The sequence below is a fragment of the Zootoca vivipara genome, chromosome 11 (assembly GCF_965207765.1).
Source record: "Zootoca vivipara chromosome 11, rZooViv2.hap1.1, whole genome shotgun sequence".
NCBI lineage: Eukaryota > Metazoa > Chordata > Lepidosauria > Squamata > Lacertidae > Zootoca > Zootoca vivipara.
In genome coordinates this window covers 31481057-31625235 of record NC_142594.1, presented here as the reverse complement: position 1 = coordinate 31625235, position 144179 = coordinate 31481057, and the positions used below count along the sequence as shown (strand labels likewise).

The window sequence follows — 144179 nt, the reverse complement described above, 5'->3', positions numbered from 1 at the left end:
GTGGCAAAATTACATAACTTTACGCAGTTATGTTGCCATTAAGTTATTTTGGTCTATGCCCTGAAACTCTGGCCTACCTGGCAGCAAGTCAGTATGCCAAGTTCAAAGTCTGAGGGGGTTGAAGTCTGAGGGGGTTGATCCACACAAGTGAAGTGCAAAGGTCAGGAAATGCAGTCCAGGGTCAATCCAAGGAGCCAAGCCTGAAGCCCAGCAGTCAGGATACAGTCTAGAGTCAAACCCGAAGCACAGTCCCACAGAGCGCCAGGAGCATCCAAGCCAAGGTCCACCAACATGAGCAGTTGAACAGACCTCAGATCTGCTGCCCCTTTTACACTTTGCTTGCTGATTGCAGCATCTGGGCTTGACGAGGCAGGTGACCCTCACCTGTTCCAAACCTGAGGAATCACACCTGCCTGTCAGTTGGCATTTCTTAGTGCAGAAAATGTTGATCTGATGTGTAGAGATATTTCCTATTCTAATTAATTCAAGAGGGTTCTGGAAGCTTCTCTGTGTGAAAGAAACAAGCAGAAGGTTCATGATCTTTGGGTTTTTCCTTCAGAGAGGCTGAGTACACTGGTTCTCTTATCTCTTAATAATAGGCCAGAAGGAGCCTGGGTTTCACTTTTCTCTTTCTATCTCTTTTCCTTCTGGTGTGGTGTTTTTTTTACATAGTATGCTTAGTGTTAAGGTTTAGTCTTATTATAAGTTATTTTAAGCTTAGGTTACATCTGCTACAAGTGGATTTCTTATGGGCAGTGCCAATCCTGAACGTACGGTATTGGATTTGTGACCTTCAGTAGCAGTAAAGCTCTGCTGGATGAAAAACAATTCCCTCTGGTCTATTTTTGGGGGGAATCCTGCAATGTGTTTAAGTTTTTACTCTTTTAACTATACCTCACAGTTCAATATTGTCAATATTGAGTAGACTTTCAATGACCCTGCCCTCCCTAATGTAGTAAGCCCTACGTGGAGAGCTTAGGGAGCTGGGCTAGTGGAGCCTTATCTGCTTCTGCCTCCTGGAGTGCCTCTCCCACTGCTCCCTGTGCCTCAAGCCTGCCGTGTTTGTGGAGACAGGGCCCCCTCTGGTGATGGGTCTTGCAGCTCTGGTTGCTGTACACTGACCCCTATCCCCTCATCTTCCATCACTGTGAGTACTTCCTACACCAACCTCTCCTTCCTCACCCCCAGCTTGCCCTAAATGGCCTCGGTCTTGCCTTTAAAGCCCTAAATGGTCTCGGTCCATTATACCTGAAGGAGCATCTCCACCTCCATCATTCTGCCCGGACACTGAGGTCCAGCACCGAGGGCCTTCTGGTGGTTCCCTCATTGCGAGAAGCCAAGTTGCAGGGAACTAGGCAGAGGGCCTTCTCGGTGGTGGCACCTGCCCCGTGGAACGCCCTCCCAACAGATGTCAAAGAGGAAAACAGCTACCGTACCAGACTTTTAGAAGACATCTGAAGGCAGCCCTGTTCAGGGAGGCTTTTAATGTTTAATAGATTACTGTGCTTTATTTTTCTGTTGGAAGCCACCCAGAGTAGTTGGGGAAAACCCAGCCAGATGGGCGGGGTATAAATAAATTATTATTATTATTATTATTATTATTATTATTATTATTACCCCAGTCCTGGCTATACCCCTCACTGGGATCTTCCTCCTCCGCCCCATTGTCCTGCCAGTTCATGACGGCCTATTTGCTTCACTGCAAAGGAAACTCAGTACAAAAAATGGGATGGGGAGTAAGCAGTTCTGTAACATTCAGCGATGGCAACTGGAAACATTTTTTGGGAGGGACACCGAAGGGGCGAAGTAAATTTCCAGGTAAGTGTGTTGCGTCCCGCATGTTAAGATCTCTAAAAGAAAAACAGCAGTATATATGAATGGCAATGAATGCCAATCGTAGTCAGTGGATTGATTTCCACTCGACGTGGAATGAGTAAGTGCCAATTTCTTCTGCCTTTTGCATCAGAGTTCTCTGACAGCCCTACCTCCCCACCCCCACCCCTGGACTAGAGGCATAACGGAAATGCAAGCAAGGCAAAACTCCTCTGCAACAGTGGGGGGGGGATATTGGAGGAGGAGATCCATGTTGGTTACACAAGATAAATGGCATTTCTTAATCAGTCCCCCTGAAGAAATCTGATAATGGTTCCTATATTTTATTAAGCTTGGTTGAGTGGTGAGCTGTTGGCTGATATAAAACCAGAAACTAGCGGAGAGGAGAGGAATGTAACTTAGATCTGCCAAAGAATTAGATTAATTCGTAATATAAATTCTTTTAGAAATCTTTTACCACTCTTCACCTGCTTTCTCAAAGCCTTCAAGCGACTTTCTCTCTTTGGAGTGTGGCTGTGCACGCTTCACCCGGGTAATAACTTCACTTCTTTTTCTCCAGACCGAGCTGTTTCCCAGAAGCAGTAAAAAAGAGAAACAAGCATTCGCTGATCAGCTATAAACATGGCTGAGATTGTGCAGACAACCTTTATCTTTTATTGAAGTGGTAATTGGAACATCCTAGGAAGAAAAGTGCCATCGGATAAGATCTCTACAAAACAGCATTTGAGGAATCTATCAAGGTTTGCCTATAACCTATAATCCAAACACATACAGAACAAAGAGCTCGACAGCTAGTCCAGGGGTGTGGAGCCTCTGAACCCCTGACCAATTTTAATCCAATTTGACCTGCGAGCACATTTCCCCAAACCACACCAACCCCTTCAAATCAGCCAATGTTAGCTGATGGGCAGTGTGGCTGGGTTCAATTCCTCTAGTCTGTTCAGAGCAGAACAATCTGGGACAGGCTCACAGCTCCCTAGTGCAGTGTGTGCTGTGCCTGTAAATGGCCCCGGGTTCAAGTCTAGGTAGGGCTGGGAATGAAGCCCACCTGAAATTCTGGACAGCTGATACCAGTCACCGTACCGTTCTGAGCTTGTCCATATTGATATGCAGTAGTCTCACTTGATATGTAGCCCCATTTAGGGAAGTTTTTAATGTGTGACATTTTAATGTATTTTTAACCTTTGTTGGAAGCCGCCCAGGGTGGCTGGGGAAACCCAGCCGGATGGGCGGGGTACAAATAATAAGTTGTTGTTGTTATTTATGGGAGTTTCCTGAATCCCTCTATGCTCAATGGCACTTACTTCCTAGTAAGTGTGTTCAGGTTGACAAGAAGTCTCATGGAACGCAGTGGGATTTACTTCCAAGGAAACATTATCAGGATTGGACTATAGAGACTTAAACAGAATCTGTATTTCCATTCACATGCAACTAGGAGTTAAAGGCTGCATGCACACTAACTAATTGGTAGCCAAAAAAAAAAAAAAGTTTTTCTTGATCCAATACCCATGTCCATGCTGCTTTCCATCCAGATCAGTGGTTCCCAATTGATGTCCCAACCCACCAAGGGGGCCTGTGGCACCATTCACATCACAAAACTACTATAGAGATATCACAGTTTTCAAAAGTTGGGGTTCCGTGGTTTGGTTTTTGAAAAACAGGGGGTCCACAGTACTTAACTAGTTGGGAACCGCTGACTGATCTTAGATCCTACCATCCACAAAGTTAGGTGTGGTTACTTGATATGCATTTGGAAAATCTTTGGTTATCCATGCATTTTCCTCCCTGCAGATGCTCCGGGTGAATGAAGAAGGAAGTGGTGACTACAATCTTGGTATACGCCCACCCATAATGGCATGGGGCAGATGTGGATGCACACACACATACCCCATTGGCAGAACTGCCCACATCTGCTTTCAAATGGACACATTGCAGGGTAATGAAGGGAGCTTTTATTTTCAGAATGAAACCAGTTTCTCAAGAAGTACTTTGTGGGAAGGGGGGAGGGGGAGTATGCAATAGAATAGATCCAGTCTGGATCTAGACACATCAAAGAAGCGTGTCAGTTAAACGCGTTACAAACTTTGTAAGAGAAATCGGGTAAGCAAAAACAGAACTCCACATCGCCATCTGGTGTCACAGTGTTAGAATGCATAAACAACGCATGTAAATCGCTTTTTCTTTGCCAGTATAGCTGTGTCCCTAGACTACGTGGGGGGCTACGTGTGGACTACGTGGGGGGTGGGGTGGAGAGAAGCACTCGGTCTCCATTGATTGTGGAATCAAATGTCATGGGTTCACAGCCAAAGGCACCAGAGAGCGAAAAACAAAGCCTTTACACTCAGAACATCCTATCCTTGCCTATCCTTGTCTCTTTTAAAAGGCTTTTTAGTAGAAAACTTGTATTACCCCATTTCACAACAGGCTTATTCCTAAGCCACCACATTCCCTCTCCAATAGGACTCTGCACAGTTCCCTTCACTTTCTGCATGAACCCCTGCCCTTTCACAAGAGCACTTCCATATCCCTGGTTGCAATTTGTTCCATAGGACTTTTGCCGTTCAGGTCAATGGGAGGTGGATTGCACCCTAAATTAGCACCATTGTCATTATAAAAGTGTTGTTTCAGTAGCAGCAGCAGCCTCCGCCATTCACAGAATTTCCTTTTGCTCAAATGGCTTCATTAAGGCCTCCTGAGAAGCTGTTCAAGCGCTGATTGCTTTTTCCGAATCTCCTGCCTGAGCAGGGCACTTCTGATTCAGTTATCAGACCTAATAGCTGGCTTGCTGCCAGACATCCGCTTTCCAGCATTTCTATGACTTGCTGTTTCTCCTTAATTGTTTCAGCTGTCTTATATCCATAAGACTCAAATGCGGATTTGATCCAGCGTTCAACCCGGACACTGAGGTCCAGCTCCGAAGGCCTTCTGGCAGTTCCCTCATGCAAGAAGTGAGGGTACAGGGAACCAGGCAGAGGGCCTTCTTGATAGTTGCGACCACCCTGTGGATGCCAAGGAAATAAACATCTATCTGACTTTTAGAAGACATCTGAACTGAAGGCAGCCTTGTACAAGGAAGTTTTTCATGTATGAGGGTTTTTTTGTTCATTTTAGCATATTGTTAGATAAAAAGTTACCCCCAAAAATGGGGGATGCGGGTGGCGCTGTGGGTTAAACCACAGAGCCTTGGGCTTGCCGATCAGAAGGTTGGTGGTTTGAGTCCCCGCGACGGGGTGAGCAACCCGTTGCTCGATCCCAGCTCCTGCCCACCTAGCAGTTTGAAAGCACGTCAAAGTGCAAGTAGATAAATAGGTACCGCTACAGCGGGAAGGTAAACGGCATTTTCGTGCGCTGCTCTGGTTCGCCAGAAGCGGCTTTGTCATGCTGGCCACATGACCTGGAAGCTGTACATCGGCTCCCTCGGCCAATAGCGTGAGATGAGTGCCACAACCCCAGAGTTGGTCACGACTGGACCTAATGGTCAGGGGTCCCTTTACCTTTTACCCCCCAAAATATGATATCATCATCATCTTTGGCTCAGTTTCCATGCTACCTGCATTCACCAGTCACTGAAAAGCAAGATCCTTCTTCCTGTGTTTTTCTCTCCCGCTTCAGTGAACTGGTAGCATTTGTGTGTGTTTGCCTTGTTTAAGCCGGGATTCTATGTGACTGTTTTGCTTTACTCTTCAGTTCCTCATCAGCAGTAATGATGATTCCAAGAATGTGTTCTGCTCAAGAAAGTCAAGAAAGAAATGCCAGGCTGCCAAAAATAACTGAGTGTTGGGTGATGCTTCTGCTTCATTAAAAACAACTCCAAAAGGTAAGAGAGGCTGAACTCAATCAACACATTGCAAATGCACACAAAAATTCCCAAGCATACTATGGCAGCAAGTGTAGTTCATTCTAGTGAAGCAGCATAGACCTTTGGGATTCAAGTTCCTGCACAATGGTTATGTATCTTTTAGCTGCTTCTTTTTGAAATGGGTGTTGAATGCCACCTCCCCATGTTTGAAAAAAACAAAAATAAATCCACATCACATAGAAAACTCAAGCACCACCACCAACATGCTAGCTTTCATAGTGCAGGGTTATCATTGGGAAGGGCCGTAGATCAGAGGTCGATCATCTGTTTTTTGTGTGCAGAGGGCCCTCGGTTCAATCCAGAATATCCTCAGCTGGGACTGGGAGAGACTCCCTGCCTGAAGCTCTACACTAGTCAGTGTAGACAATAGTGACCTAGATAGACCAAGGTTTAGGGGTGTTGGAGAATTCTGGAAGACAATGGAAACACGAGGGGGAATTGCCAATGTTTACTTATGCATCCCATGTCAAGAAGGGAAACGCAGTGAGTACAATCAGTATTCACTGTTATTGTTGCTTGCTGTCTGCAAATGACACGCAGTTTATTACATTACATTGTGTTTCCTTGCACTGAAATGACGGGGCGGAATGATGTAATGACAATGTAATTCATTGAGTCAATTATGTAAGTAACATGATTTCGCAACAGTGGACAGCGAGACAAATAATGTAGCTTTTTGGCAGAAGACGACCTGCAGCAGAATGGAAACAGAAGTCTAAGGCAGCTTTCTGTGTTGCAGGGTTCTTAAAATGCTCTTAAAATTGGGGAGCATCTAACTATGCAATGCCCCACCTGCAGTTTGCAGATTATGAGTTAATCCATTTTAATTCATGATCTGCGGCTTACCTTCAGGCCTTGGCTCTAGGAAAACCCTATTATTTATTTATTTATTTATTTATTTATTTATTTATTTACACAGCTAATTATATGGCATGCAATTATTTCTCCTATTGATGTTTTCTTAGTATCTCTCTAGCCAGTTCACAGGTGTCAGAAGCCAGTGGCATGGCAGATAATTCACCTGGAGCTCTTTGCTTGAGTCCTTGCTCCAAGGCCCATGACACACTTTTAATGGATGGAAGTAACACCTGCCCTTTCCGCATCCTCATCCTTACCTTCTTTGATGACTTTAAAAGAGGATGAGACAAATTTATGGATGAGAAGAGCTATCAACAGCTACTAGACACAATAGCTACGTTCCACCTCCACTGTTGGAGGCTGTATGCTGGGAATCACAGGGGGGCAGAGTGTGGTTGTTCTCAGGTCCTGTTTGCCGGCTTCCCAGAGGTATCTGGCTGACCACTGTGAGAACAGGATGCTGAACTAGATGGGTCTTTGGCCTAATCTAGCAGATCTCTTCTGTTTTCCTACTGGGCTGCTTAAAATGTTGATTTTCACTTATTGCAGGCGTTATAATTACCAGGTGACCCCCTAACCTTACATTGTACCCTAACATTGTATCATTCCTATTTATAGAGACACCCCCCCAATGCACATACCAGCATAACGTACTATTTGCTGCATGTATTATGTTTGTTGCTAGGAAACCTGTGAATAGTAACCCGTTTATGCATCTACGGTATACTCTGCATGTAATTTAAAAACAACAACAACCAGACACACTGCTTTATGTGTAATGCACTGCATAAAAATAAAAATGAAAGCAATTGTTGCATGAAATGGCTTTATCTGCTTAAACAGAGACATGAAATGGATCAGGTCATTTTATGTTTTATTGCATAGAACCTCCCAGTTGTTTACAGAAGTTCACCAGTAAATGACTTGAGATGTAAAAGCGCACAATGTATTATATATAAGCTGTGTGCCTGAGAGCTGATTCGTACATGACCCTAACATTTAGGCTGGACATTCATTTTATTTATTTAGGATTTTTCTGTGCCAATATGTCACGTGGACCTCAAAGCAGTTTCCATGAAAGCATGCACCAAAAACAACAATATCGATTTAAAAGAAAATCATAGAATAGCAACATAGGAAAACAGGAAGCTACCTTATATTGAGTCAGGACATTTGCCCATTTAGCTCAATATTGTCTACACTGGCTAGCAGTGGCTCTCCAGGAATCGAGGAAGGGCACTCCCCTAGCCTTACTTTGAGAAACTCAGAATTGAATTTGGGACTGTCTGCCACAGGCATCCCCAAACTGGGGCCCTCCAGATGTTTTGGCCTACAACTCCCATGATCCCTAGCTAACAGGACCAGTGATCAGGGAAGATGGGAATTGTAGTCCAAAACATCTGGAGGGCCGAAGTTTGGGGATGCCTGGTCTACCACTTAGCTACAGAACATGCATAATAATTCACAACAATTTTGTTCTATTTAACAATGGTGCCCCCATTAGAAGCCTGATGGGGGAGCAGTGTTCTGTAATAATAATAATAATAATAATAATAATAATAATAATAATAATAATAATAATAATTTATTATTTATACCCCGCCCATCTGGCTGGGTTTCCCCAGCCACTCTAGGTGGCTTCCAACAGAATATTAAAATACAATAATCTATTACACATTAAAAGTTTCCCTAAACAGGGCTGCCTTCAGATGTCTTCTAAAAGTCTGGTAGTTGTTGTTCTCTTTGACATCTGGTGGGAGGGCATTCCACAGGGCGGGTGCCACTACCGAGAAGACCCTCTGCTTGGTTCCCTGTAACTTAGCTTCTTGCAGCGAGGGAACTGCCAGAAGGCCCTCGGCACTGGACCTCAGCAGAACAATGGGGGTGGAGACGCTCCTTCTTGTATACTGGACCGAGGCCGTTTAGGGCTTTAAATGTCAGCAGCAACACTTTGAATTATGCTCAGAAATGTACTGGGAGCCAGTGTAGGTCTTTCAAGACCAGTGTTACGTGGTCTCGGCGGCCGCTCCCGGTCACCAGTCTGGCTGCCACTTGGATCAATGCTACTCTGCTTTGCAGGTAAGTTGTTTGCAGATTTCTGACAGTAGTACAGCTGTATTCTAGGTAGTGTAATATTCTATAGGAGTTGTATATCATGTCTGATCCAGTCTTAGTCATGCTTGGCATTGCCTCAGCATGAGTAGAGCGATTGAATTGGTGATTTCAATTGGTTGACTCTTAAACATGCCCTATATTTCATCCAAACCATTGTGATTTAATAACACTGCTTGTTGGTGTTAGACTTGTAAACCCATAGGAAAGAATTGTACAACTTAGATCAGGGATTGGGAACCTGTGTCCCTTCAGATGTTGTTGTATCCCATTTCTCATCATCTTCGTGCAAAAGGGCCAACCGTCATGGAAGATGGGAGTTACGGATTTCTGTTGTTCAACCTGTAGGTTTATCAATCTGCCTGGAGGCCTTGCCAAGTAATGGAATACCTGACTCACACTTCATAGCAGAGGATAGCTCACAAGCCCAGCCCACACTCAACATGCTATGGTCAAAAGTTTCCTGGTTATCAAGATTCCTCATGTCCTATCAGTCCAGGATTGACAGCTACCTTATCAGATATCTGATCTGGACATGTTATCCAAGCCATGTGGCCAAAGGAGTTTGTGCCCTACACACCTGCATTCAGCCATTGATACATCAGAAGAGAAGGTTAAGGGGTGATATGACAGCCATGTTCAAATATATTAAAGGATGCCATATAGGGGAGGGAGAAAGGTTGTTTTCTGCTGCTCCAGAAAAGCAGACACAGAGCAATGGATTTAAACTACAAGAAAGAAGATTCCACCTAAACATTAGGAAGAACTTCCTGACAGTAAAAGCTGTTCGACAGTGGAATTTGCTGCCAAGGAGTGTGGTGGAGTCTCCTTCTGGTGTGGTGGAGGTCTTTAAGCAGAGGCTTGACAGCCATTTGTCAGGAATGCTTTGATGGTGTTTCCTGCTTGGCAGGGGGTTGGACTGGATGGCCCTTGTGGTCTCTTCCAACTCTATGATTCTAGGTCCATGTTGTTGTTTAGTCGTTTAGTCGTGTCCGACTCTTCGTGACCCCATGGACCATAGCACGCCAGGCACTCCTGTCTTGCACCTCCTCCCGCAGTTTGGTCAGACTCATGTTGGTAGCCTCGAGAACACTGTCCAACCATCTCATCCTCTGTCGTCCCCTTCTCCTTGTGCCCTCAATCTTTCCCAACATCAGGGTCTTTTCCAGGGAGTCTTCTCTTCTCATGATGTGGCCAAAGTATTGGAGCCTCAGCTTCACGATCTGTCCTTCCAGTGAGCACTCAGGGCTGATTTCCTTCAGAATTGATAGGTTTGATCTTCTTGCAGTCCATGGGACTCTCAAGAGTCTCCTCCAGCACCACAATTCAAAAGCATTCTAGGTCCATACGCAATGCCTTTAAAGCGGCTCGTTCTTCAGAAAGAGATCTCAGTGCCGCTTCACAAATGCACCACTCATCAAGTGATTTGCCATCATCTTACTATTCAGCATTTCATAGCGTGCAGCTGAACTGGAAGTGTGAACTGACCTTGAAGAACTCTTGTGGTATGCAGAGTTCTATTTGCGGTGTTAGGCCTGTGACGACGCCTTCTCACATACAAGCCAAGTGAGGAACACATATGTGTGAATCAGCCCTGCAATCTGCAAATGGTCCAGAATTGCAAGACTCTTGTCCACTGAATCTCCTGCGGGAGGTCAGGTACAGGGGCCCAGTGAAAAGCTTCTACAGTGTTAAGAACCTTCTACACAGCTATTAATGGTGGGAAACTGCATAGAACTTTATTGGTGGAAAACTGCTTTTGTCTTGTCCACCTGGGCACCCTACCACTAATGGTTTGAGCCAACAGCAAGGCTACTGCTCTTTTGGTCAGCCCTGAGTGCCATTCTTAGCCAGTTGTCATGGAGGACCAGGACATTGCCAGTGGAGGCTGGTCCTCTTGGGCAAAGGGGAAACTATCAGTCCCAAGGGGCGGCAGCAGCAATGGGATGCTGCATTGCTGCCATGTTCTTATATCTAGCCTGTGATCAATGGTGGGAGAAGCAAATGTCTCTATTTCATACACATGCCCGTAATGAAATGCGATTAAATTATATTTTATTCACTTTCTGGAGCTGCCCCAAAGTTATTCTATGTGGCTAATGAGATAATTTGGCCACCCCCCTGTACAGCAGTCCTTATTTGAATGATTACTTGCAATCCTGGCTCAGGTGCGGAAATATTGACATTACAAAGGTGCTTGAATGATTAATATTTGAATGATATTGGCACAGTGGCATGGAGGTATTTGCCTGCAAACATACAAAAGAAGGTACTGTACAGTATTTCTTTACCCTGGGACTAAGATGCAGCCTGGTTCAATGCTGCCACCTATTGGCCTGTTGAGGAACTCGGGCACATGATAAGAGTTAATTTGTATTTTCAGCTATGGAAAACCAGTAGAACATCAGGAATAAAAGGCATTTTGAATATTTTTAGAGGAATGAATTGGAATTCAGAAGCGATGCAGGAATTCAATATAATATCAAGAGCTACTTTTACCAAGAGCAACTTAGAATAATGCTATCTTTCCACCCGTTAGTTATCCATAGTGAATATTGCCTTTCGAAACTGAATAGACAAAATCTACTCAAAGCATTCTTTAATTTGTGGCTGTTTTTCTTTTTTCCCCTTTTTCCCCTTAAAAATGCCTTTATTGATTTTCGTATATTACAATAATAAACATTTTTATAATACAATCATTGTCTTCAATGGTTTATAGTACATTTTAATCCTATATACAATGGATAATTCTCACCACAAAATCCAATAAATAAAATTAAAAGGAAAAGAAAGAAAAAAGAAAAGAAAAAAACAGAAAAAAGAAAAAGAGGAAAAGAAAAACCAATTTATCCAGATCTTAATTAAATCATCAAATTAGACTTCCTGTCAATCCCCAATGTATACTCTTGTATTACAAATGAGTGTACTCTATTTGCTATTCATTTCTTTATCTATTTTCTATTACATTCTTATAACAACATGTACCCGCACACATAATATTCAAATCGTTCTCCCTCCAAAGTCACTCAAATGCTAGCATAGATAGCATACCCTTACTGTATTTTTGGACATATATCTCATATCTATCCCACTTTTCCATAATTTTTTGTTTGGAGTTACCTCTCAAACTATTTGTCAACTGCGCCATTTCGGCAAATTCTTGTAATTTGTTTTGCCACTCTATTAGGGTCGGAACCTCCTCTTCCTTCCATCTTTTGGCCAATTTGTGGCTGGTTTTCATTTTGAACCTAAAGTAGATATGGAATGAGGTTTCCAACCTTCATTCTTATTAAAGATCTTAAACTTTTAAAAGCATTTATAGATCAACAAACCTATTTTTTTTAAAAAAAATACCACAGGGGGAAAAACCCAGCAAATTTATTTTGTCCCTGAAGAGTTTATGCTTTAAAGAAATTCAGAGCAACAGGGAGCAGGACAGTCTCCTGGGCAAGTCCCATTGAAATGGAGTTTTCCTTCTGCTAGATAGGCTACCTTCCCAGGTTGGCGAGCCTCATTTGTTCCTCACATCCCTTTACAGCACGTGCAGAAACTGGCTTTTTGACCATTGGACCCACTATTGGTTTCGTTCGCCCTATTCACCGGAGCCTGTCTTTGCATGCAGGGCAACAAATAATGCAACAATACTAGATTACATTGCCCACAATATGTTGTCCTTCCACATCGCTCCAGATCATCTGCCTGGGCAGGCTGCCTCAGTCCGCCTAGCGAAAGCAGGACCCTTGGCCACCCTTACTTGTCCTGTCTCATACAAAGCACTGACTATAGCAATTGCATGATACACAACAGAACTTTTTCAAACCCGTTGGATTTTTCTCAGACGATTAAGCCCAGCGTAAGGGCTGTGACACTCGGTAACAAGGCGCAAGAGCCTTTTACTACCACCTTTGCCTTTTGTGAGACAAGCTTGTAGTGGGTGGAAGGAAACTCTACCACAATCTTCATCCTAACTATAGAAACCATTCTGTCATGAGGAGGACCATTGCCAAAGGGTGTACAGACACAGACACAGCCAGAGATTTTGTGGATGTGGCTAGAGCACAAAATGTCTTTTGAAAACCCTGTAGACAGGTATTTGGTTTTGGTTTTGCAGGTGCATTCTGCAACATTATAATAATATTATAATATTCCATTATAATATTATCTGGCTGGGTTTCCCCTGCCACTCTGGACAGCTCCCAACAGAATATTAAAAACACGATAAAACACCAAATATTAACTAACTAACTAACTAACTAACTAACTAACTAACTAAACAGGGCTGCCTTCAGATGTCTTCTAAAAGTCAGCTGGTTTATTTCCTTGACATCTGATGGGAGGGTGTTCCACAGGGCAGGAACCACTACCGAGAAGGCCCTCTGCCTGGTTCCCATTAACCTCACTTCTTGCAGTGAGGGAACTGCCAAAAAGCCCTCAGAACTGAACCTCAGTGTCTGGGCTGAATGATGGGGGTGTAGATGCTCCTTTAGGTATACTGGACCGAGGCCGTTTAGGGCTTTAAATGTCAGCATCAACACTTTGAATTGTGCTCAGAAATGTACTGGGAGCTAATGTAGGTCTTTCAGGACCAGTGTTATGTGGTCTTGACAGCCAGTCCATCACCAGTCTAGCTGCTGCATTCTGGATTAGTTGCAGTTTCCAGTTCACCTTCAAAGGTAGCCCCACTGAGCGCATTGCAGTAGTCCAAGCGAGAGATAACTAGAGCATGCACCACTCTGGCGAGACAGTCCGCGGGCAGGTAGGGTCTCAGCCTGCGTACCAGATGGAGCTGGTAGACAGCTGCCCTGGACACAGAATTGACCTGCACCTCCATGGACAGCTGTGAGTCCAAAATGCCTCCCAGGATGTGCACCTGGTCCTTCAGGGGCACAGTTACCCCATTCAGGACCAGAGAGTCCTTCCCACCTGCCTGTCCCCTGTCCCCCACAAACAGTACTCCTGTCTAGTCAGGATTCAACCTCACAATTGACACAACAATAGCACATTGTTGGTGGATTTAGACTGGATGGCCCACACATCATTCTGCTTTATCAGGCCACATTTAGTCCATGCATTTAAAGAACTGAGCCCTTCAAGAATGCAGAAACTAACCAGATAAATAAGGGAGTTTGGGGGGGAGGGTGTTATATTTTGAAAAAAGGAGGTCAGATAAAGACCCAGCACAGCACATATTGCAAATTTTCTATTACCAAACGCTGCTGCCCTTTGCTGAACCAGCATGTGCTCTTTCCACTTCTGTGGATAGTCCTAGAATTAATGACTAGAGGACCCTCCACATTAAGTATGCACATTTATATTTTAATGTGAGGTTCATGGTCACATCGGAGACCTGGAAAGTGAAAGGTTATGATTTATTGCTGAAAAACGGGACGAGCTACAAACCGTCCAGATGAAAAAAATGTGAAGCAGTTCAGTCATCTGAAATCAACCCCTCGCAGCACCCCTGGCAACGTAACCTCTGAAAAGAAGGATGTCTGTTTAATTGGGACTTTCAAGGATGTTGCAGCCTGAAGTGTGCAATTAACTTGTCAGCCTTTTTGAAACATGAACAACTTTTTTAAAAAATCATGGAGATTCATGCAATGTGAATTTTAAGTACCAATAGCCTGATTTTGTCTCCATGGGGAGGAATCAGCACCTATGCTTCCCACACATAATAAACGGGATTCCCTGCCCCCCTCAAAGGTAAAGATGCCAGTGACCCTTTTCTTTAAGCAGTAGCTTACTCATAGCAGAACTTCTTGTTGAAGAGCATCATAGATGGCAGTCATAGTTTAAAACAGGGGTTCCCAACAAAATTTTCTCGAGGACCCCTCATCGAGCCGCTATTGTGACAAGGACCCCCATTAATTCCTAATCCTAAAATTAAAAAGTGAGAGCCAAATTAAGAGTCTTTTTATATTTTATATTTATACGTTTTTTACAAAATAAAAAAATTCCTTCAGTAGCACCTTAAAGACCAACTAAGTTTATATTTTGGTATGAGCTTTCGTGTGCATGCACACTTCTTCAGATACACTAGAAACAGAAGTGTCAGACCTATATATATACAGAGGGTGGTGGGGGTGGGTGGGAATGGGAGATGGGCTGATGGGAGTGGTAAACCTCTAGATGGGTGTTAATGGCTGCTGATGGCTGCAATTAGTCCTGGGCTGAGGTGCTAAAGAAAGCTTGATCATGCATAATGAGATAAGAATCCGATATCTCTATTCATCCCAGGTGCTTCCATGGTTTTAAGCTTGGTAATGATTTCCAATTCAGCAACTTCCCTTTCCAGTCTGTTCCTGAAATTTCTCTGTAATAAAACAGCTGCTTTGAGATCTTGTATAGAATGTCCTGGGAGATTGAAGTGTTCTCCTACTGGTTTTTCAGTCTTATGGTTCCTGATGTCAGATTTATGTCCATTTATCCTTTGGCGTAGGGTTTGGCCTGTTTGTCCAATATAGAGAGCTGAAGGGCACCGTTGGCATTTGATGGCATACACAATGTTAGAAGATGAGCAATTAAATAGTTCTGAGATGGTATGTTGGATGTTGTTGGGGCCAGTAATGATGTTGTCCGGGTGTATGTGGCAGCAAAGTTGGCATCTGGGTTTATTGCAGGCTCTGGTACCAGTGTCCATGTTAAGTCTGGTGGTTGTATTATTGTGGGTGAGGAGTTGTTTAAGATTGGGTGGCTGTCTGTAGGCAATGAAAGGTCTTCCTCCCAGAGCTTGAGAAAGGGAGCTGTCATTGTCCAGGAGAGGCTGTAGATCTCTGATGATGCGTTGTACTGTTTTAACTTGGGAGCTGTATGTGATGACTAGTGGTGTTCTGTTATTTTCTTTTTTGGGTCTGTCTTGCAGCAGGTTCTCCCTAGGTATCAGTCTGGCTCTGTTGATCTGTTGTTTAACTTCATCAGGTGGATATTTTAGTTCTAAAAAGGTTTGCTGTAGATCTCTTAGGTGAGATTCTCTGTCTGTAGAGTTGGAACAGATACGGTTGTAACGTAGGGCCTGGCTGTATATGATGGATTGTTTGGTATGTTTGGGATGGTAGCTAGAAGCATGTAGATATGTTTGTCGGTCAGTTGGTTTTCTGTATAAGGTGGTGTCTATACGTCCATCCTGTATTTTTATAGTAGTGTCCAAAAAATGTATTTCTTGCATAGATTGGTTCATTGTTAGGTTGATGGTGGGGTGAAAGTCATTGAATGTCTGGTGGAAGGTTTCCAGGGTCTGTTGTCCATGTGTCCAGATAATAAAAATATCGTCAATGTATCGTAGGTACAAGAGAGGTTTGAGTGGATAGGAGTCTAGGAAACGATGTTCTAAATCTGCCATGAAGATGTTGGCATACTGTGGGGCCATGCGGGTGCCCATGGCTGTGCCGCTGATCTGGAGGAACAGGTCATCACCAAATTTGAAGTGGTTGTGGGTAAGGACAAAGTGGCAGAGTTTGGTAGCAAAGTCCGCTGTGGTTTTGTCTGAAATGGTGTTCCTTATGGCTTGTAAACCATACACCAACATCCCACACAATGATGGTTTACAAGCCACCTAACGGCATACAGCAGAACTACTGCCGCATCTAATTCTAGTTTTGCGCTAGACTCTGCTCATGCAGGAAGTGGCCAAAACAAAAAATCTGTTATCATACAAAATATATTTAATATATTTTTTATTCTAATAGCATCTTGCAGACCCCTCTGGCATAGCTCGCGGACCCCTGGGGGTCCGCGGACCACCTGTTGGGAACCACTGGTTTAAAACACCTGGAGGCAGCACCAGGAGCTCTGGGGATCTACCAAGAGGTGGCCCCAGACTGTAAGTTGTTGTTGTTGTTTTTTAATGCAAGTCTCTAACCTTTCTAGAAAGAAAGTTCTGGAGCAAAATGTGGGCTCCCTCCTATGATTTCTGTGAAACGAGCCAGCCTGGCTGCTCCCACCTTACAGTGGGAGTGTTTTTAGCTAACGAATGAAGTCAGAGCTGTGATTGATGAGCAGGTTGTTCAGACACCAGGAATCTCTGAGGTCCTTAAGATCAGCTGTTTTCTTTTTTACCCATCTGCACTTTCCTTTCTGGCTAGTGGTCCCTGTCTGCTTGCCGTCTCCATCTGAGATCAGGCATTCCTAGGGATCTGTGGTCAGTGTATGTGTGCTGAGTGCGCATGCGTGTATTTTCCCAACAACTTTGGAAGGAGCAACTTTGGAATGCTCTTTGTTATGTTAGACGGCAACAGCATCAGTGGGGGAGGGGTCAGTCAAGATCATGAACACACACATACACAAACACACTCTTCCCCCTGGACATATGTTAGAACTGTGCACACACAAATGTTGCATTTTAATGGCTATGGCAGACCGAGGTGTCTCCTTGTTCTTTACGCTCCAGCATGACCCCCAGTGAGATTATAAATAATACCTGAACCCCATGTCTTGATGTTTGCAGACATGAGAGGGTTAGAAATGACTATCAGGGAGTGGTCCGTCAAAGCAAACTCGGTTTTTATTTTAACAAAGTGATTTCAATGTACGGATCAGAGCCGAGATCATCTTAAATTGTGGAATGCATGCTACCACAAGAGGGTGCTGTTCCTCCTCTTCTCCAATATGAAATGTGCGTGTGTCTTAACATACAAATAGATGAGCCTTGCTAGGTTGGATCAAAGGATGCCTGAGAACTGGCATCCTGTTCTCACGGTGGCCAGCAGATGCCCACGGGACGCCTGCATGAGCACAATTTCACTCTCTCCGCTTGTGATTCCCAACAAATTGGTCTACAGAGGCATGCTTGTGAAACATGGACCACTTATAAATGCCATCCAGATCCCAGGCATGGCTACGGTGCTCCTGGTATGGAAGGAGGTGGTTTAAAACAAAAACAAAAACTGAACAGATGAGGCCAGAGAATATTCGCATATACATATGTAATAATAACATTCATATGTAAGGTTGCCAGACTCAACAGAGGGCAGGACTTCTGTGCCTTTAATTGAGTCTGGCAACCCTATTCATACGTGATGCACCACAGGTGCCCTTCCTAGTTGACAGTGGGTGGCAAAAAAAGGTTTCAAAAAGCAGATTCTCTGAACAATGATTATAATCTAACCTGGATTCCCTTCCTCTCTCCTGCTGCCCAATCTCTCTTTCGTAAGGCAGCGTTAAAATTGACATTCTTTTCTCTTTTTCCCCCCTGTGACAATATAGACACCATGTGGTGTGGCAGGAACTGCAGAATATAATACCCTTAACCATTTTTACTAATCTCTGTATTCTAGCTAAAGAGAAGACATGGGCATATTAAAGTAGAAGTATATTCAATTTGCAGCATAACATATTCATGTCTAGGCATGGGAGATAAATTTCATTCCATTTGCATTTACCTAAGTTGCCCTTTTCAAAACAGCATGTGGACCAAAACACATACAATTGCATTTCTATGAATCATTCAATGCAGTTCTCCAGATTCACATGTGAGACCCATTCCCCGTTCAAAAGCTATCCATGTCTCCACTTCAATCTAGGGATGGAAGCGGGGAGGGGAATCAGTTCAATTCACATTTAAAAGTGAATCCATCTAATTCACGCTTTCTGAAACAATAAGCAAACTGAAGTACAGCCATCCTTTGAAATTTGTACCTCCCTGAATTTTGCAACGGAGCTCTCCAGCCGCATCCTGTGTAAAAACGTGCGTATCCTAAAGTAAAGTGTGCATATAAACAGACAGCTAACTGAAAATAGCATACAGAAATGTATTGCATAAAGCAAAATTGCATACAAAACTGTGTATATATGGAGAATTTTGCACTAAGATGCTGATACATTTACACAAGGGCTTTAAAAAAAACAACCCCACACACCACAAACTGGTGTGGAAAACAAATTGACAAATTCACACAGGTTTCCTAATGTCAGATAATGTTATTTTAAAAACAGCTAATGATAACTCTGAATGTGTGTTCTATCAATAGTTCGGTTCTTTTAGATTTTGCATCCTTAACTCTCCCATTAAAATGAAGCCTTTTGACTGGATCCCTCACTCTGGGTTTCCTCCCCCTTCCGGTATGAGAGACTGTTGAAAGGCTGAACTCGCTATGCGCAAACTATTTGCCCTGGAGCATGCATACCCATTGCTTAGATGGAGAACAAATCTGAATTTCTTTTCTTCGCACTGTGAGCAAGTTTCTGCAAGTTCAAAGTTCGGAAAGCTCCTTCAGGTGCATTTCTGGGAGGGGACTTAAGAGAAAGAGGAAAGAAGGGAGGAGAGAGCCTTGGGACATTTGTCTTGTGAATCATTGCCAGCGACACCCCTCTCTGTCATCTCCTTTTCATATCTTTCTTACTGAAGCTGTATTTACGCTGATTACCATTTTGCACTATCCGTCTTTATTTACAAACAGGCAGGTTGAGCACAGTTGGAGACAGAGTGTATGTAGATGCCCTGATTAGCCAAAGCTCACTGCTCCTGCATCAGATCTCTAGGGGAGGGGTGAGGACCCTGAGGACCCCCAGCTCCCATCAGCCCCAGAGACGATGGCCAGTGATGATGAGAGGTGGAGTTCAGCAACACCTGGAGGGCCACCTGATGCAGAAAATCCTGCAAAAGGCACCTCTGCCCTTCGTTCTTCGGATCAAAGCTCACCACTTATCTTCAGAGAATCTGAAACGTGCCACAGTTACATGATAAAGGATGGCACACCTTTTGCACATGCCAAGGAACCACAAGCCACAGAATCCTCTACAACCAGCCTTGGCCATTTTTGCACCAAATGTTCATGGAATGGGCTGTAGCTCAGCGACAAATCTTGTGACCTGCATGCAGAAGGTTTTCAGGTTCAGTCTCCAGCATCTCCAGGCAGGGCTTGGAAACCGTCCTGTCTGAAATCCTGGCGAGTCACTGACAGTCAGTGTGTTCACAACATTTAGCTCAATGGACCAATGGTGCGTCTCAATATAAGGTACTTTCCTCTCTCCCGCTAGGATTTTCAACATACTGATGTCTATGTTCCATCTTGGTTTTTTTCCACTTGTGTGCTGCTTGGGCAAAATTGTGGATCAGTGTCATAGAATCATAGAATCATAGAGTTGGAAGAGACCACAAGGGCCATCCAGTCCAACCCCCTGCCAAGCAGGAAACACCATCAAAGCATTCCTGACAGGTGGCTGTCAATCCTCTGCTTAAAGACCTCCAAAGAAGGAGACTCCACCACACTCCTTGGCAGCAAATTCCACTGTCGAACAGCTCTTACTGTCAGGAAGTTCTTCCTAATGTTTAGATGGAATCTTCTTTCTTGTAGCTTGAATCCATTGCTCCGTGTCCGCTTCTCTGGAGCAGCAGAAAAGAACCTTTCTCCTCCTCTATATGACATCCTTTTATATATTTGAACATGGCTATCATATCACCCCTTAACCTTCTCTTCTCCAGGCTAAACATACCCAGCTCCCTAAGCCGTTCTTCATAAGGCATCGTTTCCAGGCCTTTGACAATTTTGGTTGCCCTCTTCTGGACACATTCCAGCTTGTCAGTATCCTTCTTGAACTGTGGTGCCCAGAACTGGACACAGTACTCCAGGTGAGGTCTGATCAGAGCAGAGTACAGTGGTACTACTACTTCCCTTGATCTAGATGCTATACTCCTATTGATGCAGCCCAGAATTGCATTGGCTTTTTTAGCTGCTGCATCACACTGTCATATAGGTCAGCACTGACACAGATAATACTGGGGGTGGGGGGAGTATATACAGCTTCACTTTGTAGCACTCATTTCCACACACACACCCCAGTGGAGTATTGTCTGCAAGAAACACAAGAGCATTATTTTCAAATTGCCTTGTATATTTTTGGTGTGGAAAGTACAGCATAAAGAACACTAGGTGGTCCCTGTGGTTCATTTTTGGCTTTTCAGAAGCATTTTTCTCTGCAGAAGAGTGATGTACAATTATGGAAGCCTCTGCAGACGTGGGGGTGGGTGGGGAGAAACCTCCAGGAGGAAGTTACCACCCAGAACCACATAAAGAGCTGCGAAAGCAATGAGAGAGGGTTTTTCTCGGCATTTAAAACCAGAGATCGACGTGGCATTCTCCGTCTCTGAAAGGGAAGCGAGGCAGTCCTCTTCGGAAAATTGCTTTCAAAACAATTGGCTTCAGGGTTCTGCTGAAGTTGGATACTCCCTGTAATATGGGGCGGTTTGATTTACCCAAGTGAGGTTATAAAATGAAAAGGAGGGAGTTAAAAATATAACAAAGAGGCTTGGGATTAGAGGCAGATGGTCTTTTCTCTGGTCCTAGAAGCTGCTGTGGGTACAGCACCCAAGGAGAGGGGGCATTTATGCATTGCCCCCCCCCAAAAAAACCCACCCAGGACACACTTCATCAGGGAAAGAAGACGCTGATTTGCATAAGATTTGCATTCTAATTTATGTGTATAAATTTAGATGCGAATCAAGGGCTATAATTTAAATAGAAATACAAGAGTAGGAGGATTATGACAAGATGCTCTGACTGGGAGACCCAGTCTCCTTTTCAGATCCTGTTTGTGGGTGACGTCTTCCTTCTTATCCTTGCTTATCTTTAAACTGAACTTAGATTGTGCAGCCCTTTCAACAGAGGGCTCTTTCAAACAGAGGACTAGCCAGTGTGGTGTAGTGGTTAAGAGGGGTAGACTCGTAATCTGGAGAACTGGGTTCGCGTCCCCGCTCTTCCACATGCAGCTTCTGGCTGACCTTGGGCCAGTCACACTTCTCTGAAGTCTGTCAGCCTCACTCACCTCACAGAGTGTTTGTTGTGGGGGAGGAAGGGAAAGGAGAATGTTAGCCGCTTTGAGACACCTTCAGTTAGTGATAAAGTGGGATATCAAATCCAAACTCTTCTTCTTCTTCTTCTTCTTCTTCTTCTTCTTCTTCTTCTTCTTCTTCTTCTTCTTCTTCTTCTTCTTCTTCAAATAGAGGACCGTCCTCTGTAAAGTAGACACTTGACCACCCCAAGCAGCACACAGTATGTACAGTAAGGCTCCCAGCGATGGTATAAGACAGAGGTAGCCAACGTGGTGCTCTCCTGATGTTGTTGGACTACAACCCCCACCATTCCTGACCACTGACCATACTGGCTTGGGCTGATGGGAGTTGGAGTCCAGCAACATCTGGAGAACACCAGCCAGATGGGAGGGGTATACATAATAAATTATCATCATCATCATTACACCACATTGGCTACCCCCAGTGGTTTTCTCTGCATGTTATTATCACTGATATATACATTTTTATGAACACTTTACCTTAATATATGTGTTTTGGACACATTCCTCGGCTGGAGAACTGCATTGCAAAATTTAGAGAAGGTGCACATTTCAAGGGACAGCTGTATCTCAGTTTGCATATTGTTTCAGAAAGTGCAAATTAGGTAGGTTGGCTTTTAAATGCAGACAGAATCCATTTTCTCCCCCATTCCTGGGTGGAAATGGAGACCAGAATGGCTTGGGAGTGAGGGAATGGGTCTCATGTGTGAATGTGCTCCCCAAAATTAAAAGACGTGTGTGTATTTCATTGTCAGTTGGTTTAACCATCTTCAGCCTTGAGAAAAAAATCCCCCACCCTCATTAGGTTTGCATAAAGCAGCATGGCGAATCATCTAAACTTTTAATTTAGGTGGAATTTCAGGTGCTCCTTTCTTGGTTAAATCCAGTTGTCTTTTCAAAAGGGTTGGTAGACTTCTTACTGTCACTTTAAAAAACTTCCCCTCCCATTAAACTCAAAAAAAGGTGTCTTAATGAAAACCTTATGGCAGCTTTTTGATGACTGGCTTCTCGCTAGCAAAACCAGAACTATGGTCTGTTAAAGCTATGTGGGTCAGCTATAGAGGGAGTGGAAACGGAAGAGCAAAAATGGTAGAGAAATACTATGCTTTTTCAGAGGCAAAGCGGGAAGGAGAATTGAGTAAAGAGGCACTCAGAAGACTCTGTGGCCAAGGGAAGAAGATGTGGAGGGGGAAACTGGGTGTGAACAGAATCCATATTTTATACAAATCCCCTTGCCCCTTCTGCATTGGATTCCCTAGGAGTGTGAGCTGCTTTCTTACAGTATCCGTCATTCCATGCTTTCTTACACCCCCTTTCGTTTCAACAGCTGAAAAATGACACCAGATTCTCTCTACTTCGTCCAACTTGCCAGCGTTTCCTTTCCTTAAAAGGGATGTGAACTGTACTCCAGCCAACAGATTGGGCTTTAAACACTTGCCCCGCAACCCCCAGCTCCTCCGATTCAGTCAACGTGGCTGAGTCCTTTTCAACACTGAAAACCACAAGGAAATATTTTCATAGCAAGGAAGTCCACGAAGCGTTCCTTGTTGGTTGGCATCCATCTGTCTTGGGAGATAAAGGAGGAGGCATAGGCATGTTCTCTGTTGACCTAGGGCACGGGGGTTAATGGGCTTTACTTACATGGGGGGTAAATTACATTTGATTCTATTATTGGGAGAAAGTTCTTAGGAACACAGGCAATTATTGCCTTATACTGAGTCCAGCTAGCTAAATACTGTCTGCACTGGCGGGCAGTGGTTTTACAGGGGTTGTATCGGGGTCTTCCTGAGCCCTAGCTAGAGATGCTGGGAGATGAACTTGAGACTTTCTGTATGCAAAGCAGATGCTCTACCACTGAACTCCATTTCTTCACTAAGAGCAACTCAACAGTGGGACCAATTGACCATGGACTCTCCCTTGCTTAGAGGTCTTCAGCCATCTGGTGTTGATGGTACTGAAGTTCTGGATTTCCTGCACTGAGGAAAGAGTTAGATTAGGTAACCTACAAGGTCCTGCCTAGGAATCACGGCCTCAGTAAAAAAAGAATTGTCCAATACAAATGCTTTCGTGACCCTGGAATCTGGGCAACGTTCTCAACATACATTTAGACTGCTATTATATCATGTTAACAGCCACGGTTTCCGGCAAAGAATCCTGGGAATTGTAGTTCATTGGATACATCGAGAGTTGTTAGGGGCCTACAATTCTTGTAGCTCTGTGAGAAGTCTCTTAAAAGAACAGGTTTTAGGGAGCTCTATAAAGATGACTCCTAGAGTCCATGAATTCTGACCTCATGACTAATGCTAATTGAACACCAATGGATTTATCTTATTGCGTCTACTTTCTAATTGCAGTTATTACTGTTAGTGCACCGCTAGAAATAACTATGATCAGGAGAGAGGATAAAATTATGCCAAGCGTATAACCAGTGTCATTCTGTACTGATCAGATTTTAATGTAATAGATATTATTATTATTATTATTATTATTATTATTATTATTATTACATTTTACTGTTTATACTCCGCCCATCTGGTTGGGTTTCCCCAGCCACTTTGGATTGGCTTCCAGCAAAATATAAAAACATAATAAAATGTCGTTGTCAGAGATATGGCTCCCCAGAGCGACGATGCGGATGATGAAGGATCTTCGGAGGGACAGCAAGGTATTTTTTCTTCCTTCCCAGCAGTTTGAAGCCAGCTCCTCTCAACCCTGCTCTTTTTCTTCTGTCGAAGAAGAAGAGAGAAATTCTCTGGGAAGTGTACTAGGGCTGGCGAGAAGCCCAGATACTGATAAGAAGTTTCTGGTAACAACTGGGAAGGGGAGGAATTGACCAGAGGAAGGGGCAGGAAGTCAACATGAATCTCCCCATGCTCATAGGCTAACGAGGCGTCAATCAAAGAAGCGGAAGGGGAGGGATCCTGGAAGATATCCTGTTGGAGGAGGAGTCATAGTCCACACACTTCAATGTATTGAAAAGGAGCTGGGAACGGCTCAGAGTGTAATTACTGTATATAATAAACTGCTTGAAAACTGAAGGAGTCTGCTTGCTGCCTAATTAAGCCCAGCGGCGGAGCATATGCCCACGCTGCCCAGGGTGGGCTTGCTCCCAAGGGGTGTATGGCGTGCAGGGTGCCCTCTCAGGTGTGGGATAGCTTCTTGGGTGCCCAGAACGGCATGCGTGCCCTGCAGCTGGGAGCGGAGCAAGCCGCTCATGAAGGCAGAGCGAGCTGCCCGTGGCGGACATTTGGCACACTGCCTGCCCACAACTCCCAAGCCTCCCCCAAGCAGTCAAAGCGAAGGGGGAAGGGGGGAATGCCACCGGCAAAGTGGCGGAGTTCCCCCCTTACCCCGACGACTCAGGGTAGGCTTGGGAGTCGCAAGCGGGTGGCGCACCGAATGTCACCCCTCTCAGTGAGGGTACCTGGGGCGGTCTGCCCCCACCGCCCCCCTTCCTACGCCCCTGATTTAGCCAAGTAGTAAACCAGATCGTTACAGCCTTACATTTAAAAGTTCCCTCAACAGGGCGGCCTTCATATGTTTTCTAAAAGTTGTGTGATTCCTTATCTTCCTGAGATCAGCAGAAACACAAGTTTTGCCTCTGGAGAGACTGCAATTTTGCGCTAGAAAAACCTCCACTTTCCCACTTTGGTGGATGCCATATATTTGTCTATGGGGAGATGTGACTCAGATTCTTGACAGTGAATATTGCTTTTGGATTGGGACAATATGGAGGGGTCGAAACAGGGACTTTTCCAGAGCTCCACCTACCCCCCCCCCAAAAAAAACACCAGTGGGCGTCAAGAGCTCTGCATGCATGGTGCCTTCCTGGTGCCTCAGAATAGAATTTATGCCTGTGAATGAACACATCTAGCCAGACTTTTCAAAAGGAATGGATCTGCAGCATGATGACACACACACACACACCCATGACATCTCCCCCTCAGATACAGTACATGCACATAGCAGGATGCGCTGTTGTCATTGAACAATGCCTTTGCATGATGCACTTGTGATTGTGCCGAAAGGCCTTTAGAGGGAGATGATTTCACCAACTGCGTGGAGGAGCTATCCTCCCCCAATACTGGCCTCTCAACTTTATTCCTTCCCTTCCTCTCTCCCTCACAGTTTCTTTGTCTGTTTTCTCTATTACTTGCTCTCTCTCCTCCCCCCCCACTCTCTTGCTTCTCTCCCCCCCCCCCGCCCCCCGCTTTGCATTTTGTCCTCTGGTTTCTAAAGCATATTCCACTTCTTCTTTGGATTTCTTCACAGCCTCTCTTAAACACAGCATCTGATTACCCTGTGTGGAATTTCCGTGTGTGTGTGTGTCCACGCGTGTAAATGATGCACTTTAAAATGGCAGTTTTCTCTCATTTATTGAAATCATTCCTCAGCAACTATTCCTCAATGTAAACGCAGAGAGGAGTGAGATTGGGGCCCCTAATAAAGCCCCCCCCCAAAAAAAAACACTTTATGAGAACTTCCACTCAGGTATGGGCCCCAACTGCGTTATTATTATTATTATTATTATTATTATTATTATTATTATTATTAGATTTTATATACCGCCCTATACCTGGAAAGTATACATTTAAAGCATCATCGTACTACTTTAAACAGCCATGACTTTTCGCAAAGCATCCTGGGAACTGTGGCTTATAAAGGGTGGTAAGTATTGTAAGGAGACCCCTATTCCCCTCACAGAGCTGCCGTTCCCAGATTGGTTTAAACAATTCAACCCCTCTTCATAGGGAACTCTGGGAACAGTGGGAATAGGGATCTCCAAACAACTCTCACTCCCCCCCCCTTAGCAAACTACAGTACCCAGAATTCTTTGGGGGACGCCATGTCTGTTTACAGTGGCATGATTCTTCTAGTGCAGAAGGCACTAGCTGCATGATCTTATCCTATGGCTGCCATACGTCCAGATTTTCTGGACATTACCGGGATTTCAAATGTGAATTGACATCCAGGGGGAATTTCCAAAAGGTGGTGCTTTGTCCTGGATCAATTGAAAAATTGCGCCACTGAAATTTGAGACATCAAGGTCTGCAACCAATTTGAGAATTGACATGTCTTGCCTGACATTGCGTTGTCGTGAGCTGGACTGCTTCAGCAGCTGGTCCATCCTGTGTGTTTGTGTATTATGTTTTGTTTCTCATGAACAATATGTCTATATGGAGAGGTAAAAAGAAAATACAGTACTTCTCTTCATCTGAAATTGAACTTTATTTCAAGGAATGCTCTGAATGAATAGGGCTGCCATATGTCCAGATTTTCCCAGACATAACCGGGATTTCAAAGACAGAAGTGATGTCAGGGGGGAGGGGTTCAAGTAAGTAAACAAAAAAAAAAGCTCAACAAAATTTGGGGTGTCCTGGCTTTTACTTTTTGGATTATGGCAACCCTATGCTGTGGGTTAAGTATGAAAACAGCATTATGAACAGGCAGACACAATCAAAACGCCAAAAACCCGTGGTTTTTCTATTGACTTGCTTAAGATCCAGGACAAAGTGCTGCCTTTCGGAAATTCCCCTTGGGCGTCAATTCCGCCTTTGAAATCCTGGTAATGTCCGGGAAAAATCTGGACATATGGCAGCCCTACCCACAGAGCAGTTTAGGCAAAGTCTCTGCTACCTAAACTTGGCAAAATTGGGAACAGGAAGCAGGGGTTGTATCCATAATACGTAGAAATCTAGTGAAAGTGTGGCCCATCCTGGTTATAATAAAACTAGGAAGACCAACATGATTTCAATGGCAGTGAGCTCCATGGATGAGTGGGAATTCGAACCAGGGTTGTCACCAAGCCAAAGTCTCCAGTCAATACACCACACTAAACAGGCCTCAACTCTAAAAAGAAAAAGAGAGGGGAATCTAAATTTGAGGGTCCATTTGTCAGCTTCTGCTATAATTTTGTTGAGATACTGTCCCCTCCTTCCTCTGGTCAGTACAAAAATGTGCTGACATCACAACCTAAAAGTTTCTTACTGTCACCCTTCCCCCTGACACCTACTGTATATTCCTGTGTATAAGACTACTTTTTAACCCAGGAGAATCTTCTCAAAAGTCGGGGGTCGTCTTATACGCCCAGTCGTCTTATACGCTGGAATATACGGTATTTATAGAGCTTTCATCCCAACATGCTAGCAGAAAACTTACACAGAGGTTAGACTGTGTCCGGCCTTTATCCAACATTCATATGGATTTGCATGTGAGGAGGTTATATGACAATGAAAATTCATCCTGAATTCAGCCTGATTTCGTTGAACGGAGGTTATAGACCTTCCTGCCAATTGATCGTTATACCACCTTTTTCAGTGCATTTCCCAACCGCAAAAGTGCGTTTTTTTAAAAAAGTGGATTTGTAGTGACAGAATGCTATAATCCAGTTTAATTCCACAAATCTACATTTCTGGTAAGCCCCTGAACACTTACCCCCACCCCCACCTGGCAAAGTACTGACATCTGGAAGTGACCTTACTGATGAATAACAATTTCTCTATTCGTTGCAATGAAGAAGCAGATCAGTTTTCAGTAGAAACTGAAAATATTTCAATAATATTTTGTTCAGAGGTGCTTTTTAAAGAAGGACTCGGTAGGAGGGGGATTTCTCACCCATTTGCTCATTTGCAAAGAATCACACACCTCCAACACAGATTTGGATTCTGGTTGGTGAGATTCCCAGAAAGCTAACAGGGTGAGTATTTTGGCTTGAATTCAGTGTTGAATCCTGGAAGGGGAAACAGGGAAGATCTTTCCCATAGGGACTTAATGCAACGGCTAAAGTTTAGCAGGGATCACAAACGCAATTCAAATGCAAGGGAAGGGAAGGACGTGCCCTAATTTTCTCATTCTATGAAAATCCATCTCTCCTGCAAAAGCAAAAGGAGTTTTGCAGGCATTGCAGTAAAGCTGCACTTCCTGAATTGTAAGAATACCCAGATGAGAAACACGTTATCTCTTTCAAAATGAGAGTCTGATATGACTCAGAATGAGTCCATGTGGCATAATATGATCTACAGTTTTTTTGGTCTGCTATAGCTTGCCAGAGACATCTCTCTCTCTCTCTCTCTCTCTCTCTCTCTCTCTCTCTCTCTCTCTCTCTCTCTCTCTCTCTCTCATGTAGTTGCTGTCAGTTTGCTAAGGAACTTGCAGAAGGAACACGGAGGCAGTTTTCTGAATAAGCAACAGCAGCAGGGAAAAAAGACTACTATTCTCCTATCAATTTTATAGCTTGACCTTTAATAACTTTACATAAAAATCAACATACCATAAAATACAGAGAAAATTTACAGTAAAACCAGTAACGAAGGTATTTTAGAGGAATTATATATAAAGTGCCATAGGTGGTAGGCGTCAGTGTTGATTTACTGTCTTGCAATTTCAAGAGTGACAATCCAGATCACATTTCATGCATTTTAGAAACCAGGTGCCGGTCACCTATGAATCTCATGCTGGCAGCTCAGCAGAAAACAAGGACTATCTTTTTCAGGAAACGGGGACTAACCCCTTATCTCAGAGGTGGGGATCCTCAGGCCCAGGGGGCCAAAAGTAACCCCCCCCCAAGCTTCTCTATCTGGCTCTTAGGACTCTCTGAAGATTGCATCCTCTCCCCTGGGCCACGTCCTTTAGTCTCCCTGCTTCACATCTTCCTGGAATATTTTTGCCTGCCTGGAATGTGACCCTCACCCAAAGATGGCCAACTGCGAAACAGGAAGTGCAATCGTGCTCTGCTGCTGTTGCTACCTGTGCCGCCTGCCAATTTCATGTGAGATTGTGCCGATTTCTGGCACTCCATCTCACGTGAATTCAATGAGATCTCACCAGAAACCTTGCCCAAAATCGGTGCCACTTCTCCACCAGTGGTAGAACAGAACAGGCAGGGTGCCTATAGGAGCACCACCTCAAGGCTTTCCACTATCTTCATTTCACCCATCTCTTGTGCCCCCGTGCATTCCAGATGGAAACGGGAATTGTAGAACTAAGACCTGACGTTGAAACTTATATGAACCCCTCCCGGATTGAGAGAATGGCTGTAACAAAGAAGGGAAATGCTACGTCTCTTTAGCCAACTGTGCACTGTGTATATGGCACGATGATAAACACTGCAATTTAACATAATATAACTTTATGGTTATGGTAATTGCTATCCATAGCAGTGTAGGCCTGGTTAACTGTGGCCCGGCTCTCAGCTGGAACTCTTGACTATATCATTTAGGAGACCTTTATTTAGAATTCAGAATTTGCACTATAGCTGTTCACCCGAGTTTTTCATCCTAAATGACTGGTATTACTGTCAGCCACACTATCTCCCACACCCATCCAAACGTCTGCCGTTTTCAAATTTCATTTAGCCCTTCTGACTACTACGGATGCCAATCTTGATTCAGTTCTGTCCGTTACAAAGAAAGAAAGAAATCATTTATGGGTATGCGCATAAAGCTGAACCTGAATTAAAACATACACTGGGGGGTTGAAGAATACACTGCTAGTGCTGGGCTGGTGTATTCTTGATTTATCAATATTGTTGTACTGTTCCTCACTTCCCTTCACTGTTAACAGAGGAGAAAACCAGATGTTGGCAACCGTGTAGCTTCCTCACTTCAACCAATGCATGAGTCCAGTCACAGCACTGCATTCATGGAACAATTTGCTCACCTCACAGACAACATATGAATTTGATTGGTTTCTTATAAAACTGCAGTGAAAATGTGCTGCAGAAAGTCAGTCCACAGCATCATGTGAATGCCATGGGTTAACAGAGTGAAGTGAAGTGTGTGTGTTTAAATATTGGTGTTTCCCCCTCCCCTTTCCTCCCCAAATTTTCTAAATCCTTTGAGCAGTTCCAGCTGCTTCTGGGGCTGGGCTATATGCAGCCGGAAATGCTGCCTATCGCTGCTACTGATAAGGATTTGATAGCCACAAGTCGGTCCTGCAACAAAATGTTGCAGAATGGAGACCTCCTTTCTCCCTCCCCATAAACATTCAGCTAGCATTCCACCGCCACTGAGCCTGTGCAGTCCTCATTCGCCTAGTTTGGGTTCTCAAATCCTTCTCAAAGCCCCACCCTCCCGCCCACGTTACTTTTTTGTACTTCTGTTTTGCACTTGGGATTCCTCTGAACCTGCTGATGCCTTCAGCTTCTGTACTGATAGTTCCGTTTTGCTTCCAAAAAAAAAAGACTAGAACTCAGAGAACTGGAATCAGCCTGAATGTATATTTTATTTATTTATTTATTTAATTTGTATACCGCCCTATAACCGCAGGTCTCGGGACAGTTACAACGTAAAATCACAATATAAAAACACAAAATACATAATAATAAAAAAACAATCGAATAAACGCCCCCTCCCCCAAACACATTTCAAAAGGGCATTGGATGTCAATCAGCCAAAGGTCTGGTTAAAGAGGAACATTTTTGCATAGTGCCTAAGGGTGTACAATGAAGGCGCCAGGTGAGCCTCCCTGGGGAGAGCGTTCCACAAGCACGGAGCCACTGCAGAAAAGGCCTATTCTTGTGCTGCCGCCCTCTGAACCTCTTGTGGAGGAGACACACTAAGAAGGGCCTCAGAAGATGGTCTTAGGGTCCAGGTCAGTTCATATGGAAAGAGACAGTCCTTGAGTTAATGATGTGCACTATCATATTTTGTTGCCTTTGTCCTGCCTGTCATTAACTCTCACTCCAGCCTTCCACCTTACCATTCCTAGTTCATTTTTAAATTTTGTTCCATTATTATCTCTGGTCAAACAAGTATCCATGTTTGCATAGTACATCAAAAACCCCATTAAAAACCATTTTTAACCCAACACCATAATGGGATTTTGAAAAGAAGAGCTGTTGCAAGCGCTGATGCCCCTATTGTATTGCCTTCAAGTCTTTGAAAAAAACACCAGAAGCTATGCACAACTTAAGAGTTAACCAGTGGCCTGTGCAGCAGGTCTAATGTGGCTTAACTCAACATTGTCTGTTTGAGTAAGTGCTCTGAAATTTGCTTTAAATAGTGTCCACATTCCTGTATAACCCACCTTGGAGACTAAACATACTGAGGTTAGTTTATAGTATGAAAGCAGCAGTGTAATAAGGGGTTCTTATGTTATAATTGATGGTACCAGCACTACTCAGAAGGAAACCTAGGCAATTTGAAGGCTAAGTGTTTTTGGTTGATTCTTTTTCCTATAGATACAAAGCAGAAGAACACAAGGCACCCCGTAAGAAGTCCTTGCATGGTGGATCATTGGCAGATGCCTTACACGGACACTGTCAGCCACGAGATCCAGAGGTTAGTTTCCTTTGTCCCAATGAGTGCCCCTAATGATGTGGACAAAGACAATATGTCATCCCAAAGGTCAGCTCTTTTCAAGGTTATTAGTTTCTCTAGGTTATCAATGGCTACTGGCCATGATGGTTCTACTCAGCCTCCATGGTCGGATGCTTCTGAGTAGCAGTTGCTGGAGACCTCAGGAAGGAGCCCTGGAGCTCAGTCTCTTCCTCCTTAAGGCCTGTGCTACACCCAATATGCCAACAAGTTTGGAAAACTCAGCAATGGCCAGAGGATTGGAGAAGATCACTCTACACCCCAATCCCAAAGAAGGGCAGTGCCAAAGAATGCTCCAACTACCACACAATTGCGCTCATTTCACACGCTAGCAAGGTCATGCTTAAAATTCTACAAGGCAGGCTTAGGCAGTATGTGGACCGAGAACTCCCAGAAGTGCAAGCTGGATTTCGAAGGGGCAGAGGAACCAGAGACCAAATAGCACTGGATCATGGAGAAAGCTAGAGAGTTCCAGAAAAACATCTACTTCTGCTTCATTGACTATGCAAAAGCCTTTGACTGTGTCGGCCACAGCAAACTATGGCAAGGTCTTAAAGAAATGAGAGTGCCTGATCACCTCATCTGTCTCCTGAGAAATCTCTATGTGGGACAAGAAGCTACAGTTAGAACTGGATATGGAACAACTGATTGGTTCAAAATTGGGAAAGGAGTACGACAAGGTTGTATATTGTCTCCCTGCTTATTTAACTTATATGCAGAATTCATCATGCGAAAGGCTGGACTAGATGAATCCCAAGCCGGAATTAAGATTGCCGGAAGAAATATCAACAACCTCAGATATGCAGATGACACAACCTTGATGGCAGAAAGTGAGGAGGAATTAAAGAATCTTTTAATGAGGGTGAAAGAGGAGAGTGCAAAATATGGTCTGAAGCTCAACATAAAAAAAAAAAACAAAGATCATGGCCACTGGTCCCATCACCTCCTGGCAAATAGAAGGGGAAGAAATGGAGGCAGTGAGAGATTTTACTTTCTTGGGCTCCTTGATCACTGCAGATGGTGACAGCAGTCACGAAATTAAAAGACACCTGCTCCTTGGGAGAAAAGCAATGACAAACCTAGACAGCATCTTAAAAAGCAGAGACATCACCTTGCCGACAAAGGTCCATTTAGTTAAAGCTATGGTTTTCCCAGTAGTGATGTATGGAAGTGAGAGCTGGACCATGAAGAAGGCTGATCACCGAAGAATTCATGCTTTTGAATTATGATGCTGGAGGAGACTCTTGAGAGTCCCATGGACTGCAAGAAGATCAAACCTATCCATTCTGAAGGAAATCAGCCCTGAGTGCTCACTGGAAGGACAGATCCTGAAGCTGAGGCTCCAATACTTTGGCCACCTCATGAGAAGAGAAGACTCCCTGGAAAAGACCCTGATGTTGGGAAAGATGGAGGACACAAGGAGAAGGGGACGACAGAGGACGAGGTGGTTGGACAGTGTTCTCGAAGCTATGAGTTTGACCAAACTGATGGAGGCAGTGGAAGACAGGAGTGTCTGGCCTGCTAGGGTCCATGGGGTCACGAAGAGTCGGACACGACTAAACGACTAAACAACAACTACAAGGCCTGTGTTGCCCTTGTAGAACACAGGAAGGAGGAGGATGGGCACAAAACAACATGTGTTGGCTCTGCCTCTCTGTGGCTTTGGCTTTGGCTTTTGGTCTTCCTACCTCTGCCCTCCGAGTTCCAGTGTGTATCAGTCACAACTGTCTATTTTAATGCTCCCATGTTACTCAACACATAAGCTGGGGAGGGGTACACCAAGTGGCAATGTCCCCTAATCCTTTTTTGCATATGCACAAAGGATTTTGTTTTTTTTCAAAACACACACACACACACACACTGCATACCCCTTAAAATAAACTTTAAAAACTCTACGTGGTTTACATAAACACAATTGGGGGGGATTATGCCATTTCCCTATAAAGTAGTTGAAAACAAAACTATGCCTCACAAACTGAGCAGTACATAAAACAGAGAATTAAATAGTGAAGAGTAGGTTTCCAGGAAAACTTTGGTAAATGAATAAGTTTTTAAGAGGCACTTAAATGTCATTACTGTCTCCATCTCATAAGTTATCTGTCAGAGGGCATACTAGAGGGTGGGCACTGTCTCCAAGAAGGCCTTGTCACCAAGTGAAAATCTACCAGTCATGGAACCAGTAGGGTCTCCTCAGAATATATTTAAGATCAACTTAGTTTGTACAGGGGGGTGGCAGTCCACTAAGCTCCTGGTTCTACTTTCTTTGGGGATTTAAATGCCAACACCACCTTGGAGACCACCTCTGTAAGCTCAGGTAAGGACTGTTGATTCAACAGGATCCCAAATCTGTCCTGAGTGCCCAATACACAAAAGCTTTTGATCCACATCAAGCAGACAGGAAGTCAAACCTCCTGATTATTTGATTTCATTCTTTGATCTCACAGGAGTTGTTGGTCCATGCCAATGTGACCTGTGTAGGCAGAACATCTTCTTATTTGAAACTACTTACCGGTATCTGAATGTGCATCCAGCTGTGAGATTAGTGCTGAGGGGGGAGAGAGAGAGAGAGAGAGAGAGCAACTTTCATTGATCTATTTTGAGCATCATTGCTTTGTCAACTTACTTTTTGCGGTCTTGGACAAATGAAGCAGGCCTCTTCATTTCACTCTCTAATCACATGTTCTAAGGTAATGGTTGGTTTTGTGGAATGTGTGTGTGCCTCTGCTTCAAACCATAATTAAAGGAATTGCATGGACTTTTGAAACTGTCTTTGGAAATCTGAAAATGGAAGCTTAGTTAACAAATGGTAGGGTGGAAATTGGAATAGGAAGTCAGCAAGCCATAACTGGCAGGTTGCCGCATTTATAAAGTGTATTCAGAAGAACCTACCTTTGTACTGTGTAACATGGAACTGAATATACTTCTCAAGAGCTTTTAAAGTGCATAGAATGGGTTAAAAAGAAAGGTTGGTGGGGTTTTTAAATTGGCAGGGTAGAAAGTAAATGAATGGTGGGCTTAAAGGTTCAAAGTCAGAGAAGAGAATGGGTTTAAAAAATCAGTGACAATTTGATATAATTGTTGTTCTGGTTCCAGGAATTGGACACACAATATTTAAGACAAATGTGATATATTTTATTGTAGTTGCATTTGGGTATGTGTATGCAAGTTTATAGATTACTCAAGAGGACACTTCATCGAACCAAAGTGTTCATCAAATGTGAACTATTCCATGCAAATCAAAGGTTTTCATTATCCTACACGGCAAAATTGTCCCAGTAAAAGAGCACACTCTTTTTGTGAACAGACTCCTCCCAGAATTTTAAATCCCAGTGCCCTTAACAAACTACAATTCCCAGGGTTCTTTGGGAGAAGCCATGGCTGTTAAAATGGTGTAGGGTGCTTTAAATGTATGGTGTAGGTATGACCATAGTAATTCCTAAGGAAGAGTTAACATAGCTTTCACAAACGGAAGTCTTGCTTACCAAGGTTGAGAATGTCAGTAAGCCTATAGATCAGGCATCCCCAAACTGCGGCCCTGCAGATGTTTTGGCCTACAACTCCCATGATCCCTAGCTAAGAGGACCAGTGGTCAGGGATGATGGGAACTGTAGTCCAAAACATCTGGAGGGCCAAAGTTTGGGGATGCCTGCTATAGATAAAGGTGATCTGGTATCTTTTTACAAAATCCTTCATGAAAGGCATCTGAGTAGATTTAGCAGTCATGAAATAAGAGGATGGTTTCTCTTATGGATTAGTAGCAGGTCAAAAACCAGGAAGGAAAGAAGAAGAGACAATGGTTAATTTCCACAGTGGAGGGAAGGTGTATGCTATTTTAACATTTAAATGATTTGAGCAGTTTGCAGAATACACCAAATGATGGTAAAAATTCAAGGTAACTACAGTATTTCTGTGAAGAGATCCAAAACAATATCTCCAAACGGAGTCAATCAGCAACAAAATGGCAAATGAGGTATGCAATGTAAATAAATGTAAACACTTATATTAATTGATGGGGCCAGTAAATTAGAAATGTGTGACTTTAATCACACTGATATTGAAATCTATACCCCATGTATCATTTGAGATGGCAGCAAACTATTGGGGTGTCTTTTATTTGTTTTACCATATTGTATTATCTTTTTTTGATGTTACCTCCCCTGGAACCCTAAGGTGATGGGTAAGTAACAAATATAAACACAACACTCCAGAAATTATATGTGAATGTTATGTGCAGCCTCAAATTTCCTTTGCATGATCTTAAGCATTTTAAATTGGGCACAGAAGAGTTTTATGGTCTTCTAAAAGAAGAGTGAGGATCATGACAAGCAAGCAGTTAGATGAACCAACCTCATGATTTAGCTAACTGTTCACAGTATCCCAAGACCTTCTTTTTGCTAATGAATGGGCTCGCTCTCAAAAATTAGTGGGTTGAAGTAAGATTCCTTTTAGCTGCCTTTCCTTTTTAATGTTAGACTGAAGCGCCTTTCTGTAGCAACTAAATGCTAGCATGTGTTTTAGCTGTAACCTAAGCAATATTCAAGGCAATCCCTGTGTGTTTTCTCAAAAGAAAGTCCCACTGTGTTCACTGGGGCTTATTCTCGGGTATAGGATGTATAGGATTCCAGCCAACATGATCCAACAGTCGATTGTCACTTCCAGACAACTTGTGTTTTGAGCATCTGTTCTGATTTGCGGGGAGGTTGTACAACGTTGCGTCAAGCAATTGTCGACCGGCACTTTTCAGGGCATCATTTTCCTTGCTGCAAAAGTTCCGATTTTTTTTTACGTGCATCAAAAGCACTTTAATTGAGCAATATGAACTTGCCAGTATGTGATTGAATTCCACTTACAAAATAATGACTGTCTGGAAGCAGCTGCTATAGGGCACACGGTGGAGCACTCGTTGGCTTCTGGATGTTGTTGGACCACAACTCCCATCAGCCCTGACCCCTGGTTTTGTTGACTGGGGCTGATGGGATTTGGTGTCCAGCAACAGCTGGAAAGCCACAGGTTCCTTATTCCTGCTATAGAAAAATACAAGGGAGCAAGGGAGATAAAGCAAAAGTCCAATCGTGCAGGGAATGAGATGTGAAGTGGTGGTTTGTGAGGCAATAAAAGACAGGGATCATTTTCTTACATGCATATTCATAAGCTGAGTCCTCCTATTTTTGTTTGAAGCAGCCCTCAATTGGCTCAAATAATGCCTTTTTTAAAAATAAAATAAATAAATAAATCGAGGAATTCCATCTTGTTTTAATCATAGTCCACGGCTAGTTTTCCTTAATGACTGCCAGCTGCATTCCTTTTATGCTGTTGTTTTGGCTTAGGTTCCAGACAAACTCTGGATCTCAGAGCTCTGAAAAAAAAGAAAAGAAACATACTTTCGAGCCTCCTCCTCTGCTCTAATACAAAACAGACATGACTTTGGTTACATAAGTATGTGATGAGCTGGAGGAACAAAATGGCCGCCGTCTACTTTTCTTAGTGTTTATGACGATGTCTTAGGGGGTTTCGTCACAGGGGGAAAAGAAAGAAAACCATGCAGATTTTCTTCTTACCAGGCAAATCATATATGCACCAAAGAATCACATCCAGTTCATGGCACTTTCTCCATACCCTCCAATATTTCTCCGATGAAAATAGGGATGCCCTATTCCATAAGAACAATAACATTAACAATAATTTTATTATTTGTACCCTACCCATCTGACTGGGTTGCCCCAGCCACTCTCGGCAGCTTCCAACATATGTTAAAACATAATAAAACATTTAACATTAAAAAAAACTTCTCTATGCCTTCAGGTGTCTTCTAAAGGTTGCCTAGTTACCTATCTCCTGGAGGGACTGTTTAACCTTGTTATTTTGAATAATAGCCCTTTCCAATTAAAGAAGGCTTATGAATTCTCAGAATAAAAGTAATGTACATCCTGCAGAATAGTTCAATGAACAACAAATCTGCAGGTACCTCCCTTTAAGGCCTCAGGCAAAGCTCTAGTACATTGGTGGCCAAACTTGGCCCTCCAGCTGTTTTTGGACTACAACTCCCATCATCCCTAGCTAACAGGTCCAATGGTCAGGGATGATGGGAACTGTAGTCCCAAAAACATCTGGAGGGGCAAGTTTGGCCACCACTGCTCTAGTAGATGCAATAGAGCTAGTTTACAACTAAACCTCATTTCAGCTACTCCAGTAAACACTGATGGCTACTGGAGGGATGTAGGGAGGTAGCTACAGGTGTTCTGTAAAATATTATTATTAATAATAATATAATATTATTATATTGGTTAATATAATAAAACCCTGTGCACATTTTACACAGAAAGCAATAAAAGCACAAGCAATAGCAAAATATTAAGTCAATATATTATTTTACTCTATAGAGGGCTCTCTCTTTCCAGTTATCACCAAATAGCTTTCAGTAAAGACAAAGTCAGCCTGTGGGGAGGCAGTGAGGAATGAAAGACCCATATAAAGAGGATGAACAACTCCAGATGAGGGAAACCATAAAGCACGGTAAACGACAAGGCATTCCAGCAGGGCAGACTGATTGGAATATTCTGCAGTCAGCTCTGAGAGAGAGAGAGAGAGAGCTGGTTAGCAGAGTATTCTTGAAGATAAGTAAATGTCTCTGTTACAATATCCCACAGGGTATGCTTTTTCATAATCAGTAAATAAAAGCATCAACCAGATCCCATTAAGGTCATAAACGTGCATCAATTTAATCTCATACAGATAGATTCTCAGGCAGAAGCAACTATCGCTTAAGGAATAAAATTAGTGGGTAAATCAGACAAACACAGCAAGGTTATCCTTTGCTCTTTTAACTCTCAGTCGTTTAGCTGATAAAGAAACCAAGTTCTTATCAGCTAAATAAAATAATTGTTAGCGAGCATACAAAGCCTGTCTGACTACTGCTGATCACAAGTGTTTTTTATTATAGCGGCTCAACTCTTTGTGGAGAGTAATCGGAAGCATACACATACATAAAGGGAAAATCAACATGATAGAATAGATGGAGAACCTATTGCCCTCTCTTCATCTAAACCTTTTTTAAATAATATTTTTATTACATTTTCACATTTTACATTTGAAAATAAACATCTTCCATTATAGCCATCCATTCAACTTCTCCCCTCCCTCCCCTTCTTTTAATTTGCCCACTATTCCTGCGTATTTTTGTATATCCATCTAATTCAGTTCTCCCATCTTACATCCCTTTAAATATGTTACACTGCTTAATTTACCTTAATACTGTCAGCACTTTCAACTGTACACAATTATTTTCTACATACTCAGCGAAAAATTTCCACTCCTCTTTAAATACCAGTTCTTCTTGCTCTCTTAGTCTACTTGTTAGACCTACTATCTCTGCATATTCTATCATCTTAAGTTGCCAATCCTCCTTGCTAGGGACCTCCCTCACCTTCCTTTTTTGGGCTAACAAGATACGAGCTGCCATTCTTGCATACATAAATAAGTTTTTTTTGACACCTGGGTACCTCTGTCTGAACCATTCCTAACAGGAATGTCTCTGGTTTGGGGGGGAATGTTGCATTAAACATTTTTTTTCATCTCATTATATATCATTTCCCAATATTCTTTAACTTTTTTGCATGCCCACCACATATGGAAAAAAGTTCCTTCCATTTTACATTTCCAACACAAATCCACTTCCGCTTTATACATTTTAGCTAGTCTACTCGGGGTTGGATACCATCTATGAATCATTTTCATGTAGTTCTCTTTCAACGTGTAGCATAAAGTAAATTTCAGATCTTTCTTCCAGAGTTTCTCCCAGAGGTTTAGTTCTATATTATACTCTATATCAATTGCCTAGTGGGTCATTGAGGCTTTAACCAGCTTGTCTTTTGTTTTCCATTCCAATAGTAGCTTATACATGTTAGACAATAGTTTTTCCTTATTCTGCAATAACTCTCCTTCAAATTGTTAGCTTTGGTCCAAAAATCATTTTTTCTTATCTAGTTTAAACATATCATATAATTGATAATACTTTAACTAATCATTAACCTGGCTCCTTAGTTCTTCCATTGGTTTCAATCTGGGTTCACTCCCAGAGAAGTCCAGCAAGTCTCTGTAGGTAGCCCAACAACTATCCATATTGATTCTCTTGATTGTAATTGCTTCAGTTGGCGATAACCATAGGGGTGTTTTGCTTTCCAGCTAGTTTTTGTATTTCTCCCAGACTCTATACAAATTCCTCCTAATAACATGATTCATAAAACTCTTATATATTTTAGCTTTCCCATACCAGAGACAAAGATGCTAGCCAAATTTAATATCATGGCCTTCCAAATCTAAAATGTGCATGTTTTTCAATACAATCCATTGCCTTAGCCAATACAAACAAGCCGCCTCATAATACAATTGAAAGTCTGACAGGGCAAAGCCTCCTCTTATTTAATGTCTATCAAATTTTTATGTTCAACTCTAGGCTTTCCCCCCCTGCCAGACAAATCTAGAAATATCTTTTTTCCATTCCTTGAAGCAACTTAACTTGTTAGTGATCGGGATCGATTGAAATAAATAAATAAAAAATTAGGCAGTACATTCATTTTGATGGCTGAGATTCTACCTAATAGGGAAAGTTTCATCCTTCCCCAAATCTCCAACTCTTTTTTAATCTTCCCACAGTATAATATGGTTATCTTGAAATAAACTGAGATTTGTCACCGTCAGCCAACACTTCATCTAAACCTGACCTTCACTTACATGACACATACCTTCACATATATGACATATGGACAAGAATCTAGTTACAGGTAGGTAGTTACAGGTGTTGGTCTGCTGTAGTCGAAACAAAATTAAAAAAATTCCTTCCAGTAGCACCTTAGAGACCAACTAAGTTTGTCATTGGTATGAGCTTTCGTGTGCATGCACACTTCTTCAGATACAGTATCTTCTTCAGGTATCTGAAGAAGTGTGCATGCACAAGAAAGCTCATACCAATGACAAACTTAGTTGGTCTCTAAGGTGCTACTGGAAGGAATTTTTTATTTTGTTTGGACAAGAATCTGTTATTTTACGTTGCCATGGTTCCAGAAGTATAATATGAGGTAGGCCTCTCCCCAGTTTATGTCCATAGATGGATGCCAAAGATGGAGGCAACGAGGTCTGTATACTGTTTCAAGTATATAATTCAATGGTGCTGGGAAGTCAATGGAACTCCCATCTCCTGACATGGGTGAGATATTTGTTTCATTGATTTTAATACACATGACAGTCCACATGGTCCTTTCGCTCCATTCAAATGCAACCACCCCAACCCCATCCTCTTCAAGATTCCGTTCTTTAAAAATTGGATTCTGAATTTTCACAAAATACAACACTGCCAAGAATATTTAGTTGTAAATTTTGACGCATTGGATGTTATCGTTAGATACTTGCAATGTTACAATCTTGCACAGATATTGTGCTATGGTAACTGGCATTTACCAACTACTTTTGGAGCTTTGAGCAGTGTTTCATAGCCAAACGCTTACATAGTTTGCCAGTCACTTATACAGAACCACTTGTGCTGCCCTAAATCCACCTCTGAGAAAAGTTGTAATGTGGAAGTGCTTTCGAACATATGACCCCCCCTCCCATATATTTTAAGGTGGTGCAGACCTATGTGTGGTACAGTCCACACACCATGACCTTTCTGAATGCCAGCTCTTTTAACCTTGGAGAAATTTGAATAATATTTTTCTTAACTCAGTAAGCCTTGCTAGGAGAAAGTATTAAGAATCTCTGGAATCAGTGGAAACCCTTCCTCTGTCTCCTCGTGGTGGCCTAGGGAATAGCTTATCCCTCCCACAATTCCACCTCTTCCGTGATAGGCACAATTCCTCTTTTGTGAGAAGAGGGCGAGTTCTAGATCTCAGTCTTTTGGAACTCTCAGAAGTTATGCTAAGTATTCACTGTTGAGGAAGGCTCAAGTATTCTCTCAGCCCAGATGAGGATCAAGAAACGGGGGCAAAGCAATATGCATCTGCCGTTGGCCACGCTATTAATTAAGAGATGGCTTACTTCTACAGACCTTGCTTCAGTGAAATAAAATGCTACTTTAAGAAAGACAGCAACATTGTCATACTTCATATCCTAGTTTGGAAAGCCTGTCACTTTCCATTGTGATTGTGCATTACATTTGTAGGAATCCAAGTTTTACATGAATAAATTTTTAAAAATGAATTTAATGTCATCCAGGGCCGTGTTTTATTTCAAAGTCCAATGGGGCTTACTCCCAGGTAAGTGTGCCTAGGCCTGCAGCCTTAGAAAGTTTAGTGGCATTTTCAAAATCAAATACCCTTTAGCCTCCTTTACATTTTTCTAATTGTTTTACAAACTCCTTTCTCCATTCTGACCAAATCTTCAGAGGATAAATTCACTCAAATGCCCCCCCCCAACTTGATGTAAAGCTGGATTGTGGCAAACAATGCAGGCAAAAGTTTGAATTCATCGCAAGTGTATTTGTTCCTCTGTAGGAACATTAGTATACATTCTGATTTCCATCTCCTTGACACGTCACAATGCGAAAGGAGCCCATTCTAATCTGGCAGGATTCCTACATGAAATTCCTTTTATCTTAGTGTGAGCAAAAGCTTCCAAGCTCATGCCTCTCCCTGCTCCCTGTCTAACTCTGCATATGTTTTCCAGATGAGAACTTCAACTGCACAGCTTTGAGAACTAGCTCAGGTTTTAAATTAGAAAACTGCCACATACTACATTTATATTGCAGCAAAGAAAAGGCCAATTCCCCTCCTTCTGCTTCTTAAAATCTAAACATTTACTGCTTGTTAAAGTTAGTCTTCTTTTGGATACCTTTTCTTTATTCCATTTTGATTGCGGAAATGCACCTGGATTGTAAAAAACCAAAACAAACACTTCCATCCTGATCTGGTTCCAATAGATTCCAATAGCTCCTACTCCGAAAAAGGTCTCTTTGGAACTAGAACCTTTGCCAGAAGTTATATGCTTACATTAATCCCTTTCCTTAATAGATCTCCAGTACTAACCCAACTGAAGATGTAGCTAACATTTGGCCTCTTCAAGAGTCATGAATCGCACTGGAGTGTAAACTGCTGGTTTCTTTAAGCCCAGTCCCTGGGTTGGGGGTTGGAATATAAAAATGCAGCCGTTTCTCTCTCTCTCTCTCTCCCCACCCCCTTTGAAAAAAAAAAACTTGGCAAAACGTCTGCCTATGTGTAAGATGCAAGTGCTTCATTTTGAATGTCAGATGACCTGATGGGTGGAAGTTAGGGAGGTCGGAGGAACCCTAGCTCTTCGCAAAAAAGCTTCCTAGGATTTGAGCTTCTGAAGATGACGTGGAAAATAAATACAGTCACACCTCGGTTCAAGTACGCCTCGGTTTGAGTATTTTCAATTTAAGTACTCCGTGGACCTGTCTGGAACAGATTAATCCACTTTCCATTACTTTCAATGGGAAAGTTCGCTTCAGGTTAAGTACGCTTCAGGTTAAGTACAGACTTCCGGAACCAATTGTGTTTGTAAACCGAGGTACCACTGTAATAAAATACGTTGAGGTAAGGGGAGGGTTCTGCAGACTAGATGTATTTACTCAAAGCAGGTTAAGGTACTTAAAGTACCTTAAGGTAAAGGGACCCCTGACCATTAGGTCCAGTTGTGACTGACTCTGGGGTTGCGGCACTTATCTCACTCTATTGGCCGAGGGAGCCGGTGTACAGCTTCCAGGTCATGTGGCCAGCATGACAAAGCCGCTTCTGGCGAACCAGAGCAGCACATGGAAATGCCGTTTCCCGCTGTAGCGGTACCTATTTATCTACTTGCACTTTGACGTGCTTTCTAACTGCTAGGTTGGCAGGAGCTGGGACCGAGCAATGGGAGCTCACCCCGTCATGGGGATTCGAACCGCTGACCTTCTGATTAGCAAGCCCTAGGTTTAACCCACAGCGCCACCCGCATTAAAGGTAAAGGTAAAGGGACCCCTGACCATTAGGTCCAGTCGTGACCGACTCTGGGGTTGCGCGCTCATCTCGCATTATTGGCCGAGGGAGCCGGCGTAGAGCTTCCAGGTCATGTGGCCAGCATGACAAAGCCGCTTCTGGCAAACCAGAGTAGCACATGGAAACACCGTTTACCTTCCCGCTGTAGCGGTTCCTATTTATCTACTTGCATTTTGACGTGCTTTCGAACTGCTAGGTTGGCAGGAGCTGGGACCAAGCAACGGGAGCTCACCCCGTCGCAGGGATTCGAACCGCCGACCTTCTGATCAGCAAGCCCTAGGCTCAGTGGTTCAACCACAGCGCCACCTGGGTTTAACCCACAGCCCTAGGTTTAACCCACAGCGCCACCTGCGTTACCTGGCTTCAAATCAATAAATCTCATCTTCAGAATTAAATGACCTAACCTAGCTTTGAATAAATAATTCAAAGTTAATATTATTATAAAGTATTTTTTAAAATTGTTTTAATGCCTGGGGTTACAAAAGTACAAACACAGCCTCTATTTTCAGGTCATGAAGTCCTTTCTACAGATCAATTACATTCAATGTGAGATATTTTTGTGCCGTCTTTTCCACATCATCTTCAGAAGCTCAAGCCCTAAGAAGCATTTTGCAGAGAAGCAGGTTTATTCCCCCTCCCTAGCTTCCACCCAGAGAATCAGCCATCTCCGTTTCAAAAGACAGAGGTGGAGAATAAAGAGAGGGGATAACTGTTTTAGCTTTTATATTAAATAGTACAAATGTTTACGGTTATTGTTAAAGGCATAATAAGAAATGGTTATGCTTTAGTTCCGGATGGAAGAGGGAGTGTAACAGATAATTCCTAATTTATCTTTCTTGTTCATCTATTCTAAAAATGTGCCTGGGACAGCCCATATCTCTGCGCTTGCAATTTGAAGAAGTATTTGTTGCACCCGATTGTTTTTCTACATCTTCTCAGTTTGGGATCGTGGTTAGAAATCCTCCGGAAAGGGAGGGAAGGAAGGAAGGAAGGCATAGAGCGCTTATGCTTCATAGCAGTGATGCAGTCAGCTGCCACGTGTTTAAGTATCCAGTTCCGAAAGAGAAGAGGGGGAGGCAAAAGGAATACCTTCAGAAAAGAAACACCCAGGACTTGGAATTCTTAATGTGCCACATCAGCAAAACTTGGAATCTTTGCAACAAGGAGATTTTTAAATAATGCTAGATCACACTGTCACATCATAAAACCCCAACTATATTTACTTCACTTCTTTGGTCTAGATTAGATATAATGCCTCACAGATATGTAGCCATATGTGTATGTATGTATGTATGTATGGGGAAGAAAGAGGCCCCATCCTCACTATCCATATAAAGCAGTATCATACTACTTTAAATAGTCATGCCTTTCCCCCAAAGAATCCTGGGAACTGTAGTTTGTAAAGGATGTTGTCAGAAGATCCACATTGCAGGGGAGTGGACAAAATGATCCTCAGGATCCCTTCCCTCTCTAAATTCTATGACCCATATCCCCCTCCCGGAACTACAATTCCCAGAGTTCCATGGGAAGGGGGAATGATAGTTAAACAACTCTGAAGGCAAGGAGTGATCACGGCGCCATGTTTTCATCACTCCCTCTGCCCTTCCCCAATGCTTGAGGAAGAGATTTGAATATCCCCCCCTCCGCCCCAGTTAGCTAGCTAACCATACTTTGCCATTCCACCCGAATGTGACAAACCATCATTTGCTCAAACCATAGTTTCCCACGTTTGGATGCAACGGCGTATGGTTCACTGTTAATGAGAAGGGGGAGCTTCTAATTTCTCCCCACTCAGGGGGAAGGGGAGGACGGAATACTATGTGGAGAATCATTTGAATGCAGCCTGAATGCCTGGTGTCGATGTTGACAGAAGGTTTAGAAAGCAGAGGGTGTAGGTGGTGCTATCCGAGGGCCAGAAAATCCGACTTGCTTTTCATACCACATCTTGCTTCCACAAACCTGAAATCAGGCAGGTGTGTGGCATTTTTTCCTAATTAATTAACAGACGTGCAAGTCTTTCATTCTTGTAGGTGGGAGCTGATGACAGAAGCAACCTGGGCCCAGTTATTTCCACGCACAAATAATCCCTAGGGACCATCAGCAGTGGTGTTCATCCCCTCCCCCTCCCCATATATGTATTTTTGTAAGTATATATTTTGTTGGAGAACTGCTTCAGAAAATTCAGAGAAGTGCAAATGTTGAAGGATTTGATGTTTGGGGAATTGTGAATTAGATAGGTTCGTATTAAAATGCAAAGGGAGCCAAATTCCCCCACCCACTTCTCAATTCCTCACTGCAAGATATCTCATAAATGGTGTAGGGCAAGGTGTAACAGTTCTACACATTGTACAGTTGTACACACTCATGCTTCATTACGGTACACAACAGTTGTACAATTGTTGTGTACTGTAAGGAAACATTAGTGTTGTTGTTGTTGTTTAGTCGTTTAGTCATGTCCGACTCTTCGTGACCCCATGGACCAGAGCACGCCAGGCACTCCTGTCTTCCACTGCCTCCCGCAGTTTGGTCAAACTCATGTTCGTAGCTTCGGGAACACTGTCCAACCATCTCATCCTCTGTCGTCCCCTTTTCCAGGGAGTCTTCTCTTCTCATGAGGTGGCCAAAGTATTGGAGCCTCAGCTTCAGGATCTGTCCTTCCAGGGAGCACACGGGGCTGATTTCCTTAAGCATGGCTAGGTTTGATCTTCTTGCAGTCCATGGGACTCTCAAGAGTCTCCTCCAGCACCATAATTCAAAAGCATCAATTCAAAAGCGGAAACCATGCATCGCCCTGCAGGGGCGGGGGCGCCGGAGCGATCTCCGCCCCTCAGCGCCAGGGCGGCCGACCTGCTCGAGACTGCCCTGGATCTAGATGCCATAACTGAGGAAATATCATGTTTGTTAGGTCAATATTTGACTGTATAATGAATACATTAACCGTTTCTGGATTGCAACTGTAGGATCTAGATGCCACAACTGATGAAATATCATGTTTGTTAGGTCAATATTTGACTGTATAATGAATATCCCAATGGACCGTGGCAGCAAGTCTCCTTGTAAATGAGGGTCTACTTTGAAAGGCTTGCTGTGTAAACATCCTACTTAGGCTGGCAGTGTTTTTCCTGGAAACCAACCGTCCGTGTGGTATTTATTTACCTCCAGATATTTAAAGACTATCAAACCTTAAGTGAAATGTGTACTTAAAGCTGTCTGCAGCTAGGAAATTCATTGATAGATTCTAATTAGGATAGTCTGTTTTTCCTCTCAAAACAATCCTATACATGTTTACACAGAAGTAGGATACCACAGCATTCAGTGGGGGTTATTCCCAGGTAGGGAATGAAGGAGAAGTTCAATTCAGTATGCACTTTGAGCCAAATCTATCAAATTCACACTTTCCGAAACAATATTTGTTTGTTTGTTAAATTTCTATACAGCCCTTCATCCGAAGATCACAGGGCAGTTTAAAATGTAAAACACACAAAATATATATAGCGTAATAACAAACGAAAACAATACCTTTTCCCCCTCCCCCCATGATTTTAAAGGCCGTAGATTATTTAATTAGCCAAAGGCCTGGGAGAAGAGTAATATTTTTGCCAAGGTGCCTAAAGATATGGAATGAAGGTGCTGGGTGAGCCTCCCTGGGGAGATCATTCCACAAGTGGGGAGCCACCACAAAAAGGACCCGTTCTTGTGTTGCTGCCCTCTGGATCTCTCACGAAGGTGGGCCTCAGGTGAAGATTGCAGGATCTGGGTTGGTTCAAATGGGGAGAGGTGATCCTTGAGATATTGCAGTCCTGAGTCACTTAAGGCGTTATAAGTATATATAATTTAAAAAAACAGCACATTGAATTGAGCAGCCAGTGCAGTTGGGCCAGGATCAGTGTAATATGCTCAAACTATCTTGCCCTTGCAACCTGGCTACTGAATTCTGCACCAGCGGGTACTCCAGGAGCAGCCCTACATATAATGCATTGCAGTAGTCTAACCTAGCGGTTACCAAAGCAGAGACAACTGAAGTTAGGCTATTCCTGTCCAGATAGGGTGCAGCTGGGCTACCAGCCGAAACTGATGGAAAGCCACCTTAGCCTCATGCAAAGGATCCAGGAGTACCCGCTCTTTCAGAAGCAATGTAACCTTATCAAGAGCAGGCAACTTCTCATCCATCCAGTCTAACGAACCGCCCACTAACAGTGCCCCAGTCTGATCTGGATTGAGCTTCAGTTTCCTGGCTCTCATCCAGTCCCTAACTGAGGCAAGACAATGGTCCATCATATCCACTGCCTCACTTGCAGGTGTAAATGAGATGTAGAGCTGAAACACAGCTGTCTTTTGAGATTTCCACTGATCTGAATTTTGCAATGCAGTCCTCCGACCAATGTTTACAAAAATGCATATATTGGGGGGGGGGGTACATAAAAATGAATATACGTATTAGTGAAGTTAGCATTTGTTGTTGCTTAGTTGTTTAGTTGTGTCGGACTCTTTGTGACCCCATGGACCAGTGCACACCAGGCACTCCTGTCTTCCACTGCCTCCCACAGTTTGGTCAGACTCATGTTAGTGGCTTCGAGAACACTGTCCAACCTTCTCCTTGTACCCTTCATCTTTCCCAACATCAGGGTCTTCGCATACACATCAGAAGTTAGCATACACATTGTATTAGGGGAAACTGCTTGCAAAAATGTGTGCATTAGTCAAAACTGCATATGAAAATGTGTTAATTAACAGAAAATAGCACTAAAATACTGATGAATTTCCATGAAGTTTTTTAAAAAATATTAAATCACAAATTGCTACAAAATGTGACCTGGAAAAATGAGATACGAAGGGAACCAAAATTGGCAGATCCTACCACAGTGCTTAAAGTTGCAGCCTTACTGCTTCCACCCGGCTACCATTCTGCCCCCCTTTCCCCCTTCCTCTCCCCCAATATCTTCTGAACTTTTCTTATTCATTTATTTTTTATTCAATAAACATTTGATTTATTTAATAAACCTTGTCTGCTAAGACAACATTAGCTGAGCTAGACTGACCAAATGTTTCTGACTTGGGATCAAGCGGCTTCCTCCTTTCCTAACTTTTAGGATTGTGTGTCTAAGAAATAGCATAGTTAAGGCTTCAACGGCAGGGAAATGAAACACACCTCCTAGGACTGAGGGGGTGGGGGGGTGGGATGAGACTGGCCGTGATGTGATCACTCTTTCCATATGGTTCTGTTTATAAGCTGAAGTATTTCGTTCAGACCGCGGCATTCAGCTGGCAGCTCTTTCTAGGCTAATGAAAAAAGGCCTTCGCTTAAATTCCAGCTGTACCACATGATGAGGACTTCAGTGGCTGAACAGCAACACAAGGTGGGTGGGGAAAGAAGAGGTGGGATTTATATTTTGGTATCTCCGCCCGGTGTATAGAGGGCTGCTCTAGGAAGGTAAAAATGAATGCATTTAACCTCCTGGAGCTCAGAAGAACTACTGTGACTGGGATGTACTTTCCCCCTTCACTTCCTGAAGGATGAAAGAGCCCAGATCAGCCACAGTTGTTTGAAACAATGAACTGATGCAGTGCTGAAGGTTTGTGTAAATGGCTCCTGAACAGTTTATATATAGGCACATATAATCAGAAATGTTTCGGGGAGCCGAACTAAGGGCATGCCTCAGGTGTGCTGTGGGATGGGGAATCAAGAACCAGACGCAGGCAAAACCTAAGTCACATTCATACCATACGTTGAAAGCACCACAATACCCCTTTAAACAGGCTATGGCTTCCCCTAGGAGTTTTGGGAAGTGTCGTTTGCTAAGGGTGCTAAGAATTGTTAAGCAACCCACTTCCCGGAGCTACAAATCATCAGTGATTTAACTGATAGTTCCTATGAAACTACAGGAATTGTAAGGTAAAGGTAAAGGGACCCCTGACCATTAGGTCCAGTCGTGACCGACTCTGGGGTTGCGCGCTCATCTCGCATGATTGGCCGAGGGAGCCGGCATATACAGGGCTGTCTTAAGCACCTCTGGCGCCCTGGTGCGACGGATCCCTCCAGCGCCCCCCCCGCCCCCCCTGTTTTCCAGCGCTGTGCAACGGTTGGTCAGGCGGGCTTAGCGCGCAGTGCTGCTGCCGAGAGCGCTGCTGCGCGGCGGAGCAGGAGGCGCCCTGCACCACCCAGCCTGGCTGTAGGGCTGGCCCTGGGCGTACAGCTTCCAGGTCATGTGGCCAGCATGACTACGCCGCTTCTGGCAAACCAGAGCAGCACATGGAAACGGCGTTTACCTTCCTGCTGGAGTGGTACCTATTTATCTACTTGCACTTTGACGTGCTTTTGAACTGCTAGGTGGCAGGAGCTGGGACCGAGCAATGGGCGCTCACCCTGTCGCAGGGATTCGAAGTTCTACAGGAATTGTAGTTCTGCTACAAAGATCCCTAGCATGCAAAAAACACTTGCCTGTTGTTGTTTTTTAAAAAACAAACAAACAAACAAACAGCGACTGCACACTGGGGCGACATTTTCATCAAGCTATCCACAACAACCCAAAGGTCTCATCCCTGGTCAATCACTATCAAGTTCAGACCCCATGAGCATCTATGTGAAATCAAGACTCTTTGCCCCAACGTGCAACACTTTACATTTGTTTAGATTGAATTACATTTCTACTGCCCATTTGCTCAGTTTGGAGAGCTCCTTTTGGAGTTCTTCAGAATTGTTTGCTTGCTTGTTTGTTTGTTTTAACAACCATTAATCACTTAGTAGAATCAGCAAAATTGGGCACTGCTCCCAACTCTAGATTGTTTATGAAGAAGTTAAAAACACAGGTCCCCGTGCTGATATTTGGGGGGCTCCACTTTCTATAACCTACTCTTTCCATTCACTACTCCTCTCTGTTACTTAACCATTTCCTGATCCAGAATAAGACTTCACCTCTTATTCCATGCCAAAGCTGCTCCCCTTCTCCTATACACACACATTTCCCCCCATACAAAATACCCCAAGGTGCTCTTTGCTCCCTGCTTCCTCTATCAATGTCCTGTACAAATTGGTGACCTCTGCTACTGTTTTTTCTTCTGCTGTTCATGTATGAACACACCACGAGTGAAGGGTAAATCAAGCATTCTTCTTGATCAGGCATCCCCAAACTTTGGCCCTCCAGATGTTTTGGACTACAATTCCCATCATCTCTGACCACTGGTCCTGTTAGCTAGGGCTCATGGGAGTTGTCGGCCAAAACATCTGGAGGGCCGCAGTTTGGGGATGCCTGTTCTTGATGAAGCACAGTAGAAGATGAATTCCTCCAGCCAGACCACACCTCTGAGTCAGCTTTCCAGGAACTGGCCTCCTGGGTCATACCATAGCTGCTTCTCTTAAAGGGGTGGTGTGCCATCTATTTAATTCATAATGCAGACCTTACCACGACAACATATCAGTGAAAAACAGTCCTGGGTCTCCTGCTTAACATATTATTGGGCCTTAGGTAGAAGAGCTGGGAGAGGGTTGTCTCTAAAATCTTTTAGAATTACTGCTAGTCCAAAGCAGACTCAATGGGACAGTAGTTTAACTTCCTATCCTGGTAACGCAGGCCTATTTAGTTGCTGTTTCCTAACTACAGGTGTTAAAAAACACAATACATGGGAGGGCTAAAGAAGGGTGTGTAAAGGAATACAGGTATGATTTAGCAACCTAAAGATACGGTTGCCAGCAGGGGGGCATTTGAAGGAGTCATCTATTTGAAAGTTCAAAGATAAAGATGGCAAGATATGTTGTACTTTTATATAAATTAGAGCAAATGGTTTTAAATTTGTGACTATGCGTATTGGTAAGAATATGCACCTTTTTCTGCAGATCTGTGCCCTCTTGTCCTTTAGTGCGCGCACACACACACACACACATTCATTAATGGTGGCTGGTGGCAATTGCAACTGGTAGGGCAGATGCAGAGAGACCCATGCAAAGTGGATCCAGAACCAATGATAGGCTGAGCCAACAAATTCTAGTTTTGCCCTCCTTGCTGAATTCAACAAGGGCAAGATTGAGATTAAGGAGGAGGAAGCTGGCAGGCAGGGCCTGGTTGCAAGTAGGTAGGCAGGCAGGCAGGTGAGGGCCAGCTGAGGGCAAACTGAAGCTGGTGTGGTAGCGTCCCATTAAGGATGCGTAGCAGGGCCAGTGATTGGTGTGGCCTGGAAGAGTCCGGGGGGGGGGCAGGCAGAGAGGTGTGGAGGGCCACATTTCAATCCCCAGCCTGAGGTTCCCCATTCTCTGTCGTAAGAAATAAAAATCCTATACAAAGATAAAACAGCACATCTCCCTTTGATATCCCGTGTTGTCCAGATGTCCAAAGAAGTCTCTGCAAAGTGTTTATTCTGATTTTCCTCTCTCCTGCATCATCCAGACACAGTTTCCTAATGTAGAAGGCTGGAAAAGAAAACACGGTCTCTTGCTATGAACTGTTAGCGGGCTCTTGCTTCGCTTTGGTCGCTTTAAGTATCTTGCTTGGGTTGGCCCAAGGCACTGTTTTTTCTGGAAACGTCATTTTGCTCTTGGTCAGCATTCCAAAACCGCAGAGCACTAAAAAAAAGTCCCTGCTCCACGCTGTCAGTTCTTTTAGCTTCTCTTCCATCTAGAGCCTCAGCTCTCCAAGCTTTCTCACCCTTACCTGCATGAAGAGAGAGGAGGGAAGATTTCTACCGGGTGTCCCCCCTCCCGGGTCCCCAGTTTGCATCTTCCATTGCTTGTTAGACTTTTCCTGCGGAGCTGTTAGTTAGATTTTAAATAAGGTTCCATTTAGCTTCTTAAATGGAAACGATTATAGCAGAAACATTTGCAATCACTTAGGAGTGCATTCCCATAATGCTTAGCCGGGAAGGCAGGGGCAAACCAGCAAACAATTCAAAGGCAAAAATGCAGTTATAACTTAAACAGAGAACGACAAAATGACAGGCATGGAAAAATCTTTCTCATGACTCGGAGCCTGTTAAATGGAAGGATCGACTTCTTTGTGAGGTGTGTGTGTGTGTCTCCTCTCCTCCAACCTTGAGTGCAGCAATAGATGTGTTAGAAACAGATATGCTTTGCAGGCAAACTGCAATGGTGAACATCTGTTTCTACTTTTTAAGTTATACCTCACTCTGGCATCTATCCCAAAAGCAGCACTTGCCTGCAAGGCACTGTAACTTTTTTAAAGGGGCAGATCTCCTAAGGCCTTGTTGTTTTACAGAGCCCAAGTTCAGTGAAACTGGATAAATTGGATGGGTGTCTGACCTGACCTTCACCAGCAAAGCAGAGTAGTGAGAACTGCATGTAAGCTTTGCCATTTTCTACATACATCTGTATTTTTGGACAAATGTTACCTAAGCTTCCAGTCAATCCTTCTCAGTGATGATGGTCCTATGGTTCTCCCAGAACCTCAGTATCAGCAACAACAAGAGTTACGCCATGATTGGAATCCACTGATTTCAAACTACATAAATTAATATTTCTGGTTTAACAATGTTCAGGCCTCAAGGTTAGCAGGGCGGCTTCCAGGTAGTGGTGTGCAAATGGATTTGCTGACATAATAGTAAGCCATGGATGCAACCATCATCATGTAACTGCGCAAAGTGCTGTTGCCCAGATCCTTCTTGAGAACTTCCCCTAGGACATCTGGTTGGCCATTGTGAGAACAGGATGCTGGCCTACATGGGCTATTGGGCCTGATCCAGCAGGGTTTTCTTGTGTTTTTTAAGTGTTTGTATTTTCTAATAAACATACAAAATCTTGGGGGGGGGGGGACACAAAACAAATAACAGTTCTCGGGATTCTCCATGACTATGAAAGTGGTATAAAAGTGCTTTAAATGCATGACCTGACTCTCCAACATTTTTTCTTTTAAATGAAGAATATCGATCAGGGCAGCAGTAGTTGTGCTTGTGCTTTTTTTAACCTCGTTCCCTGCATTGTTTCCCCAATCTCTGAACTGTTCCTCTGGAGCAGGCATCCCCAAACTGTGGCCCTCCAGATGTTTTGTCCTACAACTCCCATGATCCCTAGCTAACAGGACCAGTGGTCAGGGATGATGGGAATTGTAGTCCAAAACATCTGGAGGGCCGAAGGTTGGGGGTGCCTGCTCTGGAGCTTTCCCATACAGGGCAAAATGAAACAGCAAGGCAGCTCTTTGTACAATATTCTCTATCTCAGCTGCTTTTCACACCCCAGGGGGGAAATGTAGCTGCAGCTCCGTAGCTGTAGCATTTGAAAAAAGCCAGAAGTTGGTTTTTCAAGCCAGAGGGACAAAGACGGAAAAACTGCTAGAAGAAACTGGAACCAGCACACAGCTGAGGGGGCGGGGAAGGATAAACCCCCATTTTACTCTGGGAACATTTAGCTTTTGTGTATCACAGCCCAATCTGCCAGCCTCCAACCCTCTTTATACCTTCATGTGCAACGCTGCAAAGTTTTTCAGACTTGGATCAGTGGGGGAAACGTAACCCTTTAGCAATTGGCTTTGGGGCTCATAAATATGAATAGCAGTTCCTGAGTGCAGGACTACGCTTGGTGATTTAGAAGGAAAACACAATCCTAGATTGTTTTTTTTCTTCTTTTCTTTCTGCAATGGTAGCAATAGTGCCACATAGCTGAGTGCCTGGGAGCCAGCCAAGCCAAGGCTTCTGCAAAGCCCGCCCTGAGCAGACGTGGCTCGCCTGAGCCACCCCAGGATGGAAGCACATGCTCACTGAGGAAAAAGAAGCCGCAAGGGCTCTTGCCACGCACCGTTTTGCTCTGGCACACTTGCTTCTTAACTGCCTTCGCTGAACTTCTGTAGTGCCCACCCAGAAATGTCTGTGGGCGGAATCCCACCTCTTATGTAGGTCAATGGCAAAAATGAAATTCATAAGACAGCGCTCCGGTGGCCGAAACATGGATGCTGAGAGCTGAAAGAGCAACGTCTTTCCTGCATGCTTAATTCCTAGATTTAAGAGCATCTGCGTGCAATGAAGTGCCCTAAACTGGGGGTTACCAATGTGACAATCACAGGTGCTAGGGTGCCCATCTCCTACGGCACCTGCAAATGGTCTCAGTAAATGCCATCTCAAAAATATACAATGCACAAGTTTGTTCCTCCTGCTCAGTTCCTGTTTCTGCTGCCTCAGCTCCTCCTGCATTCGACACGTCCCCTTAAACATGTCATTGGACTTCAAACTGTCTTTTTTCTGCCCTTTTAGATGTGGCAGCCATTTGTGTAACGTCAAGCACCCTACAGCAGCCATTTTGTGACTGGCACCCACGGCACTGATATCTGGTATGGATTTGGCAGGTGGAACTGTATTACCTGGAGGTGGCCCAATAAAACTAGAGTTACTCTAATGGCATCTATCTTGTTGGCAACTGGTGTTTATGTTTGGGCATTTTCACCACTGGTCAGGGGCCATTTGATGTGACCCCCCAAGAAGGGCACCCAGTGAGGTTTTCAGACTTCAGGGATTCATATTCCTAATTTCCCACCCAGGGCCGCCTTAAGCGTATCTGGCGCCCTGGCACTGTGGTGCGGAGATCCCTCCGGTGCCCCCCCCGCCCCGTTTCCCAGCGCGGCTGTCTGGCAGGCGCAGCACGGCTGCCACGGGCACAGCAGCACAGTGCCCCCCTGGTGGCCCAGCGCCCTGGTGCATTGCGCCACCCAGCCTTGTCTTAGAGCCGGCCCTGTTGCCACCCAATAGCACATTTGTTTGAAAAAAGATGGGATGCAGCTGGCGCTGTGGTCTATCTAAGCCACTGAGCCTTGGGCTTGCCTATTGGCAGGTCAGCGGCTCGAATCCCCACGATGGAGTGAGCTTCCATTGCTCGGTCCCTGCTCCTGCCAACCTAGCAGTTTGAAAGTATGAAGTGCAAGTAGATAAATAGGTATCACTCTGGCGGGAAGGTAAACTGCGTTTCCGTGCGCTGCTCTGGTTCGCCACATGACCTGGAAGCTGTCTGCAGACAAACGCCGGCTCCCTCAGCCTATAGAGCGAGATGAGCGCTGCAACCCCACAGTCGTTCGCAACTAGACCTAACTGTCACTGAACTCATTACAGTCAAGGCTGCTATTCTCCCAGAATAAATTGATCTTGTAAAAAAGCACAGAGAGCATTTTCAGATAGGGATGGGTTAATCAGTCAATTCTAGTTTCTATCACTTTCTCATTTTTCTAATCTTAACTTCAGTTCTTCACATTTCTGCATCAATTTATCTTTTGTGCTATTTTTCCAGTGCAATTATCTCTGAAAACACACACTTTGCCATTTTGCCCAATATACACATTTTGCAAACGATGCTGCCTAAAATGATGCGTTTTATGTTGTTTTCACTAATATGTGCATTTCAATGCCTACTTTCTCCTGATATATGTGTTTTTGTATGCATTACTCTTTTGGAGAACTGCAGCACAAAATTCAGAGAAGTCTGGATTTTGAAATGAGAGTTTTGTTTCCATTCATGAATTTCAGAAAGTGTGAATTCAGTTAGTTGGGTTCACAACCATATCAAATTTCTCCTGTTCTCTACTTTTAGGTGTGTCAAAGCAAACTATCTCACACTTTCCATTCACCTATAATTTCTTTCACTATCCCAGTCACCTATAATTTTGCATCCTGAATCTGCTGGTATGTGATGGAATCCCACCCGAAAAGAGTGACAGTCTTGAAGTGCTCTCAGTAGCAGACTGAGCACGATACTTTATTCAGCCCCATTTCGGTAGAGATTATTCACTAAACTTAGCCAGGAATAATCACATCCAAGACCTTCAGAGCAAACAATTAAACTACCACAAACATACCTCTACAGAAACTTAAAATGAAGGCTTTGTTGAGATTTTTGCTTTAAATAAAAGGGTACGGCCAAGTGCAGATCCCAGGCTAAGACCATATTACCATCCTGTCCTGTTCTAGCCTTGGAAAAACATAGATATATTTAGGGTTTTTAAAATGTGTTTGGTTAAAATCCATGACTCAGATAAATTTCAGTGCAAGCTAAATAGCTATTATGCTGGCCTAAGGGTGTGGCTTTCTGTGGCCTTTTCTTTTTGAGATATATATATATCTCACACACATACATGGCATACACACAGCAAATTCACTTTCAGTGGAATGATGAAAGAATAAAATTATTTTGTAAAGTAACAGCTTCAAAGAAAGTTCCTCTTACTCCTTCTCAGGTTTTTAATAGTGACAAAACCTATATCCTAGTTTCAAACCTTTCTTTCAGCACATGAAGTGTTTTAGAGCAGAATGGAAAACCTGTGGCCCTCCGGACAATTTTGGACTACAAGTCCCATTATCCCTGCTAGGTGGGGGTGCGGTTGATGGGGGTTGAAGTCCAGCATCATCTGGAGGGCTTTTGATTCCCCAATTATTGAGGAATCGGAGAGTTATTAGGGGACCCTTATTTTCCTTAGAGATATGATTTCCCAGGAAGAGAGTTTGATTGTTAAACCACTCTAGGAATTGTAGCCTCTGTGAGGGGGATTGGAGCCTCCTAACAACTCTAAGCACCCTTAACAAACCAGAGTTCCCAGGATTCTTTGAGGGAAGCCATGACTGTTAAAGAGATAAAAGAGTGCTTTCAATTTGTGGTGTGGATGTGGCCATACTTAATTACAATATGGCAGAGGTAGCCAAGGTGATGCCCTCTATATTTTTATGGGCCTACAATTCCCATCATCCCTGACCACTGCCTATGCTGACTGCCTCTGTTAGAAGTTGTAGTCCAACAACATCTGGAGGGCATCATCTAATAAGTCGTGCCAATGGCTCCAAGGAAAAGGCAGGTTTCCTATATTTATTCATTATTCCCTCATTCAGACACTGTAAAGAAATATTATTTGCTTAAGGGCTGGAGTCAGGAAGAAGCTGCAGACCAAGAGAGAGAATGAGTTATAAGGGAGGGATGAAGCGTTGCAGCAGGAAATAGCTTCTGGGGATTGAAAGAAATGCATGTCCCAGGCCAGCTGCACTGCATCAAGGCAGCCCACAAAATGGCAGCTTCCCAGGGCACAATGAAACAAAGGCCAAAGAGGGCTTGGTTTCTTTTTGGTATGTGGAGACTTAAAGAGCAAAAGAGAAAACATCCATGTTGCAAAAGGGATTCTGTATGTTTATTAGAAATATTTAGTCCAACATCCTGTTCTCCCAGGGGAGAGACTACATGCTTTATGGGGAGCCCACAAAAAAGACCCGAACACTACTGTACTCTCCCCAATTACATAACTATTGTAGGCTTGCCATACGTCCAGAATTTCCCGGACTTAGCCGGGATCCGGCCATCTGTAACAGAGCGCAGGTGGAAATTGCTGAAATATCCAGGAAAATCCGGACATCGGAAGTCTAGATTTTGCCAAATTTCCTTTAAAGCTTCATTTTTAAAAATAGATTTTTGCAACAACTTGCCCCCCCCCAAAAAAACCCTAAACTATTGTCACATCCACACTGTACATTTAAAGCACAGTTGTCCTACTTCCACCAACATATAAAATCCCAGGAACTGTAGTTTATTAAGGGTGCTGACCTCACAGAGCTACGATGAGAAGCCACCATTCCCAGGATTCCCTGTGACTGTGGAAGTTGCCATAAGAGCGCTTTAAGTGTCTGGAGTGGGTGTGTCCTATGTGTTAATGGGATTGCTTGTGAATAAGCAGGTTTAATCACCCGTCCTTTCCTCAAGGGTAGCAAATGAAGTGGGTGCATCCTTAACAGGCAGAAAAGAAAATCCTTGACCAGGCAGAAAAGAAACCAGAAAGTTGAACAGGAAACTTTGTTTTAGCTGGACTGAAAACGGCCGCCATGTTTGCTGGGGGTAGGTGGAGGGTATGAAACCACAGTTTTGATAACAGCTTGCATTGTCTGCTTCCAGGATGTTTATATTGTATATTAGTAGTTAGATATTGCAAAAGGCACCCATACCGTGCATGTGTTCTCCCTTCCTACAAAGAAAGGGATTCTTGTTAAATAAATAAACGGACCTGGTCCTAGAATTTCCACCTGCTCAGGAAAAGGGGTGAGCTGACACCCTCTCTTTGGGCAATCCTATTTGCATGCAACATTATCAAGCATTGTGAAAATTCAGGATTGTCAAGAGATGTGTTATGAGATCAACTTACCAGTTTTGATGCAAAGTGGCTTTGCAAGGGATGACATGGAAGCTGGAATTATGGTTCTGGAAAGGCCTATAGGAGCAGCCTGTGCCATAACGAAAATGCAGGTGGAACACATAGTGCCTGCCCAACACACACAGTCAGCATCCCTGAGATATATCCATTGTTTCCAGCTTATTCCCTTTCTGCTTCCTCTGAAATGGCTTGTTTAATTGGAAAATTAAGTCCACAGCCTAGAAGTAGTTGCTGTTAATTTTTACCTTCCTTTTGTTAGCCCAGGAAGCGATGAGACCTTTAATCTCTTAATCCAGGTGTACCCAACCTGTGACTTGGATGAAACTTTTTTTTAAAATGGGATTGTTGGTCTTTAGTTTTGTTATAATCATTAACCTGCCCCCATTTTGCTTTTTTGCCTTAGTAACTAAGAGTTGTTTCGGATGCCAAAGAGACCTGATTTCCCTGCACAGGAGCTTTCTTTCTTTCTTTCTTTCTTTCTTTCTTTCTTTCTTTCTTTCTTTCTTTCTTTCTTTCTTTCTTTCCTCCCTCTCTCCCTCCTTCACTTTGTATCACTTCCCAACACCTCACAGAAGTAAGGACAGGTATTAACACCGCCAACTTCTTTCTCTCTGGCAAACTCATCAGCCGGCCAACCACCCCAAAGTTGCCAAAGTTGTGCTTTGGTGGCAAGGTCAGGGCAATATAGGTACAGTGGCGGGAGCACCAGATTGGTGGGGAGGGGTTACCTCCAACAGCATAGCCTCAACCCCCAGTCCCATTCAGGTAAACAGCAGTGTTGGGAGGATGGTTCTGCCTCACCAAACATGCTCCTGCAGTTCTCTTTGGCTTACTGTATCATGCAGTTTGTAGCTTCTTCCAGATTCGTTACTGCCGTTACCAGAATTTATGAGAAGGTTTCCAGTTAAATGGGACACTGCACCCCTCCCCCAGACTGTGCCCCAAACCGGCACCATTCAATTTAGTAAATATCCCCATAAAACCCACCACAGTTTTGCGACTGTATTTTGTTCAAGGTTACATAGTCTCCACCTTCCCTCAGAAATTCATATAAAATCCATTCCAATGTTGTTCTGTTCAGGAAGGAAATGGCTACCAAGGGGTCAGCTTGGGACATGAGTGAGGGCAGCCATATTCCCTAAAGTGTGAGCCCACGTACTCGGCAGCCCCTCTGCTTGGGTGATAATCTCTGGCATCCTGACACCTGGGTGCCAGGCAGGTTGCCATTCCGGAAACAGGAACATGTAAATACTTATCTTTGTATTACTTAGTGGGTGTGAGGTAGAGGTCAAGGAAGGAAGAGGGGCAAAGTTTCTGTCAGAAAACCCCTTCCAATTTGTGACATGGTTATGCTGTATGTGTGATGTTTTACTAAGGGTGTTATGGGTAGTTTAGGAAAATTATAAAGAGGGGAGCCATCCTTTGTTCGGGGCTTCTTCCTGCTTTTTCCATTTGGTTGTTTGACGTGTTGTTGCAACAATAAAGATCAGGCCTACAGGCTGCTGTTTTGCTCCTATATTCTTAGCTGGTATCTTTGTTCGACAATCCAAGTGAGCCCAAGGATTTTCCTATAACTCTGCAAAGGTCTACTTACAGACTTTGAATTGCTCAGGTTGCAATGGATTTGGGCACCCGCTTAGCATTCTACACCCTCCTGTCATCCAGTTTGCACCCACTCCTGCATACACGTGTCCGTAATGACTCTGTCCAGCTGAGTTGTTTTATAGACCATGCAGAGCCACTTATCCACGGGTGATAAATTTATGCAAAGAAGCACTATGCTTGATGTAGGCGTGGTAATTGTCCTCTGAGCCACCATAACCGTGAACACTGTCCCAAGTAATAAATTGCTATGATATTTACGCAGAGTATATTTCACAAGCTTCATGTGCATTTCACGCTGCACCAAACAGTGTGATTCTCCCTTCGCACAACTGACAGGCCTAACAGTGGCATTTATAGTACAGTCATATCTTGGTTCTCGAACATAATGCGTTCCGGGCGTCCGTTCAATTCCTGGAACCATTCAAAAACCAAAGCACAGCTTCCAATTGGCTGCAGGAGCATCTGCAGCCAATCGGAAGCCACATCGGACGTTCGGTTTCCAAAAATCGTTCAAAAACCGGAACACTCACTTCCAGGTTTCGATCGTTCGGGAGCTGATTTGTTCGGGAGCCTAGGCATTCAGCTTCCAAGGTACAACTGTATTGAAATGTAGGGTTTTGTATGTTATTATATTTGGTCTTGTTTTGCTATGTTGTGAAATTGTCGCCTTGTTACTGTTGTGCAATGTTATTATTATGAAATTGTTATTTTATTGTTTTGCTATGTTGTTATGAAATTGGTTTTGTAGTGTTTGTTTGAAATGCTTTCCTGTTTTCTTTGTTGTAGGCCGTTTTGAGCCTGGTTTTTGTGTGTGGAAACGTGGCATGCAAATAAAACAAATAAATGGTGTGATGTTCCTTTGCAAGGGATCTTAGCATACAGGATGAAATTGTGACTGGCCCTTCACCACACTGAGTGTGGAGCACCAATGGTCCAAAGGGACTCCACACACAGGGAAAGGCTTACTACACACATACAGCTGAACGAGAGCCCCGAGGTGGTAGAATGGATTTTACCATTTCAGACTATAGGTGGGGAATTACATCGTCAATGTTCCATATATGCACAAATTTATCTGCAAAGAAAACCAGCATAGCAGTGAGAGGGCTAGTCCAGAACCTTTCTCTCTAATGTGCTAATTATTGACTAAAGGAAAGGGGTGTTTTTTGTTTTGCATGTGGCAGCATTCAAAAATAGCATCCTGCATCAACCTCATGAAATGGTACTGTCCATTCTATCACCTCATGTTGTTGAGTATGTAGACCAAGCCAAAGACAGCACCTTATGTACCAGGCTGGATCCAGGGCTGGCCTTAAAGGAAAATGTAACAAATAGCCCACCTAGGACAGGAAATTCCCAAAGGGTGCTGTCAGGGGACCTCCGTACAGGGAGCCTCCGCCTCTCCTGTTGACCAGCACTTTGCCCAGTGAGAGCAGCAGCAGAGGGTCAGGTGGGGAGAATGCGGATGTTAGTGGGCTGGAGGAGTCAGGGCTCAGCTATGCTAGAGAGCCATTGCAACGCCCTGACCAACAGGTGGAGGGGAACAGGCAGCCCCTTCCGGCGCCCGAATTAAGGCGCGCCACCAAACATAAGGGCGGGCGGAGGCGTTTCGGGCTGCCCAAACTCTTGTGCTGGGCACATAACAGGAAACGTCCACTCCCAGATTCTGCTAGTGACTGAGTGGTCATGTTTTCTGCTATCTCTGCACTGTAAATACTATGCACAATAAAACTCTTAAAGACAGAGCGGACTTGGACGTCTTTACTCAAGAGTACAGTAGCCACAACAACACCATTACAGGTGCCATTGGACAGGATGGGTCTGTGTAACAGAGGTGGAAGTTGGCAATGGTGGTAACAAGTAATTTGGTTCAATGGAAGCAAGTGTAAAGTGATGCATGTTGCGGCAAAAAATAACCTTAATTTCACATATATGCTTATGAAGTATGAACTGACAGTGGCTGACCAGTAATGAGACCTTGGGGTTGTGGTGGATTGCTTGATGAAGGTGTCAATCCAGTGTGCAGCACCTGTGAAAATGGCAAATTCTATGCGAGGAATCATTGGGAAAGGAATTGAAGATAACACTGCCAATATCATAATGCCATTAAGCAAATTTTTCGGCATGGTGTGACAGCCTTTGGAATACAGTTCTAGTTCCCTCACTTCAAGAAGGATTTTGTTGAAAAGTTTCAGAATAAGAGCAGCCAACTGCCCTATGGGGAAAGGTACATTTCCTAACATGTGGACATGGAGGTCTGATTTCACCTCATTTTAAAAACTGATTGCCCTCTTTCCAAAGGGGCTTTACTAAGTTCAGTGAGTTTTTCGTTCTACGGTGTTAGACTTCGTTAGCAACAGGAATTCTTGTGGTCAACCTTTACACTTTTGGTGAATTCTTTCAGAAACGTTTCCTCCCTTTCACTCTTTTTTTTTTTTGCAGTTAGCTTTCTAAACTCACAAAGAGGAAAATGGAAATTAATCTACGTTTGAGTTTTCTGCAAGTTAAATCTTCTTGCGTACCGGTTTTGCTTGGGTTCCAACATGTAGCAAATTCAGAAATATCACTGACTTGGCAAAATTGAACTTCAGAGTTTATGCAGAGATTATTTTCTGGTCACTTAACTTCTTCCATTTTCTATCTGGGATATAACTTAGTTCATGCACAAATCTGATCCTATGACCACCTGCTTCATCTTACAGGATATAAGGAGATACCATAACATACTGCAGAAGCAACAGTCTCCCCCCCCCCCCATCTTCTTCAACCCAGGTAAGGTTGATTTGATTGCCCCCTGGCTACTGCTGTAGATCTTCACTCATCCCTTCTCCCTGGCAAGGAGGCGGGTACCATTTTGTGGTTTGCCTCAGATGCCAAAATGTCTTTCCTGGGAAGGAAAGAATGGTGACCGTAGGCAGCACTGGAGGACCAACCTATTACGTACTGGCTGAGGCTGATGGGAGTTGTAGTTCTGAACATCCGAAGGGCACCAGATCGAGAAAGATTGCCCACACATCACACATATCAAAACCTACATTTGGTGCCAGATTTTCCCAATGGCCGAAACATGCCATACCTAGGAGAAAAGTCATCGGATCATCTTGGGATTAGTAATATTTTCTTCCAAAGACTGGGAATCACAGCAAAAACTGGATGATGAGGAGATCCTTACACCAGCACAGAGAATGACAATTTCAAGAGTTCCAAAATGGTCATATGACACATTCCTCAAGCAGTTCCCCCTGCCCTTGCCGTAAGAGCTTTCCAGATGTTTACACAAATGTGGTATTCACTACGCGGTAAATCCTTTGTGTGAAGACTCTGCCACCCCAGCAGTAAATATGTGAACCTTACTCTGATAAGTCCAGGCCCATAGCTCGTTGGCAGAATATCTGCTTTGTATGCAGAAGATCCCAGGGAGGGCTGGGAGAGGCTCCAGCTTGAAATCTGGAGAATAATTGTAGACAATGCTGAGCTAGATAGACCAATGGTCTTACTCAATCTAAGGTAGCTTCCTCTGCTCCTGTGAGAGATTTGGTGTAAACACTGGAACCTAGAAAGTAATTCCTCCCATAATATCCCTTCCAGCTTTACTGGTTTCACCAACAGCCAGTTTAAATTAGAATACTGTCAGGGACGTAGAAATGTGATTGTCCTGCATGGGAGCCCCCCCCCCCCCCCGAGTTGCTGTATTAAATCTTAGTCTGCATGGACAACCATCAAGGCACCTATAGGGAGCAGCTCTTACTTGCATTAGTGGTGGAAGGAGTCTGGCTTTTGCTGCCAGCAGCTGGGAGGGAGCAGGGAAATATGAGAGTCTGCAAAGGTAGCCAACAAAAGTTCAGCTGGGCCAGCTCAGTCTTTAAAATCATCTGGAATGTGACAGCATCAACTACTTTCCAGTGTAAGTTATGGGCCTGGAAGCAGCTGCGGAAAGCATAGCCTATCCATACCCATTGCAAAGAAAAAAAGGCAAAACTCCCTTGCATGCTGAGACACGCAGGCCCTGCTGCAATTCTCCATTTCTTTTCTCTACAGGTAGATCCTTATAAGTACGCTCAGCCCGGTCCTAGGCAGGCAAGCAAAGTCTGGCTTAAGAGTCATGGTTTCTCACACACACCGAGTTTAAAGGACAGTAGCACCCACACACTGACATTATTTTTAGTACAATTTGCTTGCTAAAGTACAAGAAGCATTGGCTGGGGCTCTACCCTTTTGTGTGTGTGCATACATGTGCAAGGAAACATGAATTCAAAGGTAAATTGGGCACACCCAGTTGTACGAGTGAAAAAGCAAGTGATGTGTAAAATTGATTGTCTGTTCTGCTCTACAGAGTTTTTAAAAAGTGGTGGTTTTTTTGCAGCCAACTCTTTGATTCTGTGGGGGAGCAGAGGGCAAAGACTTGTTCACTGGTATTCCAGAGGTCAGGACCAGATCTAATGAGTTTAAGCTACAGGAGGGTAGATTTTGGCTGAACGTTAGGAGAAACTTCTTGATGCCAGGAGCCATTCAGCAATGAAAACAGCTTCCTAGAGAGGTGGTGGGAATCTCCCTATCAAGCAGAGGCTGGACAGCCACCGACTGAAGATGCCATTATGCTGGATTTCCTGCCTCAAACAGAGGGCTTGAGCAATGCTGTGATGCTGTGATTGTGCACACCATGGCAGATGGACTAGGGTCTTTTTGGTGGCGGTGCTAGCATTGTGCACCTAGGGATGTGCACCTTGTGTCCTCCCTGTTGTCTTTTAGGTGTCTGGTTTGACTTGATATAAGGCAGCTCTCCATGCAGAGAAGCCCAGAATAATAGATTCTTGATTTGCTTGTGCGCTATGTACCACACAGTCTCTTTGGGTGGATGCTATTTTCACTGTTTCCGGAGCACATTTCCTGACATTTCGTTATTGGTTTCATTTTCCCCAACATGGTGTCCTCCGTGTGTTATCAAATTCCACATACCATCAGCATCAGCCAGCATGGTCAAGGCTCACAGATAATGGCAACTGTAGTCTAATAACATCTGGAGGGTATCAAGTATTTGATGGGTGTTTCCTGCTTGGACTGGATGGCCCTTGTGGTCTCTTCCAACTCTATGATTCTATGATTCTAAGTAGGGGAAGCCTGATCTTCCTTGCCACTAAGCCAAGGGCAGACACCAGTGGTCTCTTGATTCATCCACCTGTAGAGCAAAACAATGAAATGGGAAGTTGTTTCCCCCATTCTACACTTGACGAGATACTGGTCAACGATAGCTCAAAATCCTAAGTAAAGTATTCCATCTGCCAGCCTAGGCTGGCTCCTGAAAACTTACAAATATGTGTTTACTTCAACTAGGGATATCCAAGATGGTGCCCTCCAAATGTTGTTGAACCACAATTCCCCTCATCCCTGACCATTGGCTATACTGGCTGAGGTTGGTGGGAGTTGTAGTCCAACGAAATCTAGAAGGCACTGCATTGGCTAACCGTGAAAAATATTTTTTATCTTCCCTTTCCATTTGAAGAAAATCCACGAGGTGTCTAACAACCATTACAATCCAAAACAAAGTACTGAAACCCACAATGCAATCAACCATAACATAAAATCTAACAGCAGTTCATTAAAAAAAACACAACTTTAACAGCAGCAGTTAGCACAAATACTTAGCATTCAAATCCAAAAGCTTGATGGAACAATAGTTTAGAAATAATTGCGCCTTCCTGATGGGTTTGTTGTTGTTGTTCATTTATTCAAAAACTGTTGTGCTATCTGAACCTTAATTCCATTTTATCAATATAGTTTATGGCTGGAATACTAACTTTACATAGCTGCCAGCTCTACCACATCCCAAAGGAGCCAGGATGAAAGCTTGTCTGAGATTCCTGCTTGCATTCTAGAAGTCATCTTCTGGTTAAGTCCACGTCCTCACAACCAACTCTTCCTACCAGCACCTGCCTGCTCATTATCTCTGGTGCTCCAAGTGAGCTTAAGGTATCTCAAGAGATAGGAAGGGGGCCCACCCCCCACCTTCCTGTCCCCACTTGCAGAAATAGGACAGGAAGGAGAAGTGGGATTGTGTGCCCTAGTTAAGACCTGTTTGTTCCAAGCCCCAGTCAGTGTTTCCAGCTCCCCCTGTAAGAAGGAACTGTGCATGAAACAAAATGAACAGGATGGCAAAATGTCCCTCAACAAACATGTAGCACAAATTTAAAGGAAAGCTTCTACAAGTTCATTTTTCGTTGGGACTTAACATCAGCAAAGTTTCATCATATTTGCACTGCAGCCAACAATATGTGCTGGAAATGCAAAGCAGCAAATTCCAAATGTGTTCACTTGCCCTCCAAAAGATTGGTGAGCCCTGCCTTAATTCAAGTCTAATCAGGTGCAATTCTCCAACAGTTTGCCCTGCAGATTTCCTATGTTAATTAACACGGTACATGTTTTCAGCAGTGAAATGTTTGTATATCTTTACTCTTGAGGTTGTTCCTAGAAATCAGTTCAGTTGTACTACTTGTCTCATGTATAGCTGCTTACATAGAAACTGACGCAGTTTTCTATAGCTTTGTAGAAGTTTCTTTTTTTCAGAAATATGTAGTGTTGTTTGGTTTGTTTGTTTTTTGCTGTGAAGTGTGAGGAATATCTTAAAAGGACTTTGTAAAATAGAAAACACCAGTAGGTTAACTCTAAAATACAACAAGGTTGTGTTTAGCCGTGGTCATAAATGTATATACGAAGTTGATTCAAGTTAAAGACAGGCAAGAATAAGTAAAGCACCGAAACCTGAAAGGTGGAAGAATAAAACCAAGAGAGAGGAAAGAGGAAGTCTAGTTCGTAAGAACAAGTTAAAGATGGAAACTGTATAGAAATGAGAAGAGAGGTAAAAACGAGACAAGACACAGGATACTGTTGGTAAAATATATGTTTAATTGTAGAAATTTTCAAAATTGTTTACTTTAAGTATGAACAAACATTTATTTGTGTATTTGAATGTCCTGTTATTCTAACAAATAAAGGCAATAAAAAATTTAAAAAAGAAGTGTGATAAAAATGTACTATAGTTCTGTTGGTGTGATTAAACAAGTGTTATGTATGTATAAGTAGTTTATGATAAATAAAAAATATGAAGTGTTAAAAGAAAACAAGATAGCAGCCATTCCCAATTAGGCCAATTAATTATCAGATAATTGGAAGACAACGTAGCTCATTCCCATGCTTTTGCAAAATGCACTGCTACTGTTTGAAGCCCAAGCGGTGATGCAGGTAAGGACATGTCATAGACAGTGTTCATAGCAGTGCATGGTTTATTGCACAGGAAGGAAATTAAGTGGAATTTAATCTCAAAAGCTACTGAGGGTCTTTCCCCCTACTGAGCAAATTGCATGCTATTATATTCTGGAACAGCTTTAATAAGGTTTCTCGTAGCCCTCGGTGAGTAGGGCTTTAGAGGTGGAAGGAAGGATGTTGCTAATGTGATGAGAGGAAAGAAATGAGAAAGAAAACTTAGCAGAAAAGTTCAGCAAACTATGTAAGAATGCTGAGATTTTACAGATATGTCTCTGTTGTAACTGTGTGAAAAGTTAATCAGGAAGTTATTTTGCTTTTTTTGGACTGAAACAAGGAAGGGAACAGCCAGGGCTGCCCGGCCCTGCTATTGGGCAAAGTGAAGCAGGTGGATCGGGTAACAGGTGCTGGGTTGGGGCAGGCAACAGTGATGAGGTGGAGAAGAGAGCTATGTGGCCTGCCCTCCACCCACTAAGTTAGCATTCTGACCTTCATGTGTGGGTCTGTTGCCCATACACGAGGAAGATCCAGCTAGCATTTGGGTCAGCTTTGATATATGGAATGGTGCGGACGCCATCTTGCCCTTTGTCTCAAGAAGCAGCTCTGGGATGGGAAGGAACCTAGGAAGCTGCCTTATATATATTGTGGTGAGTTTTGGGGATTGGTTGGTATATTGCCTGAGTGCCTTCTCATTCTAATGGGGATTCAATTACAGTATTGAAGTAGCCAGGCCAACTTCCTGGTGAGTTAATGGGTCTAAGTAAGAAGGTTGCTCTATGCCAGAAGGCAAATAGGTGGGCCTCACCTGACTGGTAGTCAGAAAGAAAGTGGTGTGTGAAAGCCAGGCTGGACACAGACAGGAACAAGAGGGTGAGAGCCATAGAATCATAGAATTGTAGAGTTGGAAGGGACCCCAAGAGTCATCTAGTCCAACCCCCTGCAATTCAGGAATCTCAGCTAAAGCATCCGTGACAGATGTTTGATTTCCGTTTGATTCCAATGTTGTGATGATGGGGGAAGCGATGCCTTCTGGGGTGTTAATTCTGTGAGCCCCTCCATCATCAGCTCAGGTTGTATATATGTGTAAATGAACTGTCCCTCGTTCAAAGAAAATTGAATCCCAGGACAACAGGGACCGCTGGAATTGCACACGGTTCTGAGATAGGGATGGAGTGCAACAATATTGTATGCCAGAGCATGGCTCCACCTAGTTCATTACTTTCTACATTGACTGGTAGTGGCTCTCTGGGTTTATCAACAAGTGTCCTGGCTCTGATTGGAGGAAGAACTCAAACTCAGGTTGTGATTTCTACAAGCGCCATACATTTTAAGTCTCCCCCAAAGAATCCTGGGAGCTGCTATTTGTCATGGGTGCTGAGAGTTTTCAGAAAACCGTCCCCCTTCCCCTCACAGAGCTCCAGTTCCCAGAGTCTCTAGGGAAGAGGGATTAACTGTGAAACCCACCTGAGGATTGTGAGGGGAATAGGGGGGTCTCCTCACAACCCCCAGCACCCTTGACAAACTGCAGTGCCCAGAATTCTTCAGGACTGGTGCAATGACTGTCAAAGTGGTATCACAGCGTTTTAAACATATCTCTTCTCTTTGGCGATCACTCGAAGCCGAGTAAGATTGTCTTCCATAAACATGGTTTTAACAGTGAGTCCGTAAGTGACTGTGGAGGCCAATTCTGAATCCACACATCCTTCCACAGTGGGGACATTGGTTTCCAGGCAGGAGTTGATCACGGTGTGGATTTGCCAAGCATGCCTTCCTCTTAGCACGTTTCTCCCTTGCGTACCGAGATCGAGTGTCTTCAAAGCCCATGACACCTTTGGTAAAGGCTGTTCTCCAGTCATGGAGACCAGGGCGGAGGAAGCTGGCAGCCAGGGCCAGCCTCTGGACTGGTTGCTGCAAGCAAGAAGGCAGGCAGGTGGAGGGGGGTTGGCTGGCTGCTCTGCACATGCTCAGGAACACTCTCACCTTTGCCTTTGCTTCTCAGGTCCCAAGTCTAAACTCTGATGTGATGAAGGAATCCCATTCCCCACCTTCCAGCTGCTCCAAGAGAGCAGTGGTTGCCTTTCGAAGTCTCTTAACTTGTTGCTGCTGGCTGGTGGGACTGGGCAAGAATTCCTTTTGCCTCGCAACACAAAAAAGAGGGGAGGAACTTCAGCCTGCAGGCTCCTTTCTCTCTCTCTCTTTCTCCCCCCCCTCCTTTTGGTGCTGGTGGGCGGGGTGGAGGCACAGAGAATGAGCTGGGATAGGCTCCCTTGGGGAAGGGAAGTCGCTCCAGGGATGGCTCTTCCTAGAGGTGGCTCGGCCATCTCCCCCACCTTTGACATGCCAAAGCGGTTGCCGCTCCGAGGGAGGGACGAGAAGGAAGAGACACCACCACCTCCTCCCCCCCACCAGAAGATGGAAGGAGGCTTGGCAAGAAGGAGTGACCACGTCAGCCACCGCAGAAGAGAAGGGGAAGGGGGAAGGGGAAGAGCTGGGAAAATCAGGACAGCCGCGGATGGGGCGATGGGCGGCGACCCCCCAACCGAATCGAAGGAGCGTAAAGAAAGCAGGGAAGGGGCGGGGGATCCTCCTCCCCGGACTCCAAGATTGACTTGAAATCCTAAGCATGCTTTCTTGGAAGCAAGATCCCTTTTGGAAGCAATGGGGCTGAGCAACGGAGTGTAGGAGAAAGGACTCTGGCAAGCCTCCCTTCACCTTGTGGAGGTTGGGGGCGGGGGGGGGGATGCTGTCCCGACAGAGCAGCTCCATGCACTGCAATGCCACTGTTCCTCAGCCTCAGGTTCCTTGTCTGTAAAATGGGAGCATATAGCAACACCTACCCCGCCTCTCGCTTTCTCGCTTTTTTTCGGTTGAAGCTAAACGAGATTAGGGCTTTTTGTTGGCAGGTGTGGGGGTGGCAATGGACGACTGCTAGTACTCTTCTTCAGGGCCTTATCCAAGAAAGGGGAATTGAGAATCAACGCAGCCAGGGAGGACAGAGACAGGCGTAACCAATGGGATTCCCAGAGAAAAACGTTGGGAGAACTTGTTGCCCTTGTATATAGAGATAGAGATATTTGTGGCTGTCAAGGAAGTGAAGTCGGAAGCTCATTCCCCAAGTTGAAAGCGGGGGGGGGGGGTTATAAGTCATCTTGGGGCGATTCTGGAGCTGCTTTACGCGGCAATGCCCTAGGCTTGGTCTATAGGGTTGGAGAGGCAAAAAGTCTGGGCAAGATGACGGGCTGTCTGTTTCTTCTTCCTCCGACAGGCTCCCTGTGGTCTCACCACGCAAGTTCAGAGCGGGTCAAACAGCTCCCCCCCTTTCCCACCTGCAACCTAAAGCTCATTTACTCCAGAGCAGCCCCATTCCAGAGGACTGGTCCAGAATAAGCGAGGGATGGGGTCGCCTGGAAAGGAAGTCTTGAGGGGGGTGTGTGTTTTTGTTTTGACTCGCTCTGCTTTCTGAGGAGTCACATAGGGAAAAGTGTCATATCGGAGCATGGGCTCCACCTGGCTCAGTAGCGTCTGCACGGACCGGCAGCGGCTCTCGAGGATTTCAGCCAGAGCGTCTGGAAACGCTAGAACGAACCTGGGACCTTTTCCGCGCAAGGCAGGCTCCCCACCGCGGAGCCACGTCCCTTCCCCAGAGCACAGCGCAATCTAGGGGGCGGAGGGATGGGTGGCTGGGTGTCAAAACCAAGGGGGCCTCCAGGTCGCTCTAGGTTTCCGATACTTCGCCGTCGGCGTGTCCTTCCGCCTGCTCTCGCCTCCTTTACCTTGATGGCAGGACCTGGACAGCTCCCGCTTTGAAAGCCTCGCCCTGCGACGCCCAAAGCCTCCCAGGCGCGCAAGCCACAAAAGAAAAGGAGGAGGGGTGGAGAAGTGGGGTGTGAGGGTAGAGAGACGGGGGGGGGGGAGAAAAAGAATCCAGGCAGCCAGTCAGATTTTCCTTTATAAAGCCTCAAAGTGTCCACGTCCTCAAAAAGAATGGAACCAATTTAGCATCCCCAGCTCCTGCCTGCCTGCCTCCTTCCCTCCCAGCACCCCACCTCTTTCACCCCTCCTCCCTCCCCCTCGCGCCTTCCTCTTCTCTCCCTTCCTCGCTTCCAGATCTCCCCCTCCCCGCCCCGTCCAACAGCAGCTCTGCCAAAACGGCGGGGACAGGTTAGGAATAAGATGAAGAAAAGAAAAAACACGTCACGTGACGCAGGCCCGGGCTCCTCGCAGCCTGGCCCGCCCCTCCGCCGAGCACGGCGGGCTCTCCCATTGGCTGCGGCGCGTTCTACGGCTAGGCCAGCGCGAGGAACCCCCTCGCCATATAAATAGGGCCGTCGAGGGCTTTATTATTTTAGCATCCCGGGCAGCAGGTTTCTGCTAAGTTTGGAGTTACTCGCCATCACGACTGTATGCCTGCGTCCCTAAAGTTCTAGCTCACCGGGGACTCTGAAACACAAGGAGTCTGCATGTCTAGAAAGTAGACATGCTCAGCTTTGTGGATACACGGATTTTGTTGCTGCTCGCAGTAACTTCATGCCTAGCAACCAGTCAATGTAAGTGCCTTCAGATTGTTTGGAGCAGAGGGTTTGGTGGGGAGAGAGGGATTTGGGCGGCGGCGGCGGCGGCGGAATCCTCTCCTAACTTCGTCCTAAGGAATGTTGCCCTGCCGTCGAATGCTTCTTTTCTCCGGGAGCTGCAAGGACAAGTTATCGTGCAGATCTGGGCATGCTCCAAAGCCTGAGAAACTGCTGCCCACTATAACTGCCCAGTATAACTCTCTGGGGAAGCCCCATCCAGTTAGACTGAGTTGGGGGGGGGGGGGGAATCGTAGTTTTCCTTTGCATTGACTCCAGCTAGCAAGAGCTGTCTCCTATTTCCTTAAGACGGAGTGAAGGGATGAGAGCTCTTCAGAGCTTGCTTAAACTCGCCCCCTCCTTGGCTCATGTGGAGAGGTCCTGGCAAGAAGCCAAGCAGTCTTTTCTCCCACACACCTCTCTCTCCCCCTCCCCATACTCCACCCCACCCCATTTTAAAAGAAGGGAGATTTCAAAACCTATCCCCCTATCTCAAAAGCAAAGTTGGGATTGGAGAAGCAATGCGGATAGTATGACAATGATAAATCCAAAACTCCTAAATTTATCAGCATCGCCTCCTTGGAGAACTTCTAACGTGATTTGGTGCTGGGGGCGGGTTTTTGCCCCGATTTATCAAGGGATTTCAGAAAACAAGATTCCCTCAAAGTCTTTGAGAACAGTTGCTTTTTAGGGCGTTGTACATGAGCTTTGTGCAGCGTTTTACGGATGCTCATAATGCGCCCTCTAGAGGGAAGGAGGCGTTGGCGCAGAGGACCCGACGCGGAGCGTGTGGAGTCCAGATACCAAGCGCTTTTAAAGATATGTTGATATTTATGAGACAATTTAGTTACTCCTGGAGTGCACACGCAAGGAGAGAGAGGGCAGAAATTCTGTCGCGATTTGCTCAAGAATGTTTTGCTCTTATTAATTCTGGGAAGCGAAGGAGACACCTTTTAGCAAAACACTACAGCAAACCAGGAAAAGTGTACGATTCCTGACCTTTTTGTTCCAGAAACAAATATGACTAAATGGATATTCCAGACATCCTCCAAACATACCCTTTTTTAAAAAGCTCCAGCGACCTCTTCTGGTAGAGGAGAAGTAGAAAGTTTCTCCCCAGAAAATTCATCTATTTTTATGATTTCCACACTTGTCAGGTATTTAGCGTAAATTCTATTACCTTAAATTATCTGTAGGCCCCCAATTTTAAATAGTGAGACTTGGCGCAGACAGCTGTTGCCAGGTTAGTCCCATCAAATAGATATCTATTACACTGGTACCTCACAATGTAAGATCAGAGTGGTGTTTTACCCTCACAAGAACCCTGTGAGGTAGGCTCAGCTGAGAGGTGGCCATTTCCCCAAGGCCACAATTTGTTTCATAACCTGAAAATGGATTTAAACTTGGGCTTTCCATACCCTAGCCAGACTTGCTAACAAGTGCGCCACGCTAGTGATAATCATTTGGCATAGAGAAGGCAATCTTTAGCATTATATCTGACTGACAAAAAGAGTTCTGTCTAACTCAAAACTTTGCATGCTGTACAAATGGAAGCTGTCCGGCCTTGCATCACTACCATACCAGTTCTCTGTGGTTTAAATAGGTGCAAGGTACAGCCTTTACACTGGCTGGTGCAGTAAATCCATGCATCAGAAACGCCTGTAGTCCTTTGTACATTGCATTTGGCAAATGTTGTGCTATAACAGAAGCATTGGCCCTGCTGCCCAATACATAAGTGGATTCAGTGAAACAAGTTGGCAGCCAGGAATCCTCCTATGGTTATTGCAATTAATGATTGAGCATTCGCCAAAAGTAATTTAGGAACACTGCTGTCTTTACAGCTGCATTCGACTCTTTACCAATCCCACAACCATGGCAATATTCAGATTGGCCTCTCCCTCTAGTGGCAATGAGAAAGAACAGGTTCCCCAACCCAGTTAATATTTAGAGATACTCTCCCAAAAATAGATCTCCACAGCTAATCCATCAATAAGCCCACCCCCCTTCCTAGCAAGTTCCATTCCCCATTCATATCAGTATCAACTTTGTTATTCTGTACCGACGTTACTCTTAAAATGCTTAAACAATTATTTTTTCCTTGAGGTATTAAGAAGAGATACTCAAGGTTTCTCATCCAGTCATTGGTCTAAGACATATATTTAGAGCTGCCATCCTAAACATTGTGTTTATTGAACACAATTGGACTTGACCTCCAGAGAATAGCATAGTGCGCTCTGTACCATATATTTGCACTCCATAAGTAACTTTTGCATTTAGCTACTCTGATCATGGAACAATTCTCTCTGGGTGAGCAGCTTTTCCAAACTGCCACTCAAAATTCCTCCATGGCACATGAATGCATATGTGCAGACTGATTGATACTGTTTCCTCCCCATTTTTGTACTAATCTGTAAGTAAAGCTTCTGGAGGCTCTGCCTTGCAGAGAGGAGGTACATAACCGTGACTCCTCCTTCGCTCTGCTGCTCAGACAGAACATTTCTCCTGCTCCTTCTGTAATACGCAGCATTCCAGATGCATCTCACAGCAAGCTGGGGAGCAGGAACTAATGGAGCATAATTCCCTGTGCCTTTAGAGCAAGGACGAGGAGGCTGTGGTCCTCCAGATGGTTGTTGGACTACAAAGCCCATCATTCCCCTGATCATTGGCTGTGCTGGCCGGAGCTGATGGGAGTTGGGGTCCACCAGTATCTGGAGGGCCCACAGGTTCCCCATCTCTGTCTCGGAGTGACAGGCTTTTGCTCTTTGTTCTCCATTGGCAGGAAGGAGATGCTGCTTAACAGGGCAATTGTTTGTTTTTACAATAAGAATGTCCAATGCACAAAATGTGGGCCATGTTAGAAAGCTATAATAAAAGTTGCAGTACTATTCCTAGGATTCCCAAAGCTGCTTTTGGTATTGCCCCCCCCCGGTGGAATTTTTGATCTTTTCTTGGAACAGCAGGCCCCTCCCACACGCCACGCCACAACACACATGGAGGGTTGCTATTTGAGAAACCCAAGTCACTCAGCCTCTCTCTCTCTCGTTCTCTCTCAGCATAACCTACCTCATAGGGTTGTTGTAAAATTGGAGGGGGGAACCCTGTATGCCTCCTTGAGCTCCTTGGAGGAAAAATGGGACATAAATGTAATAATAATACAATAATGAAAGGCCAAATTGGGTATACAGAACTAAGTAGCCTGGCTTTGTCAGATCCTGGGATTCCACATGTTAAGATATTTCGAAGTATGGTTATTTTCCGGCTTAAAGTTTAGCAGAATAACAGTGCAATCCTAGACATGTCTTCTCAGAAGCAAATCCCAATCAACTCAACGGGGCTTACTCTCTGGTATGTGGGTTTAGGACTGCAGCCTAAATAGCGTGAAAGAGAGGGGATTTCTTTGCTAACTTAACTTCTGAATTCCAGAAAATCCTATACAAATCCTCAGCACAATCCTGTTCAAGGAATTCCCATAATCTGAAATGATGTGATGGAATAGTGGGTCCTAAGTTTAGGTTAATGTTATTTACAAGAATATGGACAACCTTGGCTTGAATCATCTCAAGTTTAAAAGCTAAACTCACTGTTTTGGGCTTTCTGTTGCACTTGCAAACTTTCAAAAGCTGCCGTTTCAAGCATTTTCAAGGGGAAATGCTGTGTGGTCACCTTTGCTGCGATCCACGGAGCCTCATACATCAACAGAAAGCACAATTTGTGCATGCTTGGGAGGGTTTTGTCTGTTTCCCTTTATCTCACATCCTACAAGATCTTGTTCTGCAGGAGGTCCTTCTCCTTCTGGGGGTCACATTTTTGTGTGTGTGTGTAACAGACATCAGTGAGGGCAAGAAAAATCCCCATGGCACATTGAGCCTTTCACCCATGGCCCTTTAGAACCAAGTTCTGATTATTATAAAGCCTGTTATTAATATATCCATTCAAGCCTTGAGGATCAGGAAAAAAAGCCTTTCCAAGTTGGATAGGCCCTGTCAGAGGTGTGTTGCGGCGATCAGAATGTCATCCGCTTTAAAAGAATGCCATTTCATGTTTACATTTCTAGCCATTCATCTTTGAAATCACAACAACAGTACTTTTCCGTGTATAAGACCAGGTTTTTTAAATTAAATAATTATGTTCAAAATTGTGGTTCGTCTTATACACGGATACAACCCCCCCCCCATTTTCTCAATTTAGAGTCCCTAAAAATAGTCTTATACACGGAAAAATACAGTACATTGCTTCACATGCAGACAGTTTTGAACCTTAAACATTAACAATTTTTATTTTTGTTTTGTTTTCCCCTCCAGATGTAACTGAGGTCAGTATCATTCCTTTCCAAATAAAATGGACAAGAGTAGGCTATTTTATCATCTCCCTACCTCCACCCCCTGAATGGCCACTTACTAACTACAGCTGCCAAGAAGTGCATGGGCAATACTACTGCAGATTAGCATCATTAGGAATGCCCAGAAATGTCCCCACCCCTAGTTTCCTGTTAACAAGTTTCTTGTTAAAAGGCTACTTTCATAGGTGAATGTAAGATTAAGAGGATATTGCACAGTAGCCAGAGGTTTCTTGCATGCTCAGCAATTTTGGAGAGTCACAACTCTATTTTAAAGCCTGTTAAAGACATCTTTGCACCCATAAAGCATGAATGAATTCAGGTATGACTTTTTAATATCATGTTTGCATGATGTAGCAAATACTAACTTGTATAATAACTCTTTCCCTACTCCCCACCGCTTGTTTAAGTTGCTCTGCCTTAAAATTACTTGGCTGAGTCTAGCAATATTGCTAATGTTAGATTTCTTCTAACTTCATATTCATTCCTTTTTAGGACACGGAAGGACGGAGGGTAAGCACATTTTAAGGGATTTTCTTAAGGATTACGGAATTACCTCTTCCTAGGTGTCTGCTACAATTTTAAAGAACCCAGAAATGATAAAAATAGAATTTTTGAAAGGCTGCAATCTAATACACCATTCATTTCGTAGTAGAAAGACCTTTTGAACTTAGTGGGGCTTACCTCTGAAGAGAGGTCCTTTTTACTGTCAGGAGAATCCAAACTGAAAACCTGAACTTCGGAGTAAATGCTATTAATTTCAGGTGAATTTGCTTTTGAATTCAGCTGAGACGCTTAGTAGTACACTGGCAGTTTCTCTTATATATCTCTTTTCGGAAGCTAATTGCACTTAATTCCCTGGGGCTTACTCCAAAGTAACTGTGAACGAAACGTAACCTTAGGTGAAAATCCAATTAAGTTTTATTCAGAGTAGACTCCTAGAAATGAATGGACCTAAATTAGTAGCTTCCATTAATTTCTGCAGGCCTACTCAAGAGTAGGACTTGGATACAGCTCTGTAAATTTAGCTGAATTTTTTGGGCTTCAGCTGCTGTGTTTAGGATTTATGTGTAAGTGGGTTGAAGCCATAGTTTTATCAGCATGAAAGCTGATCTGGTACGCACAGGAAAAAGAGTCAGCCCAAAGCATTCTTCTTGAGACTCTCCGATTTTATGGATGTCGGATCATTTTGCAAATTACTAAGTATTTGTGAGGAATATATGTGTTTGGTTTTGAAATGAACAGCACAATCCTACTCAGGCATAAGCTCCTTTCAGGTTTCCTCTGAGGGAAGTTGGAATAGGATTGCAGCTCAAATGTGAAAATAAGTGCATGCTTGTCACTTAACTAATAAATAGTGCATTTTTATTTATGCATATTTGTCCTCTTGGTTTTCACTGAAAGCAAGAGTGTGTTCATTCTCTGGATAGTTACTCCTTTCAGTTCTACCTAGGCACTAGTTTTGCTGTTTTCATCAACAGACAGTTCTTTTTAACACCATAGGTTTCTGCACTTAAAACGATTGCTTGGAACACTCATTTACATTTTTTTTGTTCTTTTTCAGGGGCCCAGAGGAGAAAAAGGGCCACAAGGAGACAGGGTAAAGAACCATGATTTATATTTATATTTATATCTAAATCATGCCCTGGTGAATAAGGAAGAGCATGGTCTAAAGCGAAAAACCTCTGTTGTACCACACCCCACCAACCCTTGTTCAGAGTTATGGCTATTTTTGTGTGCAACTTGTGAGAATTCATACAAATGAGACTGCACTGTGTACAACTGAACACATCTACTTGGGGGGGGGAATGCTATGGGCGCTATTTGGAAAGGGTCAGGAGGGCTGTGTAGCTTTAGGTGAGGCCAGAATTTGGACAGCAAATGTTCCTGAATGCTTCAAAGGGTCCATTGCATATGGTTGAAGTGGTTATTATTCCCGTTGAAGTGTCTTGAGACTGATTTGCAGGTAATAGGTTTTCCAAAAAGCAATCATAAAACCACAGTATGATTAGTAGAGGCTCGTGGCTCTGGAATTCCTATGTGAATAAATAACATCCACCAGCAAAGTCACTTAAGTAAAAACCTTATAAAATCAAGAATGGAAATTGAGGTCCATTGCTTGTCCATTGCTGCAAGCACATTGTCCGACACACCAGCACTGTTTTTCCTCTCCGATTCCCTCAAAAGGATCTCTCTGAAGAACCATTTAACTCATTCATTGCACAGGTGATGCCACACAATTGCCCCTCTCTGGGATATTGGGTGCAATGCTTCTTCAGGGTTCAGAGGAAGGAACAGGGGGAAAGCAGGTTGTGTTCAGAGATTGATCCATAGGGTCGAAATTGCCTGTGGGATTTCTGACACAGAGGTAAATGAATGTGTATCGCTGAAGCCTTAGAGGTGCAGTTGCTCAGTAACCAGAGTCCACTTAACACAGTGTGTGTGTGTGTGTGTGTGTGTGTAGAGCAAATGAAGTTGACAAATGTGTCAGGGAGCCAGAGTTGATCCTATTACTCCCCCCACCCCGCCCTGTGAACAAATGAATTGGAAAACAGGTGTTTGCTACCTTGTAAAATGTGAAGCACTATGAGGGCAATTTGGTAATACATTACGTATCACTTGTGCAATTAAGTAGCTTTAGATTCTGGATTTAATAGTCTTACAGGGAGGAGGGGCTCAGATAATAAAGTGTCTTGCTTCTCTCACTTCAAAATGTGCTAATTGACCCCTAATATGTTGGGGGAGGTGGTCCTTCTCTTCTGAGTGGGGCCCTGGATTTTTGCCCTCAAAGTCTTTCCCTGACAACATCCCTGCCAAAAATTGGGCCTCCAATACTTGCTTCGAGGTTTGTTCTCCCCTCGGTAGTAGCTTAGAATGAAGTAACCGTTGCTGTTCAATATTTAGCATGTTTAAGCCCAAACAATTTGTGATCCACCATGCTTGTCACAGTTCATTAAGGAGCAACCAGGTGTCTGACAAGAGCTCCCTCCTTCATAAGTTTTGAAGGCCTAGGTTAGGTAGCCAAAACTTGGTACTTGCCATGAATAGCTTGTGTGCTGGATTTGACTTGGTGGTTGGAGGCCTGATTTAGGACTAACAATGTGTAAGGAACCAAGCCTTTAGCCTTTAATCGTCTGTGCTGTGTGAGATGCATGTCTGCTTGTTTTAAAATGGTCACTGTCAGATATGGGCACTTTCCGAGTTGTTCAGAATACTTCATGCTTTTAGTTATTAAGGACACGAAGATTCCTTTACTATTGTGTAGGAGGCCGCCTTGAATCCAAGAGTCTGTAGATGGATACTTGATAAAGAAGTATCTTCCATACATCATGAAATATCTGATGACTCGGAACCAGTTTAGGAAAGATTCTGATTTTGATTCCACCCTAGTCTAGCCTCTTGTTACTAGAATAGATGCTGGGTTGTCTGGTTAATATGTGGACCACAATTATTATTATTATTTAAATCACACCAGTGATATTTGGAATGCTTGTTGTTATTTGGAATAATGCTCTTAGGCTCTAAATAGGCTTAGTAAAAATTGACCTTTTTACCCACAGCTAAACACAGAATTTGCAGTGTTTTGATTAGCACGGAATTGATAAGTGCAATCTTTGGCAGTTGTAGCAAAACGGGATGATTGAAAAACCATGAAACAGAGAGTGCATTGAGTTACAATGCTTTCATAGGTTTCTTTTCATTCAACTAATATCGTCTGGAACTATATTACTCATCTAATGGGAATTAGCATGATTGTTTGTTCTGCTGAGATCTATACAATTTAAGAACATCAGTCTTAGAGTTAAGGCTTGTGCAAACTAATTAGTCTCCACTCTTATATACTGTATGTGAAAATCATCGTGATTATTGTCTTTGCAAACCCACTTGCTCAACCAAATGGGGTGCAAGCAACAGTTAAGTGAAATCAGGAAAGTAATTAACTTGCTTGGACCTCTCCAAAGCCAGAGAGCAGATAACATGGAGTTAGAACATGTACTCATTTAAAGACAGTTAAAAGGTTACTACAGTGTCATTATCCTAGCATGGCAAGGTCTTCCCTAGCACAATGAGAATCTTTGTATGATAGCTCACAAGGGACAACCTTCTCTAACAATATGTGCTAGAATCCTTATCAGGCCTCAAATCAATGCACTAATGAAGTTTTTAAAGGCGTAACATAATGTGAATGGGTGGTATTCTGCTAAATTTTTCTCAGAGTAGATCCATTGAAATTAATGGACCTAACTTATATCCATTAATTTTAATGGACCTGCTTTGAGTAAAACTTAGTTGACTGTCACCCAGTAAGTCCTAGCAATAATATGCCGACAAAATGTTAAGGTGCTCAGCCTTTTCCACATGTTATGCCCATGATGAGGAAGCTGTGGCCCTCCAGATGTTGCTGGACTCCCAACTCCCATCAACCCCAGCCTTCATGGTCAATGGTCAGCCATGATGGGATTTGTTATCCATCAACACAACAAACAATAAAACAGCTAGCACGTTCGCAAAGCTAAGCAGGTTCTGGTATGGTTTCAAACTGGATGGGGAACGGCTTTGTTGAGTACCTTCGAACACTATGATTCTAACATCTGGAGAGCTTCAGGTTCCCCATTCCCATGTTAAGGCCTTTAAGGCTGCAATTCTCTTCTCTCCTACCTGCACATAAGCCTCGGTGAACTCACAGGCTTATTTCTAAATATACGTACATGCATAGGATCACACAACTAAATCTTCTAGTTGGCTAAAAGCAACAGTGACACATTTAAGTGGTTTCAACATTGTAAAGTACAGAAACACCAGCTGTTTCGATTATGCTGACTCATATATTTGTAATTGAAATGACGACACTGCTTTGAAATCTTCGGTAGCTATTTATATATTTTTGTAACTTAACATGATGCATTTTTTCCCATAGGGTCCACCAGGTTCACCAGGCAGAGATGGTGAAGATGGTCCCCCAGGCCCCCCAGGCCCCCCAGGCCCACCCGGTCTTGGCGGAGTAAGGCATCCATTGTTTTATTTTACTGAAGTTGATTGGTGATGTCTTGAAGCATCTTAATGTTTAAGCAGCTCGTAAAAGCCTGTCACGTCAAAAGCAGGGACCATGATCTTTAGCTGTGTCTTCTCAGGCATGTATAGAAATACTGTTGAGATCCATAGGTAGGAACACCCTTGAAGATACAGAAACCTTTACGGAAGGAAGGAACTTTTTCCATTTTACTTTGATTCCTTCTGCCTCCCTTCAATCAACCTCTTATTCATGATGTTGTTTTAAAAACAAGCACGAAGGCCTTGAGTTATAGGAATGCAAATTTGTTACCCTGCATTTATTTTCATTTCCATTTCGGATTAGAGTACATATTATTTAAATTCTGATCAAGCTCTTCCTTATGACGTATCCTCTTTTTAACTCCTACAGACCTTTGCTGCTCAATATGACATGTCCAAATCAGCTGATCTTGGCCCCGGACCTATGGTAAGCAAATGCTTCATTTCTCGCACAGGTACACGCACAAATTCAAATTGTGCTGGTGTGTCTTGCCACTGGTGGCGAGAGAGAATCCCCCCAGGAACAGCCTGCTCACGGAAATCTCCCCACGTGGTGTCTCTGCTATGTAATTGGCCTGCAGACCATACAGCAGCATTATACGGCCTACTGCACCTCCCAGCCAGGCATCTAGCATTGTCATCCCTTGCAAGCCATGTGTGTTCAGAAAATGCATGAGATCCTGCTATTCCTTCATCCAGTGTGCTTCATGAATGGAGAAAGCCCAAGGAAGGTAGGTTAGCTATCCAGTGTCCCTTTGGTTCCAATACAGATTCTGATAGAATCTAGTGACCAGAGCCAGGAGACCAGTACATTGCTGGCCAACCTGGCCTTCTCATGAGACAAGAGCTGTAAGGGAAGAAACACCTACCCACCCATGCAGCTTTGTCCCAACATAGGCTGCCAGATGTAATGTGTTGTGATAGGTGCTGGGCTTGGCCACTTAATTTCTTCACCTGTGATTCTTGCCCACCTTGCAGGACAGGCTAGAGCCATCAGCATTAACAAGCCCAGTTAAAACACACACACACACACACACACACACACACACACACACAAAATTCCTTCCAGTAGCGCCTTAGAGACCAACTAAGTTTGTTATTGGTATGAGCATTTGTGTGCACGCACACGAAAGCTCATACCAATGACAAACTTAGTTGGTCTCTAAGGTGCTACTGGAAGGGAAAAAAATTATTTTGTTTCGACTACGGCAGACCAACACGGCTAACCTACCTATATCTAGAAGCCCAGTTAATTGGAAGTTGGCCCATTGAACTTGGTTCCAAGCAAAAGAGCTTAGCGCCTGAGTTCCAGTGATTAGAAGCTCACCTCATTGATTTGATTTTGATGGCATTTATGTCCAAGGGGGAAATACTGCAGTCAGGTTTGCTGAATTAATGATCGTCAAAAATGGCCAAGTCGTCTCATGCTCGGCGGTTATAACAGTTTTTAACAAAACAAAAACCATCCTCTGCCCAGTTAGGAGCCATGCTTTGCAACACGTCAGCTATCACAAACAATAAGGTAAACGGCCAAAATACGCATGGTATTTTGTGACTTGAGCTTCAGTGCAAGCTTTCCCATCCCCTCCCCAAAAAATGAACAGCAGGGAGAAGGGGGGGGGGCAGATCTGAATTGGGACCTTGGCATGTGGCGTGTGTTTAGGGTTTTTGGTTTTTTTTAGATTTGGTCCCGATCTGGATTGGGACTCCCTCACTTGCAATTTGCATAAAGATAAAAACTACCATTGAAGTGAATGGGAGATTTCCTCCAGCAATGCAAGCTGCAGGTGTGGTTTCATGATTCAGACTGGGACCCATTGTGTGGGGCAAACTTTTAAAGCCCCGTACTGTTCTCCACGAGACGCGGGTGGCACTGTGGGTTAAACCACTGAGCCTAGGGCTTGCCAGTCAGAAGGTCGGCAGTTTGAATCCCCACAATGGGGTGAGCTCCTGTTGCTCGGTCCCAGCTCCTGCCAACCTAGCAGTTCGAAAGCACGTCAAAGTGCAAGTAGATAAATAGGTACCGCTCCAAGTGGGAAGGTAAACGGCGTTTCTGTGTGCTGCTCTGGTTTGCCAGAAGCGGCTTTGTCATGCTGGCCACATGACCTGGAAGCTGCACGCCGGCTCCCTCTGCCAATAACGCGAGATGAGCGCCGCAACCCCAGAGTCGGTCACAACTGGACCTAATGGTCAGGGGTCCCTTTACCTTTACCTTTACTGTCCTCCACACACACATTCAGGTGCCCATCCAATGGAGCCTCTGCCCTGGCAATTTGCACTCAAGAGCAAACTATGCATTAAACATTGTGTGTAGTTTGGCTCTAATTGATTTACTTGAAAGTAAGCTCCACTGAACATAGTGGGGCTTTTTTTAAAAAAAAAAATGCATGCCTTTTCGGGCTCACTGTTCTCCCAAAGTGAATTTTAAAACTTATAAAGATGCAACCATTTTAAAACTTGTAAAGATAGTGTTAAATAAAAATAATTAAAGTTAAAAACCATCAGCTGCTAAACAGTTTCAGCATAGCACATTCATCAAACACCGGCTGAAGGAAACATGCCTTCTTTAAAAACAGAAGTGACAAGGTCATGGCGTTTGCCCTGGGAATAATAATAATAATAATAATAATAATAATAATAATAATAATAAAATATTATTTATACCCCGCTCATCTGGGAAGGAGCAGGCTTGCCACCAAGAAGGCCCTGACAACTGAAAGCAGACTAAGAACTTGTTTCCAAGGGCAAAGATGCTGGGATTGCTCAGGTGGAATTAGATTCCCCACCCCCCAAGTGGATGTGTTTTGGATTATATAAAATGTAAACTGAGTATGGTATTTTTTATAAAAAAAATCATGAAGGAACTTGGTTTCCTAACAAATAAAAAATAAAGATTAAAAGGCCCAGAATGAACTGCCAGCATTCATTTGCATCAAAATGCAGTATTTTTGCATTTAGTACATGAATTCCTGGAAACCATAGATGTTCTCTCGAAGCATTGACAAGGCATGAGGAATATGCTTCCATTCTTCATGCTCCCATGTCTGGTCTGAGGAGAGATCATTTATACAGCTTGCATGGAGAGATGCTCATTCTGTCCCTTCCTTAGGCTAATATGTGTCTCTTCCCCACCCCCCCACCCCGACTCAAGAAGGAAGGGGAGAGGAAATGCAAGGGGCTGATGCTTCCTCTCATCACTTCCAGAGAATGCTGAAGTTATCCAGAGTGCATTGCTGTCAAGTTCTCCCTTTTTTTAAAAGGGAAATTCCCTTATGCTGAATAGGCTTCCTCGCGAGAAAAGGGAAAACTTGACAGCTAGGCCAGAGTGCCATTTCTGATATTACAATTTCTCGTGTTAGAAAGAGAGTGGAAATGGTTTTTTCTTTACACACATGCAGACACATAAATATAACATATAAACATAAGGTTGCAAAATGGCGGGGGGGAAATGGGGCCACTTCTATTTAAGGTCACAAAGCTCAAACCTGACTCAGAAATAGGTGGACTGCAAAGAAGGTCCCGGGAGCATTGTAGGACAGGGCTGGTTCCAGAGGCTGGTAAAATTGGCCGTTGGACAGGGCCTCAAGACCAACTGTTCAAACAGTTCTGCCATTTCCGCTTTGTGCAGTCTAGGAAAATCAGGTGCAATCTGGAAGGAAAAAAAACACCTCAGTGTGCATTTGCTACCTCTTTCCATGCAAGGGAGGCTCCATTGAGGGTATTTTCCCTCAGCACCCCAAACCTTCAGAGGCAGAACTTCCACAAGGCATAACACCTCAGGACAGGTTGGCCAGTTACTTGGAACCACGTGGTAGCCACATCTGAGTTCACCATGTGGCACCCAGAATCGTCTAGGGAGCCTCTAGCCATGTAGCTTGGCCCACTATTCCCATCCCTCTTCTGCCTCCCCACACTGTTGCGGTTGCCATGTGGCGAACCTCCAAGAAGGCACCTCATAGCTCCTAGTCTTCTCGATTCACCCTCATACTTGTTTACGACTCTTCCAGCTTCCCAAGGGTGGCAGCCCTCACATTTTTTTTGTCTCCTTCCGTATATGCAGCAACAGCATGTACGAAGGGTCAGAGTGGCAAAAGGACTGTGCTTGCCAAGACAGGGCAAGATGCTGGCGAGCTCAGCAGAGCTCGGGACTGGTGGTGACAACACGTTTGTGTGCAACTGTGGAGTCACCACCACCCAGCCAGAGCTGCCCTGACCTCTCTGCCATTTTGTCCTTTCACAATCCAAGCAAGCACAGCACTGCTCCATCCTCATTGTGGCAAGTACAGCTTTGCCAGGAGGGTGCAGCTGCCAACCCTCATGTGCCACTGCTGCACACATATTTTTACTGCTGAGAATTCACCTCCTCCAGCCAAGAACATAGAAGCCAGCACATCAATATCACCAGTATGCAATGTAGCTCTCATGTCTCACCCTGGGAGAATGCCAATCCTGCTCTACAACAGGGTTGGGCGACCTGTGGCCTTCCAGATGTTATTGGACTACAGCTCCTTCACCATTAGCCATGCTGTTTGGGGCTGATGTGAGTCCAACAACATCTGGAGGGCCACAGTTTGCTTCCCTCCTGCTGTACAGTATGAGCACAAGTGCCCAACGTTAGGCAGAATTTGGAATGGTTATACAGCTGGTTCCAAGACCCTTTTCCTGAAGTTGTCTTCCACTATTTGCAGGGCAGTGGAAGAAATGGCAAAGAACATTGTTTTAGAGACACTTAGAGCAAGCCGCAGTATCCTTCAATGATAAGCCTAGAGAGAAATGCTTAGAGAAAATTTAAAAGTATATTAAAGCTAATGGTGGCTATTAAGAGGGCAGTGGTCATATATAATGGACAACATATGAGTACCTAATTTTATATTCTCCTGCATAATCCTGGACCCATTCTCCCATTCCAATGATATTTCTGATTTAAAGCTCCATGTAATCTCTTGATCCCTGATCTTGTGGCTTCTTGTTGCCATGAGAACTTCAAGGTACATATGGAGCTCTCATGGCCACAAGGTCTTGCTTGATCACTTAAATGGAGAGGGCTGCTCTGCTGTATGCACACAGAGATGCTCCAACCATGAAAGTGATTTTAAAAGGCCTAACCTTGCAGAAAACATTTAAACATCCATATTGGGAAGAGATCGTCAATCCATTATCCATCAGCTTGTGCCACCTATGCTCAAGGAATAGCCACTGATTTTTCTCTGAACATACTTTTGTGCAAGTGGTGGGAAGATTGTAGGGAGACACCTGCTTGGAGTCCTTCCTAGACAACAAGGACCTGCTTGAAATTACTGTAGAGTAAGGCAAATTAAAATTGGTCTTGGAAGAAAACGAAGGTTCAGGCCCGGCTCTAGTCTCGGTGGCATGGGGCGCCAGGGTGCCGGGCCGGCAGGAGGGCGCTGCGCGGCGAAGCCACGCAGAAGCCATGCTGCGCGCTGCACCCACCCACCAGGGCGGGGGCGCCAGAGCGATCTCTGCGCCATGGCACCAGGGTGCCCGACCAGCTTGAGACGGCCCTGCTAAGGTTGCCAGCTCCTCTTTCTGCTCTCTTTATTTGCAGCTAGGACTATGGGCATATTTAGGGACTCAAACAATTCCTCTATATTCTTGTTCATAAAGATCAAGCTGGTGAGAATGCAGATCAAGGGGGAATGATCTGACACAGTGACATTTTGAATGATGGGAAATGCACCAATGTGTGATTCCTCTATAGATGTCCTCCTAAGGCTCCGCACAGCTGGAGGTGGGGAAACCACAAGAAACAGGAGCAGGTGGGTGACATCAGGAGCTTTGAGCTCTTAACCACCCACCTCTTTGCATGACCTCTGCTACATGCTGGAATGGAAGGGCAGGTCAGCCTACCATGCCTGTCCCATGGGGGAGTTATCACTGTTGTTTATTATTATTTTTTAAAGTATATCCCATCTAATTTCCAAATAAATTCATTAGAATACCAGGCATCACCACAGTGTGCGTGTGTGATATTACATTTCATCCCCCACCACAAGATCAAAGTATTGACGTTAGGAAAACCCCAAACCACAATAAATTACAAAATGGCCATCAGACCCAAACATCAAAGGGAAACCAGGTATGTTATTTAAATCCCTGAATCTCTTGGAATCCACTGGAATCCGCCTCCCTGCCTCTGAATCTGATGCAGCTCAGGTTCCACAATTTCTAAAATCGAAGACTGGCCATCCTAAAATAGAAGTTAAATATAATGAAAAATAATAAAAATGTAAAAGTGGGCAAATATAATAAAGCAGTAGATGAATAATTTTTGTCTGAGACGTTTCAGGTAAGCTAAAGCGCAAATTTTAATTCTTTCCCTTCTTTGAATAGGAGTCTGTTCATATCTACTATATTAGCCTTCCCACATCTGCTGGTGCCCTCCATATCTTTTAGACTACAACTCCCATCATCCCTGACCATTGGCCAATGCTGGCTGGGACTTTGTACTCTAAAACATCTGGAAGACACATGGTTGGGGAAGGTTGTACAATATCTATAGCGTTTAAGGCAAATTACATATGCTAATGTAAGGATGAGAAGCAAATTTCAACAAGTGCTAGTATTAATACTATGTTAGCAATAGATAAACACAGGAAAACACAGCTTTAAATTTATGATGCTATGCTACTAATATAATCTAAGGCTATTATAATATTATTATATAAAAAAATTGCACTGTGGTTCATGGTTTAATCTTGACGCTTGATTTCAGGCAAATGATTAACAGTGCCTGAAATGTGCCTATGCACGGCTCCTTAAAAGTTTAATGTTTAATGGTACTTAGTCCCGAGTAAGTGCGGCTCAGAATTGCAGCCTAAGTGATACTGAAACCACTAGCTGGACCATCATTTTACTATTGCAGTATATTAACTATTCCTTTAACTTTTCCCAGGGTATAATGGGACCCAGAGGCCCTCCTGGAGTAACTGGACCCCCTGTAAGTATATTTGGAACACAGTCATTAGTAGGAAGAGAGATATGTTTGATACACATGCAGAAAGTTTTACCTTGGCTAGATCCTAAGCGGGTAACACCATATGTATAAGAGGTGCCCTATATTGACAGGTCCAGGACTGCTGTTGTCAGTCCCCTGGTTTAGTTCTCAGTTTACAAACTGATGTGCCATGACCTTTCTCCTTTCAGTTTCCTGGCTCCCTTCCCAGTTTGCACCTTCGTGTTCTTGCCCTGAAGGCCCCAAACACACAATGTGTTTGCCTGATATCTCTCCATGTTACCACTGGTCACCTGGTCTGGTCTAGACTGGTCTGGGTTGAAGGACCCCAACATTTGCCTGAATCACAGCCTGCAACTCCCCATATCTCACTCTGCTTCCCTGCCCAGTTCTCTTCTCCAAACACCCCCGTTGCTAGAAGAGTACTTACTTTGCCCACACGTAACATTCAAAACCGTATAAAATGTCTTTTGTCACCCACCCCGCTTCTAGGGCTCTCCAGGCCATTCGGGACATGCAGGTGAACCCGGCGAACCTGGTCAAACAGTAAGTGGAACCATTTTTATTCTATTCTGAGAACGGCAGGAATTCCGAAATACCCATTTGCAACAAAGCCCTTCCTCCAAATTGAAGTTTAGGCCTATTATCTGAGGTTCTTTTGCAAGCTAGCAAGGGTGGGAGAAGCAATAAATGAGTTCTGGTTCTGCTAGAGCCCCATGCCTACTTGGTTTCCTCAAAGCAAGGGTGGGGACATAAAAGAGCTTGAGGGAGACAAAGGGTTTTTGCTAGACAGGTAGGCTTTAGATTTCTGTAACTGCCCGGTATCTGAGACCACTAGGGGAGCTGAAATCAGACCAAACACCAAGTCTTCTGATATTTTTTTTTTGAAACCCAGAAGCCATAAATAAAAAGCCCACCCCACCCCAAGCTTGGATTAAAGAATTCAGGTCTAGAACTCTGGCTTATTCAAGACACTAGATCATATGTAGCATGAAAAAACTATTGTTTTGTTTCAAATGAACATTTTTTCCCCCATCACTAGGGTCCCCAAGGTGCTCGTGGTCCAATGGGTCCTCCTGGAAAGGCTGGTGAAGATGTAAGTATTCATTTGAACTGGGAATTGGGGGAGGGGAAGAATGAGTAGGAGCCATTTCCTTTTCAAAACATTGGTTATCAGCATTTGTTATGGGCTGCCCTCTGTGTCCCATCCCCACCATCACTTTTGTAACCATCACTTCTGGTACGAAAGTTCCATTTCCATGCGTTTTGATAGCTCAAACATGTTTCCTAAGTTCCAGTGAAATGTCACTGTGTTGTAGAGTGTATTGAAATTTTAAAGGGTATTTTAAATAAAGCTGGATTTCCCAACTGTTCTGTTTCTGAAAAGTATCTCCAAATATTATTATTATTATTATTATTATTATTATTATTATTATTATTATTATTATTTATATCCCACCCATCTGGCAGCCATTCTGGGCAGCTTCCAACAGAATACAGTGGTACCTCTGGTTAAGAACTTAATTCGTTCTGGAGGTCCGTTCTTAACCTGAAACTGTTCTTAACCTGAAGCACCACTTTAGCTAATGGGGCCTCCCGCTGCCGCCGCGACGCCACAATGCAATTTCTCATCCTGAAGCAAAGTTCTTAACCTGAGGTAATATTTCTGAGTTAGCGGAGTTTGTAACCTGAAGTGTTTGTAACCCGAGGTACCACTGTATTAAAATACAATGATTCAATCTGCATTTTGTGAAATTAAGAAATGTGCAGTGCGAGCCTATAACGAACGTAAGTCCCTTCTCAATTCAGTAGGACTTACCCTTAAGTACCACCTCCATCATAAGTTCTTGTCCTAAAAATATAGGAGGAAATATAGCCTTCAAATGTGACATTGTGTCTCCTGAGGGAAAGATACTGCATGTTTGTCGGGTTTTAAGCGATTTGTGTTTTTCATACCTTGCATAGAGATATGTGAAATAGGTGCAGCTCACTTGCTTTTGCACATAAAAGATTTCAGGCATCTTGTCTAATGTTTCATTAGGGTCATCCTGGGAAACCCGGCCGACCTGGTGAGAGGGGTGTTCCTGGACCTCAGGTAAGTCTTGTGTTTTCAGTTGCCTGTTTAATCTGCTAATTAAATCTGTTTGCATAACTGCAGGGTAGGAAATTGAATTATCAGCCACCGCTCCTTACCAGTAGTTTTAGTGTCAATACAACTCCACCCTAAGGCAGAGATTCTACCTATTTACACCTGCTGGATCTTAACACCTAGCCAAAGAGCAGCACTATGAAGGTTGTCACATGATGTTCACCTGTATTCTACAAGAAATATGGTAATAGTATATCTGTACCTAAGCTATGTAACTCTAGACTATTACTATTACTATTAAGCAAGCATTAACAGTACCTCTGAGTATTTGGCAGTATATAAATTCAATAAATAATAATAATAGAAGTACTTTTCTTCAAATTCCAGTTTAAGGCCCTTGAAGTTTAAGCAGGTAAATTTTCTGATTAGATAATGCATACCAATATTTTTTCCAAAAAAAATTATTGGTGCCTTTTCAGAGATACACAAAAATACATATCCATATTTTTTTTATAATATGCTGAGATTAAACAGCTACTTAATCTATTAGAGAGCAAAGTCAGAAGAGAGAAAAGACAAGGAAAGGAGAAACCTAAAGAAAAAGAAAGTGAGGGGGGAAAGGAAAAGAAAGAAGAAACTAAAGAAAGATAAAGAAGAAGAAAAATAAAATAACTTCTGGTTTTCTGTGCTGCAGCTACATATGACATGGCATTCCTTCCTTAAGATCCAACCATTCTATCTTCTATAAACCAGGTGTTTGTTATTTCAATCTTCAAACCCATATATTACAAGATCATTTTCTCTTTCGTGCAAAAAGTCCATAAGAAATTTCCAACCCTTAACAAATGTCAGTAAATTATTTTTCTCTCATTCAACTTTGCCATCTCAGCCACGTCCAATAGTTTTATCAGCCATTTTTTAATAGTGGGTAGGGCTGTGTCTTTCCATCTTTGTGCATAGATCACTGATATTAAGTACTACTGTGCAATTTTATGGATGGGTTATGTTCACTTCTGTGATACTTTGCTTATTGTGTGGCATATAAGCCTATAAAATGAACAGAATTTGGAACATTTTATACTGGGGATCAGCAACCAGGAGCCCCCTCCCCCCCCCCGATAAAGACAAGGGAGGGGCTCACAATGACAGAAGATGTGCTTTGCATGCTGAAGGTCTCAGGTTCGATCCCCGACATCTTCAGCTAAAAACAGTCAGTAGCTTATGGGAAAGGCTCTCTGCTTGAGAAGTACTGCTGCTCAGAGTAGACCGTATGCACAAATAGTCTGACTCTGTATGAGTCCAGACAGTTTTGTAGGCTTATGTGTCATGCCAGCTTCCTGACCCAAAGGCAAAAGCAGTGCGTGGAGGGATCAGTGACTCTGGCAATGAGACTTGCAAGCAGCTCACCTTGGTGGCTGGGACTAACATATTGCACCCAAGTACTTTGTCTAGCAGCTTTTATTTGAGATGTTAAGCCTTGTCTCTCATTTTCCCTCCCAGGGTACTCGTGGCTTTCCTGGAACTGCTGGCCTGCCTGGTTTCAAAGGAATAAGGGTGAGCATTTGACTGAAACAGGAACAAAATTAAGGGTGGTGACACTTAGTTAATACACCTATGGTATGTTCAGCAGCATGTACTGTGTCATTCTGTGCAACTACTGGTCTTAGATGGAAGCCTAAGGCTTGTTTGCCAAGGTGGCAATAAAGAAAGCTTCTGTCTTCATCACAGGTGCCAACTTAAATAAAATATTAGGGGTGGCAGGTAAGCCCTGCCCCACATTATTGATCACATGATGCAGCAAGCACACACCATTTGAATGGCAATGCTCATCAATTTAAGGGAGACATATCTCCCACCCATATCACACGGTGTTTAGCCCCAAGTCCTGCATGTGTCTGTGATATGTCACTGTCAAAAATTTGAACGCACAATCAGCACTTTAAAGTGTAGTTTTAAGTATTTACAGTAAGTGCAGATCAAAAAGAAGCACTTTCCTTCTCCACCCGAAGGAAGTGGTAGTAACTGCTTCATCAAAACAGTCAATGAACACTGCTCACCTAGTCTGCCACATTCCCCTAGTTTACTGTGGCCCTTTCTAACTGCCTTGAGAAAGGCCAGTTTTTTCTCCTTTAGGGAAAAGGCATTTCCCTAAACAACTGTGTGTTGCTTCCCTGTTTCCAGGCCTGGCGTCAAATGTTGGCCATGTTGGGCACTGGTCAAGGGCCCCAGGGACTTGAGAGGCACCTGCCCACTAGCCTGGCCATACCATCTTTCACTGCCCTCCCTGCCAGACCCTCAGATGTTTGTCAGTAGCAGGCAGCAGCGCTGGTTTTGTATGGGAGCCAAGCTCAACTCCCATTCCCGGTGGACACTCCCATTTTTAAATTACCCCAAAGTGTAACATCCAATGCATAGGTTCTCTGAAATATTACCTAGGTAGGACTACAGAACTATGAAATAGATTTCATAGGTTTGGAGCCTGGAGCATTGCTTTCTGGGTAATCTGAGATGGCAGCTGGCCACCATGGATGGGAGCTAAGCTTGCTCCCATTTGAAAGCACTTTTCCACCACTGAAGCATGTCTCTGGGCCTGGTGGAGGGTGGTGAATGGTGGCAGAGAAAGCAGTGGCAGGAGAAGCATGCAGTGGCAGGCTGTCATTGCCACAAGCAGGATTAGGCCCTGCTCTGGTTAAGGGGACTGCTGGGCCATCATTGACACCAAGTCTTGCACTGTCCCTGCCTGTTTCCACTTTCCCCCTCCTCTATTTTTTCACTCTGTATCAGATTTTAGGTTTTTGAGGAAGAAGTCCCTTTTGTATTCTGCAAAGCATCATGCACGCTGAAAGCAATATACAGGTGAAACTTAGAAAATTAGAATATGGTCGAAAAGTGCATTTATTTCAGTAAAGAAACTGATTTATTTTTTTCTTTTAATTTTTACAAATGCTTTCTTTTGGAAATTCCACAGTAATAAAACAAATAGTTACAATAATACAAAAATAAACATCGCTATTACATTCCATTAATTATATTCCATTTACGGTATAATTGATCCGCCTAACGACAAATAATTACAATTACAACAAATAAAGGCTTGACATATCTTGCTTTGCATGTCATGCATCTATCTCATATACGGTGGTGCCGTATAATCCGTTCTGAAGGCACCTCCGTAAGTCGAAAAATTCGTAAGTCGAAAAACGCCATTGGAAACGCGATTTCCCATAGGAATGCATTGGAAACGGAAAATTCGTAAGTCGAAGCAACCCTATCTAAAAATTCGTAAGTCAAAAAATCCCTATATAAAACCGCCCAGTCGTTCGTAAGTCGAGGTACCACCATATTGGTTTCACCTTTTAAATTGAGTTACTGAAATAAATGCACTTTCGATGATATTCTAATTTTCTGAGTTTCACCTGTATAAAAAATGAAAAGCAGTAATAGCTGTCTATAAAGCTACAAAAAACATACAAACTGAAGAGGGCTGTTGAGGTTTGGGTCTGATGCAGACCAGAACCAAACCATGCTAAGGAAGGACAACTGTGTCCATCCTTAACTGACAATGATCCTCTTCAAGTGGGGGAACCAATATGGTGAATGCAGAGCAATGCTAGAGTTGTGTTTCAACCACTGCATGATAAAGAAATGGTTTCAACTGGGGGGGCCACTTTACCCATCAGTGTTTCTTCTTCCAACATAGGGACACAACGGTTTGGATGGTCGGAAAGGAGAACCTGGTGCTCCCGGTAACAAGGTAAAAATGACTTTAATTTAACATACATTACATGGGTATTCCAGCAAGAGCACAGAGTGCGTGGCACCCCTTGTGTTTTCTATCCTGCATGCATGTTTTGTTCTAGTAGGCTTTATCCTTCTAAGAAAAATCAGCCTATGCTTGAAGGACAATAGCAGTTTGGTACTAAGCCCTTGAGATGCATGGACACAACAGAAAGTCTCACGGGTCCAAATTCTAGCATGGGAGCGAGATGAAATAAATAGCCAACTTGCTCTAAGCCAGCCTCCCTCAAGCTTTGGTTAAGCTGTCTGGGACTGATGGGAGTTGGAGTCTGACAACATCTGGGGATCCAAGGAGGTGGAAAAACTCTGCACTTCTGGTTCTGACTCCGATGCTCGGAATTGCCAGTAGGGGCCCCCGTCTATGAGAAACTTTGAACTCGCCAATCCACCAAACCATGTGGCTAGTTTGAACTTTCCCCTGCCACTGCCCGAGTTGCTCATGAACTCTATGTGTGCATGTAGGACAAGGGTGGAATTCTAGTGCCTGCAGGTTCATTGTTTCCCCCTTTTGTGTGGGGTATACTAGAAATCCCAATAAATACATATGCAAATAAAAAACAGCGGGAGCTGCTGTAAACGTTAATCGTGTGGAGTGCTGCTGTTCCTGATTCCAGTCATTCCATTTCTCCTTCCTCCTCCATTTTTCCATTACTTAGTTTATGGGCAGCGCACAAATATAATAAATAGATACAGGATTCTACCAGCAGTGGTTCAGCATCTGTGGTATTTGAGCCTGCTCCACTGAGGGAGGCGCCATAGCTCAGTGCCAGAGCATTTGCTTGGCATGCAGAAGGCCCTGGTTTTATTTCCCAGCATCTGCCAGGTAGGGCTGGGGAGATACCCTGCCGGAAACTCTGGAGAGCCTCAGCTGGTCAGTGTAGATAACACTGAGCTAGCTGGAGCAATGGTCTGATTTGTTACAAGCTTCCTATGTTCCATTAGTATTGGACTATTTTAGGGGTTTTTTCTCCTGGGGGGGGGCGGACTTTCCTTCTGCAAACCTTGGTGTTCTGCCAAGCCTGCTGCTCCTCCCGCTAGAGTATGCTTGCTGCCATTTTTCCTACAAAAGAAATGGCGCTCACAGCCTGGACATCAGAAATAGCGAGAATCATGTGTTGAGGCAAGCTAGCAAATGCATGTCTTATAAGGAACTGGCTTGCACTGACAGGCCTCTCCTTTCATTATTGGAGTGAACTGAAACTAGCAGGTGTTCTTGAGACTTAAGTCTGCAATTACCAAAATGGGATATGTGGGAAATGAGAGCTTTTAAACTTGCTTTACAGCCAGGAATCTCAAATATTCCTTTGTCTAATTTCTGTTTTTACATTAGCTCAGGGAACACCAGAGGTGGAGCCAGCAAACCAAATGGTGCTTTGAAATGCAGCTGGGTAGATAACACCACTCTCAGTCAAAAAAAAACCCAAGGAAACAGAAAGCTGAGAAAAATGCAAGTTGCTCCATTGGTCCCAAAGCAAGCCAACATTGAGGGATGGGGTCTCCTGTATTGATCACAGGGAGATAGGTTGGCCTTCTAGCTAAATGAAGACCCCAGGCTCAGGGAGGGTCAGGAAGAAGCTTAGCTTAATCTTCCCCCTCTTCCCTCCTCCTCTAGTACAGACACGAGGCTTTTGGGAAGCTTTTGCTTCCATTTTCGATTAACCATCGCTTGCTGTGTTGAAACTGTGGTTAATGTTAACTGTGGCTTGTTTGAAACCATTTGAGTTCAGGCTATGGCTTATGAAGCTGGTTTGTCTCAACGAGCCATAGTTACAGTTAATACTGGGTTCAATTTCACATGTAGCCCTCAGCTGGTTAGTTGAAATTGGAAAAGAAAATGTACAAAGCTTTTCCTCGCAAGCATATGGCAGGAGAGGGAGTGCAAAAGCCCGGATAGAGAAGCTAGACCTGTTCCCAGGTCCTTATTGCATCAGCCTGTATCAACTTTGGCAAATACCAGTAGAGTTTCTTTGGCTGGAATCTGTGCATCTGTTAGCTTCATGGTACACTGCATATGAGACCTTTATAGATCAACCGGTCCAGACACATGCATGCAATTGTGGTGGTTGCCTTTAGCCAGCAAAAATTTTTGATCTCAGTCCCAAGAGTCACACTTCAGTTCCAGTGAAATTAATGGGACATAAGATTGTCACACAGTTAGCTTTTTCCTTTACTTTTGTGCAATGCATTTTATCTGGGCTACAGCCAACATTTGTTCTATCCCTCTTCTACAAACCCTCTTTGCTAACTAGATTGCTAAGCTGATAAGAGGCTTTACTTTGTATGAACTTTTGTGTATTTATTTAAATGCCAGAAGTGCAAACTTTCTGACTACATCTTTTGCTACGTCAGTAATAAGACTTGCAAGGAAATGACAACCTAAACCATGGGCTAAATGGAGAATATTTTGTCATTTGCAGGGCGAACCTGGTGCCCCTGGTGAAAATGGTACTCCCGGACAATCTGTAAGTATTTTCTCCCTGTGACTTACACAATATTATGTCATCAAAAATCCTGTTATCATTAGTTAAAGTTTGCTAGTTGCTTTAATGGAGTGTCCAGTGTTTAAGAGAAATGATTCTGTTTGATTAGAATATTTGACTTACTATGTTGAGGGCAACAGTAAATTTGCAGTCCTTTGCTCACTTGGGTGTGTGCCAGTCCCACTGAGTTAAATCTGAGATGAGCATGCATAACTTGAATCAGGAGCATTGCACCCTATTGTGGAAACTGAGAAAAGACTGAAGCTATACTAGACTATACTTTGTAATGCACCGCAGCTTATTATTATTACTACTAGTACTAGAAGTAAAATAATATTGGGGGGTATTGTTTTTGTTTGTTAAACACGCTATGAATTTTTGAGTTTCTATATCATAAACCACCCTGTGATCCTCTGAAGAAGGGTGCTGTGGAAATTTATTAAATGAAGTAAATAAATATTCGGTAATTCTTTGTGTGTCCTTTGCTTTCAGGGTGCTCGTGGTCTCCCTGGTGAAAGGGGAAGAGTTGGCGCTCCTGGCGCAGTTGTAAGTGACTTCCCTACCTGTACAACATGGTTTCCGTTTTCTTTCTTTTGGGTTCTTCAATTTTGTACCAGGAATTTAAGATATAAAGAGAGCCTTTGTTTTCTTTTAGGGGGCTCGTGGCAGTGATGGAAGTAACGGTCCCACTGGTCCCGCTGTAAGTCCAAACTTTAATGTTTTATCATTCTGTCCTGATGAATGACACACACTGTGACTCGCCAGTCACTTGTATTTCTCTGTGCGATGGTCTCCTGTCTTTCTCTCTGCCCTTTATCAGTTGCACAAAAGGAAAACTTTTCTATCTTCCTTCCTTCCTTCCTTCCTTTTTCAAAAAGAAACATCTGGCATTTCCAGATAGGCATCAAAGAGCTGACCAAAATATTAGTACCGGTAGTATTCTCAGGGTGCTTCCACAGACTTTTCAGCTGATGCCTGAGATCCAGTGTTTTGGACTGACTGTTTTAGAAGTGATGGCTGGATTTGCCCAGCCCAAGCTGTGGGAGCTCTCCCCGCAGATAGTGACATTATTGGCCCTCTTCAGCAGCCTGACTAGTGGGAGTCCAGGCTCTGTACTGCTTATAAAGCAGCTACTCTTAAGAAGGGATGGATTGATCAGTGTTATTTCTGCTCCATGCCAGTTTTGCATGTTGGCATTCAATAAGTCTGTTCCATCCCACTTCCAAATCAATCTGCCATTTTTTAAATCCACTGTATTGAAGTGCGTACTTTATCTCAATGTACACTTTCCCAAACATATGTTCTGCTAAAATGAAAATGTTTAATAAACACATTGGGATACATTTTTTTTTGAGCTGAGAATTGTATCATGAAATTTGCAGAAATGTGAAATCTAAAGGATGTTTGCATTTCTGATCCACACATTAGTCCAGGAGGTGTGAAACGGGTCAGTCTACATAAGAATTCACAGATTCTGAATTCTTCAAGCATTCCTACCTCTGGTTAGGGGGGAAACTGGCTGATTCAGAAACGGAACATGAGGCTTTATTTCTCCAAGTGCCCCTCCCCTTGGGAATTTGGAGATTGACCCCAGTAGAAAGATGTCCACAGGGGTCTGGTGGTGTCCGTGTGACATCAGTTTCCCGTCCCTGCTTTACATCCTGAATTATCCAGCGTCTAGCCTAGACAGCGAACCAATCACATTGTCTCCTGGCAGTTACTGCCAGTGTGATTGCTCTAAGGCTGGATATACAGCATCTCAGTTTTTTCAACACATTCTGTTGCACTTTTGCAAGTGATGGTGAATTACGCTCTCTCACTTGTAACTAATGCAGTGTTCTGTCCCCGTCACTCCCCCTTTAAATGAAGCATCTAGAAAGTGGGTGCTTGTTTATCATGACAGCTAGGCAAGCATGTTAAACAGAGAAGCAGAAAAATACATCCTTGCAAGAACAACCTTTATTCTACCTTAAAAGGTTTTTTTAATGGTTCTTAGCTCATTCTTGTTTCTGGAGCCACCCACACACAGAGGCGCATTGGCCCAGAAGCAATGTTTGTAATGGCAGCAGTGATGCCCTGCAACCTCTATATGATGGATATGGCAAGCTACGTATTGAGCCATATCCCCTTCCTTGGCATTTTGTGCCCAGTGAACATGCTCAGTCCTCAATGGATTTTTTTCCCTCCTCCCACCCAGGGTCCTTTTCCTGGGTTTTTTTTGGGGGGGGGGGCGAGTTGGAGGTACTTCTGCAGACCTCATGATCTCCCCCAAGTCTGCTGATTCTCCCCCATTGTGTGCAGATATGGTACTGTTTTGGCTCCATAAGCAGCAACACTTATGCCTGAACATCTGAACATCAGAAATAAAGGGAATGATGGAAAACGTCAGAACTGAGCGTGATGAAACCTCCTGCCTTTGTCATCTCTCTGGGCTGGGATAACCTAGCAGGGGTCCCAAGTTTTGCAGGCCTGCTTTGGGGGCACTGCCATGCCAAAATGTGAGCAGACACTTTCATGCGTTTGGCTCTAAGATGGCATTCATACCTTGTTCTTGGGCTCAAGTCTGTTGTCATGTAGGCAATCCACTTGGTTGCTTCGGGATCCCATGAGATGTATCTTGCTCATTGATTCCTATGGCCTGGCCTCTTTCCTTTCTCTCCTTCTCAGCCTGCTGCTTGCACCTGCAGATCTTGAAGGATTTCTCTTTCTTCATTTTCACAGGGTCCCATGGGTGCTGCTGGAGCTCCAGGATTCTCAGGTGCTCCCGGAGCCAAGGTATGACGTATATTCCGCCTCCTCAGGCCCAGATGCTCAACGAAATGTTTTCAAACCAAGCAATGCTTTAGCTGTACAATGAGAAGAATACAGGTTGTCCCCACCTACAAACATTCGCCACGACCATTCGTAGTTTTCTTTAAACTAATCAAATTGCAGTTGAAATGCAAAATTGCAATGCTATTTGGTTTGTTCCACACAGTAGGCTGTATGTAGAGGTGTCCCTCCACTGTCACAAGGCAGCATGCATTAGTGGAAAGGAGGAAAGGTGGTCTTTTGCCAATTCCTCCTCCTCTCTGCAGCCCCCTGCTCCAGAGAGCTAGGGCATACTCTGGTAGGCAGTGTGGAGGGCGAAGGAGGGGATTTGTGATAATCATCTCCTCACACCTTTCAGCTCATGTAAGGGTTTGCTGGACCCAAAGAGCAGAGAGATTGAGCTGATTCTATCCCTATGCCAAAAATATACATATTGCATTAGGGGAGATGTTGGGTGATGTTTTCCCCAAAACCATTAGCGGGAGAAATCAGTGGTTTGCTGTTGACTTAGGATAGATTCGCATAACTGCGTTTGCTCTCCTGTAAGCAAGAAAAATTAATGGCATGTGCGGAAATTGCAGATGAAATTATTTCTAGTTCTAGTGGTCATGATGATTGGGTCGGTTTGTAATAGCCAGGCAAAGATGGGCAGTAACGAAATTGTGCATCTAGCTAAAGAGAAAGAGAAAGCACTTACTTTTCTCTCAGGAAGGCTAATGTGGCATTGGCACATTGTCTTCATATGGATGTTGTAGATCCACAAAAGCCTCCGTATGCCAGCACGCAGGGGCAGGTCTTGGTAATGTGCCGCTCTGTGCAAGGGCACAGGTTTAAGCCGAGCTTTGGGAGGGAGGTGTGAGGCTCTGGCAGGGCCCTAGAGTCCTTCCACCTCCTTCCCAAAGCCCGGTAGGCACTTCTCCTGCTTTTGTAAGGAGGCAGGAGGACTCCAGGGCCCTTTCGGAGCCCTAACACAGGCATCCCCAAGCTGCGGCCCTCCAGATGTTTTGGCCTACAACTACCATGATCCCTAGCTATCAGGACCAGTGGTCAGGGTTGATGGGAATTGTAGTCCAAAACATCTGGAGGGCCGAAGTTTGGGGGTGCCTGCCCTAACACCTCCTTTCTGAAGCAGGGCAAGTGCTTGCCAGGCTTTGAGAAGGCGCCCTTCTCAGTTGCACACCCAGCGTGGCTGCACCGCTCACCCTGCCCTAAATCCGCTTCGATGCAATGCACTGCATGATCCAAACTCAAACATAAGGATTGTAAAATAAATAATAATAATGGCAACCACAGAGCTAGCATATCTTATCTTTTGCTGAACTATCTGCTGCAATTGAATCATGATTACTGTACTATCTTGTGCTCATCTTAACTGAGACAGCCACACTGGGGACGTTACCTGTTTTGTTTTGTTTTGTTTTCTAAGCCTGATTAGAGTAGTATAGGCTTAATAAGTGCTGAAATGAACCATACACCGAACACTCAGAACTCACTACACACATCCTCTCTTCCCAAACAGGGTGAAGTTGGTTCTGCTGGCAACACGGGTCCCTCTGGTCCTGCTGGCCCTCGTGGTGAGGTTGGACTCCCTGGTGCTTCCGGTCCTGTTGGCCCTCCAGTAAGTTACCCTTGAAGTTTCTGCTACTGATGAATGTGGTTCCTTGCATCTGCTTTTGAGTTATTTCGTTTATATATGTCGCTTGGGCATAAAGAAACATCTAAGCGGTTTGCGCGCACACACACACACCCCAAAACCAGTATGTCTAGATAACACGAGCAGGCGATCATATATATTTAAAACCTAACATTATCCTTCTCTCTCTCTCTCTCTCTCTCTCTCTCTCTCTCTCTCTCTCTCTCTCTCTCTCTCTCTCAGGGTAACCCTGGTAACAACGGCATTAATGGTGCTAAAGGCGCAGCTGTAAGTATGCAGGCATCAAACTGGATTGTTCCTTAGGAAAAGCTTCTGTGGCGCTACAGAGGAGAGTTCTGACATGCGTTCTCCTTCTTCTCTCTCCTTTCTGGGCAGGGTCTTCCTGGTCCAGCTGGTGCTCCTGGCCTGCCTGGTCCCCGTGGTATGATTGGCGCTTCTGGAGCCGCTGGTGCTGCTGGAGCTAGAGGACTTGTTGTAAGTGATGCTATCTACCGTATATGCCTCCTTTTTGCAATTTATGGGTCCTGCCTTTTTGACAGTGTGCATGGCCTGCCTTTCAGTCAAGTGTTATCAAAGCGGCTTACAAACGGCAGGTATCTCCCAAATCACCCATCATGCAGCTGCACACTAATACACACATGTACAACCCAGCAGCCTTTGTTCCTCTGCTCTCCAGCCCCAGGAACTGGAGGGAGGGAACAACCCACCCCCTGAAGCTGCTCCTTGTCTGGCCAATAAGCCAGGTTGGCCATGGTGTTCTTCCTGGGAGATAGGGGCAGGCAGTGCAGCTTCCCCAGTGATCCTTGGTCTCCTGTCCAGTGGCAGAAGGCAGGGAGTGCTTCCCTCTGATTCCACAGTCCCCGGGGGGGGGGGTACATGTTGCTTCCACAAAGGCCAGCAGGGCATCGTTTTAGTGTCTGAGTTGCCTTCGTACTTAGGATGCTGGTCTTGCCTGCCAGCAACTGGGCTTGGTCTAGCTTAAGGCTGCCCCGGCTGGCACACAGTTGCCCGATGCCCTTGCTAGAACATTTGGCACCGTTGTTACATGGTTCATATCCAACCAAGTGTAAAGTGGTGTCAATGTAAAATGCCTATGGTTAATTTGGCCTCTGTTTGTATAGTGCTGTTTTCCACCAAGCTGTTAATGTCTAATGCCAACAACAGTCACACTTGCAGATTCTCTCTTTTATGTCAACTTTGCCAACGAAAGGGTTGTTCTTACAGCGGCAATCCTTACAGCAGCTCTGTAAGGGAGACCAATATTGGGGAGAATACTGGAGCCACTAAGTTTGTCCATGACTTAAGTCAGATTTGAGCTAGTAACTGCTTATTAATGTAGAACTCGAGCTGCTTATTCCCCTTGAACTAGAAACAGCTTATTCCCCTATTGTGCTGCATTGATTATTCCCTTTCTCCAATAAACACACCATCCAAGCCAGTTCTCAAATGACCAGGGGCAGGGCAAGGGAGACAGAGCAGGCCTAGCTCTTATATTCTGTGCCAGCTACTATTTGTAAGGCTACAGGGTAATGGGATGATTTGGAGAGTGAGACACATGGGTTTCATTAATGCCGCTCCCCTTGCATCTACCCCCACCCCACCCCACCCCCCACACAATAATTCAAGACCAAATCTAGGCTAGGAACAGCCCAATTTGGATGATTGAAGCTGCAATCCTATATCCGGTTACCTGTAAGATTGGGGGAGGGGACCACAGATTTAAGTAGGAACCAACTCTTGAGTGGGCATGTAGAGACTTGTTTGGGGAGTATCATTGTGTGAGATGCTGCTGCTAGGCCGTTTTGCTGCAGTTCTTCGTTGCTTGGATAACTTTGCAGCCCAGATGTTCAGAAGAAGAAGAAAAACGGTGCGTATAAATTCATAGTGTTCACTGTTGGGATCTCTCATTCTATTTGACTGCAGGGTGAACCTGGCCCCGCTGGATCCAAGGGAGAGACTGGTAACAAGGGAGAGCCTGTGAGTATCTTTCCTGCATGAAGCCCTGCTATCTATTTGGTGGAAATCACCGTTGATTCTGTTTTTCCCCCATTGTGCAGCCTGTTTCTCAAAATGGTGGCTTGTTTTGCTTTCTTTCCTACCCAACAGGGTGCTTCCGGCCCATCTGGCCCTGCTGGACCAAGTGGCGAAGAAGGAAAGAGGGGTTCCAACGGTGAGCCTGGCTCAAGTGGGGCACCTGGATCTGCAGGTTTAAGAGTAAGTCCCTTGCGTGCTGCAAAAAAAAAAAAAAAAACCCAGTCTAATAGAAAACACCAGGGAAATCCACAGAGGTAGAAGAGACCCCCACTGCCATGCAGGGATATTTTGCCCAGCGTGGGGCTTGAACCCATAGCTCTGAGATCAAGAGTCTCATGCTCTACCAACTGAAGTATAATTGGATGTTAATTCTTAATGCAGACGGCCCCATTTTCCATCCAGGACATCTCCAGTTAAAGGATCAGGTAACAGGTGGAAAACCTTCCTCTGCCTGAGATCCTAGAGAGCTGCTGCTGCTGCTGCCGGTCAGAGTAGATAGAACTGGGCTAGGCAGACAAATAGTTTGACCTGGTATGGCTTTTTTAGGTGGCTTCCTAAATTCCTATGGGATTAACATGACCACACCTACCTGTGCTTGGAGGGGCATTCTTGTCTACACCGGACAATGTTCCAATGTATGTGCATATGTGGGTGGGCCATGGCTTGATGGAGGGAGCACATCCTGGGTCTGTAGGGACCTAAGGTTCCAGTTATTCCAGTATTCCAAGCAGCTGGGCTAGGAGAAGGCACTATCTGAGACCCCAGTCTCTCTCCAATATGGTAGTCAGTGCTGGGCTACCAGAGGGTCTGCTCTGACAAAGGCCATTCTTTCAGCTGCGGCATCTCAGTTAGATATCCAACATCCTGAAATATTTTCAAACTACTGTATTTGTGTTTTTTGTAAAAAATAAATAAATCACTAGCTGCCAACCTGTAGTAGCAGCAGCAGTGGTAAATGAGGATAATGAACAATAATTCTACATGTGCATTGAGAATATATGATTGTTCAATTAAAATTGTGACAATGGGCTTTTTGCTTCTTTAGAACTTGGTGCATTGGGGGCACAGTAGGGCTAATTTTTGCAAGATAATCAGCGCTTCTCATGACACGCTGAATTTTGCTCAAACTTTGTTCAGTTATTCCTTTGGGGGGGCTGGGCTTAGAATCTGGCAGAGATCTAGAAACCAACTCTTGCGACAGTGACAGCTTAACTGCACATTGTATTTTCTAGCTATTGGATCAGTCCCGTGTGTGATCTCTGTGCTTGCATAGCAGTGGAAATATACTGTGTTTTACAGGAAAAATCTGTTCCTTGCCAAAGCTGCGTATTGCCAACCTCCAGATCTAGCACTGGAAGGAGAAGCAATTTGCATGCACATTTTCGCAAATTATTTTTCCATGGATGTTGAGGCATAAGAGATCACTTAGCAGGAATACTTCTGCTAGTGGAGAAATCGAATGGGTGAAGTGGTCCTTATTTCCCCCCCGTTGGGATAAACCATTCCTTTTGTCCTATGGGCCTGGGTTTCAGTGCGTTGTAAAAGTCCTGAAGGCCTTGGTGCTTATCTCATTTTCAAAGTCTACATGCTCACTGATGACAGCGCTTTGATACTGTTCCCGGCAACACACATTATGGTCACTGCAGGATAATGTCAGGTAGTAAAGGTAGCCTCATAATATCCATAAGGCTCTCTGTCCCAGGTTGTTTTGCACCTGGTCTGCTTCATCAGTTTCCATCTGCCACTATAAATTCAACAATATGGATCGAGGCTGAGACATGGACCTGTCGAAACTGCCTGAAGGTATGGGCAGGTGAACCTAAGATCACAGAGCACAGTTGCATCCCTTTTGATGAATCTAATTGTGAAGGATGCTTCAGCCAGCTCTGGTCCCTGCCGGTTCCCAGAGCTATATTGGCCTTCTTGAAATGGTACCTGCCATTCCAGCTGAGAGCTTGCCATTCTCTTCATTGGGCTGCACAGCAGCCTCTAAAGACCACTGGAATCCCTCTCATTGGGCAGGGCGAGGCAGTCACCTTACGCAGCGGGTGCTGGGGAGGGTGAGGAGTGCCACTAAGGTGTTGGAGGACAGAGCTGCAAGTGCCAAACAGAATATACCCTGATGCCTTCAGGTGTCGTGGAGCTTGGTGTCTCGTTGCCAGGATTGAAATAAGACTCTGCTTCTGGTCTGGTCAGTTTCAGCACATGGAACAGAGGGAAGGGGACCTAAAGGCAGCAAAAAGCCCCTGATATACCATCCCATTTCTGCTTCACTCCAGCCATTGGGTGCACATTTGCCCAGTTCAACTATTTTTATGAAGTGAAGGGAAAGTCGCTTTCTCGGGAGGCCCTAATCCCATCACAAATGCCAAGCATTCCTTTGTAAATCCTTTGCTGTAGCAAGCCTTGCCTTTGCCTGTTGACTGAAACTCTCTCTTCTTTTCTGACCAGATATTTGTATGCTCTTTTCCTTCATAGGGTGTTCCTGGATCTCGTGGTCTGCCTGGAGCTGACGGCAGAGCTGGTGTTATGGTAAGCTACCTTCTTCTTCTGCTGCTTCTTTTGTTTCTTTTGAAGAGATGTTCTTCCTGCCGTTGTTGCTTCCCTCTCATTGGAGCTGCTTGTGGGTTTGTTTCTCCTCCGTAGGGAGCTGTTGGAAACCGTGGTGCTACTGGTGCTGCTGGTGCTAAAGGTCCCAATGGTGATTCTGGACGCCCCGGTGAACCTGGTCTCATGGGTGCAAGAGTAAGTATCAAGGGAGAGGATGAGGATCAGGTGACGTTGCAAGGCAGCAGCATCCAAATAAATGGAGGGTTTCCCCTCTGCCTCCAATAATGCTTGCATTTAAAAAATGGCCCATTTAAAAAATGCAGCATGGTTTATGGTGATGGTTAGTAATGTTTGGCTATGAGAACTTTATATTTTTATTCAACTCTCACGACCACGTTGTGAGGTTATTTGTATTCCCATTATACAGATATGAAACTGAGGCTGCAGTGGACATTTGGGTTGCACCCCGACCCTAACTTACCTGGGATTAAGCACAATGAGCTTAGGTGATGTGCAGCCCTATACATCATAGCTGTCAACTTTTCTCTTTTCTCGCGAGGAATCCTATTCGGAATAAGGGAATTTCCCTTAAAAAGGGGGAAAGGTTGACAGCTATGCTTACTAAACCTGTGTAGGTTTGCACTGTGATTTGGGAGTAAATACCAATGAGTTCAATATGGACATTTCCCAGTAAACATGGATTTAATTGGTAGATAGACTGATCTGTCAATCGCTTGTTACTACTTCCGGTCTGCATCAGTTTCTGTCGCGTTCATTGATAAATAAACTCCATCCCATTTCTCCATTAATCTGTTTTAAAAGTCCAGCTGGTCCAAGAGGTGAACCTGGCAGTGCATATTTTATCCTAAAACAAGCACTTCAATATGTTTTTTGAGCCAAAAATGCAAAATTTGGAGAAGCGCTAAATTGGAAGATAATTACAATCTGATCCATGTTGCTGCATTGAAAATGAGGCTCGTTCACTTAAAAATGCAGGCCAGACCAAAGTCTCCTCCATCCCTAATAGCCACAAACCTTTATACTACATTTGTGCATATATTTAAGTGGTGGGTGTCTGAAAGAGGGAGGGAGGAGGAATTCTAACATTCCTGTTTGAAGGAAGCCCCAAAGATGATACTAAGATGAAACGTCTGTGCTTTTTAGGGTCTCCCTGGTCAATCTGGAAGCCCAGGCCCTGCTGGCAAAGAAGGTCTTGCTGTAAGTAGCCCACACTTTACCCTACAAATATATCATTTTTTAAAATGCAGATTTTTAGTTAACAGTTGTAGACTTATAAGTAATATCCACAGCTGTGTTCTATAACATTTTTACCCTGTTTAGCCTGGTGTCACGGTGCTCCCTAGGCAAAGGAATGCACATGGCAGATCGCCAACACAATATTGTCAAAAGTGGACACTTACAGTGGTTCCTATTGTTCCAGATACCCACACACACCAGTCTAGGGTCCAGGCAGCTATTCCGTGGTCTGCGATATATGGAGCAGTTGCAGCAACAGGGGGTCACTCCCTCTCCACCAGTTTATGTGCCTCCCCCTGGTGGGCTGCATCCACACAGCCTGAGACTACGTCTGCCTAGAAGTTGTCTCTGCTCTTCCCTCTTCAATCCCCTCCTGGTTCTGGGAGACAGTGGTGCAAGAGAGAGTGGGGCAGCACACACAGCCCCTCACTTGCCCAAACTGCCTCTTCCCTCGCTTCTTCCAACCCATCCTGTAATCCATCCTCCAGCTCTGAAGTGTCCCCTGCCTCTGACTGTTGCCTCCTGGCTGGTACAGCTCACTGGTCCCCTCTCCCAGCTTCACACTCATCAGCATCCTGCAAGTCCCTGAGCAATTTTCTCAAGAGATCATTAGTGAGCCCAGAGTCTGAGCCTGGGACATTCCCATGTTCAAAGCCGTTCTGCCATCCCAGGCCCAACTACAGACCAGTTTAGGAAATAATCACTGCGGTGTCTGTTGAACCTTGTCTACTGATTCAGGCTCTGCACAGGTGCTGGTTTATTAAAATGGTTTCACAGAAGCTTCCAGACAGGCCTCTGAACACAGACCTGCAGCAGAACCTCTCCCTTTCCAGTTTTCCTCAACCAGGTCAGGTGTTTTCCAGATGTTGTTGGAGAATATCTCCCATCATCCACAGCCAACATGGCCAATGGTCTTGGGAGTTGGAAACCCAATAACATCAGGCTGAGGAAGCCTGTTTTAGATCTGGGAAGAGAAAGAGGGTGAGTCTAGAGGCTAGGTTGCATCATGATATTGATATGTAATATATCATCTATAGCATAGATATAGTATACCAGTAGTCTATAGCATCATGATAGTGATATGCAATGTATTGATATGCAATATAGCTATAATGTCTTCATTGGAAGTGTGCTGCTCTCAGTGGAGGTCAAGCAATATACCTAGGATAAAATCAATGTGGTTTGTTTCCCTCCTCTAGGGTCTGCCTGGTGCTGATGGTAGAGCTGGCCCAACTGGTCCCGCTGGTCCAAGAGGTGAACCTGGCATCATCGGATTCCCAGGACCTAAAGGTCCCAATGTAAGTGCAGTGGAGCTTGGGGGGTACCACCATATAACAGCCTGGTAGCATGAGCAATTGTCTGCAATGCCTACTTTGTGTTAAACTTTCTGGTAACCCAGCAACAAATGCCAGAGTGATGGCACTACAGTGCTAGTGTAATGTTATGGTCCCTATCAATGCCCTGCCTAGGTTTGGGGTTGGGAAGAGAGGGAAGGTCCTTAGGCACAATGCCCTTAGTGGAGGACCTGCTGGCTTCCCGGGGAGAGAACTGCTTCTTCTCATGCTTCCTGCCATCACTAGACATCACTGGGACAGGGGATTTGTGAGCAAACAGGTGGGAACCATAAGTAGGAGGGGCAGCAAATGTAGTTCTCATTGGCCAGCGTAGGGACCTCAACAGGTACCCATTCATGCCGTCCGCACCCCGACATTGACTCCAGTCTCAGAGAGCACAAGTGGGTCTTCGGAAATAGAAGAGATGCATCAGCCCAAATAAAGGAACCTGAGCGTAGCTGGTATTTGTTCTAATCTTGTTCTCCTTTCCTTTTCTTTCTGCCATAGGGTGAGCCTGGCAAACCTGGTGACAGAGGCCATGTTGGTGTTTCTGGCCAACGGGTATGTGCAACTCTCTTATGTCCCAATGAACATGCCTTAGTTAAGAGAGCAGTAATTGTACAGGAATTGCCAACCTCTATACTACCTGTCTTCCTGTCTATTATCTTCCATTTTCAATGCAAAGGAAACAGGTTTTGTGTGTGTGTGTGGAGCAACTCTACCATGTGTGCAAGCAAGCAATGTGTTTGTGTGCATGTGTATGTGTACACGTGCCATAGGTTAGCTTCTACATGGTACCAGTGTTCAAAGTCATTGGATTACATCTCATGGAGGGAACACCTCGTTCATTAAATAGATAGTTAGCTAAGGTGATGCCATTTTATTTTTAGGAAAATAACAAACATGGTGTATATTGTCCATATTTTACATAACTCATCCCTCTGTTATTTTAGGGTGCTCCTGGTCCTGAGGGAAATAACGGCGCTCAAGGTCCAATTGGTGTTGTTGTAAGTACATGGTCATCATTGTTAACCTTTGACACAAACACAGAGTTCCACTTTGCCCTGTGTCTGCCCATTAACTTCAATGGAGGGCACTGATCTTCATGTGCCTTTCTTTGGGTAGCTTTGCAGGGGCAGTTGCCTATTTCATTGTGGCCATTGAACTTCCTTGATTTTAATACAGAAAAAAGTCGACGGGGGGGGGGGAGCTGTCTAGCCACGCTTCCACTCCAAAGGCACTGGATGCTTATTTTTATTCCGTCTTTTAATTCCTCTAGGGCAACCCTGGTGCTAAAGGTGAAACTGGCCCAGCTGGTGCTCCTGGCTTCCAAGTAAGTGGTGGTGGTGAGGATGATGATAATACAAGTATTATTATTTAACAAGTGCCTGAAACATTTTAAGCTCTGTGCACACATTAAAATATAAGAGGGTCTCTGTGCACAGGTTCACAATCTAATAAACACAGCAGAAAAGGAAAAAGGAATGGGGAGGGATGAGGAAAGCAAGGATTGGAGCAGCTGCTCCTTCAGTGGCTGATAGGTGGGGTTATGTTGCTCTCCCCATTGCAGGGATGCTCCTGGGAGGCAGCCTCTCAGTGGTCAGGGTTAGAGGCCAAAATTTGCCTCCCTTGCTCTCCTTAAACAAATTTGGTCTTTCTTACTAGCTAATGTTAATGCAGATTTTGCACTGTTTGTGGTTGGAAACTACGCTAAGAACAAATGATCAGAAGCATTTCAGTATGTCTTGGCTCGCACAATGCACAGAGTATAAATGTGTTTAGTGCACAAAAACAGGAGTGGTAGATAATTTGAACTGATTTAAGCCACATCTTTCTTAAGAATCTCTTAATGTGGTCTTGCAAGGAGTTGTCTTGCACATGGCTTGGTTTTCATATAAGGGAGTCATCCTGACAATCTGTAGAACGCACTTCAGTGAAGGAAAGAGCTGTTTTAAGATCTGGGGTTTGCCACTCAAATTACAATAATAAGATGGTTTGGGCAGAGAACAGCAATAGTAATCCATAGATGTTTCAGACCATGTGGGTTTTGCACAGGCAACTCCCCATTTATGCGTGTTCAGGGCATGCATGACTGCGCACAGGAACCCAGAAGTGGGACGCAAAGGAGCAAAAACGGCCCTAAAAGAGTGTGGAAGTAGCAAAAATGGCATAAAAACAGCACATAGCAATCCCACGAGCCTTTGCAAGTGGAATCCCGGGAGCCATTGCAGTGACCTTTGAAGACTGTGGAGAGTTTGAGCAAGGAGGTTGGGAGGGTGTTTGCAGGCTTTGTTCAATTGTGCTCCCAATGCACGTGATTTTACTTAAACACACGGGTGCCTCGCAGCATAACCCCCTCATAAACGGGGAGTTGCCTATACAGAATATCCCATGTTCAGTCCCAAACATCTGCAGAGGGGACTGGGAATGTCCCCGGCCTGAAAACTAGGAGAGCTTCCGCCAGTATAAATGTGGACAATACTGATCTAAAAAAGGCCAGTGCTCTGACAGGAAGTCAGCATCCTGTGTCCATGTGTCTTGAACGAAGCCTGTGAGACATAAGAGCCCTCACATTTTAGATTGCGTTCACTAATACTTTTGTGCAGGCTCACCTGTAACTTTTCATAATGCACGAAAGGATTGTGGGTTGTTGACGATTACCATCTGTTTCTTTTCCTTTTAGGGCCTTCCAGGTCCCTCAGGCCCAGTTGGTGAAGCCGGCAAACCAGGCGAAAGGGTAATTGAACACAATACATTTATGGATAAGATGTTGTTTTCCCCCGAACCACATGAATGCAGTGCCCCAAACCTTGGTAGGGTGACAGAGAGAAAGTCTGTGCCTGTCTAACCACAGTGAGAGAAATCCTGCTACCACCTGTCATACACAGGTGTCCAATGTGGCCAGATTGGCATGCTTCCTCTAAAGAGGCCCTCTGGCTCCCTTGTGTAGGGACAAGCTCCATAGCAGTGCCTGTGCTTTCATTCTAGCAACTGCCCTTTACATCTTCCCTGATGTAACCATAAGGCAGCATGGTCAGTGCTTGGAACACAATATTTTGGCATGGTTTGTCTGATAATCCCCTCTCAAACCAAGGGGGAGTTAAAGTGATTCAGTGTACCTGCCCTGTGATGCTCCAGCCAACTGGACATCCTTGGCGCCTTTGTTTTTTGGCTTGTGAGTATGGATAACGCAGTGCGCAGCATGGAAAGCACTCTTGTAAAAATGAAAACAACCACAACCACATTTTGCCCTTAGAAATATGGCCACTTAATCGGTTAAACTGGTAGGTTCCCTCCCCCCTCTTCCTGTGAATACGCACAGATTTAAAATATATGTCTTTTTTATTGATCATCGGTCGGTTCTTCTATCCCACCATTACTCCAAAGGTGGTGTGCATGGCTGGTCCCTTCCTCATCCTCACAACAACCCTGTGAGGTTGTCTGCCAGCCTGAGAGAGAGAATGAGAATGAACGCAACAACAGAGTCAAATTCTCTCTTGTGGCTTGAGCCCTACATTCTGCGGCACTGCAGTTTTGGGATCAAAATGTGCATCTCCTTTTTTATCTCACTGGATTGAAATAACATCAGTCGGTAGCTATAATAATTCTTAAAATGACAGTAAGGAAAACATGTTCAAAGTTAAGCATAACCTCTCTCTCTCTCTCTCTCTCTCTCTCTCTCTCTTGTGCATAGGGTCTTCATGGTGATTTTGGCCTCCCTGGCCCTGCTGGTCCAAGAGTAAGTTTATTTTTCACTGTGCTTTGCTTTGTTCCTAAAGTCTGCAATACCTGCCTTTGAACTAAGAAAGATGAGTTCAGAATACCCTTGAATAACCACTGCTATTGGAGTGGGTTTCTGTTTGGGAGAAAGGACCACAGCTCAGTAGTAACACACATGCTCTGCATGCAGCATTTCATAGGTGCAATCCCAGATAGGGCTGGGGGAGACCCCTGTCTGAAACCCTGGAGGTTTTCTCCCAGTCAGAGTAGACACTGCTGAGATAAATGGCTTGACTCTGTATAAGGCAGCTTCTTGGGTTCCTATGCCTCATCTCCATTGTGGAAGATTTCCCAAGGGGAAAGGCTGCCGTTTCTAGTCTTCCACCTATAATACACAAAACCACATTTTCACCTTCTGAAGATTTTTACAGAAGACAGCAACACACATATTGAGATCATACGGTTAATGCTGCATCCATTAAGTGTTGTTAATGTGTTCAGTGTCCAGTATAATTTATATATGCATGTATGGCATGCATAGCACATTATCAGATTGTATTTATAAAATATTGCGTGAATATAGCATCCATTCATAAAATGCATAGGATATGCAGAGTTGCAAATTGATGTCCTTATATTGACAGGGAGGAACTGAATTCTAGCCAAGTAAAGGGATAGTCTCCTAAACACTCTGGCTCAGAAGCGAGTCCCATGGAAACCAATGGGACTTCCTGCCCTTAAGCCTAGATCCCATTCATCAGCTGTGTATGAGCGAAGAAGCAAAAAAAAAAAAAAAAAAAGCATTTGCCGGTGGCACCACTAACATCTTCCAGGCTTCAGTGCTAAATGCTAAGCTTGCTATCAAAATTCAGGGCCTCTGGATTCCAATTGACTTCTTGCCCATCTGATTCCTCCAGGGTGAGCGTGGTCTTCCGGGTCAAAGTGGTGCTGCAGGTCCTGTCGGCTCCATTGGAAACCGTGGCCCATCTGGCCCACCAGGAACTGATGGTAACAAGGTAAGGCAAAAAGGGTGCTATTTTTCTGAAATCCTGGGGAGGGCAGTGTCATCTCCTTGATGCAAGCGCTTAGCCGGAGCCTGATGGCAACCTCCCATATACATGTGTGCCTGGTGTGTGTAGCATGTCAACAGTCTGCTGCTTTGCTGCCTTTTAAGATCTTGCATTATCGGTGAACGGTGCAGTGGCCACATAGGGGTATTTTTGGCTTGGGTATCAGTTGCTTGTCTTTGTCATCAGAAGTGTAACTGTTAAAAGAGGAATGAGCAACCTGCAGGCCTCTGGATGTTGTTGGACTGCAGCTTCCACCAGTCTTGGCCAGCAAGGCCAATCATCAGGGATAAAGGGAGTTGTAGTCCAACATCTGAAGGGCCAGGCACTCACCACTCTTGTTCTAGAAATGGCATCTGTGATACAGAGAACCCACCATAGGCAAACTCAAGAGCTTGTCTATCACCAAGCCTGCTGTTGACCGAGTAGCAGCTTTTTATTTGGCATTAATAGGTGCTTTAGAACATCCTCTTAAATTTCAAATGAGGTTGTTGCGTAGGGGTTGGGTAGGGTGCTGTTAGATGAACATGGCTTGGAATCCTCATTATGCATCTGGAGCTTGTCAGTCATGTGGCTTTGTCTAGATCAGGGATCATTTTCTTCTGCTTCTCTCTACTGGCATCGTTGCAGCTTCATACAGGTAAAACTCGGAAAATTAGAATATCGTCGAAAAGTGCAGTTATTTCAGTAATGCAACTTATTTTTTATTTTTATTTTTACAAATGCTTTCTTTTGGAAATTCCACAGTAATAAAACAAATACAGTGGTACCTCGCAAGACAAATGCCCTGCAACAAGACGAATTTTTCACAAGACATATGTGTCTTGCGATCTGATGGTGACTCGCAAGACGAATTCGTTTTGCGAAAAATTCGTCTTGAGAATCGCAGTTTTCCAAAGGAATGCATTGAAATTTAATTAATGTGTTCCTATGGGCAAAAAAAGAAATTTCAATGCATTCCTATGGGAAACCGCAATTTGCAAGACGAATTTTTTGCAAAACGAATTGACTCGCGGAACGAATTATATTAGTATTGCGAGGCACCACTGTAGTTACAATAATACAATAATAAACAAAAATAAACATCGCTATTGCATTTCATTAATTACATTCCATTTATAATTGACCCGCCTAACAACAAATAATTACAATTACAACAAATAAAGGCTTGACATATCTTGCTTTGCATGTCATGCATCTATCTCTTATATTGGTCTCACCTTTTAAGTTGCATTACTGAAATAAATGAACTTTTTGAAGATATTCTAATTTCCCGAGTTTCACCTGTATATACTTACTAGTCCCAGCTTTAGGATGACACTTTTCACTGCAGCATTCGTGATGAGGCAGAGTCCAGATGTCTACAGGGATGCTCTGTGATTGATTTTGGTAAACTTCCACCCTGCACATTGATTCTGGATCTGGAGTCCTGGTCAATCTGTAATGGATCTATGTTTGGTTTCTCTACCCCTTAATCAAATTGAGGGGTGGTAGCAGTACACAGGGGCCTCCAGAAAAGTATTGCTAATTGGCTATCAGGTTTCAAGCCCTGGATGTTGCTGCAGGGAAGACAGAAAGCACATGTCTATATCCAATGTTTCATAGATTTCTTAGAATTGTAGTTGGTAGGGACCATATGGGTAATCTAGTCCAACACCCTGCAGTACAGAAATCTTTCACCCAACGTGGGGCTTGAACCCATGACCCTGAGATGAAGAGTCTCATGCTCTACTGACTGAGCTATTCAGGGGTTATTCCTATTCAGAGAAGACCCAATAAAAATAATGGGCATGGCCAGCTTAGGCCCATCAATTTCAATAGTGAGTATAGCTTAGTTGGATACAACTCTTGGAAAATATAATTCACATGGTTCCTGGCATCCCTTGACACTGCCAAGATGATAACAAAGTCAATCTCATATTGGGTTAATTTTGAACACCCAAAAGATGTCCTCCAAATCGATCCATTTTAATCAGACCTATTCCAAACCAGACATTTCTGCTTGGGGTGTATTCCACTGCTTTTACCTGCGTGTTTGGAGAATGGATCGGTTTGAATGTCACGTGATAAGTATTTTTCTGTACAGAGAACCCAGCAGCACTCAGAAATGCAGTACCTTTCAGAATACTAACAGCTATTCGCAGGCAGTACAATGAAGCATGTGGCTCATTTCCCCCTAGGGCTCTTGAAGATTGAATCTTTCTTTTCCTGTTCTCCTAGGGCGAACCTGGTGCCGCTGGTGCCGCTGGTACCCCAGGCCCAGCTGGTCCTAGTGGAATGCCTGGCGAGAGAGGTATTGCTGGCGTCCCAGGAGGCAAAGGCGAAAAGGTAAGGCCAATAAGAGGCAAGCTGATTCCTGACCAACAACTCATCACATCCACAAAGTCGTCCCTGGTGTATTTTAATTGCAAGGTCTTCTTTGAGGGAAAGGCTGTAGTTGCTCAGTGGTACTGCCCATGCTTTGTAAGCTGATGACCCCAGGTCATCAGTAGCTATAGTAATCAAGAGACCCCCATTTTAAGCACTTGTGCTGGAGTAGGAAGTCTTAGGCTCAGTTTTCCTGGCTTAGAATCATATGCGGCAAGTCACTTGGATACCTTCTGTGTAATAAGTGATCTGCTAGTTTAATTCTGTCAATTAATTTATTATTATTCTGGTTCAGTTTATCAAGACCCAAAGTTCTTGAGTACATATGTGAGTGAGACTGTGTTTTCCAGGGACGCTACATCATAGGCATCTGCAAGCAATTGGCTTAGTGGGGAATGTGATAGTGGCATTCCTGTCCACAAAAGCATGCCTTCTGCTGAACCAACTATATTTAAAATTCATTTCATAATGTTATTCGTGATTTTTAAAATAAAAAATATTAGATGATCTTGAAGGAGCTAGCAATAATTATTTGATGAACGGAGTTCACTGGGAAGTGTTTGGGGAGGTGTTTGTAACATTCAACTCTCTTGTTAGTGTGGATCCAATTTCTTTTCCAGGCATTGATATTAGAATTGTCTGGTTTATTGATTCAGTAAAAATGGAGAAAAATAGGGGTGTGGTTTTTTTCCATCTGCAGAAGATGGAACTAACCCAGAGCAACCCAGAGCATTGGTAGTTGCAAAGGGGGTGAAAATAAAGAAGCGACAGACATGAAAAATGAAAATAAGGAAATCATATTTAATTAGCTATTGATCATACAAAAAAAATACAGCCTTGAAGGGAAAATGCTCTGGAGGTTAGGAAGTTGGATGCTTTCTGCTTTTCTTTTTCTGTATGAATTTCAGCAAGGACTGAAAGTTCTGCATAGCTCCACCAGGAAATGTGGTATATCTGCACAAGGTCAAAGTAGAAGGAGATGGAGAAAGCATCTTAACTATTGAAGGTTTCACTAATTGATGATGTAATCATCTAGGGAGAGACAAAGCTTCCCCCTCCTGCTAGTACATGCAGGCACAAAACCATTATTTTGTGAAAAAACAGCTACCCATAGTTACGCTCTTGGTTTCATTCGTTCTGTGTCTAATCCATCTCCTTCCAGTAAGGGCCTGTTATATAGACTGGGAGTCGGTAGCCTGTGTCCTCCAGATGTTGTTGGACTCCGGACCCAGTCTGCATAGCCAGAGACACTGGGAAATCGAGTCCAATATCTGGTGGGCCACAAGAACAGATTGACAGATGGAGAGAGGCCTGTGAAATGAGTGATTTGTGGGTAGTGGCTCGTCCCCTTGGACCTCCAGCCCTCTGTAGAATGTTCAAACATTGTGGTAGCAGGAGAGGACAAGGTTATAGGGTGTGTGTGGCACTGCCCATAAATGATTCCCCAAGAGAGGCAGCCTCCAGTCAATCAAATTTTTAAGAAGGCACTAAATGACTATTTTATCACTTGGATCTACTCTGTTGATGAATGCAAAGCAGACCAACTTGCTTTGCCTCTTCAGGGATTATGACTTTGCATCTAGATTTCTTTCTGAAGTTTAGACTTCCTGATTACGATCAGCAACCAATAATCAAATCAAATACATAGTTCCCGTGTAAAGAAAGCTCTAAATCCTTAGGTAACAGCTTCTACAGTGATTGTGAAGTTAGTATTCAATGGCAATAATCACACGCAGGGGTGTCATTGGGTGGATCATTGCGACAAGGCAGTGCAGGTTATGGAGAACAATATAGTTGAATTGCCAACAGACATGTCCTTAGTCCCACTGCTAAGTTTTAAGAACCATTGCCACATAAAGCACACATTCCTAGCAGTCAGTTAAAGCAGTGGTTTTCAACCAGTGTGCCGTGACACCCTGGGGTGCCTTGAATGATGGTAAGGGGTGCTGTGGACAACACTAGCCTCTATCTCTCTTTCCTTCCCCCCCTCTTCTGATGACATCTCACATCTCTGCCTCCCAAAGGTTTGCACCTTTGCTGCTTCTTGCAGCAGCCCCGGCTACAAGCTCCCCAGGCAATTGGTGCCTCTGGGGCTGTCCAGGGGGTGCTTCCCAGGCCCCTTCCAGTAAGGAGGCACCTCTCTTTGGGGTGGGGGCAGTTCAGAGATCAGGGGTGGCGGCAGCAGCTGCCCAGAGGACTCCCAAGCAGAGGGGAGAGGGCTAAGGGAACACCCCACAACAGAGGGTGTTTGAAAAAGGGTGAGGAGCTGCCAGCTATGCAGGCAAGGGGTGACATAAATGGGCTCTGGAGCCCCACAGGGGTGCCACAGAAAGAATGTAGTTGGTCAAGGGAGCTGTGGACTCAAAAAGGTTGAAAACCTCTTAATTAGTGAGACTCAGAATTCATGCTGTGTCCTGCTTCATTTCAGGGTCCAACAGGCTTCAGAGGAGAAGCCGGAACTTCAGGAAGAGATGGTTCACGGGTAAGTACAGTACTTCTTAAATTGCTTTATTTCCCAGGAGCCAAGCATTCAGTCCTTTTAGTAACCAAGAGGGGGAGAGAAAAACAATTGGATTGAGGTCCCAATACATAGCCCATTAATTCTGCATCTTCAGTGATATTAGCCTGAAGTAACTTTCAAAAGTAAATGAGAGATCACTGAAGATCTTGAAAATACGTCACCGGTATTATTAAGGAAGTTAATGCCACTTGTTTGGACAACTATTACATTGATTTCTGATGCTGGATTAAAAAACAACACCTAAAAACAATACAAAACCTTTTTTAAAAAAACAAAAACTAAATGTGTGGGTTTTTTCTCATTTGTGCAATTAGCCTGGATAATTTTCTTCTGGTGTGGGTTTAACATGGGGAGAAAAAGCACCCTAGATTCAAACCTGTAATTCTGCTTGATTTTTTTCAGGGTATTCCTGGTGCAGTTGGTGCGCCTGGCCCTGCTGGAAGTACTGGTGAAAGGGTAAGTGGCAGACTTTTCAGATGCTTAGTAGGCTTGCATTTAGTATGGGAAGGAGCCATAGCTCAGTGGTATAACATGTGTTTTGCATGTAAAAGTCCCGGGTTCGATGCATCTCCAGGTAGGGCTAGAGAAAGATTCCTGCCCGAAACCCTGGATCACAGAATCCCTGTATCAGAATCATACAATTGTAGAGTCGGAAGGGACCACGAGGGTCATCTAGTCCAACCCCCTGCAATGCAGGGATCTTTTGGGCAATGTGGGGCTCAAACCCACGGCCCTGAGATCAAGAATCTCATGCTCTACTGACTGAGCTGTCTCCTGGCTGTCAATGTGGACAGTATTGAGCCAGATGGACCAATCGAGTGGCATAAGGCAGTTTCTCATGGGTGAGATTCACCCCTCCAATGTTACAGCATCCAAATAAAACACAAGGGGGAAAATATCAAGATGTTTGTTTGTTCGAAAGCATTTATAATCTGCTTTATGTTTTAAAATATCTTAGTGGTATGGTAGGGAAAAGTTACACACAACAGAGAAAGTTAAAACAATACCTACAGTGCAGTCCTACGCATTGGGTCTTATCCTATTTTTTTCCTTATTCCTTGTGCTTTTTTCTTTAAAAAAAAGTTTAGGGGTACTCTCGTTTTGACTCAAGAAAACCGCCATTTTATAGTTCAAATCTGGAAAAATAAATACAGTAAATGGACACAAAATGTTTAGGTGTATGCGTACCCCTGCGTACCCCACAGGGAAAAAAAACCGCTGCTTATTCCTATAGCATTTCTTCCTGTCCAAAGAGCCTCCTAGTAATTATCTTATTCATCATCTGTGGTTATTAATGGTCCCATTTTACAGATGGAGAAATGAACATAAATGGCATGCCCATAAGAACACAGTCAGCCAAAGGTTGAGCGAAGATTTGAATCCAGTTTTTCTTTGCCTTCGCCAAATATGCTATCTGCTAAGCCAGGGATGGAGACCCTTTGGCCCTCCAGATGTTCTTGGACTCCAACTCCCATCAACCTGAACCATCATGGTCAGGGATGATGGGATCTGTAGTCCAAAAATATCTGGAGGGCCACAGGCTACCCATTCTTGCACTAGGCCCAGCTGACTCAACTCTAACACTGCAATCCTGCACACGTCTACACAGAAGTGAGTGCCATTGAGTTCAGTGGGTCTTGCTCCCAGATAAGTGGGTAGAGGATTGCAGCCTAAATCATTGATCCGGGATGGGGAACCTGTCACCCTCTAGATATTGCTGAACTACAGCTCCTATTATCTATCCCTGGCTGTGCTGGCTGAGGCTGATGGGAGTTGCAGTTCTGCAACATCTTGAGGGCGACAGGGTCAACACCCTGGCTTTAGATTAATCAATATTTATGCTCTCAGACTTTTCTGTAGAAATTAGACTGGCTCCCTCCTTGTTGTCATTCCACCAGCAGGTGAATACCTTCCTATTCCAACCGGCTTTTAGGAACTGACTGTTTTTAAGGAAGGCGCTGGTGTTATTGTTGCTGTTATCTGTATTTTTAATAGATCTGTCCACCTAGTTTTAATTCTCTTAGTGTTTAATTGCTTTTTAATGATTATCTTTTCTATGTTTTTAGCTCTTTCTATTTTATCTGTAAGCTGCCTTGAGTCCCAGTTTGGGGAAAGGGCAGGATATAACTACAGTAAATAATGATGAAAACTCCCTAAAGATGTCAATATGCCCCAGGAAATGAAATGGTTGAGGGAACATCCCTAGTAAAATATACATGTCAACTGCCCTGGAAAAAAACAGGACATCCTCTTCCCCCCCCCCTAGCACGCGCAAGAGCACGGTGGCTATTTTGAGCACCTTGCTCTCATGCGATTTCAAGCAGAGGCTTGTAGGGACATTTCCTTGAACACACTTAAAAATGAAGGCTTGAACTGTACTTTTCATGATTTGATTTGATTTGATTTGATCCCCCCCCCCTTCTTGGGTGATAAGTGTAGGCTGCATGGCTACCTGCCTGTTTACCTGTATCTGTATGGTTTTATATCTGTTAAGATCTGCGGTCAAGACCAATGGCTGGAAATTGAATTAATGGTGTAACTGGTTCCATAGGGTGCACCCAGAGGGATGTTATTGGGCTTACATTTTTTCAAACAGCAGCTTCCCCCACACCAAGATCACAAGGCAAACAACTACTATTTTGTCATGGCATAGGAGCCTTCAGTGCAAAGAACGCTTGCACATCCTTAACATGCCACTTTGAATTCATGGCCATTATTTGATTGAAAAGACGTTAAGCATGGCTAAAAAAATGTTGGAGGGAAAGGATTACATTTTAAAAGATGGCATTCTGCCTATTCTGTTGTTGTTATTTACACACCCTTCGCCCTAAGGTTCCAGGGTAGGTTACAACAACTAAAACACAACATTACTATTATACATAATAAAAGATCAGACCTGCTGAAATAAATGAACCCAAGTTCATCATGCCCATTGAGTTCAATGCACTGGTAGAAGGTCCTTAATATATTTGTAGGCTGTGCTGTCTCTGCTCAGCCTTTAATTCAGGCTGCAGGCAGGTTTGGGTGACCGTGACTTGGCTGGTTTATTAATGAGTTGTTTTTTATCTGCCAAGCTGGGCTCCCTAACATAGCCTTAAAGCAGAGATGGGGAGGTGTGGCCCTCCAGATGTTATTGGACTCCATCTCACATCAACCCAGACCATTCTGCCTGGGGCTGATGGGAGCCGGACAACATCTGGAGGGTCACATTCTCACTATCTTTGTCTTAGACTTAGAGAGAATGAGGAGTCTGGGCTGTACTTTAAGGGGACAGAACACTTTTTTTTTAACAGGGCCTAAATAGAACACCAATGGGTTCAATTTACCTTTCTTCCTCATATCCATTTAGAAAATGCAGTGAATGTGTTTTGCTCAGGATCTGGCATATGAAATATGGCAAACTAGCCAAAAGTGCCTTGGGATTAATTGATTGATTATACCCTTGTTTGTGGCTCGGCTCTCATGACCAAGCCATTGGGAGCAATTTGTTTTGAAGGCCCCCTGCTGCAATACACCTGCTCTCTCACCTGTGGCACATGATGCTTTGAGTTGCATCAGTGGATCACCAAGAGGCTGATGGGTAGATGCTTCTGCCTTCCGCCATGGACTTGCAATAGTGGGCGGCCTGGTGCATATCCTAGCAACACGAATCCTTTGTGTGTTTCTTTCAGGGCGAAGCCGGTTCCGCTGGCCCTGCTGGCCCTGCTGGCCCTCGTGGAAGTTCTGTAAGTAGTGCAATAATTTCTTTTAAAAGTGTGGCATGAACAGGTTCTAGGAACCTTTGATATGAAATGAAGATTAGCTTTTCTTACTGGGATGTGTTTTGGTTCTCCTCCCCTACCAATAGGGTGAACGTGGTGAGGTTGGCCCTGCTGGTCCTCCTGGATTTGCCGGCCCTCCTGTAAGTATGAAGGGAAAGATTGGCTTTCACACGGTTTTTAATAGTTTTAATAGTTTGGGGCTATAATGTATTTTGAGTAACATTTCTCCCCTCTTGACTTTAAGGGTGCATCTGGTCAGGCCGGTGCTAAAGGTGAAAGAGGCCAGAGAGGACCTAAAGGAGAACAAGGCCCACAAGGTGTTGTCGGGTCTGTTGGCAACTCTGGCCCCTCTGTAAGTCAAATGAATTTCATATTAAACTCTCCTCACCTTCTGATCAAAATGTCTAGTCTCTTTGGATTTCATAGTGCTACATCCATAAACCCATTGCATAGCTGTATGGTTCAAATCTAGAATTACTCTTAGGCTGATTTGTGAAGTGCCTAAGATCTTTCCCAAAGAGCAGGAACAAATCATGCCATTCCCAAAAGGGTGAAAGTCTGGATTGCCTTTGGCACTACATTTGGAGGAATTCAGAGTTAGGTAAACCTTGCAGGGGGGGGATCTGTGGCCTTCTGGGTGTTGATGAACTCCAGCTCCAATCAACTCCTGCCAGCATAGCCAGTGGTCAGGAATGATGGGATTTGTATTCCAGCAGCAACTATGTGGCCACAGGGTCCTTACTCCTTCCTTATAAGTGGTTTTCAAAGAGTTAATATATAAATGCTATAGATTGATGGTAAGGAACCAATACCAGTGGCCATCTTTCTGGGTAGATTGTGTATTTCCAAAGGAGTTTTGACATACAGTAGCTCTCCTGGTATATCACTGATAATCAAATTATCATAAGCATTATCAATTCATTGAATGAAGAGTAGTACTTTGAAGAGTATATGAGTACTGACTGAACTGAAATGACCGCTGGGATGAGTGCAGAGAGAAGAAATGCCGTGGTGCAGCAAAACTGGCTGCCTTCACTGGCCCAGCTGCAACAAAACATGTCTCTCCCATATTGGTTTCTACAGCCACAGCAGGCACTGTGACTTCCCAACAGTTTGACTTTACCCTCAATGGCGCACTCCTCCATTGTCTCTCGAGGCAGATGGGTGCCAACAATAACAATTGACTGGACATTGTAACTTGTATGTTAATTTTCCTGCCTGTGGTTGGTAGTATATGAAACACCACTGTTCTTAGAAAAAGTATCTCATGTACAAGGTAGTGGTAATGTCAACACACTTCAAAACCAAGTTAGCAACTTTGGGATGGTGTCCTGCCTATGTTATAACTACTGTCACAAACTAGTGGTGTGTTGCTGGACTACAAATCCCATCATCATCCCATAGCATTGGCCATTGGAGTCCCAACACCAACATCATCGGGTGGGCCACAGGTTCCCCATGCCTTCATTAGAGTATGAAATAGTGTTTGATCCTCCTTCCAATAAGTCAGTAGCATAGCTTTCATTAATTTTTAACTCCAGTCATGATCGAGCCAATATTTGACAGCTGGAACTTTGCAGTACTCTGCTTATCTTCATTTTTCCTACTCTTTCTTCTTGTATATAGGGTCCCATTGGCCCTGCTGGTCCCACTGGAGGTCGTGGTGATTCTGGTCCACCTGTAAGTCTAGAAACTTATTATGTTGATTCTCCTACATCCACCCTCCTACTGGTCCTTGTAAATCCTAATCTCTTCATTGATCTCCCCCCCCCCCCAACAGGGTGTCACTGGTTTCCCTGGTGCTGCTGGAAGATCTGGACCCCCTGGCCCCGCTGTAAGTAGCCCCTGAGAACACTCCATCTGTAAATTTAAACAAGGTAGAATACGTAAAGGGATCTTGTGCTTCTAATTCCTCTTTGCAAAGAACGATCCTGGATAACTGGGGTTCTTTGGAACCTTGTCAACAGTTGTTCGAAAAGAAGACCTGAAGTAGTGGGCAAGCTTCTCTGAAAGTTATCCATCACTACCAACCTTCTCCAGCAAATATGCAGCCATTGAATACATGACACGGTGACAATTGGGCTCAACAGGCCTGGCCAAAACCCTAAATTAGCAGAAGGCTTATCTATACAGTGCATATGAATGAATGAATGAATGAATGAGATTAAGAAAACTCCTCCCTCCTTTACTCAAAGCAGCACTGGAAGAAGGGAATTTGGGTAGGAGGGTGCTTTGCTATCTGGTTTCATATTTTGCTCTCTGTGAACTGGTTACACCAGCAATGTAACCATGTGCACTTATTTACCTGTCTACTTTAATCCTAGGGTATCACTGGTCCCCCTGGCCCTCCTGGCCCAGCTGGCAAAGAAGGTATCAGAGGCCAACGTGGTGACACCGGTCCAGTTGGCCGTGCTGGTGAACCTGGTATTGTTGGGCCACCTGGATTCAGTGGAGAGAAAGGTCCAAGTGGAGAAAGTGGTGCTGCTGTAAGTTATTACAAATAATTCATTTTCCTTCCTTCTCATCATTTTCATTGTCATTACCCATTGTTCAGCAAGTTAAAATTCAGAGTTAAAAACGGTTCAGATCAGTCATGCCTGAATACCAGTTCTTAGGCCTGCCTTCACCAACCTGGTGTCCTCCAGAACTACAACTCCCATCAGTCCCCAGCCAGCACAGCGATGCTACCTGGGGTTTATGGAAGTTCAGTCCATAACAGCTGGAGAGAGGCACCAGGTTGGCCAAGGCTGTGTTAGTCATTCTTGCCGTATTTCTCTTTTAAGGACACGGGTGGCGCTGGGTCTGAACCACTGAGCCTAGGGCTTGCCAATCAGAAGGGTGGCGGTTCGAATCCCTGCAACGGGGCGAGCTCCCATTGCTCAGTCCCAGCTCCTGCCAACCTAGCAGTTTGAAAGCACGTCAAAGTGCAAGTAGATAAATAGGTACCGCTCCGGCGGGAAGATAAACGGCGTTTTTCCGTGCGCTGCTCTGGTTCGCCAGAAGTGGCTTAGTCTTGCTGGCCACATGACCAGGAAGTTGTCTGCGGACAAATGCTGGCTCCCTTGGCCAGTAAAGCGAGATGAGCACCACAACCCCAGAGTCGTCCGTGACTGGACCTAACGGTCAGGGGTACCTTTACCTTTTAGACATAAACCAATGCATCAGTACCATTCAGGTCTTCTGCTGGATTGGAGTGACATGGCTTCTCTGAGTCCAGTTCTGCTTCTTATTTTTTACTCCAGGGGAATATGTCACTTTCTTCATGAGCTTTGCTGTTCTGAGTAGGACTGCTTTCAGCAATGTCCCTATTCCACCTTTATTTATTTGAAGTTGTTTTATTTATACGAGCCCATCCCTATGTAGCAGGATGAAGTCAAGGATATATATAATCTTGATTTTCAATATTTAGGACTCCAGAATTCTGTGCATTGTGTGGTGTTTCAACCTTCCACAAAATGTTTGGACAGACTGGATTGTCTGTTGCACTCGATGATAATGTGGCTCACCCCCCCCCCCCCAAATCTCTCGTGAATAGCCTAAAAAGAGGAAAAAAATGCATTTAAGTGAAGACTTTGAAAATATCTGTCCTTGCATCAAATAGTACAAAAGTACTGATGTACGTATAAATTGGTCTCAGTATATTCTAAGCTAAATCTTTGTAGCTACTGGCTGAATTCACAACCATAAGGTCAATAGCCTTATTTAGACAATTTAAGGAAGGAATCAGTGCCTGTTACCAAAGGGCATCACTTGATAGAGGTGGGCAGGGAGGGAGCTGCATGGTTCTAGGTGGAGAATAGCTAGCATAATTCACCAAGGATCAATGATGTCATGGCCTACACCACCACTGAGAATTGCTAGTCGTTCTCCAGGTGCGGCAACTGCAGCAAGAAGTCCCACTTTCTGCTGGTTTCATTGGTCCTGCAAGTGGCAAATAATGACTATGTTTTGATTTGATTTGCTATTGAGGTCAATAGACCTATTCTGGCATTGCCATGCAGTCCCATTCCCAAACTTAAACAAGATGATCTGAAACAGAATAAGGGTTTCAAGGCAAGGTACAGGTCGCCCGATTTGTCTTTAAGAAGGCTGGATAACATTAATCTGAGTACATCAGAAGAGATACGTGCACTTCTGAGATCAATTTAAGTTGCCAAAGGAGACGGGAAGAACCAGTTTCATTCATGTTACACATTGGAAGTTTGCTAGTCTGCAAATAGGATCTGACAATTTTATTCTGCTCTTTTCTTTGTGTAGGGTGCCCCTGGCTCCCCTGGTCCTCAAGGTATTCTTGGAGCTCCTGGTATCCTTGGTATTCCTGGCAGCAGAGGAGAACGTGGTCTCCCAGGCATTGCTGGATCACTTGTGAGTACCATATTTGCCAAGTCTTCAGCTGGGTGGTGGATATGCTTTGTCTGGAATTAGAATGGTCCATGCTAAGTTCAATGCTGAACTCTTGGTTTTTTAACCTGGAGGAGAAACACAGTGTAAAGTTGCTCCTTTGGAGTTGTGTGCTTCTGTCTCATGTCTTGCTTCTACAAGTGTGTTGTGGCACTGTTTCATAGGATGTGCCATTGGGTACCAATGCTGGTGTGGGAGTTCAGGTGATGCCCTCAAGCTAGCTGCCTCCAGACTGTACCATTCTGGCAGGACATGTCCCAGAAATTCCCTGAAGGAAGGTCTGGGATTGGCTGTTGCTTGGCAAGTGGAAACCGGTTATATGGTCCTGCCCTGTGAGGCTGTTCAACCAATCACATTTGGAAACTTTTGCTTGCCCCCGCCATAGCTGGAACAGACTCAGAAGTTTAGTCTGCACCTGTACCATGAGCAAGAGCTGCTTTCAGTTGAGCTGCGGTGTAGAACATCATATAGGATGTCTGGTGTTGGGCAGGTAGAAACCTGGCTCAGGTGAAAAGGGTTAGGGTTAGTACCTGCAAAGCCCATTTCAAAGTACTGTGCTAAATAGCACTTTGAAAGGGGCTTTTGGAGACCCCTGCAGGCATCATGGCATCATTGTGACATCAAACTTGGCCTACCAGTGGGTGGTGGATAAGGAGATAACTCTGGGCTAAAAAGCTTCCTCCATCCCTGCTGTAGAGCATCAAGCATGGTCTACTGGCATCAGCTGAAAGTTATATAGTAGTCAAATAATGAATGGGCAAATAGGATGTATTGAATATTTTGCTAGTTAAGTATACAAGCAGCAATGAAATGTATCCCTGCTGTTGTTTTTAGGGTGAGCCTGGACCCCTTGGTATTTCTGGCCCCCCAGGTGCCCGTGGCCCATCTGGTCCCGTGGGTTCCCCTGGTGTGAATGGTGCCCAGGGCGAAGCTGGACGTGATGTAAGTATACCTTTTTTGGTCATAACAGTGGGGAAAATAGAGGTGGGGAAGGTGGAATCCTAAATTTTCAGCAGCATTTGAAATCACATTTGAAGGCTATTTAACACAGATGTTTTTCTTTTGCATGAAGGTTTTTGTTTGTTTGTTTGAGATTTATTTTTTAATTCAGTGAAATGGAAGTGGGATCAATGAATAGGATAGCAGTTGTAAAGTACTTACTTTGCATGTTAAAAGTGTGCTTTGGAAGTCATTGACAGCAATCCACTCGATCCTATAAAGTAATGCATCCCCATGCTCCACTAGCTGCCATTGTAGGAAACCTCGCAATGGCCATATTCAGATGTATCAGCTCAATAAACTGAGGTCTGAACTGTACAGTTGGCCATTTTGTTCCTCCCTTTGTGCGAGTGAGCAAACAAACCAGGAAATCTTCCATTGACTATAATTTCCCATTTCATGTAGGCTTGAAATATACAGTTAACAGCTTTAGAGCAAGATACCGGTATTATATTAAGCCATGGTTTGAAGTTGGCTTAATATGATGTCTTGTTCCTTAGATGTTAGACATATTTTCCTGATCTGTACAATCAGGAATGAAGTTTTCTGGGTGATGTATAATCATCTTCTTTTTCCCCCTCTCACCATTAAGGGAAGAGTGAATGGGCTTCATGTGTAGCCAAAAGGCTAATTCATAATCTAGCTTATTAAGCCAATATATGATTATCCAAACTCGCCCATTGAGAATGTGGCTCCCTCGGCCTGAAAAGCGAGGTGAGCACCGCACCCCATAGTCTCCTTTTGATGGGACTTAACCGTCCAGGTGTCCTTTGCCTTTTTTCCATTAAAATCACACAGTTCTCAGAACATTCCATTACTTTTGGTCTGATGAAATAAAGCTGTAATAAAATGAAATGTATAAATAGAGTGCAAAAAAATTGATCAGTGTGTTTCTATAATGTCTAAATTACTTAGGAAATCAGTACAATCTAGAAATAAACTGAATCCATCCCTCTGAAACTAGTAATTTGGGGGGGGGTGATCACAATGGAAGAATAAAGTGTGACAGATTAGTCCACTTGCACCTGTTCTGTGGTCTGGAGCTGGGGGCAGGAGGGAGGTACGGCACATGCTGTCATTCCCCTGTCAGTAAAGTAAAGCTTTTTTTCCCTATGCCATGTGTGATGTTATATTTTTCTTCACAGGGAAATCCAGGAAACGATGGTGCTCCCGGCCGTGACGGTGCTCCTGGTTACAAGGTAATCACGTTTTCCCCTTCTCTAGGCAGAAGTGAGCCTGTGCTTCCTCCAAGCTTCTAAAGGTTTTCCGTTCAGAGAAGTCCCCAGGTATTTAGTTGTATGTCGAGATTGATACGGAAGTTGTACGACTGGGGGGGGGGGTGGACGGAAGGGGATGTGGGATGTCCTTGTTTTTCTTTTCTGTCCCTGTATTAAAAATGCAAATAAAAAAATTAAAGGTCTTCCCTTTGTCCTTTGCCTTCGTCTTTTCAGGGTGAACGTGGTGCTCCTGGCAACCCTGGCCCCAACGGTGGTCTCGGTGCTCCCGGCCCCCATGGCTCTGTTGGCCCTGCTGGCAAACCTGGAAATCGTGGCGAACCTGTATGTGACCTCTATCCATTTCATAAAATGAAAAGTCAGGTGTAATCTATCAGGGCTGTATTCGAAAGACCTCGGGGGCCCAGCCGTGTTTATTGATTGCACCCTTTTTCCCCAAGGAGCTCCAGGTGGTGTGCATGATTTTCCCTTTTCCTTAATACCCACAGCAGCCCTGTGAGGTAGGCAGCGACTGGCCCAAGGTCACCCAGTGAGCTTCATTTACTAGTGGGGATTTGAACCCTGGTCTCCCAGGTCCTAGTCTGACACTGTGACCACTACACCAGCAATGGGTGCCTCTTGCACTGAGAAGCCCTACAGGCAGTCTACCTGATGGCATTGAGAAGCTTGGCCAAAACATTTAGGAAGGGGTGGGGTGGGATTCTGTGCATTTAGTTGACCTGTTGTAGTTTTGTACTAGACTTAACTGCTTATTGAATGGGTTGAGTTTTAGATGCCAGGCAAGTGGGGTTTGCTGCAGAATGTCACAGTGTGGGCTGCTCCTGTCTAGTGTTGACCATGCTGTCTTCTAGGGTACTCCATTGCACCTGCTTTATAGCAAGGGTGCATCTTAAATATTTTTGTACAAACCAGCACCTTCCTTTTCTCAGTGGCCCCATTTGGGTTGCTATGCTGTTGTCCATCACCAGCTGAGTTTGCTATTAGATGGAGGGGTGATTTTGTTATCGCAGTGAGCCTTGAAAGCTTATCAAAGTGTGAGAAACGTTATCATTAATGATGATGATATTTTGGTCTACATTCAATGTCTGATCCCTAAAGCACACCCTCTCATCAGTCTACACATGCACAATTCCCCTAACTACCATGCATCCCACCTGGTATTTCCCCCTTATATCCTGTCCAATAAGAATATTCTGTTCCTTGTATCAATAAGACTTCAATCTTCCAGCTTTTCTCAGACCTGAAATCTGGCCCTTGCACTTCTGTATTGTGATGGGGAAGGGAATTACAGGTGTTAACCCTGAAGCTTAGTGAATAGTAGGATGGTGCTGTTTTTCCATCCCTGTTTTCTGCACGGTGGGTGCCCACTATTTGCCTGGGAGCCCTACTCTACTCAAAACCTGGCATAATGGCTACTACTATCCTGTAAACTATGGCCAAGCCCTCCACTGTATCGCTGAACATTCCACTACTGCCAATTCATTGTAAAATAAAGCAGCGGGGATCACAGTACTCCTTCTTGATTCTCATTGAAGTGGTACCAGTGCACTTCCCATTTTGTCCCCAATGAATGAAGACAACCTGTTGTCAAGTGGCTGTGAGCTGCCACATCACTCCCCCCCTGTGGCATTAGTTCTCTGTACGGTTACACTTTTTGGTTCCCTTGAAACAGAAGTCCCTTTGCAACCAGACCTCCCAAAACAGGGGCTTCTGAAAATGCCACACATGCTCTTTCATTCCAGCAACCATTTGCTATGACTGGCTTTCGGTGTTCACTTCATGTCTGGTGAACAGGAAGTACAAGTGACTTGAACTTACAGTTCAGTGCAAGAAACGCAGAGGGCATGAAGTGTGAACCACTTGTGCTTCCATATTACGAATGTATTGAGCCACCCTTGGGTCATTCCTTTGTTGGGCAAGGAAAAGGAGCTTTGTCATCACAGCCTACAGCGAGCAGCTTCTCTAACTGTGCTTTGTGTCACCTTTCAGGGTCCTGTTGGAATTGCTGGTCCTGCTGGTCCTGCTGGTGCAAGAGGTCTTTCCGTAAGTTTGGGTTTTGTGTCACTTCTGTAATTATGTCCTTTTGTTAGAAGGCCCATGATGAGGGCAGGAATGGAGATCTGGGTTCTGGAAATCAGTCAGAGGGTTGTATAGATCATGGGGAAAATTTGGCATGAGTAGGAAGTTTAGAATATGGTAGTGGTCTTTCCCTTCGTTTGGAAGGTTTTAAGATTGCAATGGTGGGGTACCTAGCCTAACTCCCATTCCTTATGTGATTGACTTGTGAGCCCTTTGAGGACAAAGAGAAAGCAAGTGTCGAGTGTAGTAATTCTGAGGTGCAGGCTCATCAAAATGGACACAACCTGCTATGTGACTTAAGGCTGGATATAAACAAAAAACCAATGCTTAGGAAACTTTCTAGTCTCAAGCAGGGCTTTTCTTCAGCTGGAACTCACTAGAACTCAGTTCCAGCACCTCTCAGGTGGGCCCCATTGCCATTCTAAGAGAACAAGGGTGAATTCCGGCACCTCTTTTTCTAGAAAAATAACACTGTTCTCAAGCGAGGACTCAGGCTGTTCCTACTAGACCAGATCAGTGGTAGAGTAACAGATAAAGCCATTGGTAAAAAGGAGAGGGACCCTGAGACATTTTGAGCCGCAGTCCTTGCTCAGCAGAATTGTTTTTAAACAGAGGTAAGTCTGCTTTCTAGACATGAAAATGTTCCAAAAGCAAATGTACTTGTGTGTGTGTGTGTGTGTCTAAACAAACTCTGCAGGTAGAATGTTCTCTGCAAAGATTCTGTTTTTCACCTTTCCCTTTTTGTGCCTTCCACAGGGCCCAGCAGGTCCACGTGGTGAGAAAGGTGGTCCTGGTGACAAGGGACCCAGAGGCGCACCTGGCTTTAAGGGACACAATGGACTTCAGGGTCTGCCTGGCATTGCTGTAAGTGTATTGCCCGAACAATGGGGCGAAACAGCAACAGAAATAATATAGCCTCCCTGATAATCAGCACGTTCACAGGGCCCTGCATCATCGGTTGCACACCCTAAGGCCCTTTGGGATTAGTCTGTGTGAAGGAGCTATTGCTGTGGTGTTGCCTTTTCGCACAAGAAGGAATGAGACTTGGTCCACATAGCTCAACATTGACAACTCTGATTGGCAGCAGCTCTCTGTAGAGTCATCAGCATTTCCTTTACATTAGGCCAGCGATTAATTTTCAGAAGCAGAGATGTTGTGTATGACTGAAGCCCATCTAGAAATCCTGCCCCAGGGGGATCCTGCCCCACATGGGGGCAGACGGTGATTATTCATTGAGGGGGGCGAGAGACCATATATGCTCAGTGGCATGTTTGTCATCATTATCATTTCCTGTTTCTCAGGGATGGGACTGGACATCCTGTTATAAGGACAGTCATCCTTCAGGTGTCCTCAGCCTCTGACTTCCATCACCCCTGACCACTAACCTGGGCTGGCTGGGACTGATGGGAGTTGAGGTTCAATAACATCTGGAGGTTTCCTCACCTTCTCCATCCCTGTCCTATTTATATATATATATATATTTTGAGGATCAAAATAAGCCCTCCATTATATCCCCTCCCCACCAAGAATTTGCCATTTGTGCAAGGATGAATTTTCTGTATGGAAACAGGTGTAAGTCAATACAGGAGTAAGTCATGTTTTAAAAAACCTCTCTCCTTTCAACAGGGTCATCATGGAGACCAAGGTTCACCTGGTGCTACTGGACCCGCTGGCCCAAGGGTATGTGAGCACTCTCCCTTTGTGTGGGATATTGAAAAGTCTTGTTGTTGTTGATTTTGAAAAAAAGTGGTTATATATTTCTATATTTCATTGCATTGGTGGTGTACTAATCTGTGGGTGTTTCTTTGCTTCCTTCCTTCAGGGCCCTTCAGGTCCTTCTGGTCCTCCTGGCAAAGATGGCCGCAATGGTCTTCCTGGGCCTGTTGGACCTGCCGGTGTGCGTGGCTCTCAGGGTAGCCAAGGACCTTCTGTAAGTATGAAACAGGATGCTGAGGGTATGGGGCCATTTTAACACGAGCGGCACCTGGCTGTCCATGTCTGCTCAGAAGGAAGTCCCACCGCATTCAGTGGGGATAACTCCCAGGTAAGCGTGTAAAGCAGGAGTAGCCAATGTGGGGCCCTCTGGATAATGTTGGACTACAGCTTCCATCCCCCCCCCCCCCCGCCCTGGTTATTGCCACATGGGCTGAGGCTGATGTGAGCTGGAGTCCCACATCACCTGAATAGCTACCCCCAGGATACAGGATTACAGGCCTGAGTTGCAACCCTACGCAGTTTTCCTGGGAGGAAGCCCCAAAGAATGCAGTGAAGCTTACATCTGACCAAACTTGCATAGGACAGTGCTTCTTTATTCTATTTCATAAAATGTATATGCCACTTTATAGTTATAAAAACAAAGCAAAACCTCCAAGCAAATGTGTCATTAGTGCATTTAGTTTGAGAAACTTGTATAGGGTTTTTAGTTTTTATTTATTGGTTTTTTATGTTTTGTTACCATGCTGCTACTACTACTACTACTACTACTTGTTGTTGTTGTTGTTGTTGAAAATTGCCCTGTGATCCTCAGATGAAAAGCAATATAGAAATTTAACCAATAATAAAAAAGAAAATATTATTTTCTTAAGTTCTACAATTCTAGACGCATGCTACATGAGAGCGAGCCCCACTGAACACAGTGGGACTTGCTTCTGAGTAAACAGACATACGATTGCCCTGTAAATGTTTGAAATGAAAAGGCTTCCCTTCTATTTGACTTTCTAGCCCTAACTGGGCATTATACGGTTACCAGACATGTGAGAAAAACTGAGGAAGAGCAAGGACGAGCATGCCATCTCCGCTCCCTCCGTCATGTCACTTGGCCAATCCCTGCCACCCTTCATGTGTTAGAGGGCAAATGTCTGCAGCATGGGACCCTGATGTCCTCACATAGGCCCCTTGCATAAGTTAGAACCCTGATCAGAATTTTAGTTATGATTTTTTTGGGGGGGGGAGCAGCAGCAAACCTCTCCTCCACTATGTGCTGCATTCCCAGTTAAAATTGCCCCCCCCCCCAGTGCCTGTCAATAAAGTTTCAAAATGCAACGTAAGTAGAAGAAATTCAATGCGGAACATTGTTTGGCCATTGCCTGGTGTTCATATTACATTTGACCTCACTCTTGCAAGACAAACCAGGGCAAAGCGTCCACGCTCTCTGCTTAGTGAGTGCTACATGCCTGCTGTCCAGCATCCACTGCCTCCACTAGGGTTAATGAAAATGGGCCACTTCTATAATAGGCCCCAGAGGAACCATTTGATGCACCTTGCACTGTGTTTAGGCTCTTCGTGGGGGGGGGGGGCATTGGTTGGCCCTTCTGCACAATCAAGTGAACTTGATTTAAACAAAGGCATGCTCATTTCTGAACATTTTTAGGGTCCACCAGGCCCACCTGGCCACCCTGGCCCACCTGGTCCCAATGGTGGCGGATACGAAATTGGCTTTGATTCAGAATACTACCGGGCAGATCAGCCATCTCTTAGACCCAAGGACTATGAAGTTGATGCCACCCTGAAAACATTGAACAACCAAATCGAGACCCTCCTGACCCCAGAAGGCTCCAGGAAGAACCCAGCCCGCACCTGCCGTGACCTAAGACTCAGCCACCCAGAATGGACCAGTGGTACGTTAGTGCTAGATGCTTGACCTAGTGGCTTGTTGACCATGTAATTCACTCGTGGGTGGATGGCCAGTGGAAATCTGTGTGTGCCACTTGTCCATGCAGCTGCCATTCTTCCTTTTGCCTGGGAAACCTTTCGGTAGTAGCAGAGAGAGGCAGGTGGACAAACAACTAGACCAGGAACAGCCAAGTTTGTGCCCTCCAGATGTTGATGGACAACAATTCCCATCATCCCTAGCTATTGACTGTGCTGGCTGAGCCAGATGGGAGTTGTAGGCTGACAGCATCTACAGAGCATCGTGTTAGTTACCCCTGCATTTGGCTCTCTGTGTCATTCTCACATAACTCTATCAGCTGTGTTGGGGTAAGAACAGATGGAGGAACGGATTTTTCCATCTGCATCACAAAATCTGTCCTTGTAGACTGAAGGAATTGTATTTAGTAACACAGCCAGCCCTCCCACCCCCCACCCCCAATAAGCCTATATCAGGGGTTGTGGCTTTTTATTTAAAGCTACTGGATCTACCCCTCCTTTCTGTTCCAACCCCACACCTAATTCCTCTCCACTTTTAGCCATTCACATCAACAAGTTAATAAATGGTACAACTAGATTTAAACAATAACTATTAGTTACACGTACAGTAAGTGATTTTTTTGGGTGTGGGTTAAACCACAGAGCCTAGGGCTTGCTGATCAGAAGGTCGGTGGTTCGAATCCCTGCAACGGGGTGAGCTCACGTTGCTCGGTCCCAGCTCCTGCCAACCTAGCAGTTCGAAAGCACGTCAAAGTGCAAGTAGATAAATAGGGACCGCTACAGCGGGAAGGTAAACGGCATTTCCATGTGCTGCTCTGGTTTGCCAGAAGCGGCTTTGTCATGCTGACCACATGACCTGGAAGCTGTACCCCGGCTCCCTCGGCCAATAGCGCGAGATGAGCGCCGCAACCCCAGAGTCGGTCACGACTGGACCTAATGGTCAGGGGTCCCTTTACCTTTTTAAGTGATTTTTTTTAAAAGGGGGGATTTAAGGTTTCTGTATTGTCAATACTTGTACCGTCCCTATGGCTGCAGCAATGTGAGTACTTAACATGAAGATGGGCTTACTGTTGCTTTTTAAAACGATAGGCTTCTACTGGATCGATCCTAACCAAGGCTGCACCCTGGATGCCATTAGAGTTTATTGTGACTTCTCCACTGGTGAGACTTGCATCCATGCCAATCCAGAAAGCTTCCCAGCTAAGAACTGGTATATCAGCAAGAACCCTGCCGAAAAGAAACACATTTGGTTTGGAGAAATGATAAATGGTGGTAGTCAGGTGAGTTTTCATACTGTGTCCATTGTGATAAATGTGTTATCTAAGGCCAAAAACCTTCTAGTAAGGAAGGCACAAACCCCGCTGATTATTTTTTAATCCACACAACAGATACATTAACCCTGCTCATAAGAAGGGCTCCCCGACTGGGTCAGACCAGCAAACCATCTACTCCCACACATTCTGCTTCCAACAGAGGGTGAATATTTTGATACGGGGAGCTTGTGTCCCTCCAGACCCACTGGACTCCAATCCTTCATCATCCCCAGCCATAGCGGCTATCTGGAGATTATGGAAGTTTCAGTCCAATGACATCTGGAGTTGCACAGGTTTCCCACCCCAAGTCTACCACCTCTGAATCTCAAACTTCCATTTAGCACCATGAATTATCGTCATTGGTAGGGATTGAGTGGGGTGAGGAAACAAACTCCCTGCTGCTGCTCCTTCTTTGGCCAATGAGTGAGGCCCCTTGAAAGGATGCTTTGCCTGAAGCCTCCCAGTGGCCCTTGGACAAAACTTAAGTTCTGACTATTTCTTCTGAAATGCTGGTGACACTCCACTCCACCCCGTCCCCCAATTCCCTTGCCCTTCAGAGGCCAAGGTGTTCCAAGTTGACTTATGTGCAAAATGTAATTCCTAATATGCGTGTGGTTTTTGACTGAAGCTTTCCCCCTCCCTTCCATTTTTAGTTTGAGTACAACGAGGAAGGTGTAACCACCAAGGACATGGCCACCCAACTTGCCTTCATGCGACTACTGGCTAACCATGCTTCCCAGAACATCACTTACCACTGCAAGAACAGCATCGCTTACATGGATGCAGAAACAGGCAGCCTGAAGAGCGCACTGTTAGTGCAGGGATCCAACGATGTCGAACTCCGAGCTGAAGGCAACGGCAGGTTCATGTACAATGTTCTTGAAGACGGCTGCTCTGTAAGTAACAGTTTCTTCCTGCTTATCAGTATCTTTGAGTGTTATTGCCCTCCTACAGAGCCAGGTCTCTTAACATACTTGTTAGAATAAGGAGTCGATAAGGGTTATTTTGTTTATCCAAGGTAAGTCTTCAGCTTTTCCAAGCACCTGTGAAAGGCATTAAACCAGGAGTCAGCAAACTTTTTCAGCAGGGGGCCAGTCCACTGTCCCTCAGATCTTGTGGTGGGCCGGACTATATTTTGAGAAAAAAATGAACAAATTTCTGTGCCCCACAAATAATCCAGAGATGCATTTTAAATAAAAGCACACATTCTACTCATGTAAAAACACGCTGATTCCCGGACCGTCAGCAAGCCGGATTTAGAAGGTGATTGGGCCGGATCCGGCCCAAGGCCTTAGTTTGCCTACCCATGCACTAAAATCTCTTCCTATTGTAACGCCACATTTTTTCTATAGAAATAGAGCAGAATATAAATTCCATAACGTAAAGCAGAGTGGCCCTTCCTTTGGCCTTGGGCTGCAACCCACGTCAACCCTGACTGTGGGCCATGCTGGCTGTGCCATTAGCTAGTGATAGAGGAGTCCAATATCTGGAGTGCCACAAGAAGAAGAAGAAAAAAAAGAGTTTGGATTTGATATCCCGCTTTATCACTACCCGAAGGAGTCTCAAAGCGGCTAACATTCTTCTTTCCCTTCCTCCCCCACAACAAACACTCTGTGAGGTGAGTGGGGCTGAGAAACTTCAAAGAAGTGTGACTAGCCCAAGGTCACTCAGCAGCTGCATGTGGAGGAGCGGAGACATGAACCCGGTTCCCCAGGTTATGAGTCTACCGCTCTTAACCACTACACCACACTGGCCATGCAGACTGCCGTCGTGCTTCACACCCTACCTGTGAATTCCCAGTAGTCAAAGACATAATTTATAAGAAAAGCTTGACTCAGAGCCACCATGTATCAGTTACATGGGCCAGGGCCGCCCCTACGCCCAGGCTGGGTGGCGCAAGGCACCAGGGGGCACCGCACAGCTGCGCCGGTGGTAGCTGCGCTGCACCCGCCTGCCGCACTGGGAAACAGGGCGGGGGGGCGCCAGAGGGATCCGCCGCACCACGGCGCCAGATATACTTAAGACGGCCCTGACATGGGCCTTGGAAAATTAGCATTCCTGGAGAGCGAAGACTATAAATTAGTTGACCTGTGGAATAACTCTGTTTAATTGGTACAGTGCTACCCATCTCATCCCTCCCCTGCCTCCCTCTACAATAAAACCCCCCATTAGATGAAGACCCAGACTCTTCATTAGGCAGTAGTGTTTGCTGCACACACAGAGGCATTTTTTCACAAAATGTGAACAGGAAATACATCTTTTGCAAAAAAAACTCTGAACACATGGTGGACGCTCCTGGAAAAGCTGAAAGTGCCTGTTTGGAAAGCATCTCTCCCGTACAAAATGCTGTTACTAAAGCAGCATTGTACAGGCATCAGATTGAAAAGGAAATGTCATGAGACTATGAGTGGTGGTAGTTCAAGAATTGGGCAGTGGTGCTGCAAAGGAGAAGGGGAAATACAAGTGATGGGGATGGAGAGAGGAGGCTCCCGGCATGTTAGATGGTGTGAAATGTGCTTGAGGGTTGGACTAGTGGGTCAATCGGTGCCTGAATAATTGTTCTGACTACTATTTGCTATTGCTATCTTACAGAGAAAGACGAACAAATGGGGCTCAACAATTATTGAATACAGAACAAATAAGCCATCTCGCTTGCCCATCCTTGACATTGCACCTTTGGACATTGGTGGCCCTGATCAAGAATTCAGTATCGACATTGGCCCAGTCTGTTTCAAATGAATGAACTAAAACTAACTTAAAACAAAACCAAAAAAAAGTATTCTCTCTTTGCCATTTCTTCTTTTATACTGAAAGCTGACTCCTTCCATTTCTTCAGTTCATCTACTAGCTTAAAATCTGGGCGAAAGAGGAGAAGGATTTGTTGGAACGTTGTGCAATGCAATTTAATACAGCCCCCAAAAAGGAATCAGAAGGGGGTTTTTTCCCAAGATTTTGTCACCTTGTTGTGGAAAATGTCAGCCTTTGTGTAAAAAAACGAAACCAAAAAAACAAAAACCAAATAAAAAAATCCTGAAAGTCTGCACCACTTGTGGCCTTTGACTATCTTCCACAGAGGAAGTTTAAAACCACAACTTCCAAAGGTTTGAACTACCTCATACACTTTTAAGCCAAGTGTGATCCACATTCTTATACATATGATCTGAGGTGCTTTTGGTCCCGTGCATAAGAGAAAGGTGCTGATTCAGTCTTATAGAGTATATAACCAATACTTGAACTTTAATGGTGCTAGAGTCATTTGGATAAGAAAAGGAAAGGGGGAAAAAACACACCACTTTTCTGTATTAAGTTGTATTGTTTCTTTGGAATCTGCCTCGGAATAAAGTCAGACTATTCCATCTCACCCCCAGACTAAGCATGTGGATCATTTCTCTCCCACCCCGTCCTCATTCTCTTCTCCAACATCAGGTGTCCGTTCTTTTAAATCTCATTTTCATCCTCTACAATGGGCAGAAAAGGAATCATCATTTCTTAAAAACAAATTGTACCTATTTTGTATATGTGAGATGTTTAAATAAATTGTGAAAAAAAATTGAAATAAAGCATGTCCACTGTTCCAAAAGAAACCACTGGATGAGTAAAGTTCCTTGCTTAAATGCCTCAAGAGATATTTTCACATCTAATGTTTACTTGCCAACTCGTGATTCTTCCCTATTAAAGTGTAGAAAGTTAGCAAGGTTCGGATGTGCTTCTGATGTGTTTTGACTACAACCCCCTGTGTTTTGGTTTTTCTGGTTCATCTGATGGTTGAATATGCTAAAGACTACTAACTTCATTGCAATGAATAGGCCACTGCTTGCTATATACTTAACACCAATTAATACCCTTTCCAACAAACTATGCATATAAGCCAGTGTCTGTCTTGTTTTTATATATCTTTGATACACGCCGATTCTGTAAAACAAAGCATTTCCCAATCAAGTCCGTCAATCTATTTTAGAAAGGGACACAAAAACAATTTCCACTCAAGAGTCCAGTCAGGCCTCAAATTCTACTCGCAATTGCATCAGCATTCCCTCTTTTTACAAGGTGTATTATCTACTTTAGTTTTCCTTACAAACAAATCCATAAAGGCCACACAACCCTCAAAGAAGCCACAGTCCTCATCACGCAACGTGACACAAATTAAGTGCACTACAAAGCACATGCCATTGATTTCAAAGGAATTTATTTCCAACAAGAAACATTTAACATTTAACAAAGCTGTTTCAGCTCTGGGCAGGCTGCATAGTACAGAGCCCAGTTTCGCATGCCACATTTTAAGGATGACGTTGTGTCCAAAGGAAAGGTGGCCAGAATGATGATTGACCTGGAAACCAACTTTGAAAAAGCTGGGTATGTTTAGTCTTGAGAAGCGAAGGTTAGCTGTCTTCAAAGATCGAAGAACTGCCATACAGATAGAGCAGGCTTGTTTCCTGTTCCTCCAGTAGGCAGGATGAGAACCAAGGTATGGAAATGGAAGGCAATTAAAAAGGTAAAGGGACCACTGACTGTTAAGTCCAGTCGCGAACGACTCTGGGGTTGCAGCACTCATCTCGCTTTACTGGCCGAGGGAGCCGGCGTACAGCTTCCGAGTCGTGGCCAGCATGACTAAGCCGCTTCTGGTGAACCAGAGCAGCGCACGGAAACGCTGTTGTATACCCATGGATTAGGCTGTCTTGGGAGGTGATTGGCTGCCCTTCACTAGAGGTATTGAAGTAGCTTGCCGCGTCTCAGGGATGCTATAATCGCATCCTCTATTGTAGATGCTCCATCTCATGGGGGTTGACAAAGGACCTTGCAGCTCCATGAGTCTGTGATCTAAGAGCAAATCTACACATTCAGGAAAAGCCAGTGGTACACTCATCTTCTGAAGCACCGTAGGAAATAAACAGGTGTTTGCTCCTAATGTCAAAAGTGCTTTGCCCTTGGAAAGCTAGCAATGAAGGTTTTCTAACTTCCTCAACATGCTAATTTTCTATATGCAGGTAGGGGTTTTTGCTGTTGTTGATTTTAGTTAAGAAGCACTCAGACATGAAACAGTCCAGAAGGGCTGTATCACCTGCTTTTTCTGACCACAGCAATGGGTTCACTTAGCGATGTGAATGGAATTGTTTCAGAGTACGGTGGATTTCTGCTATTGTTTTTTTATCAGCCCCATCTCATGATGAGGTTTAACTGGAAGATCATCTTGTGAATGAGTCCCCCAATATGTTTCGGGGTATTGCATTAATTCTTACTCTGCAAGACAAATTCTAGGATTACCAGATGATGATGAATTCTGCTGGATTTGTTTGTAAGTTCATCCTCCATTTGGCTTTCATGTAAATTTTATTACAGGAATGACAAATCCATTGTAATCTTCATTCTTCTGACTTTGCTTTCCTGGATCTTTATAAAAAGACCATGTGCGGGATGCTGTTAATAGGCCCAGTAAATTCTGCTACAATGGCACAGTCATTGAGGAATTTTTAAAAATTCAGTGGTGTCTGACTTTAAGAAGGTGTCTCTGAACTACCGGAAAAAGAACTTCATTCATTTAGTAAACAATCTGTTCAGCAAGATAATTTTTTTGTCTAGTTCTTTAAAAGCACAAGATCATCACAGTACTGTACTGAGAGGTGCCATCATTTGACTAAAAACAGGCTGTAGTAGTAGTAGTAGTAACAACAATAACAATAATAATAGTTTTTATTATTTATATGCTACCCATCTGACTGGGCTGTCCCCAGCCACTTTGGGCAGCTCCTAACAAAATGTTAAAAACACGATAAAACATCAACCATTAAACACTTCCTTGAACAGGCCTACCTGCAGATGTCTTCTAAAAGTCAAAAAGTTGTTTATCTGTTTGAGATCTGGTGTAAAAGGACTGATACAAAAAGCATCCCACCCCCAGTAAGGTTTTGCATCTGGTCCTTGCTGAATATTAGAAATATTAAATATTACCTTTGTAGCCCACATTTCTTCCAGGAGATCTAGGTGGCATACATGGGTCTTCTTCCCTCCTTGTCCCGTTTTATCCTCACAACACGTCTGAGAAGTAGGTTAGGTGATGTACTGGCCCGAGGTCACTCAATGAGCATCAGGGCCATAGCTGCCAAGTTATCCCTTTTTTTAAGGGATTTTCCATTATGCTGAATAGGCTTCCTCGCGAGAAAAGGGAAAACTTGGCAGCTATGATCAGGGCTGAGTGGAGATTTGAATCCTGGTCTCCCAGAACTTACCTTGACATTCTAACCACTGCACCACATTGGCTCTTGACTATTAACTTTTATTATTAAGAAGAAGAAATGCATAGTAGAATACAGATTATCATAAAATACAGATTCTCAACGGAGACAGCATACAAAATAAGGGAAGAGAAAATCAGCAGCGGGTTCTCTAAAATACAAAGAATAGTGTACAAATGAAGAATCTTCTCTCTAGCCATAGTAACTATTAATCCCAGCCACCCACAGAAAATGACAGGCCCTCCCAGATTTCATCTGGGAGCTTTCCTTTCCCAACCTCTCACCCTAGCGGATCTTCAGTTTCCTGCCTCTCCCGGAGGGTGCTTCTACCATCTATCTGACACTTTCATGAGGGTCCACACCTTGGCCCCCAATAGCATCCTAAAAGAGGGGACACCTCTACCCCCTGAGGTGAGTCACTGCCTGCGGCACACCTGTCCATATCTGAGGATAGCTCTGAGGCAGATAGGGACCCTTGTCCCAATCTGGAGCAGTTTGCTGTACACACAAGCAGACCGATCTAGAGCAAAGTTATCCACAATGGAACATGGTTTTAAAGGCCACTTCATAAAGAAAAATGAGGTGCCTTTCTGGTCACATCCTTTATTAATGGGAAATGCAGCATGAAGGATTGGAAAAGACAAAATGTGCTCAAAATATTTTTGTGTTGATTGAAAGTCTACAGTGCTATTTTAAAGTCACTGCACTTTCTTGGGCAAGTGTCGGTGAATCTCCCATTTTGAAAAAATTAAAAGCCACTTACAGCCATCAAAGGGCTGCAGTTTTGTGTCATTAATCAAAATAGAAGGCATCGTCCAATGAATATCTGCCTGTCACAAAGCTAGTTAAAGGCACAGAAGCACAGACAATGTGGTCTTTGGAGCGAATTCCTACCACCTAGCAATTCTGTACAAATATCAATTCATTTTAACACTTACACCCTATCCTCGTAAAACTATGTTTCATTTCATTTATTATTTTTTGTTTGAACTCAAATTATTACCATAATTACAAAGAAAGAAACCAAAGTTTAAGAGCACTTGTCTAGGCAGAAATAAGGCCAACTTCAGTGGGGCTCTCTCCCAGCTAAGGATGTGGGAGACGTTTTATTCAGTTTGCATTTAAAGTTGAATTGATTAAATTTGCACTTTCTGAAACAAAATGAGAACCAAAGCAGAACCTTTCGAAATTTGCAGTTATCCATACTTTGTGATGATGCTATCCAAGCAATGTTTGCAAAAATGCATATATTAGGGGGAAATGAGCATAAAAATGAATACATTTGTGAAAATGACACACAGAAATTAATTATATTATGAGAAATTGCTTGCAAAAAGTGCATGTGAGTCAAAACATGCACATGAAACTGCTGAAGAATTTTCATGAGATTTTTAAGGAGGGGTTGCAAATTGTTTCAGAAATGTGGAGAACCAAATTTAAAATGGGAAACTGAGAGACCTGAAATTGACAGATTCTCCCATCCCTCCCGCCAGCTAAGTGCTTATAGGATTGCAGCCTAAATCAGTCTTGTTTTCAATGCACGGCTATAGACTGCCACCTGTTGTCTTGCAAAGGAAGTGTTGGAATACATGGGATTTTTTGCACCATCAGCTATTACAGGACTTGAAGCTCCAGGGGGTGGGGCAGGGAGCTCAGAGGGCCACCCTCCTCTCTGTTGTCACAACTAGCCATTCTTAAACTTCTTTAGACCATTTAAAGTTGCAATACTGCAATTTACACCAGGGTGCTGCTAGTTCCACTGAACCCTGTGGGATTGGATCACAAGCTTCTTCCGTCACGTTTTTCTCTCAACAACACAATTTAGGTAATACCATATCCTGGTTTACAGCAACAACAAACATGCAAAGATAAATTCAGCAATAGGTGCCACATTCTCCCTGATTTTTATGAAAATGTTTACCAAATGCAGACCGGGCATTCAAATCTTTGAAAACTTTTCCGTAGCTGTCCTAATGTTGCAGGTTAAAATGTTCCATTTTAAAAATAAAATAAAATAAAAATCCTTCTCTTGTCCAAGGGGTGGCAGCCTTAACACACATGTTGGATTAGAGAGCAGGATTATTTAATTCACGGACATGCTGAGGTATGCACAAATTATTCTATTTATTTATTTATTGTAGATGTAATCAAGTAAATGTTAGTTTTAATAATGTATTTTGGCAGCATC

At 44.1% G+C, this 144179-nt stretch overlaps 1 protein-coding gene across 1 annotated transcript; it reads left to right on the top strand.

The window, feature by feature from the left end:
- The first annotated feature begins 77024 nt into the window (after positions 1 to 77024).
- COL1A2 (collagen type I alpha 2 chain) lies at positions 77025 to 138802 on the top strand. The gene is made up of 50 exons (XM_035128748.3): positions 77025 to 77131; positions 78183 to 78218; positions 81537 to 81620; positions 82041 to 82097; positions 88584 to 88628; positions 89136 to 89189; positions 89686 to 89739; positions 90685 to 90738; positions 92233 to 92286; positions 94433 to 94486; positions 96948 to 96992; positions 97503 to 97556; positions 97666 to 97710; positions 99732 to 99785; positions 101341 to 101439; positions 101698 to 101742; positions 101851 to 101949; positions 103399 to 103452; positions 103582 to 103689; positions 105988 to 106041; positions 106156 to 106254; positions 107224 to 107277; positions 108516 to 108614; positions 109158 to 109211; positions 109604 to 109657; positions 109930 to 109983; positions 111334 to 111387; positions 112345 to 112389; positions 113288 to 113386; positions 115658 to 115765; positions 118233 to 118286; positions 118728 to 118781; positions 121997 to 122050; positions 122173 to 122226; positions 122331 to 122438; positions 123713 to 123766; positions 123867 to 123920; positions 124411 to 124572; positions 126344 to 126451; positions 127322 to 127429; positions 128632 to 128685; positions 128938 to 129045; positions 130711 to 130764; positions 131557 to 131664; positions 132427 to 132480; positions 132623 to 132730; positions 134171 to 134417; positions 135538 to 135728; positions 136415 to 136657; positions 138354 to 138802. The coding sequence occupies exons 4-50, from the start codon at positions 82062 to 82064 to the stop codon at positions 138498 to 138500; spliced, it is 3852 nt and encodes a 1283-aa protein (XP_034984639.2). The 5' UTR covers positions 77025 to 77131; positions 78183 to 78218; positions 81537 to 81620; positions 82041 to 82061; the 3' UTR covers positions 138501 to 138802.
- Positions 138803 to 144179: the final 5377 nt, after the last annotated feature.

Bases quoted from the DNA above. Each gene is read 5' to 3' on its own strand.
- COL1A2 (XM_035128748.3), top strand. From the start codon at position 82,062: ATGTCCAAATCAGCTGATCTTGGCCCCGGACCTATG. The intron at 113,387-115,657 runs GTAAGGCAAAAA...CTGTTCTCCTAG, and splicing joins CAGGAACTGATGGTAACAAG to GGCGAACCTGGTGCCGCTGG. The intron at 136,658-138,353 runs GTAAGTAACAGT...GCTATCTTACAG, and splicing joins TTCTTGAAGACGGCTGCTCT to AGAAAGACGAACAAATGGGG.